At 41.3% G+C, this 144,179-nt stretch overlaps 2 protein-coding genes across 6 annotated transcripts; one reads left to right on the forward strand and one right to left on the reverse strand.

Annotated features, from left to right (window-relative positions):
* The first annotated feature begins 1,895 nt into the window (after nucleotides 1-1,895).
* Nucleotides 1,896-113,766, forward strand: STK3 (serine/threonine kinase 3). 4 transcript variants are annotated; one of them, XR_014566960.1, is made up of 11 exons: nucleotides 1,896-2,280; nucleotides 8,920-9,000; nucleotides 10,261-10,389; nucleotides 13,838-13,952; nucleotides 16,660-16,824; nucleotides 19,043-19,210; nucleotides 41,323-41,460; nucleotides 44,392-44,517; nucleotides 54,874-55,072; nucleotides 66,644-67,920; nucleotides 69,640-72,709. XR_014566960.1 is itself a non-coding variant. In XM_083749803.1 (11 exons), exons 1-11 carry the CDS (start codon nucleotides 2,258-2,260, stop codon nucleotides 109,102-109,104), a joined length of 1,479 nt encoding a protein of 492 aa, XP_083605929.1. In that variant the 5' UTR covers nucleotides 1,896-2,257; the 3' UTR covers nucleotides 109,105-113,766. The 4 variants fall into 4 exon arrangements, 3 of the variants coding, with proteins under 3 accessions (XP_083605929.1, XP_083605930.1, XP_083605931.1); XM_083749803.1 differs by lacking the exon at nucleotides 69,640-72,709 and adding an exon at nucleotides 108,946-113,766 and having other exon boundaries at nucleotides 66,644-66,819; XM_083749804.1 differs by lacking the exon at nucleotides 69,640-72,709 and adding an exon at nucleotides 77,735-77,773 and having other exon boundaries at nucleotides 66,644-66,819.
* Nucleotides 113,767-132,834: 19,068 nt separating this feature from the next.
* Nucleotides 132,835-137,445, reverse strand: KCNS2 (potassium voltage-gated channel modifier subfamily S member 2). Of its 2 annotated transcripts, none has more exons than XM_083746711.1 (2): nucleotides 136,552-137,445; nucleotides 132,835-135,129 (listed from the first exon to the last, which is right to left on the reverse strand). In XM_083746711.1, exon 2 carries the CDS (start codon nucleotides 135,085-135,087, stop codon nucleotides 133,654-133,656), a length of 1,434 nt encoding a protein of 477 aa, XP_083602837.1. In that variant the 5' UTR covers nucleotides 135,088-135,129; nucleotides 136,552-137,445; the 3' UTR covers nucleotides 132,835-133,653. The 2 variants fall into 2 exon arrangements, with proteins under 2 accessions (XP_083602837.1, XP_083602836.1); XM_083746710.1 differs by having other exon boundaries at nucleotides 135,790-137,443.
* Nucleotides 137,446-144,179: the final 6,734 nt, after the last annotated feature.

Raw genomic sequence — 144,179 nt, forward strand, 5'->3', positions numbered from 1 at the left:
TGACACCAGAGGCAAAAGTGGGCAAAGCAATGAATGTAAAATTTATCCTTCAGGCTCAGTAGGGTAGTTTTGACAACCCTCTCTAGCCCATCCATTCATGTCAAGTGTTCAGGATCACAGCTTTTCACGTGATATTTAAAATTGATGTCAGCACTTGTATATTCTCAAAGTTTTGCTTCGGAGTATTTCAGATGACTCCTGTAACAGAGGTTTTCATACACACTCCAATCCACTGGAGAGATTAACCCCCCAAAATAATTAAGTTTTCCAGTGTGATACTTGGAGTCACTGCAATATCCGTGAAGACAGGAAGAATGCTTTTGTCAAATAGCCCTGCAACCCTGCAGGATGTGGCAGTAACTTCTTGACCAGTTTTCTTTGCTCATCCTCCCATCTCATCTCCTGAAAATCAAGCTGAATATAATTTTGCTATATGGGTGCAGTGGGGTGAGGAATGAGGTGGGGAGGAAGGCACTCTTGCTCCCATTATTCCTCTTGGAAAAGCAAGGTTTTCCAGGTTGCAACCATGGAGCCCTAAAACAGGATTAAATTGGCACAGACATTAAAAAATGAAGAAAAAACGCAAAAAACTGATCATATGTTGTACTGTACAAATTGTTAAGATGCTTAGAGATTCTTTTGTTTAAAGGTAGGACACAACTTCAGAGTAAGTTCCCTGTCAGCAAGCAGAAGCTCATTTCATCACTTAGGCAGCAGTCGTACATGCACTGAACTCAGTGGGGCTTACATTGGAGTAGAAGTGTAGCATTGCACTGTTTACACAAGATGCCAGGAAAAGTTCTGTGCCAAATTCCCCCCGGAGAAAAAGTGGACGATCCCTTTGCTCTTACACGCATGGCCAAACTTGGTCCGCCAGATGTTTTGGGACTAGAATTCCCATAATCCCTGACCACTGGTTCTGTTAGCTAGGGATGATGGGAGTTGTACTCCCAAAACTTCTGGAGGGCCAAGTTTGGCCATACCTGCTGGTCTAGCACCTTTATGAATCAGAATCTTTCTAGCACTCTCCTAAGTCTTATTTACTCGCAGAAGGGCCACTACATTCAATGAAGCTTAACTTTCCAGCAAGTGTCTGATGGTAGCTATAACTAAGGATTAACCCACCAATATATTACCATAAGATCATGGCCACTGGTCCCATCACCTCCTGGCAAATAGAAGGGGAAGAAATGGAGGCTGTGAGATTTTACTGTACTTTCTTGGGCTCCATGATCACTGCAGATGGTGACAGCAGCCACGAAATTAAAAGACGCCTGCTTCTTGGGAGAAAAGCGATGACAAACCTAGACAGCATCTTAAAAAGCAGAGACATCACCTTGCAGACAAAGGTCCGTATAGTTAAAGCTAAGGTTTTCCCAGTAGTGATGTATGGAAGTGAGAGCTGTACCATAAAGAAGGCTGATCACCAAAGAATTGATGCTTTTGAATTATGGTGCTGGAGGAGACTCTGGAGAGTCCAATGGACTGCAAGAAGATCAAACCTCTCCATTCTTAAGGAAATCAGCCCTGAGTGCTCACTGGAAGGACAAATCCTGAAGCTGAGGCTCCAATACTTTGGCCACCTCATGAGAAGAGAAGACTCCCTGGAAAAGACCCTGATGCTGGGAAAGATGGAGGGCACAAGGAGAAGGGGACGACAGAGGACGAGATGGCTGGACAGTGTTCTCGAAGCTACTAACATGCCGTAAGTTTGACCCAACTGCGGGAGGCAGTGGAACACATGTGGCCCAGAATACTACATAATCCAACATGCACCGGTTCACGCAGGGACCCTAGCGACGCAAAGGGGACCTTCCTCTCTTGCGTGCCTCCGTCATGACGCACTCTGCTCGCCACCCCCCCCCCACTCCCCTTGCGTGCCACTATAGCAAACGCTCCCGCTTCGCTTCCAGCCGACGTAAAGTGTAACTTTCTCTTCCGTCTTCTGGGTTTCCCGATTGATTTTCGGGGAGGCCAATGGCCGCTTCGCATCTCCTATGCCTCAGCCAATAGAGAGGCTGGGTGGGCGGCGCGTTCCGTCCCAAGCAGCAAAGGCCCCGTCCTGTGCGTAGCGCTGAAGTCAGGCAGCGGACGCGGCGCGAGGGGAGGGTCGCTTTTAAAGGGCCAGCTGCGGAAGGAAAGTTGTGCGGAGAGTTTCTGTTAGGTCCTGTCAGAGGGGTAGATAAACGGCGCCTCGCCTTTGGTGGGCTGTGGGGAAGGGGGGCGGGAATAATCCCAGGAGCCGCCGGCCGCAGCCATGGAGCAGGCAGCGCCCAAAAGGTAACGGCCGAGGGCCTCCCCGGTTCCCGAGAGGCCGCGGGAGCGGGCGGGGGCGAGGTTTATTTTGGGCGCAAGGGAGGAGGAGGAGGAGGAGGAGGAGGCCAGGCTAGGCCGCACCGCGCAGCTCCCGGGCGCCTCCCTTGAGCGCTCCGGCTCCTGGATCCCGGGGAGGCTTCCCTGTGGATTCGTCCCCTCTGGCCACCATTTCCTCCCCGCATCCCCCTGCTGCCAGGCCTCCCTCGGAGGAGGGATCCTGAGTGTGTGTGTGTTTCAGATGTACACTTCGCCCTCCCACATCTATTATAGCATTAGCTAAGCGTCGATGGACGCCCCATCATTGCCACAGTTTTGCTGTGTGAATGCGTGTAAATACACGTGTACATTTCCCCCTCCCCCAAGCCGATGCCCCATGTGGGAAAGCAGTGGATGCCCCATCATGTCTGTTAAACACACACAGACACACATGCACACACACAGACACACATGCACACACACAGACACACACACACACACATGCCCACTAAGAGGCATGATGGCCTGGCTCATGCCTTCCCCAGATCTCTGTGCCTCAGAGTGGCACAGGTTTGGGTTAATGTTTCCAGGTAGGCACTAGTAACGTGGGATGTGTACTTCTTGCCTTCATAGCAGGAATTGTGGCATCTCCCCCCAAGCCAGTCTTTTACTATGCTGCTTGTGGGTTTGACAGTTTGGTTAGAGGACATTAAGACATGATTGGTTTGCATTGGGTCAGTCTGATGACAATGCCGCCTCGGTGTATATAGTCTTCATAGTCCCAACAGAGGGATAAAGACCCCACACGTGGTCCCATCTGTAGTTCGTGTAGGAGTGGGGCAGAAATTAATTTCTCTCTCATACTTGCATGTACGCCACCCACTTTAGACCTCCCTGCCGGTTCTTCCCATGGGGCAGAGAGAATGTTGCATTTTCCTGAATGTCCTTCCTTTGGTCCCCTCGGAAGAGGCCTGCTGAAACATCTGACCTGTATCTTAGTGAAGGAGTGTGGGAATAGAAGTTTGGGGAATTACAGCCTGTCTGCATTATTACAAATCTTTCTGGAAGTGTGTGTATGAAACACACAATGACAGTAGGTTCTGGCTCATTGTCAAGAACATGCTTCAATTTAGGCTATTGGATTTCATTTACTCAAGTTATGGATTTAGGAGAGAGTGCTAAATTGTGAGAAATGAAATCCCTGAAGGGACAGCATCTATTAAAAAACAAAACGGTTTTGGGAATCTTGTAATACACACAACTTATTTTATATTTGAAAGATTATAGGAGGTAAAAACATACATACCCTAAAAACTATGTATACTACTGTATATATTACCTCATTGTATCTGTGCTAATCTGTTGGGTTGGGTAGATAATGATCTCAAGCTTCCCTTTCCAGCATCTACATAGGAAGCAGACTGTAGGTGTTCTGAATGCCCTGTTATGTGCACTTTCTGAGGCTGTATTGAATCTTTAAGTTGACCAGGACTAAAAACAGATTATATATTTTTTCCTGTAATTGATAGATAATAAACGTCTGTCATATTTTTGGGCTGGGGAGATGCTGATTTTAAACTGTATTCAGACAATTTCCTAGCTGTTTTTTTAGTCCAATATTGGCTACTTGGATGGCTAGTTGCTGTCCACAGATAGTATTTCCCATCACCTGCTTCCTGATCTCTTTAATGCTAGGGATTGGTGCTAGAACCTTCTGCATGCAAAGTATGTGCTCTACTATTGAGCTATGTTCTTTCCCCAACATTAAAGTAACAGCTGCAAGCTTAAAGTAACTTGCAGTGGAAAGAGGTTCAGTGATGGCTGGTGCTGTGCTCCACACATGGCTAGCAAACCCACTTTGCAATCATAGTAAGGTATGTTAGGGGTGCCAGCATTGATGCTGTTATTGTGAGAAGGCAGCCTTTTATTTAGCAACAACTTGCTTGGTAGCCATTGGTGACTAGAAGTTTTATGCAGGCGAGGAGTAGACTGACAGAGGATAGATGGAACACTTTGTTTCCCCATCCCTTTTCATACAGTGCTACCTTGGGTTACAGACGCTTCAGGTTACAGACTCCGCTAACCCAGAAATAGTAGAGCAGCTTTAGGATGAGAACAGAAATTGCACGGCCGTGGCGTGGCTGCAGTGGGAGGCCCCATCAGCTAAAGTGGTACCTCAGGTTAAGAACAGTTTCAGGTTAAGTTCTTAACCTGAGGTACCACTGTACTTGGTTTCTGTGCTAGCCATGGAAGGTTTAAAAGTAAATGAGCAGCATGCTGCTGCATGGGGAGAAATCACAGCTGCTTCTCTTCCACTCCTGTGCTAAGCCATGGCTAGGCTTAGCATTATGTCTGAACCTGGGCTTGTGGTTTGTCTCTCTGTAAAGAAACCATGCACTGTAACCAGGATTTGTTACTGGCTTACATAGGAATGGTAGATGTGGTTAGAATTATATGCAGTATAAAGTATTTTCATTTTATTTGGGGTAGAATTTGAGATTCCACCTCTTTATATTATCTTTACTTTTCATTGTGTTGTGTTATTTTACAATTGCAATGCTTAAATTATTAATCCTCAAGAGGTTTTTTTGTAGTTCATGCCTTTTTTCATCCATAAGCTTATATAAACTTCGATTCAAGGATTTTTTTTTACATTTAGGAAGAAAATATTCATTCCTGGCTTTTGTAAACATGAGAACTGCCTATGATTTCCATATATATTCTCTTCTCTTCCTATGTTTTTAAATTAAGGAAGCTGTTTGTTTTTACATGTGGTTATAAATATTCAAGTATTCATAAGCAATTTGTTCTGCTGTAGACTAGTTTTCTTAACTCCATTTCTTGGGTCAGATGCCACTTTTAATTTAAAATGAACATGGGCCAACAAATGTCTGCAACAGATCCTTGTAGTGAGCATAGAGACAGCACAGCAATTAATGGAAATTCCCCAGCTTCATTTAGAAACTAAATACAGTTTATTTTAGACTAACTTTGGCATGTAGGCTATGTTAAAAACTTCTCCCGGTTTGCATATTTTCATGTGCTGTATAAAACACAGTTTGGCCAAAGCAGATTCAAAGGATCAAATATACAAAATGATTCCCCCAAGCAAGTAAGAAGAATGAAGTTGGGTTGTAAGAAGAGGTCCAGAATGATTCCTTGGGCTCTAGTCATCTGGCAAGTCATTCCGTAAGCCTGACAGAAAAATGGGGAAATCAATGCTACATTGGACCCAGTTCTGTATGAACTGCATCAAATATATTGCAACTTCATAGAATAGATGCGGGTGACGCTGTGGTCTAAACCACTGAGCCTAGGGCTTGCCGATCGGAAGGTTGATGGTTTGAATCCCCGCAACGGGGTGAACTCCTGTTGCTCGGTCCCAGCTCCTGCCAACCTAGCAGTTTTAAAGCACGTCAGAGTGCAAGTAGATAAATAAGTACTGCTCCGGCGAGAAGGTAAACGGCGTTTCACCAGAAGCGGCTTAGTCATGCTGGCCACATGACCCAGAAAAACTGTCTGCGGACAAAGGTTGGCTCCCTTGGCCAGTAAAGTGAGATGAGCGCCGCAACCCCAGAGTTGTTCGAGACTGGACTGTCAAGGGGCCTTTACTTTTTTACCTTGGTTCTCGAACTGAATTCGTTCTGGAAGTATGTTCGACTTCCAAAACATTAAAAAACCAAGGCACGGCTTCTCATTGGCTGATTGGCCCCAGAAACAATGCTAACAGCCAAAACGGATGTTCAGCTTCTGAAATACATTCGTAAACACTTACTTACTTCTGGGTTTGCGGCATTTGGGAGCCAATTTGTTCGTCAACTAAGCCATTTGGGAACCAAGGTACCACTGTAACTCAGCTGGAATTTTTTTTGTGTGAATTTGAATCTGCTGCTTCCCAAGAGGTGCAAGGTTTCAGAGCCACCACTTCCACTGGTAAAATAATGTAGATTGTTAAAATAGGTACAGTGCCGTATAGTCCTTATGTGTGGTGCTTTTGTAGTAAGAGATAAGGATATTTTCTTCTTTTTGAAGAGATGAGGTATTGAATCTGTGACAAAGGAATTTCTTCAAGTCAATATAGTGAGTGTTAGGTTGATTTTCCAGACCTGTATATAATTTTATATATTAAAAGTCCCAAAGCTATTTACGCTATATATAATACAACAAAACACAATAAAATTTATTAAAGAATGCAGAAATTCAGTTCAGTAACAATTATAAAAGCACCCAGATGTGGGATTTGGGCCCTGATCATGTTACTTTTTTACATGTAAAATCCTCTGCATACGCTTATAGAATATTAATATGTGAACATAGCAAAGATTTGTTTGTGAAATGTGTTATATGGCATACTGATTAAAGAGCTGTGGTTGGTTTTTCCACCCCCCAAAAAGTATAAAACTGAGGACAACCATGGTTTTTAGGAAGCTGCCTTATATGAGGTCCAGTTTATTTGTCCAAATAGCCCTCTGGTTACGTCCTTAATTCGTTCCGGAGGTCCATTCTTAACCTGAAATTATTCTTAACCTGAAGCACCACTTTAGCTAATGGGGCCTCCTGCTGCCGTCGTGCCGCTGCCGCACAATTTCTGTTCTCATCCTGAAGCAAAGTTCTTAACCCGAGGTACTATTTCTGGGTTAGCGGAGTCTGTAACCTGAAGCGTATGTAACCTGAAGCATATGTAACATGAGGTACCACTGTACTACACTGTACTATGCATGGTAGTGACTCTTCCATCACCACCTGGAAATGGCAGGGATTGACTTGATGCATGCAAAGCATGTGCTTTGGTAAAGAGCTCCATTTGTCACCAACTTAATCGTGAAGTGGCCCTGATCTGATCTCCACTAGACCACACAGGCTCTCTTGAATTTTTTTTTTCATTTTTATGTCCATTACTGCATATCACACATGTGAATGAACAGAAATAGTGTTCCTTAAATAAAACGACAAAGTAAATGTTAAATTTAAAGGTTTGGATACAAAAACTGTGAGTAGTTGGATAAAATGTTCTGTTGCTGTTCCATGGACTTTTGTATTAGTAGAGCACACACTCTTGCAGCCTGGGAAAACAAACATTGCCATATATTAGGGTAGAAATCCTTGAGCATCAAGAGACAATTGCAGCTTGGTTGGCTGGCAGCCAGCTTGGAATGGTAACACACTGGCAATAATCTGCCATCCTTTTCCTTTTTTAAAATCAAAGCACCATGTTGTGATAAGATTGCATTGTTATGTGGGCAGGACTGGGTAGTATTATAGAAGAAGCATCTCAGCTCTTTGTACTGTTTCTGAATGTTCATATATCTTATACAACTTGCAAGGGGATTTCAGGCAAAATTTTCATTGGTTGATTTCTTCAATTAGCTTCATTTTTGATCAACTTAGCTTCCTGATTTCATGAGGGAACTTGCAATACAGAAGGCAAATATATGCGTTGGGGACTTAGTGATGCATGTACATGAAAGGGAAATTATACCAATGGGATGACTGTTCTTCTGTCTTTGCTTTTTCCTTGGACAGATGTTTCTTCCTCCACTGCTGCCTCCTCAAACCAAGACCCCTACTGTACAGTTCCCCTTTCCATGTTTGGCCCTCATTCAACTCCTTAACACTTGAAAACCCTAGTTCTCATTTTAAAACCAACATAAAAGATTAACTGGATACACACTGTTAGAGCTAGCTAGTTTCTGGTCATCAGTAAACAAAGTGCAACTCTGTAGCTCTGTGCTATTATTGTACTAGTTTTTTAGTTGTCATCTCTCTCTCTCTCCCCCCCCCCCCCGCTCTTATGAAGCACGAAAGCAGACTACAATTTCCTCATCTTCGATTGGGAGGGTCTCCCCACTCCAGACATTTGAATTTGAATTTCTGGTGGTAACTAAGACTCATCTGGCAGCTGCTTCAAGTGTTCAGTTTAATCATTTTACAAAATAGGCTCTCACCTTTTCTGGGACTGGAAGTATAACGTTAAGATACTCACAGAACAGGGCTGGAGAAAATATTGAGATTGAACTGTTCTGTCCTGCGTGTCCAGAACATGACTCTTTTGTAAGAATTGAAGAGCAAAGGAGGTTCTAGAACTTCTGGGTATGAGGTTAGACAGACTCAGTATAATGCCTTTCTGTAGAGGATACAGTGGTACCTCTGTTTGCAAACGGGATCCGTTCTGGAGGCCCGTTCGCAACATGAGCAGAACGCAACCCGGAGCGGCGTGTCTGTGCATGTGCGGGTCATGATTCACCACTTCTGGACATGCGCGTGACGTCATTTTGCACATCTGCGCATGCGTGAGCTGCGAAACCTGGAAGTAACCCTTTCTGGTACTTCCGGGTCACCGCAGGACGTATCCTGAAAGAACATAATAATCATTAAACAGCATTGCAAGCAAGTTCCAACATCTCACTAGCCTATACACTCTCCCAACCCACCCACACATTCCTGTGTGCCCCAGGTTGGGAACCATGGATCTAGGGGGTGTGCAGGGGAGGAGAAGGAGAAAATGTTCTGTTGCACAAGGAAAAATCCTTGCATATTTGCACAGTGCTTTGTTGAATATGACCCAGTGAATCTACAATAAGAAATCGCAAATCACTAATTTTTGTTTATTTAAAATATTTTTGATAGCAAACTGAAAAAGCTAAGCGAAGACAGCTTGACTAAACAGCCTGAAGAAGTATTTGATGTATTGGAGAAGCTCGGTGAAGGGTATGTATTACTTATGTGCTGCAGAGAGGTGGGATGGTTGGGAAGACTCTAAACAAAACATTGCACAAACGCAGACAAGAATAGTACAACTGACTTAGAGCTGGAAAAGCTTCTTTATTTGGACTAGTGCCCACAGCCAAGAAATATTTTGGAGCTGTGGGAAAGCTCCATATTACCCATGTGAGTGGAACAATGCTCTGATATGGATTTAAAAATAAAAAATAAAATGAAAACACAATTTGGTGATTTTGAGTGGAAAAGGGGCTAGTTATCTTTTCTCCTGTTAGCCATGCTTATGTTCCAGATTGCATTTCTTCTTCCTCCACCCCCACAACTCTTTTCCTTTGCATGCTTCTAAACAGGTGTTTTGCCACTTAAGTCAACTTCTGTTTGCTGTCATAGCTGAAACTGCCACTATGTGACCTCCCTATCCTCCTTTCTCTTTCAAACATCAACAAGACCTACTGCAGGTTAACTAGCATTTCTCACAGAGCAAGGGAATATGTTAATGCTCACACTCTACTGCAGGCATAGGCAAGCTCTGCCCTCCAGATGTTTTGGCACTACAATTCCCATCATCCCTGACCACTGGTCCTGCTAGGTAGGGATGATGGGAGTTGTAGTCCCAAAACATCTGGAGGGCCGAGTTTGAGGAAGCCTGCTCTACTGAAAAAGCATTGAATGAGGCCTCTTTCACTGGCAGCAATTTGCTATGTGGGTGTCGGTTCCATTTAAGAAAACGATGTACTTCCTAAAATCAAGGAATACTATTGAGATCTTTATATTCATTACTTCTATTGCACAATTCTGTGGTTGCTCCCCATTTGTGGAATCCTCTCCCTAGGAAGGCTCGCCTGGCACTTAAGGCGCCAGGCGAAAACATGCCTCTTCTCCCAGGCCTTTGGCTAATTAAACAATCTATGGCTTCTTAAACTGTGTCTGTGTGTGTGTGTGTGTGTGTGGGAGGGCTTATTGCTTTTGTTTGTTACTATGCTGTGCATTTTTATGTTTTTATATTGTAAGCCACCCTGTGATCCTCAGATAAAAGGCAGTAAAGAAAACAAGCAAACAAACAAACAAACAAACAAACAAACAAACAAACATTTAAAGCCAGGGCATCCTGTTTTAGAGGCATGTGAAAATGAAGCCTCCACAACGAACAAATGTGGCTTTTGCATTAACTTTTTATAGGTTGGTTTGAATGAACTGCAATTTTGTTATTCAGAGCTTAAATTAGTTGGAATCTGTTTTCTTTTCTAGGTCTTATGGGAGTGTATTTAAAGCCATTCATAAAGAATCTGGGCAAGTAGTGGCAATTAAGCAAGTCCCTGTTGAATCAGATCTGCAGGAAATTATTAAGGAAATTTCTATAATGCAACAATGTGACAGGTATGTAGTACATACTTATTGTGAGAGCTCTTCTGTCTTTTTTTTTTAATGCCTACAATATTTGATAGTGTAAGTTTGAATCTGCTGAGAATTTCAAGCTGAAGTTCAAAGTCTCCTTTAAAGTCTTCACAGTTCAGTTATGAGAAATGTAGATGTTTTATTGGGTTTTTAATCTTGCTACACGCCTTTCCTACCTACTGGCTAATGCAGTTGGGCGAGTGGAAGAGGACAGATGCATCCTTTCTTCTTTCTTTGAAGTATTTTTATGCCTTGGTACTGACTCTGGTGCCCTGACAAAGCTTGATCATGTTTCATGTTCGTTATTTATTTATGGATAAATTACTGTATTGCTGAATGAAGGAAAAATATTCTCAAAGGCTATACGCACAAAAGTGCAAAGATCAAAAGAACATAGAACAAAGTTGCATGGTAGGGTAGAAATGTGTAAACAAAATTGTTTTAAGCTGACTTCTAAGGCTGAACACAGAGGGCCCCTGTCTAATATACAAAAGCAATGAATTCCACAGTTCATCTCAGAATTGACACCAGGTAGTTACAGTTCAGGTTAGATGCAAGGTAAATATTGGAATGAAACGAATAGTGGACCAGTTTGTTTATATTTAAAGAAAGGTTTCCTTGAAGAATGCTGTTTAGCACAGCAAGTATGGTGATGTATGAATACATAAATACTGTCTAGGAAACTTGCTTGCAGGGTGGTCAACAAAAAATCCCAATCTCCCTTTCCATTAATCAGTGATATAGTGGAGTCCACTACGCCTCATTTGTGGTCTTCCTTAGTAGTGGTGCATGGGTGTCTCTGTTTTTGAGAGGGCATTGAATAGATTTCCTTGGACTAAGAAGCTGGAAATATGTCTGGAGTAGTTTGAGCAAAGAGGATATCCTCCTTCAAATAAATGTTTACAGTCTGCCCTATCTCATGGATTGAGAGCAGCTCGTATCTTGGTGTAGGCTCCTGTGTTTGAATTTTTCTTCAGCTGCTTTGAGGATTCTATTTAGCTAGCAAAGGCAAGGCAGAGGAGCCAAGCATCAAGATGCTGGAACTCCTTTAAACTATACTGCAGTTATTCACTGGAGATGAGAGCTTTGGTTCTTCAGATGAGGCAGTAAGAGGGATTAAGTGGGGTTTCCATCTATGCAGAAGGTTGGCAGTGATAGGTAGATAAGGGTGTGCCCTTAGTAAAATATTTGTGAATCACTCCCTTGTAAAATATTTGTGTGGAGAATACCTCCCTTTCTTTAGAGGCTTGCTTTTTTATCAGCGAAGATCTTTATGGACAAATGCAAATGCCCCAAAACACACAGTAGTTAAAGTAAGACTAACTGACCTGAATTAGAAGATTGCAAGAATGTTGCTCAGCTCTAAATATTTAAATATCATATATACTTCGGCAGGCTTTTATCATTTGTTTTTATTGCAGTTTGTTAATCTTTAGTGTAAGGTCTTCAGAATTTGTTATGGAGATTGTCCCAAAATATTGTATCCTAGGAATAGCACAATTGTAAGGGGCAAGGTTTAAAGTCTGTCATATATCGCTGATAAGGATGAAATGGGATTTTATGATGTATTTATTCAGAGTTTGGTAGATCTCCGGGTTGGATTTGGATGGAGATGTCCTGTTGACACTATGTCAGTAGTAGTAGTTGTGCTTAACTCAGTAGTGGTGAGAGATAAAAGTTAAGCACTAAAATCTAGAGGCAACGAGAGCTCCTTGACCTAGGGAGAAAAGGAAGTCTTAAACTCTCTTAAGCAAAGAGACTAATGCAGTGTGGTGGCACTTTGTATTTAAAATTCCTAATTAATGGAGATAATTTCCCTATGAATAGATTGTAATATTGTCTTGTATGTTCAAATACATATTTTATGGGGCTTTTTAGATACAGTTACCTTAATCAGGTGACATTTAATATAGTGCAGAAGCAGGTGTCTGTAAGTGGATCGCTTGCTGCTTGGGAGTATGAATAAAAAAGAGGGGTTACATATGAAGTTCCCCCTGGGAATGAATATGTAGCGCCAAGCAAATGGTTGCCATTATACATGCTCATGCTTTTAACCAACAATTTGGCTGGCAAGCATGAGCAGTAAGATGTAGATTGGGGGCAGGAACATATTGGCTTGTATCTAAGCATTGGTGTTTTGTGAGCTCAAGGGCTTTTGATACAGTGAAGGTGGCCATTGATGGAAGAGGCTTGGGAGGTGATTTTTGCTAATTTCCCCCTCCCCTTGTAGCCTTCATTGTCCCTGAAAATTTGTTATGAAGGGTTGGGGGACCAACCAGAACAGATTTTTCTGGGATCTGCTGGGGAAACCAGAATTAGGATTCTTTTTCTTCTCTTCTAGTTTGGTATGTGACATGGGTGGGGAACATTTTTCAGCTTGAGGGCCACATTCCCTTCTGGGGGCCTTGGAGAATGGAGCTGGGGGAAATGTGGGTAGAGCAATGAATATGATTTGCACCTTCTACCCGGTGCTTTTTTCTGGGGGTAAGCAGGTGTACGCATACCCCTAAACATTTATTGAATCTTTGTCCTTTGTCCAGTATTTATTTTTCCTGATTTGAACTATAAAATGGTGTTTTCTTGAGTCAAAATGAGAGTACCCCTAAACATTTTTAAAGAAAAAAAAGCACTGCTTCTACCATAGGCTAGTTTCTACAGTCACATGACCCTCTCTGTTCGTCATCTAGGCAGGCAGGCAGGCAAGTAGGCAACTTTATCAGAATTCAAGGATTCATTCTGGCCAGGCAGAAACACTGAAGGAGGCTTGTGAGGTGTGTGGCCTCTGGAGAAAATCCTGAGGCCTCGAGAAATGCTTATAGAGAGGCCTAGGAGGCCTGAGTGTGTAACTTTTTTATTCATATACAAAAATGGCAAGCGGTTATCTATTTTGCAAAGGACGCAGGTGGCGCTGTGGTCTAAACCACAGAGCCTAGGACTTGCCGATCAGAAGGTCGGCGGTTTGAATCCCCGCGATTGTCCCAGCTCCTGCCAACCTAGCAGTTCGAAAGCATTTCAAAGTGCAAGTAGATAAATAGGTACTGCTCCGATGGGAAGGTAAATGGCGTTTCCGTGCGCTGCTCTGGTTCGCCAGAAGCGGCTTAGTCATGCTGGCCACATGACCCGGAAGCTGTACACTGACTCCCTCGGCCAATAAAGCGAGATGAGCACCGCAACCCCAGAGTCGGCCACGACTGGACCTAATGGTCAGGGGTCTCTTTACCTTTACCTATCTATTTTGCACTCTTAATTATTAGCACGTGCACCAACATCTTTAGTTCTGTTTTCTAAATCCTATCATAAAACTCAGGCAGCTGCTTGGAAAAATGATACCAAGCTCTGATTCTAGCAAAATTTATCCTGGACACTACTGCTTCTTAATATTCTTGACGGTTCACATCTGTATGTTGATAACCCATGTTTTTGTGTTCAGCCCTTATGTTGTCAAGTACTATGGCAGCTATTTTAAGAACACAGACCTGTGGATTGTTATGGAGTACTGTGGAGCTGGTTCCGTCTCGGACATAATTAGATTACGTAATAAAACGGTAAGTGTTTAATTATTTTTTTTATAAAATATTGTTACTTTTGCAGTTGTTTGCATGCCTAAAAACAGTGTTCCCAACAAAGATTTATTTACTTGAGGAGGATGTTCATAAGGGCCCCATACTTTCCCTGTTTACTTTTATATTAGTTGTTAGTGATAGTGATTCTCCTGCTGCTGTTTAAAGTACAATAACATGCCATGACAGAGTCTAATAATCTTTTCAGACCACGTCTAATAAAAATGTAAGAATTTTATGAAAGGGAAATATGATTTATCCACTGTTTTTTTTAGAGAACCACAGACTTAACCTTGGCAAAATCATATTACTAGTATATACCAACATGTCAGAGGAGTAAGGCTGAGTCTCTTGGGTTGCTGGAATATGAAGCAGCCCTGCATCAACCAATTTTCATGGCTGTTTTATAAGGAAGAAGATATTCTCTCTCTTTTATGTGGTGTTCAAGCTGTAGAGGACATTAAAGTAAAAAACCGTATTTGTGGGCTGGTAGGAACATGAACTGGGATGCATAAAGTAGGAATTTGAGTCTGAGAAGCTGATGCTCAGTCAGTGGTTGTGATCCTGACTCAGGAGGGTCATGGAAGGGGCAGACTGGCAAGAGAGGAAACCCTTTGCTAGCGAGGAGTTGCAAGAATTAGCTGCTAGGATGAGGGTGCAAATTCAGTTGTATTTATAAGCTGATGTTCATTATTAACATTAACATTTATATTTATTGCCAGGCTGATATTTTAAAAGTTTAAAGATCATAAACTTTCAATGAACAGATTCTGACTGTAGTTCATAAGCTATTTGGCTCTTAGACCTTTGCTTTTAAATGTGAACTTCACTGGAAAAAACACACGCATTACATTTGGATGTCAGTGCTTGTTCTTGAGTTCCAATCATAGTTTGGAGAAAAACAAACCATGGACGTGGGTTCCTCTGTCAGGACCTGCTATCTACCATTAAACCATGGTTTATTTAAAACAATGACTTATTGTTACCCATAAACCAGACCTGTATCTAGTTCAGAATGATAGTTTTACCTTTTCTCCTCTCTTAATTCTCTTTAAAATTATTTGTTATGGTAAAATACAAAATCAGTTTGTCCTCCTTTCTTTCCTATTGCTGATTATCCATGAAGTAAATAATGAAACTATTAGAAAATACCTAGTAGAAGTAAACTCAGTGCCAACAATTTTAGTTTAGTCAAGAATTTCATAGAATCATAGAGTTGGAAGGGACCCTGAGGGTCATCTAGTCCAATCCCATGCAATGCAGGAATCTCAACTAAAGCATCCATGATAGATGCCCCCCAACCTCTGTTTAAAAACCTATAAGGATGGAGAGTCCGCTTGAGACATGCTTGAGTGTTGTGGGAAGAAAGAAAATGATGGACTGACTGGTTTATGATTTCATATTTAGAAGCACATGTATTATATCCGTCACAAGGAATTGGAGCTTAGAAGTCAGACTGGCCTTGCAGCACACATATGACTAGGAAGGACTGAGCCTCTTCTCACATTTCCAGTCATATTTCTTCTATATAGCTGTCCATGGATATGTCCTCACAGACTAGTGTTTCCTAAGTGCAGCCACCAGAATCGGTGTGGTTGTGAGCTCAGTCCTGTGGTCCTGTGTCTTGGAGGCCGTGTGCTAGTCAGAATCCTAGCAACATAGTATATACTTAGATTTTCACAGTCTGACTTCTGGTGGAAGCATCCTAAGGCTGAAGGAAGATGTCCTGAAAATGTGGGTCTTCATAGTTAGGCCATGAATGCTGTAATCAGAGATGGAGCAGTTCAACAATCTAGACGGTTGAAAATGGCATTACTTGTATTTTAATGACGCACATGGATTTGGGGTAGTATTTGGGCACTGTTTTATCTATTCATTTGCTGCCCTATAATCTTCTCAGGGCAGTTTACAACAGAGATAAAACTATTAAAGCTATGTACAATAAATCAACAAAACACATTAAAAATGCATAAAAAAGACGGGCCATATAAAACTTATTTTAAAGCAGCAATATATTAAAAATTTTGGGGTGGTGGGAATAAAAAAATGCTTGTTGCTGAATGTGTTCAAGGTTCTTAGTATCTACCTTAAGTAGATCCTAAAGTTTAGTCAGGTGTATAGAGAAAGCTGATCCTTCAGGTACCCCAGCCCTAAGCAATAAAGGACCTTAAAGATCAAAACCAGCAATTCAAACTCTATTGCAGTCAGTAAATACACAACCCAAAGGGCATATTGTCAGAAAAGTTTGTAATACAATCCTGTTTTGATAAATTGGGGAGACAGGGAGAATTGTACCTATAACAAAATAAAACACAAGCCAGGCTTTGAGTACATTACAAACTCTTACACTCACTTTTCATGTCCTGTTTGTTTAGGTCCTCCGTCCACAGTCTTTTTTTGTGGGACTTCTGCTCCTGTTTGATGCTTGTTGATTTTTGTGGGATCTAATTCATGTTTGAGGAGGTCAAGCCATGTGGATTGGATTGCAGGAGTGGGACCTTGATTGGGGGTCTTGCTTTCTGTATTTGTAAAACATTTTGCATAACCTTATGCATGCCATATAAATAATAATTATAAGGCAGTTTGCATAATTTTGTGTTACAGTTTCTCAGTCTTTCAAATTGTTTACGTAAGTGTGTAATCAGTGTGTGTACACACAGAAGAAAAAAATGTTATTTATGTTTCTCCATAGCTTACAGAAGATGAAATTGCAACCATTCTTAAATCTACGCTTAAAGGACTTGAATATTTGCATTTCATGAGAAAAATACATAGAGATATAAAGGCTGGAAACATTCTCTTAAACACCGAAGGGCATGCTAAATTAGCTGACTTTGGAGTGGCTGGACAGTTAACTGTAAGTATAAAGTGTATGGGTAGAGTCATATTTTATAAATATGCACTGCACTTCCTACAGTCTGCTGTAGGGAGAGAATGAGCTTTTTCCCATTTGAAAGGTGCAGTTAATTTGGCAGTCTTTGCTTACTGAAGTCAGCTTTTCTTGTATGTGCCTTTTGAATCTTGTCTCAACAGTGTCCTGCAGAGCTTTTGAACAGTTGGTTGAGCCCAGACTTTTTGTTATGCTCAGAGCATGTGTTGAACCATTCACAGAACCAGTCCCGCATGTGTCACTTGGCTGGGAAAGTAATGTGAACAAAATAGTTCGGTGGTTTGCCTTTAGAGATGGAGGCCTAACTTCTGACAATACTTGCTCTATCCAAGTTGCAAATAGACCGTGTACGCTTCAGGTTACAGACTCCGCTAACCCAGAAATAGTACCTCGGGTTAAGAACTTTGCTTCAGGATGAGAACAGAAATCGTGTTCTGGCAGCATGGCAGCAGCAGGAGGCCCCATTAGATAAAGTGGTGCTTCAAGTTAAGAACAGTTTCAGGTTAAGCACGGACCTCCGGAATGAATTAAGTACTTAACATGAGGTACCACTATGTGTACACACACACACACACACACACACATATATACACACACACACACACACACACACACACACTACCTCTGTGTGTAATTGCAATACAGTGGTGCCCCGCAAGACGAATGCCTCGCTAAACGAAAAACCCGCAAGACGAAAGGGTTTTCCGATTTTTTAGCGGCTTCGCAAGATGAATTTCCCTATGGGCTTGCTTCGCAAGACGAAAGCCCATAGGGAAATCTCCGGAGACAGCGGGAAAGCGCAGCGCGCCTTCTCCTCTGTTCCCGGACCTGTCTTGAAGACTTGCGGTGGGAGGAAGGTTTTCCTCCCCACCGCCAACATTCAGAAGGCTGTTCTGAAGGCTGGCGGTGGGAAGAAAAGCCCTTCTCCCCCGCCAGCCTTCAGAAGAGTTCCCGCCTAGGCTGCGGATAGCAGCCTGCTGCCCCGCGCGAGGGGCGCTCTTAAGCAGAGCGCCCCTCGTGCGGGGCAGACATTCGCTGCTTGGGGAGCCCTCTGGACCTCTTCTGGAGGCGGGCGGCAAAAGTCTTTGTCCCCCCTGCCTGCCTTCCTGGGGGCTTTTAAATTGCCCCGGGACAGCGGAGAATTCATCCGCTGTCCCGGGGCGATTTTAAAATGCTGGCTTCGCTTCCGCCCGCCAGCATTTTAAGATCGCCCCGGGACAGCGGAGAAGTCTCCGCTGTCCCGGGAAGGCAGGCGGGGGGAAGCAAAGACTCCCCCCCCCCCGCCGGCCTTCAGAAGAGGTCGGGGGACAGACTGTCCCCGGACCTGGTCTGAAGGCGGTTTCCATAGGAACGCATTGATTGATTTCCAATGCATTCCTATGGGAAACCGTGCTTCTCAAGACGAAAAACTCGCAAGATGAAAAGACTTGCGGAACGAATTAATTTCGTCTTGCGAGGCACCACTGTATGTGCTTACAGAAAATGTGCATCTAAGCACACAAAAATTACAGTCATATGCACCAGGGCATTGGGACTGGCTACAGCTCTCTACGCAAATACATCTGCCACCATATAATGTATGAAGCATCCTAAATATCTGATCCCACATTCAACTTCAACAGTCCATAATCCAGTGTATTTTTCAGTACAGTGGTACCTCGGGTTAAGTACTTAATTCGTCCCGGAGGTCCGTACCTAACCTGAAACTGTTCTTAACCTGAAGCACCACTTTAGCTAACGGGGCCTCCTGCTGCTGCCACGCAGCCGGAGCACGATTTCTGTTCTCATCCTGAAGCAAAGTTCTTAACCTGAAGCACTATTTCTGGGTTAGCGGAGTCCGTAACCTGAAGCGTATGTAACCTGAAGCATATGTAACCCGAGGTACCACTGTATATACACATAAACATGTGTAATGTGTGAAAAAACTGCATGTGTTTGCGGCTTCAAATATTAATTATTGAAGGCACAAACATGGCCTCCAGAACATTGTATTAGACTCTTTTGTACCTATCTAAAATAAGGCTGTTTTCCTTGGAAATATGTCTTTTAGGAGAAAGTGCATTGCTGAGCTTTCTTGAGGCACTGGTGTTAAGTTCAGTTGCACAGATTCCATGTGATATTATAATGGGAGAGAGAGATGAAAAAACATTGAGAGATGTTAAGCTTCTTAATAATGTCATTACAGGATACAATGGCAAAACGCAACACTGTCATAGGTACTCCCTTTTGGATGGCTCCAGAGGTAATACAAGAGATTGGTTATAATTGTGTGGCAGACATCTGGTCCCTTGGCATTACCTCAATAGAAATGGCAGAAGGAAAGCCTCCGTACGCTGATATACACCCAATGCGGGTAAGAATCATACACAGTGACTTTGTTATTAATTACACGCTGTATAATGTTGCTCATTGGAAAAGTGGAACAAGTGGTTACATTGGTCATCTTGAGGTGATTGGAACTACAGCTGAATGTCCAGTTGCTATTTCGATTGGAGATTTAAAACTAAACTGCTGTGAGTAAAGTGTAAATCTTATAGTGGTAGAAGGCACTAAAATAAGTTATGCTGCACAACATTTAATATAGTCCAAAAGTGATCATTTACTTCATGTCGTTCAATAGGCAACTGTTGCTGTTAATGACATGGTTTAAAATCTTAAGTTTAATTACACTTGCTGCTTTGATTTCCCCCCAAAAGACAGCTACTGTCGCCAAGGATATTTTGATGTTTGCTTATCTAATGATTCTGCTCTTTGGGGCATTTTAGGAGTTAATCACTTTTGCACAGGGGTGGAGAACCTGTTTCTCTCCAGATGTTATTGGATTAGAACTCCCATTATTCCTGGCCATTGACCATGCTGGATGGTGCCATAAGGGGAGTTAGAGTCCAAAAACATATTGAGTTTAGAACAAGAATTAAATACAGAGTAGTTTAATGTTTTCATATTTCATATTTTAGTGGCTACATCCTTTGCTTTCTTTTTTTAAAAAGTGATGGGTCTTATATCTATGCGATGTCACCTCTTTTGTTTCAATAGGAAACAAACAAAGCTGTAACTATGGACATACTATGCATGATATAATTAATTGTAAACCTGGCACTGTGGGTAAAACCTCAGTTGTGGGTAAAACTATGAGTACAGGGTATCCAGGCCTTGGGCCTGGAGCAGAGTGAGACACAAATGCGCCACTGATTAAAAGTAATGCACAGCCATTATAAGGTGCCCCAGTCACAGAGGGATCCTCTCCCTCAGAAGCAGAGAAGATAATGGATTGTGCAATTACAGTCTTATTAGAAAGGGCAACAGACAGTTCTAATTCCAGCCCCAGTTCCATTTATGCTGAGAACCTTTCAGCCACTCATAATTTTCCAAGTAATAGTTGTCTCTATAGTTGAACTGATGTGATAGGGATAGCTAATGGACAGTAGCATTTGATTCAATTTTTAAGCCTATTAGATCTCAGCAGCATCGTAACTAAATTTAGTCAGAGAGGACTGTGTTGCAAAGATGTTCTCCATTGCTTGAAAAGATAACAACTGTGGACCAATCTCAATGAAGTTTTGGCCTACAAGGAACCTGACTGATGCCATCGTGCTACATGCATTCACCCGACTCTTTGAAAGTACCAGTACAGAGAGACAAAATTGAACTGAGAAGAAAATGAATGTCTGATCTAAGTAACAGTAACCACTTTTAAGTGGTTTTAATTCACATTTCGAGGGACGCGGGTGGCGCTGTGGGTAAAACCTCAGCGCCTAGGGCTTGCCGATCGCATGGTCGGCAGTTCGAATCCCTGCGGCGGGGTGAGCTCCCGTCTTTCGGTCCCAGCTCCTGCCCACCTAGCAGTTCGAAAGCACCCCTAAGTGCAAGTAGATAAATAGGTACCACTTTATAGCGGGAAGGTAAACGGCGTTTCTGTGTGCTGCGCTGGTGCTGGCTCGCCAGAGCAGCTTCGTCACGCTGGCCACGTGACCCGGAAGTGTCTCCGGACAGCGCTGGCCCCCGGCCTCTAGAGTGAGATGAGCGCACAACCCTAGAGTCGTACACAACTGGCCCGTACGGGCAGGGGTACCTTTACCTTTACCTTTATTTACTGCCTGTTATTATTATTATTTATGTGTGCATGGAATGTGAAAAAGGCAGTGCAGCTGCTACTTTTGATGGCACTGAAAATGCATAGGCAATCTGTATTTCTGGCTTTTTGGTGATATCCTTGATCATTCCAGCTTGTCAAGGGATCAGCTGCGAAAAAGGATATTCCATCACTCATGCGTCTTGTTAAAGGTAATGGTGTGTATTTTGTAGTGGGTGAACTGAGTTTGGAACTTGAACTATTAATTATCTTACAGAAGCAGCTGATTTTTCTTATATAATGAAGCTATTTTGGTCTTATGTTTAGAGTGAAAAGGAAACATTTTTTTAATGATTTTTGAATCTTAAAGAAATATGTGCCCTTATTCTTGGAGACATAATGATTAGTGATGACTACAACGGCTTCTTTAAATTTAATGATATCATCCTCATTACATCTGGGATAACTTTGACATAATTGCTTGTAGTTGCACTTGGTAATGAAAGGTACGAGCTTAAATTATCGGAGAATATTTTCTAAGCATAATAGCTGCTTTTAAACTAAGGGTTAGTGTTTTAACTTGACAGAATGTGAATATTTGTAATGCTTGTAATCAGTCGTATTAAATCAAAAGGGCAAATTGATTTTAAAAATAACAATTCTGGCTTACATGGTGCACATGTTCTTGTTAATAATTTGTGTTCTGGTTTTTAAGGGCTTGTAAGCAGTTAATACTCTTTTGTATATTTGATACCCTACAGTTCTTCTTAATTTTTATTAGAGAGTTGTTACAGTGGTTGAGAAGAAATACACAGATTTCAGTTGTGATAGTTTTCCCAGTGTTATATGATCCAACTTCACAAGATTCCTGGACATATGTGGATGCTTTTCTATTTTGTTTTCGTTAAGACATTCAATTGATATAGGCAAGCATGAAAGCTCAGGCAAATTTTCATTGCTTTTTCTGGATCTTGCTTAGATTCTGTGGTATTTATGTAAAACACTGTTTTGTTACTTGGGAATGCATGCTGAAGTTATTCCTTATGCTATTTTGCTGTAGGCTGGTTGGCACTGCCACAAAGGTAATGCATTGCCAGTAGGCCATTTCCTTGTCAATTGCATTTACAATCTAATAGAGATATTACATGACTTTTTAAACAAGTGTTTTGGCAGGGGCGGAAATGGCAGATTCCAAGCAAACAAGCATAGCTTCCTCTCCCTAACCACACACTAGCTACTCAAGGAGTTGTACTAAATCTTGTGAGAGTGCGAAGGTAAGGAAAGGATTTCAGGTTGAAAGATGGCGATCAAAGTACTTTAGGGCTCAGTATTTGGGAATATATATCAGATCTTTGTCAAAAACCAACCCATTCTTGCTGCGGTTGGAAAGGTGTTGACAATCAGCCAATGCAGTAGGCTATTTACTATATTTTGAAATCTGTGCAGTATGCCTGGGGCTACTTTCCACACTTGATCTAATGTTACTAGTAGTTTTAGGAATGTCAGATGTAAGGGCCACCTGCTTCGTTGGCATCAGTGAATGTTCTTTTTAGATGTTTAAAACCTTTAAACTATCAACTTTTTGTGGCAGGAAGTCTCAAAGGGGAAAAGATTTACTTGGTGTAAGTAGTAGATTGCAATCTCTAGTGGAAGTGCTTCAGAGTTCCTGTTCATATATCAGAGTTGAAGTAATGGTGAAGCAGATTGAAATATGAAAGATGGCTATAATGGGGACATTGTATAAATGTTTCTGTTCCAGTATTGTGGCAACTCTATGTCGTGGCCTGCCACCAAAAACCAGCATCTCTTCTACAGGGGTAGGGAACTTGCAGCCTTCCAGATATGGCTGGCCTATGGTTACATCGTTCTTGTCCATTGGCCATGCTGTTTGGGAGTTCAACAGCATCTGAAGAGCCTCACAGGTTCACCACCATGGTTTAGTATGACCAAACATACAGCTTGACATTACCAGACTGCAATTTCCCCTGCTCCCACAAATGATAGCCAATGAAATAGGGCAGGGTAAATTTGTGCTATTAAATTTGAGATAGTGTTATGAGTTCTGGTCCCTGCACTTTAATAAAATTATAGACTAATAGGAATGGGTCAGAGCAGGACAATGAAGATGGTCTACAGTATAGAAAACAAACTCTGTGAGGAAAGACTGAAGGATCTGTTTAGCCTGGAGAAGACAGTTATTTTCATATATCTGAAGGCCTCTCACACAGAAGAGGGCAAAGTCTCATTCTCTGCTGCCTTATAGGGCAAAACTAGACCTAGCAAGACTTCAGTTACAAGACTGTCTGTTTCATAAGAAGAGCCTGTTGGATCAGGTCAAAGGGCCATTTAGTTCAGCATCCTGCTCTCACATTGGCCAAACACATGCTTATGAGAAGTCCTCAAGTAGGAGCTGAGTGCCACAGCCCTCTCTGTTTGTTATTCTGAGAAACTGGTATTCAGACATACCGGTATACAGCTTCTTCTGACAGTGGAGGGGAGAACATAACCATTGTAGCTAGCAGCTGTTGACAGCTTTATAGTCTATGAATTTGTCTTATTCTTGATAGCCCCAACTTGGATGGCTTTAATTACATTGGTTGAATATTGTTGGGGCTGCCACCAGTGGGGGCTGCCTGGTTGGAATTGACCCGTGACAGGGCCTTTTCAGTGGCAGTTCCCCATTCACAGAATGCCATCCTTGGTGAGCTGTTTCTGTCTCCCACTTCATTAACTTTCAAGAGGAATTAAAAAACATTTCTGTTTACCCTAGGCACTTGATGTCTGAAATGCACTGTTCCTGGCAAACCTGAGATCACTGATTGAGATAATGTTTTTAACTCTTTTTAGAATACCTAAATATATATTGATGTGTTTGCCACACTCAGCTCCTTTGAGAGGAAGGGTAGGATGAATGAATGAATGAATGAATGAATAAATGAATGAATGAATATTGGGAGAACTTCTTTGTAGTTATATCAGCTCAACAGAACACTCTCATGGCCACAGTTACCTAAAGGACTGTTGGGCTATCCTTCACTGGAGGTCTTCAGGCTGACGTTAGACAGCCTTCTGTTGGGGATGCTCTCTAGCTCTGAATTTCTAGTATCAAGCAGGCTGTTGGATGGCCTCCAATGCCTCCCTCCAATTGTATGGTTCTGTGACTTGTAGTATGTGGAAATGTCCAGTGTGTCAAAACTTGTGATGATAGAGCAAAAAAACTTTCAGCATTTCCACAGTCAGTTTACCCTTTCTGCAGTACCCACATTTTGCTTTTAAAATTGAACCCCCTTCCTACACTTCTTCTGTGCTTCGGCCGGTTCTATGTTTCTACACCCAGAACTGCTTCCTTGGTACTGTATTTCACTTAGCTCTCACTTTTCTTACAATATAGTTTATGCCTTTTCATGATGAGTACTTGCTTTTCATGGTTTGGGGGATTAGATCTGATAGACAAATTTGCAATAAAAATATAAAACATGATCTCCAAATCCTCTTTTGAAGCCTTGGTGAGTCTATGTATATAGTCCCAAGATAATTATTTCTGTATATCTTATACTCTGAAGTAGGTACTTCACATATATTGTCTAGAGAATGGCATTTGTGCTTTTCCTAGTGTCACCCAGCAAATCTTTTGGAAAGTGAGGAACACCGTGGAGGCCTCTGAAGCCCAGCTGGAACCTAACCCTGGGCTTACTTTCCTTTCCCTTCCTTTATCCTTTAGAATACACCCACATAAGCTTTCCAAGAAGGCTTCAGCCCTGGTGGCACTCCAAGAAAACATTGCCAACCTTTTGTATAAGCAATCTAGCATTGCAAATTTGCCCCCCCTCTAATTTATGCTGTTTTGTCTTGGGAGAGGCTAGTAATGTAAGCTCTTGAAAACATATCCAGCGTTTGCCTTTATTGTTTTCTATGCTGAAGTTGTTGGTAATGGACATGTGGACATCATATGTTCCACAAAATACCGTAGGAAGCCAATTTGAAATGTTTCCATTTGCCTTAAGTCCAATCATGATATTTATTTTTCCATGGCACTTACCCAGATTATCCATACCTCCTGCTTAGCTTGTGTCACTGCCACCATGGACTAATCTGCTTGTGATCAGTTTCTTTCCAATGTATCTTACAAGCAGCTGCCTTTTGCCACAGAACTCTTGATGCTGTTTATATTGCCATATAGCCTTAGTCTAGATTTGGGCATTCTGCTGGGGATCAGTGTCTGTATAAACTGAAAAGTTAACTTTTTATTTTTTTTTATTTTACTTTGAACATTATTAGCTATTGAATGTTACCCTTTCCTTTTTTCAACAAGCAAAGACAGTACCTGGCAACTAAATACACTTCAACATCCCCAAGGTGGTTTTGGATCATGTCTGTTACATGATTGCCTAAAACAAGGGTGGACAAATGTTCTTCTCTCATGGCCACATTCCCTTGATTAGAGGCTGTTGATATACTAACACTAGAAGCTTTCATACCAAGATGGGTAAGCTGGAGTGCGGATATATAGTGAGCATAATGGAAACCTGGTGGAATGGAGAAATTAAGTTGGACACAGTTATCTCTGGATGCAAACTCTATAGGAAATATAGAGAAGAATGTACTCTGGAGGTGGTGTGCAACTCTACATTATAGAGTGCACAGCCCAAGTAGCTAGAAATCCCAAACAGGGCATACTCCTCCATGGAAACACTGTTAGTGGCAATACCAGGTCCCCAAAGTAATTTTGTATTGGTGATACACTATTGCCCCTCTGGCCAAAACATCCAGGGTGTTCTTGAGATGAAGAACAAAATAAAGCAGGCATCCAAAGGAGAAAGTTTCTTAGTTATGAGTGCCTTCAGTTACCCTAGGCTAGTTGGGTATATCTTCCAATTGTGACAAAGAGGTAACATGTCTGGAAACCCTAAATGACTGTGCCCACAAAAAGCTGGGCATGGAAGCGACCAAAGGCAGCAACCCTGGACTTAATGTTAAGTGGTGCCCATGAGCTAGTGTGAGATGTAAGTGTTGCTGAATTGATTAGGAACAGTTACTACCATGTTACAAAATTCAACATTCTATTCTATTCTATTCTATTCTATTCTATTCTATTCTATTCTATTCTATTCTATTCTATTCTATTAATTAAATAAATGTCTCACTTCAGACTGGGAAAGACCCCCTGAAGCTTGATGGAAGATAAAGGCCTTCAGTAGGTGACAAAAAGAACAGAAAAAGCACCTGTTTGATTTTTAAAGGAAAAGAATTCCAAAGAGTAGGTGCCTGGTATATGTAAGTAGACAGCTTACAAGAAGGTACAACACAGGCAATTGCCATGGCACTGAAAAACAAACCCCAACAAATTATGAGCAGAAACCAAGGTTTGCTCTTGGCTTGCTGTTCATGGTTTGTTTGGAGAGAAACAAATCACAAGCCTGGGTTTGAACATCAGAGCAAGCCAGATGCTGGCTTGTTTTCTGGCAGTGCAGCAGCAGCAGCAGCAGCAGCAGAAGTGGGAGAATAGCAGAGCAAGAACTTTTCATTCACATTAAATCACTGTTTTTATCTATGGCTTAAGACAGGGGTCAGCAACCTTTTCCAGCCGTGGGCTGGTCCACCGCCCCTCAGACCATGGGGTGGGCTGGACTATATTTTTTGGGAAAAAATATGAACGAATTCCTATGCCCCACAAATAACCCAGAGATGCATAAATTAAAGCTTTTAAATAAAAGCACACATTCTACTCATGTAAAAACACGCTGATTCCTGGACCGTCCGTGGGAAGGCGATTGGGCCACATCTGGCTCCCTAGCCTTAGGTTGCCTACCCCTGGCTTAATACAACCAGCCAAGTGGGCCAATACAGACATACAGTTTGTGCTTGTAGTCTAGTAAGTATAGTGAACATTCCCATATTAATGTTCCAACATTTCTTTTTCTACAGTTTTGCAGAAATTGTTTAACATGAGATTATGTTTTTTTCACCCATGGTCTTTCCCCCAGATTCCATGCAGAGTGTTTTTTTCTTTTAACAAATGACACTGGAAAAAGGATGAAAGAATCCTATTCTCTAAAGTGCAGTCTTTCTCTAGTGTATTATACTATGTATAAACTGTAACACCTTCAAGGAAGATTGTTCTAAGCAAATCAGACTTACCAACAAGTGACCATTTTCTCTCCTGAATCTGTAACTCTTGATTTGTTTGGGGTTCCATTCACTACTATGCTCCCCTCCCCATTTCCTGTCCATAGTGGGGAAGTGCATGCTAGGCTGAACTAGGGTATGACAAACTATGAGCAGGAATTTCCCATTGAATTCCTTTTAGAGGAGACTTCATGCAACCATCCACAGGTAGTGAGTAGAATAGAAAAAAGACCTTATTGCAGGATTTCAAAATGTGTTTCTGTATTGTTACAAAGTCAAGGAAAAATATTTTAAACCTTTTATGTCGTTGAGTGCATAAGTAGGAAAACTTAATTGGGAATGTGTAATAAAGTAGCAGAAGGAAAGAATATATGAAATTTGGACTACAGCTTGAGTCTAATTGAAACTTAAATAGAAAACATTTATTTCAGACATCTAAATGAGGATTTAATTAAAGTAAAATTAGCTCATCTTTTTAGTTTTATCCTTGAATAGGAAATTTGAAACATACTTGACTTGATGGTTGGCTTTCTCTGACTTTGATTAATCACTTTCAAAGTAAGCAGAGGATCAGAACAATAATTTCATAATTACACGCCAGTGAGTTAACTTGAAACCTTAACTAAAATAACTGTAAAGGAAGTATGATGTTGGTTAGTTTCATGTGATGCTGTATATTTTTGTTACATAATTCAAATACTTACAAGTGCTAATCTGAAAAAAGAGCAGATCCATGGTTCTATTCATTTATTTTCAGGATGTTTTAATAGGAAATAGTTTGAGATGGGAATATTAATTTCAAAGGCACTGTAGCAATAGTTAAGAGCTTATTCAACCTCCATTGATGTTGATAGATGTCTGCTTTGGTCTTCTATACACATTGGATCAGGACCTACAACTTTTAAGCTTTGTTGAAGATATATTTGATGGAACAGTCGTTGTGGTTAAAGTATTCAACAAATCTTGCTCATTGTGAATTATTATTGTATGGTAATGCACTAGTTTCCTTTTTCCCAAGAGAAAAGTTATAAATAAAACTCTGAACAAGCTGAAAGAATTTAAAACTGCTACAGAGCATGATTGCTTGTAATGAGAAAGAGTTAAGTCTCCCGTTGGATCAAAGTTCAAGACAAAACTGTTCTGCAACATGAAGGCCAAAATGGGCCACAGGTGCTTGTGACCAGGATCTTCTGCCACATTGTGCTCTTTAGCTTGGTCATCTCCAAGGTGTAACTTTTTGATCTCATGGATTGGTAAGGCTATAGCAGATATCCTTGCCTGCTTGCTTACACCTTCAAGGTAATCTGTAATCTTGGGAACTCCTGATGGTGCAGAAAATCTGACTGGACTGGGGGTTGGAGGCCAGCTGGAAAAGGAAGAAAGCAAACAGTCCATTGCTCACCCTGCAGTACTGATAGGGAGTCCCATTAACTTGCATTTCAATTTCTTTCTCTTCTGGTGTGATTGGTGCGCCTTTAAGATGATTGAAAGGTGGGTTGCTTTCCTTGATTTCTGAAGCAAAGATGCAGTTCATTCTTCTTCCGTCAGTAGTCAGTAGAGACCCCTCCCTATCATGCCTACTTGCAATTGTGAAATAGTAATTGCAAACAAAACACTACGGATAAAGCTTCTATATCACCCCGCTGGCTGAAACATTCAGCCATTGTGGCACCTTAAAGGCTAAAATATTTATAATGGCATAAGCCTTTGTGGACTCAAGCACACTTCGCTCATTGCAACATGGCAGTTTACTCAGCTGAATAAATTATTGCTAATCTGATACTATAAAAGATGTGATATTTAACATACGTTTCAGCTGTAATAATCACTGACTTCACTTTTTGCATCTCATTGCCATTATACTTGCACCTTTACAAGTTTCTCCTTTACATACATGCCAGCTAAGGTTCCACTTCATTCATCTGACAAAGTGGGCTTGAGTCCACAAAACACTTACGCTCTAATAAATGTGTTGGTCTTTAAGATGGCACAAGATCTTTTATTATTTTCATGGAAAGGGACCACCATGGAACACAGAACTTCTCTGAAGATCATTAAGAAACGGCAGGCGTGCATGCACATATATACATGTGTGAATCAGCTATTTGCCTCTCTTTGAACTCACAGTTGAGACTCTGCTGCCTATTGTTCTGGAGTAGAGTGTTCTGTGATAGACTGTGAAACCCTTTGGCAAGATTCATCAGGATGAGCAGCTTACAATGCATCTGATCTCCAGCTTAGCCAGATGATTCCTGACTCAGCTGGTGTTAAGTCTCTTAACTGTGGCTCAGCCAATGATATGCTGGCACAACTTGCTCAGCCACCAAAAGGGGCATTCCAGGGCTGTGGCATGGGGGACCAGAGAGGTTGGATGCTAAGCTTGATTATGTCACCTGACAATCCAGTGCAGAACACTCTTTTTAAAGGCTTGTTTTCCCTCTATCCTGCTGAATTTGGTTTGGATCCGCTGTAACTTTACGCCAGCTTACCTTGGCTTGCTTTATGCCATCTTCTTGTTTATAGGATTGCTCTCCCAGCTAGTGTTTATGTGTATTTACTCTCTGTAAACTTATATATATATATGTTTTGTTAATAACCTTTCATTGATTCACAATTGCCCAGGTGCTCTTGTTATATGAACTCTGTTGAACAATATGGCATTTCATTGTTAGAAGATAGAGTGCCGAGATTTCTGTGGTCGGTATCATAGAAAACGTAGATCCAAAGTGAGATTCTTCAGTGTTTTCATTATGCATTTTAAGTATTTCTGTCAGAATAACTGATTATTTGGGAAAGCAAAGTGCAGAGACTTGACTAGCAAACACCCACATTCAAAACACTATGCTTTTAAAATGTAGCAGTACACTTATTTACCCCTAAGATTGTCAATTTTTTAATCGCAGAGGAGAAAAAACTATAGTCAAAAGAATATCTAAAGCTTCCATCCTGCATTTTCTTTACGAAACTTAATATAATGATTGACTTTGCCGAAATGTTAAGGTCATTTGGACTGCAAGTTGGTTAAAATATAAGACTGGGATAAAGTCTATTTAAAATTTGTACACATGTAATGTCTGTGCTTATTCAAAGACAACATAATTCCAAGTTATGTTTTGTTGGATATGATGCATATTAAATGTAAGAGTCTTATTTAAAAAGAGGTGCCAATCAATCTAAATTTGTTGTAGCTAGAATTTGATGGTCTAAGGATAACTTATCATTCCTTTCTTGTTATAAAATAGTCAAATTTTGTAGTAGTATCAGTTAAGGAGTTTATGGAAACTTGGTTTAGGATTGTTTAAAGGAACACAAAATCTTTAATTTGAATTTGATGGCACCTGGTTTCATTTTTGTTCCCCCAGCAACACCACTGGTACCAAAAGTTACCAGCAGACCACCCTGGTTTAAGCAAAGGATGAAATCACTCTGGCCTTTTCTTTTTATTCCTTTAGTTTGCTGACTAAATATTTAAACAGAGGTATAACACATCTGTTATAGTTTGTGACATAGCTGTAGAGCAAGACTTTGTGGTGCATAATTTGCAATTTTTTTTAAACACAGATTAATCTTAAAATTGTCTTCATGTTTAGCACTCTAAATGAAAAGAGAATTAAACTATGATTTACATTTTACAAGGCAAGAAGTAAGAATGTGTGTTTTAAAGCAATAAGCAGCTCTTGTCCTGAGAAATAGACCTAAAAGTTCATATTTTTAGCTTGCATGGTCTATTTTTAACATTGTATGAATCCAAGGTTGCTTCCAGATGTGAGTTAGTTTTCATTATTGAGGTTCCCATGGGAAAGAGAGAGAGCCAACACAAATGTTACCTCCAGAGTTTTGCTCTTGTGCCTTTTTGACAGTGTCAGTAAGTTTACATTGACTATGAGCATGGGTTAAAATGTTTAAAGATGTGTATGGAATTTTAAGCATTATGAGTCCCTAGCTTTGTTTTTTGGGTGGTATGTTAGAAAAGGCAGGGGCAGGGAAGGACAGTAAAACCTGGAAAACCTTGGCTGCCATTCCAGGTACCATTTTTGTTGTTGAAGAATTCTCTTTGCAACGATGGTGATAAACTAGTAAAATGGAAAATGCCACGCTGTCTTAAAGGCCACACGGATTTTGTATAGCATATGCTTCCCCTAATTAAAAATGGTATCTAAGTGTATGCTGGTAGCCAAAGGGAAATTGGACAGGGGATTATTCCTTTTTAGAATAATAATTACTCTTCTGCAGTATTAAATAACACCAGAATTGTCCCTTAAAAAATAGCAGTCATGGGTGAACTGATCTCTTGTATAGTATGTGTTGGGTTTTTCCCTTCCCTTTGGGAAGAATAGTTCTCTGCTAATGTAATTTGCTCTTGCTACTTTCCCAAATCAGCCAAGTCAGCTACTCCCTTGCTTGGTCTGGAGCAGATCTGCTCTGATTCCATCATGTGTAAAACACTTGCTGCGCCTGGCTCAGGACCATTTTGGCTCTCCAGTTTTGTTCCAGGCTACCCAGTTATATTAAGGAGCAAGCATTTTCAGGCATTACTTGGCCCAGAACAGCCTTCTCTATCCTGGTGCACTCCAGATGTTACCTATTACAATTCCTGACCCTTGGTCATGCCAGAGGGGGCTGGTGAGAGTTACAGTCTAAAACAACTGGAAGGCACCATGTTGGGGAAGCCTGGCCCAGGGGAATTTTGGGCACAATCCAGCCCTACAATCTGCCTATTGAAGGCAGAGGGCATATGGTCTTGCTTGGCTACATAATTTATTTATTTAATTCATATCCTGCCCTCTGTCCTAAGGGAGCCCAGGGCAGTAAGTACTTTGGTGATAAAAATACAATTAAGAATAACCCCCCCCCACATACTTAGAACATTTAAAAATTGATAAAAACAATAAAACACCTGAAGCGAATTTAAAGACTGATGCAACCCAATAGTATGTCTGGATACTTGCAGCAAAACAGTAAGAGTTTTCAGCAGGCAACTATTTTGTTTATTTGCATATTTATAATCCACACTTTCATAAAAGAACATATCAAGGCAGTATATAACACAGAAGAATAAAATCACCAAAAAGTATCCATAGAAACATCAATAAAGGGCTACAAAGGAATACGATTGTGGTGCCTGTCTAATGTAAATAGGTAGAGACTTCCAAATTTTGGCATGGACAATGTGTGGCACTTATAGAAGTGCCAGTTCTGCAGATTTAAGTGATCGAGTCAGCATGTTGGCTTAAGGTGATCCCTTAAGTAAACTGGTCCTAATTCAATAATACCACATTGAACTCAGCACTGTAGTAAACTGGCAGCCCGTGTTTTTCCCCCTACCCATTTTCTAATTTCGAGACAAAGGAAGAAGATACTGCCACGGAGTTGTTTTTCCAGTTGCTAGCCCTAACTCTGAATAAAAGGTTCCTATGTCACAAAGAGTGGTTTGACCACCTTTCTGAATTCTGCTGATATCCTAATGGTCTATTTCTGACGTGTAGTACTTGGGGCAGAGTTTGTGCTGCATCAGTGTCTAAAAAATTTCTAGCAGGTTATTTTGCATTAAATAAAATATTGGTATAGTATGTCACATTGTATCTGCTGCTGTTACATTTTTGTAGCATTTATTTTCCTTTGCAATGAGGAAAGTTTAGAAATGTTAAATGGTAAATAAATGCCTTGATAGCCAGGCCTACCTAATTATATTATATATCTAATTTTATCTGTTGGGAACAAGCAAAACAATTCAAATAGTTTCTCCAACTAGATCTCATATTGTGTGTCATCCAGCTAACATTTGGCTGGGTTATGCTCTTTGTTTGTAGTAGTCTGCATTTATTTTATTTATATTGTAATCTAGGCTGTAAGGCTTTTGCTTTGAAAAGCAGGGTTTTAGCAGTAGCAATACTAATTGCCCATAATTCTTGCACTGGACACACATAAAAAGGTTTTCTATGGGCAATGTTGCACCTACCTTCAAGCATAATCACATTCTCAAAACATAAATTTGATACTAGCTTTAAAACCACATTTGTATGAGAGAATGCTCTTGTATTTTGATAGGAAGTTATGTTTTCTATAGGATGCCTTAACTTGAAAAGTATACCCATTTGTTTCAAACTGATCAGCATCTCATTGCAACATACGTATAGTATCTGCTTCTACTTTGGGTTAATTATGAGAGTTGTTGAGAGTGCTGCAAGCCTCTTCAAAGTTTAGTGTCAGTTACAAAATTCTCTTGCTGAGGTGGTAAAGTGGTGTTCAGGCATCTAAATCAAAACTTGTATTCATTTTGTCTCTGGTCTGGTCAGGCAATGGATTTATTTGTGTGTATACAAGGTGTCCTATGATGGGTGTTGGAATTTCTTGGTTGACCCATAAGCTTTGCTTTGAAATTTAATGGAATAACAACAAATTCAGTGTTCTTGCGGCACTAGGCCAAGCCATGGCTTAATTCTGGGTGGTACAACAGCAGCAGAGAAGAGTGAAGTGGCTGTGATTTTTTATTTTTTTTACTGAGAGTACCTGTACATTGACACATTCACATTTACCCACGGTTTGGGTTAACATTGTCTGTAAACTGAGCTGCTATGTAGATTCTGGTTTTCCCTTTGCTTATGAATCTTACTGAGTCTTGCATTAGATTTTCAGAATTCCTTTAAGCTTTTAATGCTTCAATGGCAGCCTATGGTTTCCCATTGGGGATTAGCAAATAAAGAAGATAATCAATAAAAGTAATTTAGTGTACGAAGTAATATGTTGATTTTCTTTCCCTTTGAATTTTAGCCAGAGATGGTTTAGATTATGACACCCAGTGCTTTGCCTTTCGGCTGTGATTCTGTAACTTTTTTCAGATGCATCAACTATGCATTGCCTAATTTGTTATGAAAGTGAAAGAAAAGTTGTTCAATAATTCTAGCTAAATTGTGCTGCTAACATATGCTTCTGATGAAATTTTGGTAATATGATAAGAATTTGAAAGAACTGTGTGATTGCTTAGGTTTAAATAACCATTTCAATGACAGTCAACTAAAGATGTCTTTTCCTTCCTTTTTTGAGGATCATTTATGAGATGTTATTAAGTCCAAATGGCAGAGATCTGCCAGTAAGACATACTGAAATATAACCAGCAGAATTGTAAAATGAGTGCTCCTTGAATTTAGCATTAAGTTTAAATATAATTTTATTCAATTTATAATTTAATGCAACTTTGCTGAGGTAGTTCAGTTAAACACATTTTGAAATCTTCTTTCCATGATATAGATTTGTATTTAACACACTTTTAAAAACTGCATATGATGAGTGGCTCTACATTTATAATTCTTTGCTATACTGCATATATTGTTTGATAGTGAAAGTCTTATTTCTGAACTTGGATGGCTTCAACCTTATTCAAAAGCTGGCACAAGACATGCAGGATGCTGAAACAGTTGTTCTTAAGAAATTGGTGTTTATATAAAACACACTCTTTCCTATTGTGTTTAATTATAAAGATAAGAGTGGTTTTTCTAACTTTTTTTTCAGAAGTGAAGAGACTTTGTACTGGTTGAAGATATATTTGGAAAGTAATGGAAACTGGATGATTTTTGCTAAACCTATTTAGAGTAGATAGCTCTTTACCTGGATCTTAAGTTGGTATGTAAAGGTGTTGGTCAGCAGGAAGGCTTCTTGGTCAAGAACATGGTTCTTAATTGTTTCCAAATAGTTGCTCTCTGTGTTGATGTTTTCCTGCAAGATTATATATGTAATTGTAATTGTAGCACAACCTGAAAGTTGATTTATGTATTCAAATCAAAATACGCTGTGACTGTCTTCCTTCACAGCTCACCATTTTTTATCTGAATGACCAAGAATTAATTCAGATTATATTTAAAATTATGATTACTGCTGCTGCCCCAAGGTGCCTTACTTTACAGTCTCATTTGTTTTTGCGTTCTGTTCAAGGCTCCCCTTACTGTTAGGTAAAGTGAGGCAACTGCCTCAGACAGCAGATGTGGGAAGAATGGCAGCAGACAGAACTGTGTGTACCACCCAACCTTCTCTGTGCCTCCTAAGCTATTGTGCTATCCTTTGCTAGTGTTATTTCAAGTTTCAGCTTCCAGGCTACTTACATCATTTCATTCAAAGCTTATAAGCTTGAATATCACCCTCCCACATTGATAGCCAGTGATGTCAGTAAAACTGACTAGATTCCTAATTATTTAATACAGTTGTTTAGATTGACTTAAAAGTACAAATGTTATTGGAAAAGCAGGGCGCAAGCTTTAGACTATTGTTGTTTTTAATGGTCACCGAATCTGCACCCCCCCCCCTTTATTAGAGTAGCTTCAAAATTAGGTAGTCACCTGACATTTAAACAGAAGTGCAAATTACATTATTCGTGTCCTAGAGGTACCAACAATCCATGTTTAAGCCAGGATATATAAAAGAAAATATTGTATAAAGCTACTGTTCTTGCCTGTCAAGCGATTAAGCAATTTCAGTTTAAATGTCAGTTTGAAGATGAGAAACAGGAAAACAATGCAGAAATATTAGTTGCTCTTAATTCTTCTGTTTTGGTGTTATCCAAGGCAATAGAGTTCTGTAGCCACTGTATGACCTACCCAACGGCAATTGCAATCCTTACTTTTTCAAAGCTAATTGTTCCATGTTTAGTTTACTAAATGTCATCTGGACTCAGTAAAAAGCAAATGACCTGCATTGAATTAGTATAATTGTAACACAAACAAAATATCACATAGTTTGGGTCTCATACAGGAAAGGAGAAAGTTGGAAAAAATTCCCTGTTTGATAAATAAAATCTGAGATATGAAACAGGTTTAGACATCTGTTTTACCTGTTTTGGACTCTTTAAAATACTAAATTTTTACTTTTTATTCTTTACTATTGGAAAATAACATTTCCTTCCTCAAACTTATTTGACTGTCTCACATTGGTATAGGGTTATTTTAGCCAATTTAATCCTTTTTAAAATGGACTTGTAGGTTGGAGAGTGGCAAACACCTGCAAGAAGGGTTTGTTACCTATGCAAGAGGCTTGGTCCTAGGCAGTCTCCCCCTGGAAGCAATAGGCAGGTGATCAAGAAATGGTCAGTTTGAGAGATAAATTAGACCAGAGCCAGGTGAATACTGTAGGTAGTTTTAAGAAGACTAGTGCAAATGCAAGTGGCATGTTTTATCTTCATGTGCAGTGTATATTGACTTTGCCAGAAGAAGGTGGGGGCAGAAGAGAGAAAGAAACAGTGTCTTTTTCTGAATTTTTGGATCTATAGTTCTGGTTATATGAAGCCTGACCAGTCACTGGTGCAGGGAATCTCTGCAGAGATCCAGGCTAGAATGTTGTAATTGTGTAATTATTTGAAACCTATTAATAGCAATTGATCCATGTACAATCCACAAAAAGTTAAGTACACTGATCCCTACGGAGATCAGTGAGATTTCTTTTGTGTGTTGTAGCCAACATGCGGCAGGCTTGTTTAGGTGTTATTAAAGATCACATGGGGAATATTTACACACAGGTGCTTAAATTTCAATTTGCAGTTATTATGGAAGCTAGATCATTTAGTTAAGAACAAAAGAGAGAGAAAAGAAAACCGTTGTTCTTGATATGCAAGAAATAATGTAGAAACTGTGGGCCAGACAATGTGTGATTGTAACAGACCCCACACACTGTTCTTCCCCATAGCACTCCCTTTATTGCAGGCTCATTTCTGATATTGGAGTCTAGTTGCAGAATAGATGTCCCAGGGGTTGGGCAGGTGAGTAAGCCAGATAAGAAAAAGTGGCAAAAATTCAACACCCTCAAACTGTGGGGCCTTTCTGTACTCTTACCCTCTGCTTTACATATGACCAGGGCAAATCCATTTTCAAAGAATGGCTCTTTTGCCTTCACATATAGTTTGATTCAAACCCGTCTCTAAACAGCTTCTTTAGTGTAAACTTTAAAAAGTCTTTCTGGCTCACACCAGAGGCCCATCCCGTTCTCATAGAGGCCAACCAGCTATCTATAGGACATCTGCAATATGTACCTGAGTGCATCTTACACTCTCCCCTCTTCTTCTTCTTCTTCTTCTTCTTCTTCTTCTTCTTCTTCTTCTTCTTCTTCTTCTTCTTCTTCTTCATATACTGCCCTATATCTGGAGGTCTCAGGCAATTACCAACAATTGCCACACAGAGTTGGAACATATCCATTGTGGCTAGCATGTATAACTCAAGTTAATCAAATTGAACTTCTTTGAAAGTATCGTGCTTGAAAAGTGCTACAAAGCTACTTTTACACATTTGACCTCTTGAATTGTTATCATAGCATGTGCAAAACTGCAGAATAATCTTGTAGTTGAAGATAAAATGCCTATCCTTTGGTAATCTTTGCTCTTAATCATGTGACAATTGTTCCCTTATCTTTTCCTCCTCCTGTGACATTTTCTGCTGTGCCATCCTATCATAGTTTGCATTAAACAATATCCAAAGGTCATAATTTTAAGAGTATTTGCAGTTTATGGGTGCAAATTATGGACAGCTAAACTACTGGTGCAATGATAGGAGTGAGGCCTTGTCAGCATATAACACCTGTTCTCAGAGATCTGCAGTGGTTGCCGATTTGCTACCGGGCCAAGTTCAAGGTGTTACTATTAGTATATAAAGCCCATAAGAACTTGGGACCAGTATACCTATGAGATCGCCTTACTTACCCTATATAAGCTCTTTCAGCCACTTTGATTGGCAGAACTCTCGCTGTTACAGGTGCCACATAATACCTGTTCCACACTTGTTGGGATGGCCAGGTTGCTAAGGGTCAAAAGAGATGTACAAGGAAGCTGCCTTGTTGGGAACCACACTGAGAGACAATGCCTCTTGCCTCAGTACTGTCTGCAGCATAGATAGCCAATAAGTTATCCACCTCGATGTTGGTAGATTACAACTCCCATCATCCCCGATAATTGGGTATGCTGATGAGGGGCGGGTGTTAAGCAACATTTGGAGGCACAATGTTAGCTTTCTCTGGTGTACATTAACTGGCAGCAGCTCTCCCATGTTTTCATACAAGGATCCCCCCCCCAACCTATCTGGAGTTGCTAGGAATTTATTTTGGGACATTTTGCATGCAGAGCTACAGACCCTCGTCTTATAGCGTGTGTATATACAGTGGTACCTCGGGTTACATACACTTCAGGTTACACACCCTGCTAACCCAGAAATAGTGCTTCAGGTTAAGAACTTTGCGTCAGGATAAGAACAGAAATCGGGCGGCAGCAGGAGGCCCCATTAGCTAAAGTGGTGCTTCAGGTTAAGAACCGTTTCAGGTTAAGAACGGACCTCCAGAACGAATTAAGTACTTAACCTGTGGTACCTCTCTCTTTCTCTCTCTCTCTCTCTCTCTCTCTCTCTCTCTCTCTCTCACACACACACACACACGCACACACACACTTTATGTGGGCTGGGGAATAAGTGGGATCCTTACTGGTGTGGAGAGAAGTGGGGTTTTTAATCCTTTGAGCCTGCTGCATTCCTTTTCAGAATCTTCCTTCTTACCCCACACTGGTTATTTACGGCGAGAGGAAAGATTTGGCCCAAACTCCGCTCCCAGTCTAGCAACGGGATTTGTTTTTATCAACTTTTATGTGCAAGCTTAGTAACTCAGCTATCTTCTGTAGTAAACTGAGCAATGTATATTGAGCATTTAACTGTAATGAATGTTTGTTTCCTTCACATGGCCAAAGCAATTTTGTAGTGTGGTTCTGAGCTGCTTTGGAGCTGATTCTCAAACAACCTTGTAAAGTGAAATAAACTCTGAAGGGTTGGAATATACTCTAATTATCCTGTATATAGTGGTTTATATAATAAGTTTTATAGTGAGTCCTTGTGTCATAGGTCACTGTTAATTACTATATGGAACTTCAGCTGACTCTGTGATGATGATGATACTAAAGAAAACAGTAGTTAGACCATTTCCCCCCTTTAGTTGTTTTTTTTAAAGCTACTGCAAAACTGCCATTCTAACTTGAACATTATGTGACAACTTTCCAACTTTCCAGGTTCAACCTGGTTATTGTCAAGGTCACAAGCAAATACTTTATCTTGGCATGTCCTTAATTTTAAATTCAAGTATGCTGCTAAACAATTAGTTTGGATTTGCAGACTTTCTAAGATGAATCTGTTGATCATTGCTAAGCCTGTTCTGAAATTCTAACTGGAAGATGCTATGCCTTAAATTAGAGTATCTTTATTAAACCTGATAAAGAAAATCATTGTAGAAGGGATTATTATGTTACACCAGATGGACAGCTTGGCTTGTTGCCAGATTTTTCTCAAGTTAATAGTTTATCTGAATTATTCATGAAAAATAAATACTTGAATGGAGTTTGGGAAAGAATATTACATTTTATGTTGATGGCAGCTTTTCCCATTTGTGAAAATGTTGTGACTGTTATAATAGTCACAATTTTTCTGAGACCTTTTCACAGTCGTTATGCTTAAGGCTCAGGGTTGCACTACATACTGTGCACAATGTATGTATATTTTGGGTGTAACATCAGAACACAAGAAGAACCTGCCAGATCAGGCCAGCAGCCTCTTTTCACAGTGTCCCACCAGATGACGACGATGACTATATTAATTAAATTTGTATATAGCCCTTCCTCCAAAGATCACAGGGTGGTTCACAAGATAAAAATACAAAATGAGAACACAAAATACATAATAGAAACAAGAACAATCCAATAATCCCCCTCCCACAAACACATTTAAAAGGCCATGGAATGTTAATAAGCCTAAAGCCTGGCTTAAAGAGAAATGTTTTCACCTGGTACCTAAAGATATGTAATGAAGGTGCCAGGCAGGTCTTCCTGGGGAGAGCATTCCACAAATGGGGAGCCACTGCAGGAAAGTCCTGTTCTCATGTTGCCACCCTCTGGACCTCTTGTGGTGGCGGCACATGAAGAAGGGCCTCAGATGATGATTGCAGACTCTGGGTCGGTTCATATGGGGAGAGGCAGTCCTTATGCCTGTGGGAAACCTGCAAGCGGAATCCAAGCGCAAGAGCCCTCTCCTTTCTTGTGGTTTCCAGCAGCTGGCATTGAGAACCATTACTGCCTCCAGCTGTGGGGTCAGAGCAATAGCCATAATGACCAGAAGCTTTCAGTACTGTTCTCCACCATGAATTTATCCAATCCTCTTTTAAAGTCATCTGAGTTGGTGACCGTCACTGCCTACTGTGGGAGAAAGTCCCATAACTGTGCACTACACAAATAAGTACTTCCTTTTTTGCAGTGCATGTGTGTTTTCTATGCATGCCCACATAGAAGTTCAACAAACTAGCACTTTAGGGAGAGTGTTTTGCTAAATCTTTATCTCTAGGAAAGTTTGGCAGCTTCTGGGAGATTCTTACATTGGGAAGTAGTAAAAGCACACACCCTGCAATTTTGCATATTACAGTCATTTTATTATTGCATCATCCCCCCCCCCACCCATTATGGTGGTGATGTGGAAGCTGCAGTATTAGCACAATTCATTCCTCTGCCTTTGGAATAAACTGAGGAGCCCTAGACGTATTGGAGGAATCCAGGTTGTGCTTTCTCCCCTCCCATTGTTATTTCTGTTTCCAGGAAAGACAAAACTTGCAGGGGAAATGGCCCTGTGCTACCTTCTTTTTTAGCCTCTGAAGGAGTCATGCAAAAGGAGCTCCCACAATATAATATAAGATAGAGGGACTTGGCATACCACTTTATTCTGATTAATATGTAGTTTGGTTCCAAGCTTACCTCCTTACCTTACAATTAACCCCTCATTCTTTATCTATTTTTATGTAGTGAGGTTTTTATTGCATTGGCAGATTAACAGAAACCTCATCAATTTGTTATGTGCTCTAAAATATTACCCATTTAATTTACCCAGTTTACTGTTTTGTATGTATGAAAGTGGCATATAATAGCTGCAAGATCACATTTTGTGTGCTTAACCAAGAAGTGCTTTTGCTTCTCAGCCAAAAGACTGTGAAATACAAAATCTTCTCTTGAGACTGATTAGCAATAATAGATAAAATAAAGAATGATGTGCACAATGAGGTACGGTTTAAATAGAGGAAATTGTAATGGGAAGTAGCTACATTGGTAGCAGATGGATTTGGTTCCTTTATCTTGGTGATACTGGAAATTCAAGACTAGCTAAACTCCCCCCACCCCCTTCCAGTTTCAACTTGAAAAATAAAGATAAAAGGAACAAAGTTGTTTTAATTTGCTGAAATGCTGATATCCTTACCTTTTCTTTCACCCTTAAAAAAACCAGGCAATTTTTATGATTCCTACGAACCCCCCTCCAACATTCCGGAAGCCAGAGCTTTGGTCTGATGAATTCACTGATTTCGTGAAAAAATGTTTGGTGAAGAATCCTGAGCAGAGAGCAACAGCAACCCAACTTTTGCAGGTCAGTATTTAGCTGTGTTCCCTAGGGAAACTTGGATTTATGCCCCCAGCAGATGTAATCCAACAGAGTCTGGATGGCACCATATTGGCTATTCCCTGATCCAGAGAGACAGTTCTGGGAAACCTTTTCCACTTACCCAGCTTTCTTAAAAACTTAAAATATTTGGTATTGGTTTTAGTCACTGTTGAATTTTGCATGTTGCTCCCTCCTTCATTCTTCCTGCCCTCATTCTGGAACTCCCCAAACCATTTCTATCTGAGTCTGCTTTATTTGAACTGTTTCTCCCTCCTTGTCCTCTCCAACACTCTGCTTTCCATCTTTCCTTATTTTCCTACTTACCTTTGTCATTCTTGAATACTTTTGTTGCAGTATAATTTTGGGTTTTAGTTCTTTTCTTTTGTGACAGTGGGTGAAAAATGAAAATCCAAGTGTGGCCCAACTTCATTTTAGTACTGTGTTTCTACACAGGTAGCAAGCACACTGTCCTGTCCTCATGCAGCTTTGTAGATGGATATTAAGACTCTAATTGTAACCATGCTTACCTGGTTTAAAGATTAAAAACACAATTACAACAATCCGCTAGAAACTTATTTATTTCATGAAAATTTTGCACTGCTTGATTGTAAAAAAAAAGCCTTAAAGTGGTTTACAAAAAGATAAAACAAGATAATCAAGAAAAAATTACAACAGTACTTTAAAACTTAGGTAAAGGTAAAAGTATCCCTGACCGTTAGGTCCAGTCGCGGACGACTCTGGGGTTGCGCGCTCATCTCGCTCTATAGGCCAAGGGAGCCGGCATACAGCTTCTGGGTCATGTGAGCAGCATGACTAAACCGCTTCTGGCGAACCAGAGCAGCGCACGGAAACGCTGTTTACCTTCCTGCCGGAGCGGTACCTATTTATTTTTTAAAAATATTATTTAATTAATATTTATTGAAGTTTTAAAGGTTACAAAAAGAAAAGAAGAAAAAACACCAAATTAAACAAAAACAAAGCAACACATCACAATAAAAAACACAGAAAAATAGAAACAATTAAAAAACAAATCGAACCATGCTTGCTATAAATTATTCAGCTAAAATTCACCCCCCACTTTCAACCACAACAATAAAAACCAGCAGTTAAAGAGGAGAGATGTCGCCACTGAAAAAGGTCATCTCTCTTATTACCACCTTGTGACCACAATAGTCCTGCAACCATGTTCCATGTGGCATGGGATATGGGGGAAGAACTTCATTTTATAGTTTACAAATCTGATGCTGGGAATAAGGTGATATCTGTGCAATAAAAACACAGCCTTGAGGAGAGACATCCAGGCTTTGTGCAGAAAATGGATAATGGTGCATTACTTGCACTGAAATGTGATTGTGCGGGAAGTTCCTGTGCTGATGTTACAAAAAGAGTTTGCTCTGACTTTTGTAAGAAAAAAAAATCAGCAATATTTTTAGCAACTTTTCATAGCGAAGCAAAATATATTTTTGAGAGCATAGCCTATCAGGACATATCAAGGACCATTAGGACATATCAAGAGTCAAGAGCACAATTTATGAGTTTTCCCCTTTAAAAAAACACACCAGAAAACAAACAAGCACCAAACCCTATGGGGCAGGAGTCCACTAATAAAGTCCCATCAGTGGAAACTAGCACAAGGGAACTTCCTCCATCTTCTCTCTGCATGCTCCTGAAATTGGCTCTTGGGGGTTGGGAAAAACCCCAGAACAGTGTGCAGGGGTAGGAGAGGGGGACCATTCAATCTGGCAAGGTGACATGCTTGCCCTGATGGGTGGTATAATTGACATAATGCAACACTGAATTTCTCTCTTGGGTTTTTATTAGATAAATTGGTTTAAAATTCCAGTTGGAATTTTAATGTACAATTGTTAATAGAAAGAATAGGAAAGCAGGTGATCTATAATGAATGTCTTGAATGTTTTCTGTAGATTTTTCACTTTCATTGTTCTGTATGAGACAATGACAATAAAGATATCGTATCGTATCATATCGTAAACAGCCATATTCACAATAGTGACAGAATACATGCCAGTTCATAAACAGGCGTGTAAATTATATCAAAATAGGTGGGTTTTCTTGATTTCTTCAATATCACTTGGACAGCCTGAGGGTTTTAATTTTACTTCATTTTTATTTCATCATTGTAGGTGGCCCAGCGCTCATGTAACTGTGGCTTAGCAAGAATGATAAAACATGGAGGTTCCCAGATTACACATTGTGGCTGTAGCACTTTCCCTCCAGTTCTGCTAACCATGGCTAACCATGGTTTGGCGTAATGTCACAACTTAACCTTGACTTGTAGTTTGTTTTCCCCAGACAAATCACAGGTGGTAAACCAGGAACAAACTTTGGTTACAGCTTATGGTTTGCCTGGAGCAAGACAAGCCGCTAGCCTGGGTTTTGATGGAATGCTAAGCCAAACCATGGCTGGTGTGAACCAGTTCAGTGGCTCAGTGATTCAATTTATGTGGATCATTATATTGCCTGCTCTGCTTATGGCCACTAACTTGCATTGTCAGCTTGTTAAGATGAATTAAATACTGTAACTGAATGCATTAAAAAGTTTATTTTTCTATGTCAGGCTATCTTCTCTTTGTTTATTTACCACCTAATTCACATTTCCTTTGGACAATTATATCCTTAACTGTAAAGCAGTTGTGATTTGTAGTAACATTCTTCTCATGGTTGCTGTTTACCTAAACAAACAAAATGGAAAATCCTATTTAGCTGCAAAGCGGTTAAACAGATCATATGTTCTTTTATTCCAAATTTTAATTGCTGTCCAAAGGGAAATGTTCTTTCATGCACTGGTCTGTGAAGTTGATTGACATGTTGTTTTAATATGTTACACCATATTTATACTATATGTACAGTGTCTGTGGGCTCCGTTTTGTGTAACTATATAGTTTTATTTTCTAGCATCCTTTTATTAAGAATGCAAAACCAGTTTCAATCCTGAGAGACTTGATTACTGAAGCTATGGAAATTAAGGCGAAAAGACATGAAGAACAGCAGAGGGAACTTGAAGAAGAAGACGAAAACTCGGTGTGTGAGAATTTAATTATGTATTTTGTAGCCAGTTCCATGGAGCTGGTTTCACGTGGTACTAAACCATGGTTTAATGCTATACAGATTAGCCTGAGCGAAGCATTGTGCTCCGCCCTCTTGCTTTTCCCCCTTGTGGCTTAGCATTGGAAATCCTGCTTTAAAACAAGCCAGTGGTTGCTAAATGAGCCATCTTCAAACCATGGTTTATGAAGCTAGCTTGTTTAAAAAATCATTCTAGCTTTTTCTTCCAAAATGAAAATAATCTCACCAGCACTCCTCCCAGCTGTTCAGGAGATGGAATACACAAGCTGATGCTTGCTCAGGCTTGCTGAGGTTGGTCATGCCACGCTAAGCCATGGTTTAGTGTTGCATATGAACCAGCCAGTATCAACATATTTAAATGATCCGTTGTGATCAGGAGAGTTGCCCCTGGGTTTTTCTGAGTTTTATTTCTGGCAAGTGCCCAGATTGCAAAAGCAGTTTGTAGGTTTGTTGTACGTTTTTAATTATTAGAAAGTGGCGGGCATTTGGCTCAAAAGCAGTCTGGCTCCCTCCATTTTAGTGGGAATGCAGTCTTGATATTTTACCTGCATTCGGGAGCAGATAGAATCAAGACTATGGGGGAAAAGTGATTGCTCAGTTTCTCATGGCCAAAACATAAACGTGCTTGAGATTGTAAATATATTCTTTCTCCTAGAAAAACTACAATAAACAAAGGCATGGTGTGTGTGGACATGTAGTAACTCTGGTATGACCATCTTACCTGTTCTGGCCCTTGTTTTAATAATAATTGGCCATTCAACCTTTAAAGAACCTGTTAGAGAATTAAATTTATAACCTTGCCAAATACAAGCAATAATTTGAGTAGATATCTAATGGGAGTATAGCAGCAGTTTATGAATGTCTGTCTATCAGTGTTTCGTGCTGTGTCTTTTGTGACTAGGTGACTAATCTTACCGAGGTGACTCAAAGCATTTACATTAGTAAATAGATTTCTCCTGGTATCTGCGTTCCTTTTGGGCTTGACAGAGACTTCTGCAAAAAATTGAAAATGTGTGCATTCTTCAATTTGTCAAGTAAAAGGGATTTGCTTCCCTGCTCCTATATCCCAGGCATGTCCAAAGTCTGTTTTGGGGGCCTAATCCGGCCCGCCGATTGGTTTAATCCAACCCCTGTAGCAGTTTATTTCCTAGGGTAAAATCCTAAAAAAACCTCATCAACTTCAACCCTAAAAAAAGTTTAACAACTTTAGTTGGCCCTTTGGTCAGCCCTCACAGCCCTTCATTTCACCAAATCTGGTCCTCATCGAAAAAAGTTTGGACACCACTGTATCCTATATTATTGGACTGCTTATATAGACAAGAATATTTATTGTGACACACAGCATTCTCACCAGTTGTCATTCTATCTAGAGAGAGAAATTCAAGTAGCATGATCACTGGTCATTTTTTCCTTCACTGGACATCTTTTCCTTGAGGGCAGAGTTTAGAACCGTTTCTTCATCTATCAGACACGCTAAACCTTTCTTAGCACTTCCGTCCATGTAATATTGAGAGATAATCGCTATTGAGATACCGGATTTTATGAAAAGTTAGCTTGTGGTGCCTCTCTTATTAGATACCTTTAAAGAAACAGTTATGACAAACCAGCTGCAACGTTACTTAAAACTAGTACCTTGGTTGAAGAAAAGGCTGCCAAATTTTGAGCTGCTTGATGTCAGGTTTCATAAATAAAATGAAATGATCTATTGCCCTTTAGAATTTTATTAGAGAAAAATAACCCATGGTAATTATTTACCCAGAGGTGTAGCTGCATTAGTTTCTTGCAGCAAAAACTGCAGACCTTACAGAGTAACACATTCATTATGGCATATTATTTCTGGGACTGCAATCCACTTCATCAGATAACACTTCATTTGTTAGTGCCACAAGCCTGTTGTTTTCAGCATATCGTATATCCTCAAAAGTTCAACTGGCACACCTGTAGTCTGGGCAACTTTTATAAACAAGTAGCAGTGTCTACCTTCTTTGAAAGCTATGTGGAATATGGTCAATAATAGAGCTCATGAAGTTGAGTTTAGGCATGTTACAAGAATAGCTTGTCTGATGAGAATGTATTCTGACAAACTGACATGTTTTGATAGGTGTTGAGGTAACTTTACAGATTTTTTAAATTAAGTAAAAAGTCCAAGCTGAGTACTCTACAGAAGGTTAATCCCAATATCAAAGTTTAAATGTTGGTTTAAGCATTACTAAACATGATCTATCTCTTCTTTTATGCATTTTTGAAGTGTGATGCAAATTTGATTCTGATGTCAGGCAGCTGTATTATGGAAACGTAAAGCAACTCGTTGCCTGGCAGCGCCCAAGAAACATGTCCAAATATTTATTTCAAAGGATCTTTAAAGAAATGAACTAATAGTCAACTCTTAGTGTATCTTTTTGCTTCACATTTCAATATCTACATTACCACAAGATTGTTTGAAAACACTTCCTAATGACAAAAATAAAATGCTGTGCTTTTTGTGGTAATAACTATGAACAAAAAAGCAGTTAGATTTATTGGCATAGTATGCTTGCTTCTATGTTACTAATTCCTACAGTTCAACTTCCTTATATATCTAATTACTTGATATTAACTCTTGAGAGAGTTAGAAATCAGGGAAGTTTAAAAAGAGCTGAATCACCTTCCTGTTTCTAGCCTTCTTGTTTTGCCATCATGTTTTTCAAAAGTGTTTCTGAAACTATTATAGCTGGAAACCTACTTATTTTAAAGTCAGGCCAGGATTCTTTGAATTTTGTGTGCCTTTCAAAAGATGTGGGTAAATGTGCTGTCCAGTTGTTGTTTAAGGCAGCCTTTTCTTATGAAATATTTTCTTAGGGCCAGGAATTAATTTTTATTTTTAATAAAGAGCGCTAGTCCCCCTCCTCCACACCTTTGCTGTAATGCCATATACATTTTATGGCTCCATTCATTTAAGTTTTTCTAAATGTTAATCAAATAATTGGATCCCTATTACTTCTTGAAGAAGAGAGAGAAATCAATACGATTTTAGCTAGCACTGAAGTGTGCCCATTATTACGATAGCTTGTAAAATAGCACAATAACTTTTTATGTGCTAATTGACAATAATGATTAACCCGCGGAAGTAGTGAATCTGATATATAGTTCTCTTTCACTTTACAGTATTTGTACAGGTTGTCTTATTTGTTGAAAAACTTGCTCAAATGCTCAGTTTTTAGAGCTCCTGAATTTACTCATCTTTTATGCGATCATAGGCTACTCTAGTAATTTTTTAAAAAAGCAAACTGTAATTATATTCACATTTTCCCCACCCCAAAGCAGTGATGAGGTGTTTATTGTATAGAGTATTAAATTTAGTTCTTTTAAGTCCGCAAAGTTGTGCATTACACTCTACTTGTCTTTGCTGCCCTCTAGTGATCTTGCGTATATAAGACAGAGATTAGTTAAAATTGATACTGAGATCCAAGATGGATCACAAATTCTTTTCTCTTTACTAGCGATAAGGGGTGGGTGGGGAGAGATACATTTTGTTAAATTGTGCTCTGCATTACATCTTCCGATACATCTTCAGATATTTACAAAGCAAGGTTCTGCCTGTTGAACTAATAGAATGAACATACTGTAGGGGAAGATAAAGGCTATCGGTAGCCAAGCTAACCTATTCAAACATTTTCCTGACTGGAAAATATGCCAGACTCTAATAATGAACACAACACAAATTTATTGAAATCTCTCCTAGAATACATGTCTGTGTATGTGTGTGTTTTTTAAAAGCACAAGTTCATCCAATCCATTAACTGTTAATTACTTTAAGTTACAGAACACAATTGTTTTTAAAGAATGTGCAGGAAGAACATAGGAAGCTGCCTTATACAGTGGTACCTTGGGTTAAGTACAGTGTTACCTCGGGTTACATACGCTTCAGGTTACGGACTCCGCTAACCCAGAAATATTACCTTGGGTTAAGAACTTTGCTTACTTAACCTGAGGTACCACTGTACTTAATTCGTTCCAGAGGTCTGTTCTTAACCTGAAACTGTTCTTAACCGGAAGCACCACTTTAGCTAATGGGGCCTCCCACTGCCGCCGTGCCGCCGGAGCATGATTTCTGTTTTCATCCTGAAGCAAAGTTCTTAACCCGAGGTACTATTTCTGGGTTAGCGGAGTCTGTAACCTGAAGTGTATGCAACCCAAGGTACCACTGTACAGAGTTTCACCACTGGCCAATCTAGTTCAGTATTGTCTACTTTGACTGGCAGCAACTCTCCAGTGAGACTCTTAATGTCAGGGTCATGAGCCCAATGTTGGGCAAAAGTTTCCGGCCTTGGAGGGGGTTGGACTAGATGACCCTTGGGGTCCCTTCCAACTCTACAGTTCTGTGAGTTGCACTGCATATATCGGCCGTCTTGACTGCTTACAACTGTATCGGGTAGAGTAATTAATTCTACTATCTGTTTTCACTTTTTTCTGTGCTGTTTATTTAACAAGGTTCCAGCTTTACATCAAGACACTCAAATTATGTTGCCCTTTTGGCCCAGTGATCTAGAAAAGCATTTCCAAATTCCTTGGCAGATGCTGTCATTGCTTTTATAGAAAATTTTGAATACTTCAGATCAGAAATAAAGAGTAGAGAGACAAATTGCAGAAAACTTAAAAATCAGCAAACTTTCTCCCAACTGTGCAACACAAAAGACATGGCATCTGAATGGAAACAGATTATATATATATAATTAATATGAAAATTAATTGGCAAAGATTGTCAGATATAATTAATATTAAATTTAATGTGACTGCTGTAGATGTGGTGGGCCTACTGCTTTAAAAAAATCCCAACCAAAAAATTGTCTCTAACATGCCAGAACAGAAATAATATTAGAAATACTGCAATTTATAAATAAGGGAACTTACAATTATATTTTTAATTTTTCCTCCCATCAGGAGGAGTGCATATACATTCCTTGTATAAGGAATATAGTGGCCCTACCTGGTGTAGTACTGAGGCATTAAACATGTCTTGAGGGAATGTCCAAGCTTGTTTTTTTTATGACATGATATTCTGTTTATTAGTATCAGATAGGTAGCCGTGTTGGTCTGCCATAGTCAAAACAAAAAAAATTCCTTCCAGCAGCACCTTAAAGACCAACTAAGTCAGTTCTTGGTATGAGCTTTCGTGTGCATGCACACTTCTTCAGATACCTGTATCTGAAGAAGTGTGCATGCACACGAAAGCTCATACCAAGAACTGACTTAGTTGGTCTTTAAGGTGCTGCTGGAAGGAATTTTTTTTGTTTTGTTTATTAGTATGTAAAGAGTTCCATATTGATTCATTAATTCATTTGAAAGCATTTATAGGCTGCTACATATTTCAAAAATCTGTAAGCTGTGTACAGTCTAAAAAACAAACACTGTATTATTAAAACAAAAACACAACCTAAAACCAATAAAACAGGAGTATAAAAACACATAAAAGTAAATGAAAGCAAATAAAACAGAAATTCAGAGGACTCAAACATGTCCCAACCTTATGGGTCAGAGAAGGCCTGGACAAAAAGACAAGGCTTCTCCAAAACATCTGAAGCAACTGAATTTTCTTTTAGAAATGCTATCCGTTCCTTGCTTAAAATGGAAGGAACTCAAATACTAAGGGGTGCAGCATGTTGATCCTGTAATGAGGAGCTATGTTAGGATAAATGGGAGACTTAATTGATTTCTGTAGGTGGTATTGTTGTCCTCCTTACCTTCTTCACTTCCTCTGAAATGTAGGTATTCTGGTTGACAAGGCGTGGATTTCACCGTGCGATTAACAGTGCATTATGGAGTGTGCATGGTTCCATGTAATTTTCTGGCTTGCCAGTCTTGCAGATTTGCCCTTGGGAAGAGCACAAACACATAGGCTTGTGAACATATTTATTTTGAGTAGAAACAAATTGGAAACAAAAAGTTTTGTTTTTGGAGCACTCAACAGAAATCATCCATCAACAAGGAGGCCCGTAAAACCCATTGCTTTCTTGCTCACTCAACCAATATTTCTTGTTGATTCCATGTTTCTTTTGGAGAGGATAGGCAAGATTAATATAATTCGATATAGTTCAGCAATACAGCTTTCACTCATTGAGCTGAAGGAGAGTTGCATTCATGGAAGGCCCCCTTTGTGAGTGATACTGCACTGAATAGAAGCCCCTTACATTCATAATGGAGTGAAAACCTAGAGCAGGGGTAGGCAACCTAAGGCCCGTGGGCTGGATGTGGCCCAATCACCTTCTCAATCTGGTCTGCAGACAGTCCGGGAATTGGTGTGTTTTTACATGAGTAGAATGTGTGCTTTTATTTAAAATGCATCTTTGGGTTATTTGTGGGGCATAGGAATTCGTTCACCCCCCCCCCCCAATATAGTCTGGCCCACCACATGGTCTGAGGGACGGTGGACCGGCCCGCGGCTGGAAAAGGTTGCTGACCCCTGACCTAGAGGGTTCTGCCAATCTTTCTATAGTGAAACATGAAATGAGAGGAATTTAGGGATTTCCATTGGTTACAATAGTCCTGAATTGTTCTTTTTAATTACCTGTAAATAAATTTGCTTGAATTTATGGATTTAGATCCAAATTCGAATGACAAATTGTATTAGTGCTATTCCGTGGATGTGAAATAGAAAACTCTGATTATTGTTTATATAAAGGAGAGTATACAACTCCTGAAGGTATTTGAATCTGAAGAAATGGATATTAAAAAGTGTGGAAGGAGACATTTGAAAGAGATCTTATGTTAGAGGACTAACATATACAGCAAGGGGCAAAAGGTAGAAATTTGATTTATAAGACAAACTCAGCAGGGAATTGTGAATAGTAGCAAATTGTTCCCATGAATTTCTTCTTGTGGTGCTGTTGTTAATTGCTGATTTTCATTATGGCCAATAAACTGAGACTTATCTCTGAAACTGTGGCTCACTTAATCACTTATTTTAAAAGAAACTTTGTTAACAATGTGGTATTTAGGGTCCCCCCCCCCCCCCCGGAAACAAGGTTGTGATTTTATTGATTTATAAATCAGTAGAACACACATTTAGGCATTTGAATTACACTCCACAAATATTTTATGCATATGAAAATATTAGTCTATCTTTCTGTAAATAGGCAAGAGAAAAATAACTATTCCTGAAAGACAGCCAGTGCACTTTAAGCTGAATTTATCTTACTAACTTGCAACTTTAAAAAAAGTAAATACAATAATGCCAGCAACCCTGATTTTTATAGTTTTAGTCTGTGTCATGGGTATTCCCAGACACAGTCAGTGCTTCATAAGTTTACTCCCCCCAGGACAGCAGGATCGTTTTCTTCACGATGGCACTGATTAGTGGTACGTGGCTTTTTCATTAGCCATTGAAATCCGTAGGGCTATTTTGTAAACTCGATGTTAGGATAGACTTTCGAAGTGTATTTGGCTGGTTTTATTTGGCCCTCAAAGAGGGCTACAAATCAAAGAATTTGCTTTTTATTGAGTCACCTAAAATTAAACACTTAATTGGAAGCTTTTATACAATCAACAAGCAGCTCTTTTGCATTCTGATGTTTTTCTGTGGGTTGTAGAATGTGCCCTTGTAACAGGACTTGAGGCATTGAACAGCATGTTAGTCCTTAAATAGCTGGGATATTGTGCACATCCTCTAAATCTGACTTCAGAAAGAGAGTAGGATTTCCTAATAATGTTTTCAAATACTTCTATTCCATATGGGTTTTATGATTCATGAACTGGATTATCATCAGTTCTCTGTTTTACATTCCTGGCACATTACTGCCACTGATTGGAAATGCTTTTGTATCCTTTGCTGGAATTAACTCTGTTCCACGGTCCAGAAGCATCTGCTCAGCAGATACTTCTCTACAAAGTATCAACGGGTTTTCTTCTTCCCCCTTTTATCATAGCTTAACAAACCCTTTAAGTACATACAAATGAAAGGAATTGCCTTTGCCCATTGAGATTTTATTTTTTTAAACCCCCCCCATGATATGCAATGCCCTTTTGATCTCCTGGACTCATTTCTATTGAGGTTTTTATACATGTCTCTAGGGGTGGAGCCTTAGGTCACTTGTAGAGCATCTGCTTATCATGGAGAAGGCTGCAGTTCAGTCCCTGGCATCTTCAGGTAGACCCCTGTCTGAAATCCTGCAGAGTTGCTACCACTCAGTGAAGGCAGTGCTGAGCTAGATGGAGCAACATCCAGACTCTATAAGGCAGCTTTCTAAGTTCTTGTTAAATTTCTGTTAAAACTACATTGGGTAACAGGACTGGGAAAGGGCTGCTGCCTGAGGCATTGAAGAGCTAGTATTAGTGACAGTAAACAACAGGCAAGGTGGGGAATCATGTGAATTAAGAGTAAGGGGGATGCATATATCCTCTTTCTGTTTTTGAGATTCTTCTTTCACAGAATGCTTTCCAGTTGTTTTTGTCTTGTTGCTGTTGTTGTTTAGTCGTTTAGTCATGTCCGACTCTTCGTGACCTCATGGACCAGAGCACGCCAGGCACTCCTGTCTTCCACTGCCTCCCGCAGTTTGGTCAAACTCATGCTGGTAGCTACGAGAACACTGTCCAACCATCTCGTCCTCTGTCGTCCCCTTCTCCTTGTGCCCTCCATCTTTCCCAACATCAGGGTCTTTTCCAGGGAGTCTTCTCTTCTCATGAGGTGGCCAAAGTATTGGAGCCTCAGCTTCATGATCTGTCCTTCCAGTGAGCACTCAGGGCTGATTTCCTTAAGAATTGATAGGTTTGATCTTCTTGCAGTCTATGGGACTCTCAAGAGTCTCCTCCAGTACCAGAATTCAAAAGCATCAATTCTTCGGTGATCAGCCTTCTTTATGGTCCAGCTCTTACTTCCATACATCACTACTGGGAAAACCATAGCTTTTACTTGTTGCTAGTGCTGTGTAAAAACTGTGGGTTGTATCAAGTACTCCCCCCAATCTGCACCTGGGGCTTCCCCCTTTTGAGGATGCACTGGGGGCTGCAGGGCAGTGTGGGGCATAGCCAAGTGTGCTTTGGTGCTTACTAGGGAAAGTTGTGAAGAATTATCTTGGTAGATAGGACAATAAAATACAGTGGAAAACATGACATATTTTTAAAAAATCCTTGTAGGATACATTTTGGGTAGCTATTACAAAATTGGGGAAAGCGCTAAACTTTCCCTTAACGTTGCTCATTGTCCCCAACTACCATGTTAGTTCACTCTGTGTAACATTTAAAGTAAAGGTAAAGGGATCCCTGACCATTAGGTCCAGTCGTGGCCGACTCTGAGGTTGCGGCGCTCATCTCGCTTTATTGGCCGAGGGAGCCGGCGTACAGCTTCCGGGTCATGTGGCCAGCATGACTAAGCTGCTTCTGGTGAACCAGAGCAGTGCACGGAAATGCTGTTTCCTGTTGGAGCGGTACCTATTTATCTACTTGCACTTTGACGTGCTTTCGAACTGCTAGGTTGGCAGGAGCAGGGATCGAGCAATGGGAGCTCACCCCGTCGCGGGAATTCGAACCGTTGACCTTCTGATCGGCAAGTCCTAGGCTCTGTGGTTTAACCCACAGCGTCACCCGCATCCCGTGTAACATTTAACCAAGCCTAATTTATCGAGGAGCAATTAGGAAGGAGCAACAATGTTGGAGAAGCGACAAGCATTTTAAGTAGAGATCTTTCCCTACTGCATCCCTACTGGAATGGTTTTTAGGTTTTTTACTGCTTGTGTTTGGTGCTCTGAGCTCCTTTAATAATTAAGGGAGAGAAAGAGAGAATTAAAAAGTGTACCAAGCAAAACAACTAAACATTTATTTGGCTTCAAGTTGTGGAGTGGGGATGGGGAAGGAGAAGAATGGAAATGATGAACATTGGAATCTGCCACATACCAAGTCAAAGCATTGGTCCATCTAGCTCAGCACTGTCTGCAATTATAGGCAATATCTCTCTAGGATTCTAGACGGCATTCTCTCCTTGTCTTTCCTGGAGATCCTGGGGAGTGACCCTGGGAACGTCTGCATGCAAAGCAGATTCTCTACCACTGAGCTACAACCCTTCTCCTAACCATGGAAATGACCGTAAATCTTAAATCTGACATGCCCCAAAATTCAATATGAGAAACAAGAAATGTTACAGTGTTTCACAGTGCTATTGAGCACAAGTCCATTGATTTCTGTGAGTCTATTCTAAGCAGGACTTAGTTGGGTATCACCCAGAATTTAAATGTGACAAGCCATGATGTGAAGAAAGAACTAAGAGATTCAGAATGTGTGATTGGAAGTTCTTTTGTCCTCAGTAAGTGTTTGGAAGTAATTTCTATTTAAACATTTTTACAGGATGAGGATGAGCTGGACTCCCATACCATGGTGAAGACAAATTCAGAAAGTGCCTGCACAATGAGAGCCACAAGTACTATGAGTGACAGTGCTCAGACAATGATTGAACATAATAGCACCATGCTTGAATCCGATTTGGGGACCATGGTGATAAACAGTGATGATGATGAAGATGAAGATGAAGATGGAACTATGAAAAGTATGTTTAATTTTCCTTTCTGTTTAAAGCATGTTCTGTTTTCCCTCTAGATATATAAATTGTTATCAATAAATATGCACTTAAAATCAATTATCTTATGGATTCTACAAAAGAATGTTGGAGTTAAAACTTTGGGAAAGGAAGTTGTCCATGTAGATATTGGCTTCATTCTTGTGGTTTGTGCAGATGAGATTCACATGTGTACTTGACCTAGTTTTCCCTGACAATATGTCTGCCCTTGGGCAGAAAATTTCATGAACACACAGATCTCTTCTGCAAGACGGCTCACGGCCTCTGGATTGCCTTTATTAGTAATATTACTTATAAATACTTTGCTTGCTTCATCCTATATTATGGAACTAAATATAAGTTTTAAATGTGATTTCATTTTTATTTAAGTCCTTCACATAACATTTCATGTAGGATAACTGGAAAAATTAAAATATATTTTAGAACTATAGAACACTTTTCATTAAGGGCACACCAGTCAAACCCAGAGCCATTTGGAGCCAGTTCTATGATAGTCATATAGATTTAGAGCCAGGAGTTAATGGTTGAACAGTGTAAAGGGTATATTTTTAAAAATGATGTCATAAAGCATTGGCCTGGTTCGCACATCTTGTTATGCCATGGTTAAAAATAAACTATGGTTTACCGCAAGCAAAAAAGTGTGCTGGTGCACTGCTCAATCATGCTCGCTTCAGTCCTCCCCTTTCCTTCCTTTTCTGCAGTTGGCTTGGCTTGGCTACTTTGGTTTCCACTTGTGATTTGTTTGAAGAGAAACAAACCACAAGTGCTAGTTGTCTTGTAATGCTGAGAAGAAATAAGGAAAAGGAGTCTGGCTGAAGAAAAGGAGGTGCGGGGAGGAGCAAAAGAGGCACAATGGAGCAATATGAATTTTATTTCGGTAACAGACCAGTTCCAGCCTACATACAATATCAAGGAAGTCATAAAACACGATAGGGATACATTTGAATTTGCTATTAGGTATAACAGGGACAATACAGATACAGCAACAGTTAAAAAATATATAAATTAAAACTTAGAATGGAGCAGTATGCATTAGCATGCTGCCAGTTGGTGAAAAAACACATTTTATTATAGTTTATGGCTTAATGTGTTGTGAAATGTGTAATGTGTTCACTATCTGTTCAAAAGGTAAATGTACAATGTTGGCATTAATCTAACTCCTTGTCACAAACTTTCTGTCTTTTGCTATTATGACTGCTTGCCTTTTGCCCAGTGCCTTCAAATATTAACTGAGGTTTCCAAAAGCATTTTGTCTGTCCCAACACATTCAGCTGAATGAATTAAGTTTTGCAAAAGCTCTGCTGGAAGTTAGTTAAAACATTGGTGGTATGACTGTTCAGTCATAATTCCTGGCAGTGTAAAGTGTCTAATATTTTCTCTTCAGAAATGCAGAAGAAACATGAGTTGCCCATCTGATGGCTATCTTGCCATATGTCTGGCAAATACACATATGACAAAATTAGCCTAATATAATCTATTGCTAGGATGAACTGAAGCAGCTTTATGTGCCATATTCAAGTCTGAAAAGATTTAACTTCTTTGAATGTTAGAAACATGCTTGTTGTGACTTGTAGAAGTGGAGCTGGCAATTTAAGACAGGATTTTGTTTATTTTGCAGTAGACCAGGGATTTTTATCTCCAGCTAAAAGATAATAAACAGTTCTGTTGATGAGTGATGACTCTTGAGTAGAATGATTCAATCCATAAAACACTTAATACACATTTTAATTTGTGTACAATGCTGAAATAGGTATTTGCTTTATAAACTTCTGTGGATAATGGAGAGATTTATTATCAGAATCTTGAACTAATATTTCACATATGGTTGAAGGGTATTATAAAACATCATGAAGATAATGTTATGTAAAGCAAATGTAAGAGTTCCAAGAAGAATAATGGATGAATTATTCTGGATGGAAATATATTCACAAAGAGACAGGCACAACATTCCAGTCCATGGTATATGTGAAAGAGAAGGTCTAAACCACTGAGCCTCTTGGGCTCGCCGGTCGGAAGGTTGGCGGTTTGAATCCATGTGACAGGGTGAGCTCCCGCTGTTGTGTCCCAACTTCTGCCAACCTAGCAGTTTGAAAACATACCAGTGCAAGTAGATAACTAGTTCCTGCTGCAACGGGAAGGTAAACACTGTTTCTGTGCACTCTGGCACTTGTCATGGTCTTCCGTGTGCCAGTAGCGGTTTAGTCATGTTGGCCACATGACCCGCAAATGCTGTCTGCAGACGAACGCCAGCTGCCTTGGCCTGAAACGAGCGCCGCACTCCATAGTCACCGTTGACTGGACTTAACAGTTCAGGGGCTTTTACATCTCTTAACAAATCATCCTTCCCCTTCTCCATTTTTGCAATACTTCCAATAATACTCCTCACAAAACTTCTTGCAAACCTACAAATGTTGTCTGATCTTCACAAATACTTTTCAAGTAGTCCGTCTACCTCTGAACTTCTGCACTTTCATGAGATATCTGTAGAATGCTGCCCTGCATTGTAGCTGTACATCTTAGGAAGTCTTAGGATTCTCTCTGGGCATTTGGGCATAACTGAAAAGCACTGTTCCTGATAGCATAGACCAGGGTTCAGCAGTCCTTTGGACCCATGTGCATATTTGCACACTACAACCTATTTTATTTGCTACAATAGAATGCTTATTTCATGCTGAATTTCATTGGGGGAGAGGATCCTGTGGGCGCCAAGGAAGGTCTCTATGGGTACAGGTGCCCCTATGGGTGCCATGTTAGTGACCTCTAGCCTAGATAGAAGACTCTGCACATATAACAGTGTAAGTGGAAGTCAGGAACAGAGCCTGCCACCTGGATGCCTCAAACCTGCCCACACTTACATTTTGTTGAAACAGGCTTAAAAATAGTCCCCCTTTTGCACTGAGTGTCACTTACTAGTTATCCTGTAGATCATCACTACATTTCACTGAACACACAGCCCTTCTTTAATCGGTACTCTGTTTATATTATTTAAGCTGGAAAAGTTCCCTCCAAATAGCAGTGGTTGTGTGCTGGATTATGCCTCAGGGCAGGAAAGAAGGTTTTGGAAGCAGACTGAGGCTCCTATGATGCTTTAGTTCATTTCCTGGCTTTGCTATGATGAATTCAGTTATGATCGCTCTTGGCACCTGTGTAATCTTCTTCTATTGATCTTTCTATTGATTCTATTGATTTTTCTTCTGTCTTGTTTTCAGACTTTCATCTTGAATGTTTTTCCTCTCCTCCCTCAGCTTAATCTTAATGTATCTAATGGATCATGGTACATCTCATGGATGTACAGAGAGCCATTAAAATGTACATAGCCAGAACCAATTGCTCATACAAGCAGATTCTCTTTTTGTGTCTTTCTATCCAGCGCCTCTGGGTGGAAAGGTTTGTGTGCCCACTAAATGGATGGCTTATGAGGTGTTAAAGATACCAGCTCCTTTGAGACTGACTACTCATTCCATGATGGCTTCTTCTTCTTCTTCAGCTTTCGCTGCTAATAGGCCTCTTCCTGATGTTTGTGAAGTGGCTGCATGGGCTTCTCCAAATAATTTCATATGCCATTCAGCAGGTCCTTCAATAGAACATTGCACAGTTGGATGCAGTCCAGGGACCTGCCCTATTTTTCATGGAAGACAATTTTACTCAACTACGATTGATCTCCAAAGAAGATTAGCTTTGGTGTATCCCAACATACCATCCCTGATAGCTGAAGATAAATAGTTTGATTGGTACTTACCTGAACAGTAGATTTCCTTTGCTTTAGCACAGATGGTATGACTGCACCCTGTCATATTTGACTGCACATATTTTTATAGGGACCATACATCCACTGATCTGTTAAGCTATTTTGCTGATAGAATTGGAAGCAGGCTTTCCACTACTGTTTATTTTCTGGTGCTTGTTTTTCTAAGTTTCTCTTTAAGTTCATGGGCTCATGATTCTTGTATCAAGCTTGGCAAGTCTGCAAACTAGAGCATCATGGGAGCATCCTCCTACTTCCTGCCTTGATCAGAATGTGAAGCCATAACCCAATATACCATCCCTGCTTAAGCCAAAGGAAATCTACCCTTCAGATAGCTACCAACCATACTTTATGGAGGACTGTTGCCTCCTCAGTTAAGAGGTGACACCAGATTCTGTTGAAAGTATAAAAAGTAGTGAACTGGACTGATCATTCACCTTTCTCATAAAATGCTTAATTTCACTATTATATAGTATAAGGAATTATTTAATTTTCCTATTATTTACATATGCATCTTTCACTTCCTACACTGAACTTAAAGCTACCTACATCTTGTGGCTAGACATTCTCCCAGTCAGGTATTGACCAGGCTCAAAACTGCTTAGCTTCAATAATGAAACTTGATGAGGTAGTTCTCCAGCTTTTGGAAATATGATTTTGTTCTGCCTATTTGAAGAGAGGACTCTGTTCTGTGTAGAAAAACTGGAATGAGTCATCGTTGTGATTTTGGTGTGTCCTCAATTAGTGTTTCCCTTTTATCTCCTCCCAGTATGTGATAAATTTCTTCCACATAATGCAGTGTGGTCATATGTGAAATTCTTTAATAGTTTTGTGCTGTTTCAGCAGTATACTTGGTTTCTGTGTTAATCATTAAACTATGTCATTGCTCTGGAAAGAAATGATCTGCCCCAATAACAAATTGTGTCCAAGGAATGTGGATGTTACTTCAACTTCACAAATTATTGATGCATCTTTTGACATGTGTTCTGTTTTGAAGCCCTATAGCCACCCCTTTTTTAGTTGTGTTATATTGGAACTTATTTATTTATTTAACGTATTTATCAGTCACTCCAAAACCAAAGTTCTCTGGATGACAGTCATAAAAAAAAATTAAAATCATAAAATCCACATAAAACAATCAAAGTTCAACACTCAAGTCCATTAAGACAAAGGCCAGTACCAAAATAGAAAATAAACACAATACGAGCCACAAACATGTCTTAATCAAGAGAGAACAAAAACAACCCCATAAGGGCTAAAATTTATCCCAGCTGCCATAAAAATAGAGGCTAAAATATTAATAATGATGCTGAAATATGATTTAGATGCTGAAAGGCCTGGGAAGCAGTTCAATAAAGCAGCTCTTAGGATTGGTTTGGTGCACTTGATTTTTTAAAAACGACTGTGAAATCACTTATTTTCAGATGGTTCTCTTAAATATGTTAAAAATTATACCAGCACATGTGAGCATTCTTCCTGTATTCATGCAGTTTGGGTCTTGGTGGTAAGCATGGCTCATGGGTTATGTGTGAATTGAGCTTGAGAGAGGAATTCGTACAGTCTCTTAACATATGATCTGTTTGGTGTTGTGCATGTTACGAGGAAGGAGCTTTCCTGTCTCTTCCCACAGTGTGTCTGCCCACCGTAAGCTGAAAGACTATTCCCTTTCTGGAAACCAGAGCATGAGATGAGAACCCCAGGATGTTTTTAGATGATTTCATTGGCCTGTTTCATGCAACCTCTTCATTTCTCCCTCATAGTTTGCTTGTCCTCTGAACCAGGCTCATGGTTTAGCTCTCTCCAGACTAATAATGTTGTAACCAAGGTTTGTTCTTGGCTATGGCTCATAGTTAGTTTGGAGAGAACAAAGCCACGAGGTCTGGCTTGAGGTGAAAAATGACTGGGTAGAAGCAAAGTTGCTGTGATCCCTTCACTCTGTATCTGTTTGTTCTCTGTCTCTTAATGTAGCTCTTTTAGGATGCAGTGAAGATGTGAAACACTGTGACTGATAAATCTGCAGAGTTGCTAACCCTAAAGATTCCTAAAAATCATTCATTCTACTCCACCAGTGATGCAGGATTGCTTTTTCTCAGCCCAGTACTGTGTGTTGTTGTTGTTAAACCTATTTTCCACCCTTCACCAGCAGATCTCTGGGCATGTTGAAAAAAAAAAAAAGCAACATTAAAAACAGTTAAAACAAACCACGGTCACAGGAATAGGGTGGGTTCAGAAATGAGTGGGGGAAAGCATTTTTATTCCTCATGTTGGAATTAATTGTATTCTGGGAGAAGCAAAAGTCGACTTATAGATGATGCATTTGGAGGAACCTATGATCTGGTGGTTTTTGTATACTGCTATCATAAAAATTATCAGAGAGCTTTACAACAATGGTTTCCAATGTTACTAAGGGAGGAGTTGTTGTTGTTTAGTCGTTTAGTTGTGTCCGACTCTTCGTGACCCCATGGACCAGAGCATGCCAGGCACTCCTGTCTTCCACTGCCTCCCGCAGTTTGGTCAGACTCATGTTTGTAGCTTCGAGAACACTGTCCCACCATCTCACCCTCTGTCGTCCCCTTCTCCTTGTGCCCTCCACCTTTCCCAACATTAGGGTCTTTCCCAGGGAGTCTTCTCTTCTCATGAGGTGGCCAAAGTATTGGAGCCTCAGCTTCAGGATCTGTCCTTCTAGTGAGCACTCAGGGCTGATTTCCTTAAGAATGGATGCATTTAATCTTTTTGCAGTCCACTCTCAAGAGTCTCCTCCAGCACCATAATTCAAAAGCATCAATTATTCGGCGATCAGCCTTCTTTATGGTCCAGCTCTCACTTCCATACATCACTACTGGGAAAACCATGGCTTTAACTATACAGACCTTTGTTGGCAAGGTGATGTCTCTGCTTTTTAAGATGTTGTCTAGGTTTGCCATCGCCTTTCTCCCAAGGAACAGGCGTCTTTTAAAGGGAGGAGTAGCCCCAGACATACTGGGATCTCCCTTTCAGATTGCTTAAAATGTGTAGATGTTTGGGTGACACATTATCAGATGGTTTTTTTGCAGCAAGCCACACAACTGCAGAAATAAATGTGTTTAGACAGAGGGGGGATTTTCTTCTTCTCCTAGCAATGCAAAACTATTGGACATCTTTTAAAACTTTGCTAACATTAGATTTTGTATATATATTTCCCTCAACTTTCTATTTTCCTGCTCAAGGACAAAATAAGTAACAATAATAAGTTTTTTATTTATAGGCGCCCATGCTTGGAGGCCCCTGGGCACTATGACAAAAAATAAGTAAAAACATATTTCCCCCCAACAAATAGGGACTTGTGCCCAAATAAAGCTGAGATCTGGAACAAAACAAAGCTTGACATTCTAACCTAACATTTTAATAAAAAGCCTAGCAATAAATAGCATTGTGTTTTCTGGCCTTATATCTTTTCAGGAGTAGGGGCTTGTGTGGGTAAACTGTTGGTGAGAAAGGGATGCACTATATCAATACAAGAAAACAGAACCTGGGAGACTGGAAAATCAAGTGGGCACTAGAGTCCTTCTATGGTGGTACAGTTTGACTGACCTACTCTTGCTTTTCTACAGTTTCATCTGGCTTTAATTTGGAAAGCCCACATCCTTACTAAATACGCTTGCTAGTTCGCTTATACAAGTTTATGTTTTCATAAGGCATTTTTCCACAATGATTTTCATTCTCCCACCTTTTAGGGTTAGGGTCTTTTTGTATCGTTCCCCCCCCCCCCCAGTTTCATCCAAAGTGGCTGCTTTTGTGTGCCAGAGAAAAATGAAGGGAAATCTCACAACAGCACTAAAAGGCAAACCTTTATAAAATTAATATAGTCTTGATAAAATATCCAGTGTTCTCAGTTGATGATGGCCTTCTTCAAGGGCATAGGATTAAGGTCATGTCAAGGTGACATCTCTGGCAACAAGAATTGTGTTAGTTGATTTTTCATTTTTATTTTGAATCCATCCATTGGCCCATCTAGCACAATACAGACTATTCTGACCTTGAGTGGCTCTGTAAGGTCTCTAGTGGTGATCTTTCCCATCCCTGCAGTCCTTTTAAATGGAAATGCTAGAGCATGGGTAGTCAACCTTTTTATATCTACCGCCCACTAATGCATCTTTCTTGATGGTAAAATTTCCTTATTGCCCACCAGTGCTCGATGGAAGGAGGATTCAGCTTGTGCCGTAGAACCCCCTACCTAGAATCCTGAAACACCCACTAGTGGGTGGTAGGGACCAGGCTGAACCTAAACTATAACCCCTCTCCATTGTATCTAGCAAAGTGTAGCAACAATTTAACACATTTTGGGGAAATTAGCAATATAGTTTCAAGGTGCAGGTAGGGACTCTCTGTAAATGTTGGTTTTCTTTCTTTCTTTCTTTCTTTCTTTCTTTCTTTCTTTCTTTCTTTCTTTCTTAAAAACTTTGTATCTGGAAGCTTCTTTGGAGCTGAAAATGCTTAATCTTTCTCCCAAGATATGCTTAAGATAGTAATCAGCCAATTCTGCAAATGATTGTGAAACTCTGCAAGTTAGAGATTATCCTTTAATGTGGAACTTCTGCATTTTCTGAGCATCTAATCAAGTGATGTCAGTGCAATTCTCTTGTGGATTATTGTAGTAATAGGAACGAATATCAAGAAGTTAGTGAGGCATGACTTTCCTTTCCTGCAGCAATGTTTAGCTGTTCCTACCAAAGCTGTATTCCAAACGATCGCTTAAATAGTTTGTAAGATTACCTTATAACATGTGTCAGACCAATTTATTACAGTTTCCTCATGAGCCTAGGATTCCCTTTCCTTAAGAGATAATTGCCCTTACTCTATGGAAGGGTAGCCAATGTGGTGTCCTACAGCTGTTGTGGGCTATCAACTCCCATCAGGCTCTGGCAACACAGACAAAGATCAGAAATTATGGTTTTTTTTAAAATATTTTTTTATTCAATTTTTTAAACACATACAAAAAAGACAAGCACAACACATAATAAAGACAAACTAAAACAAAAACAAACATGTATAATTTCACAATCTTATTTTCGTATACCTTCTTTCATCCGACTTCCCCATACCTCCCTTTCACTGCATCCTTATTTTGCAATTTTTTAGCAACCCGTCAATCCATTTATCCATTTAATTCCCTTTCATTAAGTTTTCCTTAATTTATTAGTTACAGCTGTAATTCTCTACTTCTTACCCCTTGACATCTAACCCTCCTCAATTTTACAACAATTTTTGAGATACATTTTAAATTTCTTCCAGTCTTCTTCCACTGTCTTTTTCCCCTGGTCGTGGATTCTGCCGGTCATCTCTGCCAGTCCCATAAAGTCAATCACCTTTGTCTGCCATTCTTCCAGAGTAGGTAGTTCTTGCATCTTCCAATACTTTGCCAGAAGAATTCTTGCTGCTGTGGTAGCATACATAAAAAAAGTCCTGTCCTTCTTTGACACCAATTGGCCAACCATGCCCCGGAGAAAAGCCTCAGGTTTCTTAGGAAAGGTCCACTTAAGGACTTTCTTAATTTCATTATAGATCATTTCCCAGAAGGCTTTGATCCTCGGGCAGGTCCACCAAAGGTGATAAAAGGTACCTTCCGTCTCATTACATTTCCAACATTTGTTATTGGGCAAATGATAGATTTTTGCAAGTTTGACTGGGGTCATGTACCACCTGTAGATCATTTTCATTATGTTTTCTTTTAAGGCATTACATGCCGTAAATTTAACACCAGTGGTCCATAACTGTTCCCAGTCGGCAAACATAATGTCATGACCAATGTCTGAAGGAATTATGGAAGTTGTAGTTCACAACAAATGGAGGAAGCTGCTATTGGCTCCTGCTTTCTATGGTCTTCTTGACTTTGCTATACAGTTTGATACACAAATTAGAGATTGGTTCTTTTTCTTTAGGTAAAGTAGACATTCCCCCCCCCCCCACGTTAATAGTTTCTTAAAGACCAGCTTGTAAAGCCATAAACTTCACTATAAGAAGCAAAAATCCTGGCAATGCAGTTATTTACAAAGACTGAATTGTAAATTTTCAGCATAAATGGAATGTGATTGATCTGCACCTCTGAATTTCTTAGAATGTTCTCATTGAGTTGTCCCACTTGTAAGAGGGGATATTAGGGGTGTACTCAATGCTGCAGCTCTGCTAATACAACATACTTCTGGGAATGACGTGAAAGCCACCTCCACTCTCCCTGCTCTGGGCATGCCCTCAAAATCTGCTCTGGGGGATTGGGAGCCCCTCTAGAGCAGATGTGGGGGGGGGCATATGGAGTAGAGTAGAGGAAATAGAAGACCCATTGCATGAATGGAACTTCCCTCACACGCTGTTGGATACAACCTTAGTTAATGGATACTTTTCAATTTGTACAGCCTGAGGATGTGGACAGGAACCTTGGAAATGTGAGAGCTACCACATGTGTGCTTGATCCTTGCCCTTTCTGTCTCATCAAAAGAGTCAGCGGCGGACTGGCTGAGTGGGTGAAGGGAGAGGTCAATGCCTCTCCTTACAACAAGGCAGGGTGCCAGCATGCCTAAAGGAGGCAGTTTTAAGACCACCATGGAAAAATCCATCCCCGAATCCCATCATATTGAATGATTATCAGCCAGTCTTCAATGTCCCATTTTTGGGCAAGGTACTGGAGCATGTTGGTGGTATTTCAGCTCCAAGGGTTTCTAGAGGAGACTGATTATCTAGATCCATTTCAATCTTGTTTCAGGCCTGATTATGGGACAGAGATGGATTTGGTCACCTTGGTGGGTGACTTGTGCCAGGAACTGGGCTAGGGGAGTATGTCCCTGTTGGTTCTCCTGGACCTCTCAGCAATTTTTGATACCATCAACCATGGTATCCTTCTGTACTAACCATGCTGGAATGGGAGTTGGAGGCACTGTTTTGCCAGAATCTTTATATGCTATGGGTGAAGCTGGAGTGTTTCTGTTCATGTGAGGAATATTTATATCACTGTCAATGTGAAAAACTGAAAAGAAATACTGAGAAGAAATATTCGACTCCAATTTCAGGATTTGCAAAACAGATAGGTAGCCGTGTTGGTCTGCCATAGTCAAAACAAAAAAATTTCCTTCCAGTAGCACCTTAAAGACCAACTAAGTCAGTTCTTGGTGAACTTATCACCAAACTTAAAACCATGGAGAAACCTGGTCTGAACAAAGACCTTGGATTCTTATCTCATTATACATGACAAAGCCTTTTTTCACCTTTTCACCCCTTGCTTTTTCCTGTAAGACCTATTGCAGTCGTTAAGAGTCGTCAACAGGCTCATCACAGCTATCTGCCAATCACCCATTCCCACCACCCTTCTGAGTAATACCCCTCCCCACCTTCTCACTATATAGAAGGGTCTGGAAACTTCTGTTTCAGTGTATCTGAAGAAGTGTGCATGCACACGAAAGCTCATACCAAGAACTGACTTAGTTGGTCTTTAAGGTGCTACTGGAAGGAATTTTTTTTGTTTTGAGGATTTGCAAAAGTTCAACTATGTTTAATTCTGTAGATGTATCCTGAGTTACTTGAGCAGTAAGCCACTTTTTGCACTCACTTGCATCACAGTGGTATTTCATTAGGTTTCTGTCACTCTGATTATATGCCTCTTTCTTGTTTGCCCTGTCATCCTATCCTGGGAACCCAATTGCTAGGAAACAAACATTAATTCTGCCTATTGGTATCTTTTTAGCAGCTCTGTTAGAAACACAATTTACTTGGAACTTACTGCTTTTCTCTTTTAAATTTTAACCACAGCCTTCTAATTTTCATACTAGGAAATGCAACATCACCACAGGCTCAGCGACCTTCTTTTATGGACTACTTTGATAAACAGGACTCCAAGAATAAAAGCCATGAAAACTGCAACCAGAATATGCATGAATCTTACCATATATCAAAGAATGTCTTTCCCGATAACTGGAAGGTTCCTCAAGATGGCGATTTTGATTTTGTGAGTACTGTTGCTTTCCTGGTATCTTTGCATGGTGTAGTATTTCTAACCGAGGTCAGCAAACATGAACACTATACAGAATTCTTAGCAGTGTAGCATTAGGAATATGGCCACCTACGTAGCATAATCCAGGACAGTGTTAGAGGGTTTCTTCTCCAGTCTTCAGAGAGTAGCTGGAAGTGGGGAGGCAGAAAAAAAGTCCACCTTTCCTTCCACTCTGCTGTTTTAATCTGAAATCTTAGGTGCAGTACTGTGCCCAGAGCTCAGAAACTGGTTGCCCTAATGAAATTCCCTGTTGCAAAATGTGCTTAGAACAATGGGAGTTGCAAACACAGATCCAGGATGCATCGTAGGGTTTTTCAGACTGTGAATTCCATGTTCTGCAGTTTAGTAGTCCCTTCTCTTCATCGTTTTCTGTACTATTAGAGACTTGTCTCAGCCACTGTGTGCATTCTCCCAATGTGCATGCAAAATTACATATTGTCAAATGAACTTGAACCTAGCAATGTAGAAGTGGCCTAGTTTATCTTTTTGGTTTCTTGTCTCTGACAGCATCTCCCATCTTCTCTGAATAGCAAACTGCAGTTTTTTTGATAAAATTCTTTATTTGGCATGTGAAACCTTTGTGATCCATCAGTTTTCTCTCTCTCTGTCACCACTGAAATAACTAATGAATCTGACTCTACATTCTCAGCCATTTAGGATGTTTGTGAACACCCTATGACTAGCTGCTTATTAGACCCTGTTTCAGTTTCACTTGTACTCAATCATAGGTCTGTTCCTTCTATCCTGCTGAATGTTTTCTGTACACACTTTGTAGTGTAAAAACAAACACCCACTTTTCAGTGTGTTGACCAGGCAAATGTTTGTTGTATATACATCTTTAAGCTAACTTAATTGATCAATATTTTACTTGTATTGTCCACCTTAACTGTATGGGAGTATACATTAAGGCCACCCATTAGAAAATTGAGTTAAACTTGTGTAAGAAGTATTATCTATTTTTTTGTGATAGCAGTAGTTATGCATTAAGTATATAGATTTTGTTATCAGTTATTTTAACCATCACACTTTGTAGCTCTTCCTATGAGCTGACAGATTGTAATAATTGTTTTTTTTTTTTTTAAATAATATTTATTAAGATTTTCAGAAATACAGAAAAAAAAGATTAAAGTACATTCAAAGCCTTATTTTCATACACCCACTTTCCGGGACTCCCTCTTTCCCCCACCCCTACCATATTCCCCTATCGTATTGTTGGCTCCACAAGCTCTCAGTTCTAATTAAAACTTAGTTTGTTTAAACCATTAGTCAAATTTAAGTTTAAATTTGTACAATCCCCATCAATACTCTTACTAACAAAACAAAAGTTCTTTCCCCAGGGCCCACCCCCTTTCCATTCCACAATTTCCCTTTTTTTTAATGATAAAGACACCCCACACAATAGAAATATAAGAAAATAAAAAATAGAGAGTATAGTAAGTAAAAGAAAACCAATTCAGAAAATAGTTGACAAGCCTTTGGATTCTATTTCTCCCCCCCCCCCCGTCCCCGGTTTAGTTTCCCCCTGACCACCAATCCATGTTGTCTGCCTGGAATTTTTAAAGTCCATAAATCACATTTTTCCCCCAACTCCTTGCTGGCTTTTTCTTTTTATAATTATTTTTAGAGTTATTTTTAAACCATTTAGCATCAAATCTTTAATAACGCTCCCCCTATTGTTCTTTCCAAGTTGTAGTCCAGTTTCCTCTTGTTCCGCTGCTAAAACGTTCTAGTTCAGAAATTTAGTAAGTCTGCAGGGGTTATTGTTATTCAGGAACAAAAACTTGTGTTCAGTCCCTTCCTTTCTTCAATAGAAAATTCTATTGTCTCCTTTAGCTGGACACCCTGTAGACACAATATTGTTTCCGTTTTGCAGCTTTCCCAGAAGATAACCAGTCCTGTAAAATTCTGATGGTATTTTTCCACTTACGACCTTCTTTGTAATGTCCCGAAGCTCCTCTAGGGGATTATTGTAACTTTGTTTTCTCTAGTCCAAAAGTCCGAATGTTATCCATGTTTTCGCCATTTTGTATCCAAGTTTTAACGGGTTGTAACTAATTGTAACAAAATTTAACCAGCAAAGTCCTCGTATTAAGGCCCTCTTTGAATTTCCGACTTTGACAGCTACTTTGACAGCTGTCAAAATCTCCTTCGCTTTTCGCCAGGCTCTCTCCTCAATCACCCCGGTTCCCAGGGGGGGGGGGTTTACGTTTTCCTTCTCCCTCAATTCTTCCTCCAGCACAGTTCTTGTAATTTCCCATCGTGGAATTCTTAGTTTTAATCAGCAATAGAATTCTTTTTGGACCTTGGTTTCCCAGTCCTTGTTTTGGAAGGTTTACAGTAGGGAGGGGGACTGACTTCCTTTTTGGATCCCCCCCCCCGCTCGTATCAAATCCGAAAAAAAAATCTTTTTTTCTCCTTTTAAACCCGGTTTCCAAATTACTCACGGGTTGTTGTTGAAAGTCCGAATTCTCAATGGAAGAAGTCAGCGCTCTCCGCCGGATGGCATGCGGCTTCGCTCGGCAGGGATAGCGGCGGACTCAAAGCACCACGCTTCTCCCCGGCACCCGATCCGTAGCCTTTAAAAAGGCTCCTTCACGAGTCGGGAGGGCGCTAGCGGTGCCAGCCGAGTCTCCATGTCCACGGCCTCCGTGGCCGTGGTTTTTAAGGGTCCCCGCATCGCCGGTGCGGTAGGACCCAGCCCCTGCCGAGCAGGCTCCCTCCGGGGCTCAGAGGGAGTCCGCCATTCGGCGATGGCGCCAACCCGGAAGTCGACAGATTGTAATAATTGTTGTAGGTGTTCTGAGTAGTACAGTATGTGGAAAATTCAATTATTTTCTCTACTTGTTTGCTTTGGGAAATGTTACTCATATTATTGGCTATAGGTACTGACACTTGTTAAAGGATAACTCATTGTGGAGCATGCATTTCATGCTTTTCTAAAATTGACATCAATTTTTTAGATTGCTGACATACAGTCTTTAAGTAATTCATGAAAATTGTAAATAATGGATAACTCTCAGTTCTAAGGAACTCTGTTCTGTCTCTGTTGGATTTTGCCTTAATGGGATCTAGTTAAGGATTTTATCAGTGAATGCAATCAGGAATGACTAATTTTGTGTGTTCTAAAAGAATAGGGTAGCAGTTTAAATTCCAAAATGTAAAAAATGAATCAGCATCCAGTGTTATTTTAGGACAATGTAGCTGCTCTTAGAAAGATACAAGTTTAATTCTTGTCAGACCATTACAGGGGTCAACATTCTCATTCTTTCTAAAAATGAAGGATTGCGTTTCACCCAGGATCACCTAAGTGAAAGAATAGGCACCAGCTCCTGATGGTCGAGACACTTGGGAACCTCATTATATTTTTAGGGTGCTGGGCCCCCTCAGTGTTCAGAGGGTGTTGGGCTCTGCCCCCTGGCTCCTTGCAATGTCACACGATGTTGTGCATGTGACGTCAGGACATTGCATTGGGGCCCCTCAATCATCCAGAGAAGCTGGCACCTCTGAGTGCAAGCACAATCAGTGATAGCAGTACAGAGGTTGAAATAAAACTTAATTGCAAGTATCTTGATGTTCTTTTGCCTGCCTTTTAGGACTGTAGTTGGCTAGCAGAGATTGTCTCCCCATCTGCTTACTGCTTTTAAAATGATAAAGGAATACCACCTAATCTATACTCTAAAAGCTGCTGAAAAATAAAACAGTCAACATGCTAGCTAGATCATGAATTAGTATAGTATTATTTTAAAAGCACATTCTTTAATAAAAGTTACTAAATTTTGCATTGTTTTCTAACAGATGAATGAGAGTCTACATTCCCCAAAAGAGTTAAGTTTTCCTAATGGCTCAAAATGCAGGCATTACTATTAGGAATTGATTTAATTTAGAAAGATAACTGTTAAAAGTCTCATCAGTGCTGATTGAATCAATTATCTTAACTGCATCTACATGTTAAGTGAAGTGCCTCTTTTTCTCCCTGGGTAGAATAATTCAAATAGAGAAGGCAAATGCATTTTACATCAGTGCCAAAGGAAAGATTCCTGCCTTTGCTAAACTTACTACCAAACAGGTCTGGTATCCAGATTGTTTAGCATTAAACACAGAACGTGCATATCATGTGTCGGCATTGCACTGTTGTTTAAGCACACTTTTGATGCCTTGAGCATTTTTTTTAAAAAAGCCATCTGTTACTAAAAGGCATGATTCTTTAATGTATTCTTAGAACAACAAATACATTAAAACATAACAATCACTGCAAAACGATGACATTGCAAATAGCAAGTATTTAATTAGCGCTACGAACGTTAAATGTGACAGCTGATTAGGTAATAGAATAACATGATTTAATCATTAAAATGATTAAGGATAATATACAGCATTTAGATAGAAATCTCAGAAACAATGTAAATTGGTATTTTATTAGAGTCTTACTGTATTATATCTTAGCTGCCGTTACCCTAAAGAATTTAAAAATGCAATGATTTCTGTAAACACGTTTCTGCACAACTTTTTTTAAAAAAAATCTGTGGTAGATAAATTTTGTTTAAAAGCAGAAGCAAAAGCTTCTGATCTTATAGCCATGTTGCACTGTGTGTATGTGTGTGTGTGTGTGTGTACACGTGCGTGTGCATGTGCGTGTGCAGATCCAGGGCATATATAGGCTTACACACCTAACACTGTACAAGAGGTGGGCAACTTTTTCTGTTGATAGTTGCCTTCCCTTGTGGGGCCATATTCCCAGTCCTATGTAGATATATTCAGAAGTAAGCTGCACAAGGTTTGATGGCTATTTAGCAACACACATTTCTGAAGTTACCTGCTATGTGCTTAATCCTTCTTACAGCCTACAGCCCCTGCTATCCTAGCTCACCCTGACCAGGAACACTGGAAGCAACCCACTCCCTATGCCCTCATTTATCCAAAACTATTTAAAAGAAAGGAAGGATTAGACGATAACGAACAAAAAGAGGCTGGGACTACAGGGCGGCAGAGCAAACTGAAAAGGAAGGACGATGAGAAAATTCAGAATATGGTCTCCACCCGGATTCCAAACCAAGTGCGGCGACGCTGGAATCCTTGGGCAGTCCATGCAACAAGATCCCAGGGGCAAGAATCTTTCCCTTAAAGGAAGTGCCTAATCCAACAACCCCTCTAGATGATAAGGAAAAATATAACCCTAGGATATGGATGTATGTGCCATTCTCATACATGGATCTATTGAACTGGAAAACACATAGCCCACCCTATTCTGAAAAGCCCAAAGTCATAATGGATTTGATTAGTTCAATTATGGAAATACATTATCCCACTTGGGCGGTCTACAGGCAATTACTGATGACCTTTCTCAGTACTGAGGAAAGGCAAAGGGTCAATCAACAAGCACAGGAATGGCTCAGGCGAGAAGCAGAGAGGCATGGGGCGGCCAGCACACAGGCCTGGGTGACGGAGAATTATCCAGATCAAAACCCCCATTGAGACCCCAATGAAGGGGTGGGGGTGGGGAAAGAAGGAAGCTTGAGTGACACCACCAGGCCATAATAGAAGGCTTGAAAGTTGGAGCACTGAATATTAGCAAGGTGAAGGAAATCATACAGAGAACAGATGAGTTTTCTGGGCACCTTCCTGGAGAGACTTCATGAAGCCTATAGGACCTATACACCATTAGACCCAGAGGCTCCTGAAAACTGCGGAATGGTGAATATGAGTTTTGTGGAGCAAAGTGCACCAGACATTAGAAGGAAGCTTCAGAAGCTGGAAGGATTCGCTGGAATGAATCCAGAACAATTGGTGGCAGTAGCTAGGAAAGTATATATGAATAGAGATTTGGAAGAGAAAAGAGAAGCAAAAAGGAAGTTTAAAAGGGAAGTGGATTTATTGACAGCAACCATAGCAGCCAGACTTCCAAGGAGGCTGGGGAGCAAAAGGAGGTTGGCGAAGTGCGCTATATGCCGAGAAGAAGGACACTGGAAGAATGAATGCTCGAGAGTGGAATGTGGAGGAAGAGGAGGATGTGGCTCAATGAGAGGTAGAGGAATTATAGTGAGAGGAAGAGGAAGAGGACAAGGCCAGTGGCGTGGAGGTTGGATACTAACCAACTAGAGAGAAGGTGGATAGGACCCCACTGGGAGATGTGATTGGCCTGGAGGTCCCAGAGTTCGAGAAAAATGAACGTATGAATCAGACTATAAAGACTCAACTAGCCTTACTTTGCGAGGAAACTCATTTAAAATGGACTGAAGTGTTGCCCTTTGCCCTATTCTACACTAGATGTTCCCCTAAGGGAAAATTAAAAGTCTCACCACTTGAATTGATGTATGGCGGACCGCCGCCTGTTATTCAGCCCTTATACCATGGATTAATGAAATGGGGTGACCATGTGCTAAAGAAGCAAGTGTAGTCTCTCTCCCGTGTCATGTATTCTCTCCACAGGTGGACCATTGAGCACACCCCCATTAGCCTAACAGAGCCTGTGTACCCCTTCCAGTCTGGTGACGAAGTGTGAGTCAAAGAGTGGAGAGAAAACCCACTTGAACCACGCTGGTGTGGCCCATGCGTTGTCTTATTGACCTCACCAACAGCAGTAAGGGTAGAGGGGATTGTGCCCTTGATCCACCACACATGTATCAAGGGAGCTGAAGGCATGTGGTCATGTGCCCAACATCCAGAAACTGATTTAAAGGTAATCTTGACAAAGAAACTCCTTGTACCTAGTCACACTAGGTGGGTCACGGGCACCGTGAGAATGACAACCCTCTGCAGTAGCCACTCCGGACGCTGGCTGTCAGCGCACAGGGGAAGATTGGGAGCAAGATGCTTGTCTCCTCATTTTCATTTTACTCTGTATTGTAGTTTTATTCTTCTCTATAAGGTGGAAGGAAGGAAGTGGAGAAGATGAGTAGTAGGGAAAGTTGGCAAAAGATAATAAATGGGCAGCAATGGCAGAAGAGGTAGCAACGAATTGGGGGAAGTGTCTAGTTTGCTCCCTAGGATTCTATGATTTGTCGGGAGGTGTGCCTCTCCTACTATATCCTTTAAACGCCACTGGATTAGTATTGGATGTGGGATTCACCAAATGGCACCTCAAAAAAGGCCCCCAATGTATAACAAGGCAAAGAATTAAAGTGGCGCCTTTAAAAAGTGGGCTGTGTGTGCGCCAGAAGAAGACTCAAAACAGCATTGGGGTGGGAGTTTGGTCATGCACCCACAATTGGTGGCGCCGTGATGTTAACAACTGGACATGTGGGAACCAGACCCAAAAGACATTTGATTATTGTAGATGTTCAAAATTATTGAGCCACGTTTGGAAAATCTGTTGGAATCCTAGTGGAGATATCAATAGCACTACCAGGATTTGCCCAAGAGGCAGCGTCACCCACAAGGTGATATTTTTAGCCAGAGTTACCTTCCGAGGGAATGCCTCCTTTCTGTGGTGGGTGTGCAGACAGTGAACATATAAGGAAGTTCCTCCCAGTTGGCACGGGGCTTGTTATCTAGCCACCCTTCTCCCCCCCCCCCATGTGGGTTCTCCCTTATCTGACCCACTGAAGGAGGAGAACTATCCAGAATGCAGCAGGGGCCATAGAGATGGTAGCTGGAGGCTCGGCTCAAAGTTGGTATGGGACTAATGGTTGGCTTCCAGGAAGGATAATACAACATCATGGCCCGGCTACATGGAACCCTCATGAATTGGTAGCGGGGCTCCAGGAGCCTATTTATAATCTGAACTCCATCATTAGGCTGCAGGCTGTAGTGGAAATAGTCACCAACACAACCGCTCAGGCTCTGTGGGTGGTGGTTCCACAATTAGATGAAAGTAGAACTGCCATTCTACAACTCAAAATGGGCCTGGATTATGTCCTGGTCAAACGGCAGGATGTGTAACGCACTGAATTTAACAAAATATGTTTGTTGTTCCAACATATCTGATAATGGTGAGGCTATTCGTTCTCTAGCTGATCATATGGAAGCAGTAGCCCATGTTCCAGTACAGACTTGGGAGGGTTGGAATCTGGATTGGTTGTCTTCATGGCTTCCCCAAATGGGAGGCCTAAAACCTTGATAGGAGGATTATTGGTTATGTTTTTGTTGTTGTTGATTCTGCCATGTATTATACCTTTGTTTCTGCAGGCCCTTAGGCGCATGATAGACTCTACCATAGAAGCTACAATGTCTAGAAAATGGCTTTTGATGTATAAAGGATCAAGCTATAGGTGATGATTTGTTTGCACCATAGCTTGAAAGTACAGGAAAGCTAGGCATTTGATATGTAGACATAGAGGTCATGACTCAGTGCGCATGCTCTGCTATGCGGCAAAAGGGAACCAATCACAGGCTGACAGCATAGCCTAAGGTTGCTTACCATATAAGGGAAAGACAGGACTCATGGGTTCTGATTGGGATGTTTATAAAAGATGGCTTGTAGGTGTGTTCGGGGTCCAGTCTTTGAGGAGTGATCCCGCTGGACCAAACTTCTGTGCAGAAATAAACTTTGGATTCCTTTTTCACTCCATCTCATGTGTTTTCTTCCTACTTATGAGATAAGGCAGGTTTTCCTGCAACAAATTTCACAGTCCTTTCCTGCTTCTTTTAAGATTCAAAGTTCAGAAATGCTATCTTTCCTGGAACATCAAGATTAAATGAAAACAAGGCCTTGGGCGCATAAGACAAGCTAGAACGGTTTTTGTAGTGAATTGACTCTTAGGAGAATCGGTAGGTTGTGAGGTTGCTGGCCAGCTCTGTTAACATCTGTTTAGTTGCATAACAGGTTCATAATTCATGAATAGTTTGAGGACTCTAATGAATAAAATAAAATGGTGAGAATAGTGTGATGAAGCAGCAGTTATATTTGTCTTCGTTGCCTTGGTAACTAATTGTTCATATTAATACATCTCATGCACATAGCTCAGTAGCCTTCTGAGTTCAGGGACAGCTTTGAAATGTTTGTAACTAGACCAGACCAGATATTTCATAGCCGCCCCCTACACATCAGTGTGATTTGGGTTTTGGACTTCAGGCAATTTGACTATCATGAGCCTAGTTCTGAGATAATTTGCATCATAAAGGAACTTGTGCTTTTTAAGTTTAATTATGTACATCATTGGGTGTATTCTAGCTGAATTAGTTTTTAAACTGTTGCTGTGCTTGTGTTACTTTGTTGTCTTCAAGTTTATATATATATATTCACATTTAAAAACATATTATGAATCCACATAGCATAGAATCTGTAGCCCAACCTTTCATTCATTCATTCATTTACCACCCTTCATCCGAGGATCACAAGGTGGTTTACAATATAAAAACACGAAAATATTAATACATAGTAACAAACAAAAACAATACCACCCCAGTTTAAAAGGTTTATCATAATATGAATTACTATACCAGTATAGTACCAGTTTAGTGGTTGCTAATACATAGTTAAAGGCTTGGATCAGAATCACCACGTCTTCCATAAGAATGCATTGGGAGCTTGGAAGCAACATTATTCTCGTAACTATTCTTTAATGTAGCTTCGCAAACAACAACAGCAACAACTTATTTATACCCCGCCCATCTGGCTGGGTTTTCCCAGTTACTTTGGGTGGCTCCCAATAGAGTATTAAAAACACGATAAAACATCAAACATTAAAAGCTTCCCTAAACAGGGCTGTCTTCAGATGTTTTCTAAAAGTCAGGTATTGTTTATTTCCTTGACATCTGATGGGAGGCCGCTCCACAGGGTGGGCGCCACTACCCAGAAGGCCCTCGGTATTTGCCTGAATTTACTTCCCTCCTCTTGGCTCCCAGAAGCTAGTAGTCCCCACTTGATGTATTTATCTGTATTGTATTACATTGATATCTCGCCTTTCTTCTGTCATGGAACCCAAAGTAGAACTCTGCAGACCCTGAACTACTTAGCTTCATCAAGGTGGTGTCCTCATATACCTTCAGACCATACTCTGGCACCAAATGTAAAAGATTACAGTATGGTTCCAGATCTTTTTTAAGTTATTCAGGTGAGAGGCAAATCCCATTCTCTGTGTTGAAGTATTTTGGATGGGTCAAAATGGTTGCCCCCCTTTGCCACTCTTACTTACAGGTAGTTAACTGGTGGTGGGCATTTTGGAGACCATAAATTGAGCTTAAAATAGTTTCAAGGTATGGGGAGGATGCTGTATTTCTCTCTGTCTTTAAATAAAAGGTCTCACTACACTGGCAACTTTGGTACTATGGCAGTAGCAGTTAGAACTGCTTGCCATCTTGTCTTCCTCGGGTGCCTCTGGGAAAGATGCTAAATAAGACACTTTATTTATTTCATCTTTAAAATAATGTATATATCATTAAGTGACACTCTGAGAAGGAAAGACTGTGACTGTGGTGGACCAGAGCTTATCTGCTGCTGTGCTGCACAATCTGCAAATTTTAAGTGAAGTAAATTAAGAAGCTTCCCTTCCCACCCCTCTTCTCCCAAAATGAAATGGAAGAATTCACATTTTACTGACACCCTTCTCCCATTTTAGGGTTCCAAAACCAACTGACAGTGAGAAAGTAGACCAGCTCTAGTGCAAATGGTATGGAAAGTAACTTATATTTAGCATTCTTCAGTATATATACACAAAAATGATTCGTGAGGGACCACGGCTTGTAAATTTGTTTTAATAGCACTGGGATCCTCTTCTCCAGGCTAAATTTAGGGCACGGGAGTCTACACCTTTCCTTGGAGTGCTTTGGATACTGGATTTAAAATTGAAAAGTAATGAAGAGCCTAGAGAGGTTTACAGATGAGGGCAGGGACAGAGATGATGAGGGAGGAAGTGGCAAATATACAGGCAGCTGCCTCTCTGTTGTCCCTCTGAATACATAATGGTCTTCTTTTTCCCACTGTCTCCCGCAGCTGCTATGGCAACAAGTCCTCTGATGATCTTAAACAGGTTGGTTAGTATAAAACTAGTGGGGGAAACTGTGGGTAGTTTCAAAAACCTGACCTGTTTTCTGTGATTTAGAGAGCTGTTGTCATGGGAACAGCAGCCAGAAGAGAACAGAATGCTAGTTTAAGTTTTCACAGGCTTTGCAGAGTCATAGGGGAGTTGCCACATTAATTGGCACTGCAAGTCGAGATTTATTTTGAATTTTTGCTTGACTGTCCTAATCACATGTATCAAGAGAAACAATGCACAGCATCTATATAGCTATATCTACAGCATTCCAGAAAATACTGGCTGCCCCTGGTAGTCAACATTTATTATCTATGATGTCCAATTCCACCATATAACACTGCCAAAACATTTATATTCATTTTCAGAATAGATTCCAGTTTCTTCTGACTGTATGGAGGCTTTATCTGTGTTAATGAGCATATGACTTTCTAAAAACTTTGAAACCATGATTCATTTTTTAAGCTTTTAACTGTGTTATTTCTATTTTTATGGCTTTTTGTTGCTCTTGCAAATATATTATATTAGGCTCAAATATTTATGTATTATATTTAAATACGTTTTATAGGTGGCTCGCAAAACAGATACAACAATAAAAATACAACATAAAGCAATAAACTTTATTAAAAGTAAACAACAACAACAAAACATATTTTAAAATGAGGCCAGACAATGAGATGCATGTTATTTAAAGGGCTTCAAAGACCACAAAGATGGTGCCAGGCAACCATTCCGGGAAGCAGAGTGTTACCAACAAAAATTGTTTGATGGCGACATTCAGAGCTGTGTTTGAAAAGATGATGATCAGGACTGAGTAGGTGCCCTTCTGGTAACTAAATCCCAAGCCATTTAGGGCTCTTAAAGTTAAAACCAACATTTTAAATTGGACCAGGAGATAGACTAAGAGCTGGAGTAGCTGACAAAACTCAGGCATAATATTCCCAATGTATAACTGCCCTGTCCCCATTAATAATCTTGCGGCTCTGTTCTGGACCAGCTAATGATGAGTTTTTGAAGAAGTGAAAGTCCTGCGACACCTTAAAGAAAAACTCCTGTGGATTTTCACAGGCTATGCTATAGTCTATAGCTGCAGCTTTTAAAGTTAGATCACTGGGAAACTCTGCTTACACAGTGCTTGTAAAAGCTCTTCTAGACTTTTTTAAAAATCAGAATTTATGATTAACCCTTTGACATGTAAAATCCTTCATTTAGGGTTCATTTAGGGTTTCCAGAATACTCCAAAAATTCAATTAAAATGATTAAAAGCCTGTTTTTGAAGAGTGGAGAAAGTTGCTGCATTCCCATTATAGTACTGATCGATTACAAATTTTGGCTCTTCACCATGTTCCTCTAAGACTGCTATCCTATGCATCCATCCATGGGAGTAAGCTCTTTTGAACTCCAGGGCTTACTTCTGGCTAGGATGTAAAGCACAGTGGACATTTACTTAAGAAAAGCTCTTTTACTAGCTGCAGTGCATCCTTTGAATTGCTGTAAACAAGCTGAAGGAGCTACCATCAAAGGAAGGGAAGAGATATCCAGTCCTGTAAGATTTTTATGTGGTTTTATTGTGTATATATGATTGTTGTAAACTGCTTTGATATTTTTATGAAATTGTGGTATACAAGTATTTTCTTGGTCACTTTCTCAGCACCTTCCTCTTTAGCCTGGAATCCCTGATTAGCAAAGATAACTGGTCCTGCACCCAAGTAACTGTTTCAGCGTCTCCCTCCTTTGGAATTTGTGCACAACAGTAGTCTTATTTCCTCATTCACTCCTGTCAGAGAGAGGGGAAAATGCTGATTACGATGTCTTCCTGAATTCTACAGTAGTGTAGGTGAACAGCTTTCTTATTAAAATACTTAGGACCAAGCACTTAAAATGTATTCTTTTAAAAGGTTGGGGGTGTTGTAAGGATAAAACTTCCTTCTACATATATTTTTGCTGTTGCCAGGAATTTTTGGAACTGTTTTATCTCAAATCCATACAAGGGGCCAAATACACCTGGAGCTGCTTTTTTGCTTGAGGCATTTCAAAGAAGAATAGCTCAAAATCTATTTAAAAATCTGTTTAAATTCATTTCTAAACTGGAGAGCTAGGAAAAATGTTTGTTTTGCAGACTCCATCACAGTCACTGTACTTTATATATACGTATCTGATCATGCTTATAGTTACAGATAGGTAGCCGTGTTGGTCTGCCATAGTCAAAACAAAAAAAAATTCCTTCCAGTAGCACCTTAAAGACCAACTAAGTTAGTTCTTGGTATGAGCTTTCGTGTGCATGCACACTTCTTCAGATACACTGAAACAGAAGTTTCCAGACCCTTCTATATAGTGAGAAGGTGGGGAGGGGTATTACTCAGAAGGGTGGTGGGAATGGGTGATTGGCAGATAGCTGTGATGAGCCTGTTGACGACTCTTAACGACTGCAATAGGTCTTACAGGAAAAAGCAAGGGGTGAGAAGGTGAAAAATGGCTTTGTCATGTATAATGAGATAAGAATCCAATGTCTTTGTTCAGACCAGGTCTCTCCGGGTTTTAAGTTTGGTGATAAGTTGCAATTCAGCAGCTTCTCTTTCCAGTCTATTTCTGAAATTCCTTTGTAGTAAAACAGCTACTTTGAGATCTTGTATAGAATGTCCTGGGAGACTGAAGTGTTCTCCTACTGGTTTCTCTGTCTTGTGATTCCTGATGTCCGATTTATGTCCGTTTATTCTTTGGCGTAAGGTCTGGCCTGTTTGTCCAATATAGAGAGCTGAAGGACACTGTTGGCATTTGATGGCATACACAATGTTAGACGATGAGCAATTAAATAGTCCCGAGATGGTATGTGTGATGTTGTTGGGGCCATAAATCGGACATAAATCGGACATCAGGAATCACAAGACAGAGAAACCAGTAGGAGAACACTTCAATTTCCCAGGACATTCTGTACAAGATCTCAAAGTAGCTGTTTTACTACAAAGGAATTTCAGAAATAGACTGGAAAGAGAAGCTGCTGAATTGCAACTTGTCACCAAACTTAAAACCATGGAGAGACCTGGTCTGAACAAAGACATTGGATTCTTATCTCATTATACATGACAAAGCCATTTTTCACCTTCTCACCCATTGCTTTTTCCTGTAAGACCTATTGCAGTCGTTAAGAGTCGTCAACAGGCTCATCACAGCTATCTGCCAATCACCCATTCCCACCACCCTTCTGAGTAATACCCCTCCCCACCTTCTCACTATATAGAAGGGTCTGGAAACTTCTGTTTCAGTGTATCTGAAGAAGTGTGCATGCACACGAAAGCTCATACCAAGAACTAACTTAGTTGGTCTTTAAGGTGCTACTGGAAGGAATTTTTTTTCACCATGCTTATAACCCTTATAAAGTTTTGGGTTTTTTTAAGAAAAGAAAAGCACACAAACATTTTTTTTAAAAGGAACTCAAGTATTTTGGGTGCTTTGGAGTTTATTTTTGTAGAATCTTATACCGCTGATTGATAGCTCAGGAGCAATTTGTGAAAATCTTTTCACCAAACAGAACATAAGACATCACCGGTTGGTCAAGTCAGGATATCGCAAAGGGGTGGTTTGCTATGGACCCTGGGGATTGCTCCAGTGGGCTTGGGAGGTTGTGTTCTGACCCAGAGGAACTCGATGCTGAGGCGCCTAGGGAGGCCCAAAGTGTGTGTGTGTGTGGGGGGGAATTTCCCTCAACTTGCTGTCATGCCCTGTCAATCAGAGTGGAGAGCTGTGAGCTCCATGGTTTTCAAGAGTCCTGTTCTGAAGCTCTTACTGTGCCTATTGGCCCAGCCACCCTACCTTTGGAGTCAGATACAGGGTCTGCCCTGTCTCTCCAGAGGGGGATGCTGTGCTTGACCCCTCCGCCTCTCTGGAAGTGGGAACAGCGCTCCCATCACCCAGTTCCCGGAGACACTAGTGCAGACAGCTTTCAAGGGGCAGTGCTAAATTGCTGTGCTAAGTTGTGCCTAACAGGAAAGCAAGGGATGTGTTGCTGGATCAGCTTCTTTGCTTGTGCTCTTGTATACCTATGCCTTTGAGCAGAGATGTATATGGCCTGCTGTGCCTTTGACTGGTGATTTGCATATGTCTGGTACTGATTGAGCATGAAAGCTTCTGGAAACAAACAGCACCTGGGGTGGTGTGTCTAATCCAGGGGGAGGCAGGACAATTTTTTTCTATCTCTGCTCTTGTTGAGTACAGAGATTAAGAGGGGGCTTGCCGTTTTAAAATCTAGCAGTATTTAACAGGGTTTTTTATCTTCCATTTCCAGTAGAGCAAAGAGAATGAAGTTTCTGGACTCATCTTCTTGGTTAGCAGCAATAAGAAGGGAGTTGATTTCAAAGTGGTGCCCACTGCTAGGCTGGTTTCTTTCTAGCTCCCTTTACCAATATTTTGTACCTGATTCAGTTTAATTCTTGCTTAGCAGAATATCTGAAACACATTATTCAGTAGCTCTGTCAGCCTATTTGCTTGCCATAGTACAATTCTGGCTTGCATATATATATATTTTAAAGAATGCTTTGTTTCCGCTTATCTGTTTTTGGACACTGGTTGTATGTTCGCTTCCCAGCCATGTCAGGGAATCTATGTGGCATGGCCGTTTGGAGCCACGTCGCAGGCAAGCTCATTTGTTTGTTTTGGGCTCAGCTATTTTGGTTTTCACTCTTCCTGTGCAGAAGTCCAATGAGTGAAGCAGGGAGGGGAACGGGATCCAGTGGGTGGGTGGGTGGGCAGGATCCCTTTCCTCCAACACCCCAGGGACAACAATCAGGTGACAACTTCGAAGGGCCCCCTTTGAAAGCACACTGTCAGCACCAACTGAATATTTGGCCCAGAATGAACTGGGCAGGGAATTTGCTTCTGCAGCCAATCCCAGTGGGGCTCATTGTTAGCTGCCTGAGATTGTCACTTGCAAATGAACAATTGGGAGCTTGCTTTAAGCTCCTGATTTATCCTTCAGAGTCACGAGTTTACCTGGTCCACATTCGATTTCCCATGTGACACCTGGTGAGGGAAAAGTAGGTGTGGTTTGGGGAAAATGGCCTTTGGGATCAGCGCCTAATTAGGCCTGCAGAGTGGAGGTTACCCGCCTCTGGAGTAAAGCTTCTCACACTATATTAAGAATTTAAAGAAAAAGGTCCAGTACACTTCAGGTTACATACGCTTCAGGTTACAGACTCCGCTAACCCAGAAATAGTACCTCGGGTTAAGAACTTTGCTTCAGGATGAGAACAGAAATTGTGCTCCAGCGGCATGGCGGCAGCAGGAGGCCCCATTAGCTAAAGTGGTGCTTCAGGTTAAGAACGGACCTCCGGAATGAATTAGGTACTTAACCTGAGTTCCACTGTGTAGTAAGAACCTTGAAGATCAACCTACTTGTCCTGAATTGCAAATGGCAGCTGATTTGAAAATGGAGGTGTAAGCACTTCATGAAACGGTGAATTTTGGTGTGATTGCAGCAGATGCTGATTGGGCAAAAATTACTAACCACTGCAGTGATTTGCTGTGATAATCTGCACTGATTGAGAGAACTAATTACATTATCCATCTGTTGTACTGAACAAAAAGAAATTGTAGCATTGAACCTGAAATAAAGACTTCAATGTGGATCCTTTCTTAGACCTTGTCTTTGTTTAAATTACTTGTCAAATTTAGCTGCCTTTTTCTCTTAAGTTGGGGAATGATTGAAAATTGCATTTATTTATTTATTCAGGGCCACCCATGTGCCCGGTGCTTTACAAATAACAGTTATGACAGGCCTGTTTCCCAAGGGGTTTACAGATTAAAATAGCTATAAGGAAACAAAACAGAAAAAGGGGGAAATGGAGGAATGGGTAGGCAGGAGAAGAATATACAATTATTTCAATTACATGTACTTTGGCTTAGTGACAAGAAGGTATATGGACATGCTGTATAGATATAAATTCTATAATAAATAAAATTTTAAATTGGCTCCCTTGCTTTCATGCTTGAGAGTAAGAAAACTATTTTAACAAGTTCCACTAGAAAGATCTTTGCTTTCTAATCCAGGCTCAGGTAGCTTGCTAATAAGCCATCAGCTGAAAACTGTTTTAAGTATTTCTAATTAAATGACTTCCCCAAGAATTCTAAATTCTTCAATGGAAACAAAGTTTTGATAGCACTGAGCTACTTTTTTCTGCTAGTATGTTTAAGGACCATAAGTTCCTTAATCTTAAATGTACCTGAAGGCTTGCAGGTACTTCTCGACAGCACCCTGGTACTCTGTTCTGTCAAACGTAATTGTCTTCTATTAGTGTTGTATAATCACTTGTCAAAAATATCGCTTTCAAACCTGCCAGGCTGATTACTGTTTGAAGAGGCAGCTAATCAAATGGTATTCACAACATTAATTAAAATATCAGTGACCTGCCTTTTCTGTCACATTTTAATTTATTAGGTAACCAATGAGTTGCATTTTATAAAATGTGTTATCATTTCCAGAGAGAGGAGGAGAATCCATGTGTGAATATCCTTTTGTGAGCCTGTTGAATTTCCCCCTCTCTTCTTCTTAAGCTCATGAATTTGTGTACATTGGTCTAGTTTACACATAATGCCAAGCCATAGTTTGTTTTCTGGAAACAAAACCATTATGTGAAGTCATGGTTTGTTGTTAGGCTTATGAACTATGGGTTGGCATTATGTCTGAACCCAGCAACTTTGCTTTAAAACTATGATTTGTTTGGCCACTCACTTGGAGTGGGCGTGGCTTACTTTCATTCTCCAGCCAGTGATTCCTGGTGACCGATTAGAGCAGTTAGATACAAAGCAGCGAGCACCTACAGTGGGGCAATTAGTTTTTCTATCGTGAGATAGTAATGTCCTGTCTGAGTAATGCCCAGTCCAAATCTTGCTCTATCATATTTCCTAACAATTCCAGCTCAGAATTATTTTCATAACATTTAACTGTTAGAAGTTGGAAACTATTCAAGTTGAAGCCTACTATTTTTCGTGGGGGCGGTGTAGGGTGGGGAGAGCGATGAACTGAATAACAGCTTTTAGCTCTTCTGCCATATTGCTGCAATCAGTTTGAACCCCTTTCACAGCTTCCTGCTGTGGGGCATGTGGCTTTGTTGCATTTCTAACGATAATCTACATAGAAGAATTGTGGGTTCCTAGGTTACACTCCATTACTTCACAGGAAATGCAGTAGAAGTCCCATTTATTAGAAAGGAAGAAGCAAAGGTGGCATATTGATGCTTAGCATGAGTAGAGTACTTTTCTTGCGTATTCAAGCATTCCAGGTAGAGGAGGAGGTTGCTGTGCCTGGCAAAGTCCCATGATGCTTCTGCTACCCATATTGGCTCTACCATGGCTAGGAAATGGGCACCATGTCATGTGTGAAGATTAGATGTCTACCTGATCCCTGCAAGTCACATGGCATATGGGTAGATTTCCCACGGAAACATACCCGTGGTTGTTTAGAAGCTTTAATGCTTCAAATCTGCTGTCCTAATTAACCGTAATCATGAGAGCCCAATAGCATGTAAACAGCAATCGTCCCAGGACTTCAATGGACAGAAAGCCCCCCTCCAACTGCTCCTGGGAGCTGTTTGAGATTGGCAGCTGCTGGTAGGGCCTGGAATAGCAGAATCTAAGAGCTGCCTTGAAACTGTCTCTCATAATTTAGCTTGAATTTTAGTCTTTGCAGCTCCAAGTAATACTTTGAGCCAAACTTGGAGACAAATATATGTGCAGAATAAACCAACTAGCCTATGCCAGCACCAATGATTTCCATGTAGCAGTAATAAAGACCACATAGTTAAAGTGCTGTGAACAATTATGATGTGGAGGGAGGAGAGGAGAAGGATTGACTATGAAAACTTCACTACCTTGCTTTAAAAAAGTAGGTTGGAAATTTACTGATAGTTATTTTGGGTCAGAGTTTAATAATGATCTTTTCAGTAGCGGTATTGCCATTCCTTTGATCTTAGAGAGGTGTTTACCTGTGTACCATCTTGGGCAATCTACCTAGCCTAGCATGAACCAGCCACAAAAGATAAGGATCAAGTGCACAGGTAGTTGATCAAATCCTAAGGGCCTTGTCTGCACCCTTAAGCAATGACAAAAGCTCAGCCAAGCAAATCAGACTGCTGGAGGCCATGGCCATCTCCTGCCTAGGATTTACAGTTAATGAGCCATTTACATTGGAAGTGAATGTGACCCATTTTATCTGCAAAGTTCAGACATACAGTACATAATATGGCCAAAGATCTGCCTACAGCCATCACACACTCCAGGAGCATGACCAGTGATTAAAAAATGCCCTTAAATTGCCTTAGTATGCACATTCAGATTTGCTGCTGCAATTCCCACTGATTTAAACTTGCCATATATGGACATATCCTATATGCATCTGTCAGAATATGCAGAATTAAGGTGTAGACATGCATGAGTAGTTTCCTATTGTGCAGATGCAAATAAATAGCCCACCATACAAATAAATAGCTCACCATGGATTGCCATGATATTATTGATGTAATTTAGAACATGTACGCAGTACTCAAGTGAGGTAGCTATTACAGAAGTACTGATCTTTGTTCACTGTAAACTTACCTTCAGGTGGTACAACTGCATTGTCATAACCCTGTGCAAATTTCCCTTTGCTTCTCTGACCCCCATTCCCCTCTGTTGTGTTTTCCTTGTCTAGGTTCCATATACAAACTTTCAGCAGGGATCTGTTTTGTTTACTTTTGTTAAGGGCTGATACATTGTTAACATCACTGTTTGTTGCTTATGCATTGAGCCAAAGTAGATATATTCCCGAAATAATGTTGGTTACCTCCTTTAAGTTTTAATGTCTCATTGGAGAACAGGGATTCCAGTATGTGGGTAAGGGGCACGATAGCCTTTTTATAAAAAACAAAAACCGTAAAGCTATTTAAGGGGTTACCAAGGTTAACAAACCATCACTCTACAACATTTTGAACCGTATTTAGTATGACCTTAATATTTACACACAAGCTGTATTTTATATGGCTATTGAAATCTAAGGGTTTGAATTAATAAAGAAGAAACCCTTGCAGTTTTAAAAAGCATATACAGATGTTTCTTAAATGTGGTAAATCTGTTGCTTTAAAAGATGTATGAACTTATATAGAAAATTGCTCTTGCATGTCTTGGCAGTTTGTTAAAAACTGCGAACTTTTAAAGCTAACTAGTGTTTTGATAGATTATGTTCAAGGTTACCTTTTGTTTAAATGATGTTTTGTTTGCTGTAATTAAACCATGCCAGGTGTATTGGAAACAGGAGGTTTGGCTAATTCAGAGTAAATGAGAACAAAATACAAGGTCATTATTCGTCTCCAGTGAGCTTCCAAATGAATGTTGCACATGGAACTATTTATAATACATTTTACATGGTCAAGGATTGCTTGGAGTTGCTGTCCAGGACTTCCAAATTAAACTACTCACAGATTTTTACAAGCATACCTGTAAAAATGATGTTCTTGTATCTCTTCCTGAACATAAGCTGGAGACCATGTAGTTTTCAGCCATATCTAAATGGGTAATAATCATATTATTTTACTAAAACATGCACTTGTATTGCATTAAAACATTCTTTCAGATAAGTTGCTGTAATTCCCACCCTCTGCCTTCAGCTAATAATCTTTGAAATTTTTGTTTATTCAAGTTAGGTGAATGAACTAAGTTAAAGCAATGTTTAAATTGATATAATTGAGTATAACTTTGACATGGAAATGACAGTGCAGTAAGTTCATCCCAAATAATTTAGTTCTAGCACATTACTTGAGGAACGTGGGTGGTGCTGTGGGTTATGCCGATCAGAAGGTCGGCGGTTCGAATCCCCGTGACAGGGTGAGCTCCCGTTGCTCGGTCCCTGCTCCTGCCAACCTAGCAGTTGGAAACCACGTCCAAGTGCAAGTAGATAAATAGGTACTGCTCCGGCGTGAAGGTAAATGGCGTTTCCGTGCGCTGCTCTGGTTCGCCAGAAGCGGCTTAGTCATGCTGGCCACATGACCCGGAAGCTGTACGCTGACTCCCTCGGCCAATAAAGCGAGATGAGCGCTGCAACCCCAGAGCCTGCCACGACTGGACCTAATGGTCAGGGGTCCCTTTACCTTTACTAGCACATTACTTGAGAACATGGCCTCTGTTATATGTTGCTATATTAATAACTTCTCAGAGAACAAGAACAACCCAGTTAAAGTTCAAAAATTGACAGTTCAGTTCTAAAAGCTCAATTAGTTTCAGGCCACAAATAGCAAATCTGTAACAGATAAAACTTTCGGCACATCATCTTGTCGGGTGGCTCGTTAAATGTATATAATATCAGTGTGTGTGAAAATTTTAATCAAGACATATGTGTGCCATTTGAAAATAATAAAATGAATTTGAAAAAGTGTAACAAGTCTACAAAGTAAGACACAGACTTGTTAACTCCCTTCTAGTGAAACCACATTCCTTTTGAAGCTATAAATATTTGTCAATTGTAGCTTGACCTTTAAGAGTGGCAAAAGTCATCTGACATAAAAGCAGCCATGGTGTGTAGACATTGGGGTAATGTGAGTTGATTAACTTGTCAGATTTTTGTCATTGGCTAGCTTCCACAACCATGCTTTGGCCCTGTAGTTTTTTAGATTTCATCTTTAGCAAAATGATAATAACTTCAATAGTATATAGCGCTCTGAGAATTTGTTCTAGAAGGGGTATCACATGCTTTTTAAATGTATGGATATAAGTTTATGGGTAAACAAGGATTGACAATATTTTATTTCAAACATAGTTGTATCTGAGTGGGATCAGAGACAAGGATGATTGGTAGCACACTGCCAGGTGGACTCCGGTTTGGAATAGAGACAATAACAAAAAAAATTTTATGACTGAGAGATATGAAAGTTTGACCTTGACGAATGAGGAAACTGCAAAGGTTTGTGCAAGAACATCTGCTATTGCCCTGCTCTAAGGCTTACAGCAGAAGCCCAGCTGTGTCCCATTGAGTGTTCCTGACACCCAAAGTACCTGCAGGACCTTGGAGAGCTCCCACTTTGTGACTAGTTCTCTCCGCAGGTACTTTAGTGGGGTGGGAGAGCTCAAAATAATGCCAAAATATTTCACATCTGGAAACCAATGCAACACTTTGGTTCCAGATAGTACATGGGTAGACAAGTCTAAAAAGCCTGGGACACAAATTTTCACAGCCCTCTAGCAGCTATGGTGACTCATTTAACAAAAGGAAAACTCTGGAAGTTTATACTTGATTTAGACCAAACTAAGCCTCCTAGAGCAAAATAAAAACCAGGATTACCCCCCCCCCCAATATTATAGAACCACAGAACCATAGAATGGTAGAGTTGAAAGGGACCCCCAAAGGTCATCTACTCCAACCCCTGCAAATATGACCATAAAACCTTCATCCCCCCCTTATTTGATTTAACAGCATCAAACATGATAGAAAAGAAAATACTCAGAGTGTACTTCATGTACACATGTAAAACAGATGTTGTGCCCGCCAACATTCCAGACTGTTGTAAGTGTTATAATACTTAAGATACACATAAGCAACATATAAAAACATTATCAGCAAATGATAGGTAGAGAAGACATAGCTGTGACCAATTTTGCCAAAAAATAAATAATTTCAGAAATAAGAAACAGTTATGTCAGGATAGCAGGCAGCACCTTTAGAAAACATTTTGGTTTATAAAATTATTTTAAAAATCATGAATGAAAATAATTCATAAAGATTGTCTGCAATCTGTGGTTATAGGTGAGTGGTGTGTTGCTCTGCACCTTCTTAGCTGTCACTTCTGCTATGAATAATATACAAATTTCTTTGTAGACTGTTTTTCATACTTGGAGCTACATAACAGCACTAATTTTGGAGAGGATGTCTAAATGCTGTTGGCGCGGGATAGGATTCAAAGCTGTAGTATCTCTCTGATATAGTATCTCTCTTGCTTGATACTGGCAAAGAGTGTCTTTCTTTGTTTCCATAGAACTAGCATGTTTAGCCTCTTGGATTATCAATCCTATTTTTTGTAGCTACAATTGCTTATCTTTGAATTACAATTGCTTATCTTCAGAGTTGTGGATGCTACCCATTTAGTTTTGATTTCACCATTCTTTTCAAAATGTTCTACCCATCACTAGCTACTAATAAATGCAATGAAATTAAAAATGATCCTTCTAATAGATTATAATTGCCTCAGCAACGATGCTTAAATAAATAGAATTCAAAATGCTTGCATGCACAAGTTCTGTTTTAATTAACATGGCTATGTGTTAGTTCCATCTTTCACATATTACTATATTTATTTTTATTTCAGGAGAGATTAATGTATTAAAGGTGTTTCGCTGGTAGGTAAGGATGTAATATTATCCCGCCTGCATGATTCGTATGTTTTTTTCCCTTCCAAATTTGGCTGCAGGGTATTTTCTTAAAGGTCATTGGAAGGGTGAACAGCAGAGATGAAATTATACCGCTCTTCATGTTTACATTTATTATACAGTGTTAGTAGTGGGGCAACCTGGAAAAATCACTTCATTTGGATTTCCTCATAACTTCCTAAGCCACTTGTTGGTTCGTTCAGCTGGTGGGAATTGTAGAGAACCATGCTGAACTGTCAGCAGTTTATTCCTTTGCTGTGTTTTTGAATGCCATTAACTATATGTATCATTCTGCAGCAAGAACAATGTTGCTGAAGACAAAATACGGTGGGTTTTTGTTTTTTTAGGAAAAAGTAAGTTCAGAGCTGATTCTTGCCTGGGATTTCCATGGCTTGCTGTATCATAATACTGCATTCTTCAGCAACGGTTGGCTAGCTCCCATTTTATGCTGTTGCGAGCAAGTTTAAGGATCATAAGAAATAATTTTCTGTTATAGAATCATTCTGTAGCACCATTTATTCAGAGAAGTTTCCTGTTTTGCTACAGTTGTGTCAAATAACAACCAGCTGGTGATCTTTGCCATTAATAATCTTGATTGGCTGAATGAAGTGCTCTAGCTGCATTTGTCAGTTTGGTAGGCCTCACAAAGAAGGATGTTTGTGAAGTCTGAGATGGAAAGTGAAGGTGAAACACAAGGAGAAACTTATGATTTCATAGGGCGAGTCTCATTTCACACAAACAACAATCAGCATGGAGGCTGCTTTGCATTAATTCCACATGGCAGCTTTGCCACACCTCAGTCTGTAATACATATATTTCTCCATACATATTGCAAAACTATCTAGAGGAATCCTTTGCAGCAGGGCGCTGGCTCCTAGGGTCCAAGCCCTATTGGTGCCACCTATATTTTTGGGGTAGGGGCTGGGCTCCCCATGCCCCAAAAACATGGAGCCAAAGAGCAAAGCAGAGTGTGGCGTGCTTCCAGGCCTCGGCTCCTTCTCCTCCTCCTGCCGTGGAGGAGAAGGAGGGTTGAAGCAGCCTCCTGTCAGTGGTGGCGCCAAGAGGAGGTGGAGGAGGAGCTGCCGGCCATTGAGCTGCACAGCCGCCATGCTCAGTTCTGACCCCAGCTCCTCCCAATGCCCCAAACATGTTGTCTCTCCCCCCCCCATCATCTTCGCAAGCTGGTACCTCGGCTCAACAGCTCAACGGCTCATGTATGGCAACATGAACACAAATGGTTAGCCACGTGGAGCAGCTGTCCTATGCGGTTTGTTATGGAATTAGCCTATGAAAGAGAGCTAAGAAAGACTCAGCAACAACATGTCAAATATGAATCAAGCCAGATGATTATAAAAAAGATGATGAATGCATAATGTGGAACTTAGGAAGCTGCCTTATGACTAATTGTCCATTTAGCCTATTAGCAGCTTGTAGGAGCTTTGAAGGGTATTGGGCCAAAGTCTTTCCTATCAGTTGCTGTTTATCCTTTAAAATGGAGATGCCAGCAGTTAAACTTGGGACTTTCTGTATGTCAATCATGTGCTGTATCATTGAGCTACCCAAGTGTTGAGGCCTGCACTTTAGTCTTCAGAGAGTTTGAGAGAGTTTGCTCTAACAAAAGAACTCAGAGAAAGATTATTAGGGTATATCTTACTTGTTTTGCATACAGATAAATTGATTTCTAATACAATTAGGCTGCTTTTTGGCCGACGAGGTCAAAAGGCCTTTGTCAGGTCTATGAAGGCAATGTCCAATGTCCAAGCATTTCTGCTCTTGGCATTCCATGGAAGTTGTTCCAGCCATGGCAGTCACCTTTTTTCTTGTAGAGGGTCACAATGCTGGAACTGCACACACCTCTGTGGCCTCCACTTGTTAGGTCTGGGCGATATCAGTTTTTCAACATCACAGTGCACTCTGCACCTGGTGAAACTGCCCCAGCTCTCACCTCATGAACTGAGGCAGTTCCACCTACGTGCTCATGGGCTGGGACAATGCAGCTTGTTTGCGCAGCTCAGTTGGGGATTGGGAAGGTTCCCCCTCCCCAGCTGATACAGCCCCAGTGCTCCCCCTGCTCATGGGCAGAGCATCGGGGCTCCTTTAACTGCTCTCTGTGGGGAGTACCAACACATTCCCCTCAGCTTAGCAGTTTCATGGAGCTCCCACTCTACCACTGGCTCACGGGAGCCAGAACCAATCTGTGGGCTCCTTTAACTGCTTGGCTGAGGTAAGGGCAGCTTTACAGTCCTTAGTATTGCAGTTTAAAGATGCAGAGGGAGGAACAAGCTGTATCGGCGCCTCGCTGATATATCTTGTTTCTCCCTCTGCATCAAATGAGGGCACAGTGCGATGGCACATAGAAAACATACCAACCTTATTAGAAGGTTCTACGTATATTGCAAGTAAAATTCTGCATTCAAATAAATGTGGGATCTCTCTCTCTCTCTCTTTGAATGTTACTTTCTGTACACAATACGCGGAGGTGTGAAAGAACTATACAACCTTGACACTCATCCCAGCTCTTACTTTGGGGAGAAACTATGTTGGTTCACGTTCAACGGTAATTTGTACATATGATCATTGTCATTTGAAATATACAGCAGTAGGATATGCGCAGGTCAGCAGGGACTTCTGAATCTCTGAGCCAGGCGTAAGCAGATTACTTGATGTCTTAACTAAATGTACAGGCACAGCCTCAGAAAAGCAGATGAACAAATTAAGTTGGAGGAGAAATGGATTCCAAAGAACAGCTCTCTTATGAGTTTATAGGAAACAAGATTTACCAAGATGGACTGTGAACTAGGCTGAGTAAGCCGTTTTTGTTTACAGTGGCATTCAACAGGGGAAGATAGTACATAGTATTCTGCCAAAGGCCCTGTTCTCACAGCATTCTTTCTTTGTGTTTTTCAATTTATGCATTTTATATTTGATTTGTTTTCTTTCCTCATCTCCAATGACACCAGTTCATGACTGTTCTGCTGCCATCACCCATACTGGGGATGACTGGTGAGGAAGGAATTTGCTTGTTTCTGGGTTTGTGTAGACCTGGCCTTGTTGTTATAGGAGTCATGTACATTGGAGCTTCTCCTCCTTCATACCATCCAACTTCTGACTACTTGGATTGTGCCAATATTCTACCCTTGGGACATCTAGATTAAACAAGGTCTAGGACTGAAGGAAAAGAATGTGCTTGGAAGCTGTTCCTTGGTGCAGTTTTCTATGTGCTCCCTTTGTCAATATCCCCCAGCACAGACAGAAACAGACACATAAACAACACTCTTGGTTTAATATATGCAGTTGTTGTAAGGTCTGTAATTCATGATGTATTTCTACACAACATTTTGATGCAGAACTGAAGAGCCTCCTGGTTCAACCTGTTCTGTTCCTGTCATTTTAACTGTTGTGTCAAGCTCCTTTTGCTGCTTTATTGTCATAGACAGATAGCTGCCTTTTTGTTTCTATAGCAACGGTAAATAGGCTAAATCACTCCTCAGGTTCTAATATCATTTTCAGACTGGTGAATGATGCTCAGTTTGCCTCACACACTGTGGAGTTGAATAATTAAATCTGAAAACCAGAGGAGTGGGTGCATACTTGCCTTTTTCCAAGGACGTACATCTCAGAAGATGCCTCCATTTCCCCCAGACAGCTGTTTGAAGTTTCCCAGGTGGTAGACACAGTTTGGTGACTTGATGGAATGGTGCTTGAACATGAGCTGTATTTTGCCCGAGGAAGGGTTTGATACTGTGAAATACCCAAGGTCTAGATAGCCTGCGTTTGTGATGAAGATGGATACGGTGGTCCCTCTGGATGAAAAGGTGAAGAGGGTTTGCTTTTTGTTTTGGAGCTTTGAGGTTCTCTATGGCTGTTTTAGGAAGGTGAAAGATGAGTCATCCTTAATCAGGTGCTTGAAAGCTAAAAATAGAGGCAAAGGTAATTCTTAGTATAGAAGCAGAGCATCTTTCCTTTCCTTTTCCTTTTGTTTGTCAGTTCTGAAAGCTTTGGACCTATTTCTCTAAAAGGTAGACATGAGCTGTTTTCTGCACATTTCATGTCCTGGGGCGGGAGCATGAAACTGTTAAGTTGGGAAGGTATGAGTTTTGCCAGATTAAAATTTAAAAAAAGAAATAAAATCACTTGAAGAGGAGAATTGGGTCCCCCCCCCCCCAGTGTTGCTCATCTGTAGTATAGTACTGAAAATGTTGAACAGGGGAGATCCAAGTTTAAGTCCTTGCTGTGACATGATCCTTGTTCCCAGCTTTTCCCTACAATACCTACTTGAGAACATTATCATCCAGTGCTAGAGTTGAAAGGGGACAATGGAAGTGATCTAGTCCAATCCTTTGCTCAGTCCAAAAATCTTGGAACTGCAGCATCTTATACAGATGAACCCCCCCCCCCAGCCTTGCTTAAATACCTACCAACTAAGGCATTTGCTAGCAGGGTCATCACTGCGGGCCATATGAATGCCTAATAACAAGTCAGACTATTGCGCAATGGCCAACTAGAAATGGCTTCTCAAATTCTAAGACAAACCTTTCCTAGCCTGCTACCTGAGAGCCTTTTGACTTGATATGCCTGAGATGGAACCACAAACTGTTGTCTTGTCATCCACTGAGCTGTGTCCACATTAAGTTCATGGACAGGTCAGTCTACTTCCTGTCTATGTCAATTTCACATTCATAAGCCCATTCCATCCCATTTCCATATTAATCTATTCAAAATTCCCATTTAAATGTCATTTTAATACAAAATACTTATTTAGATATGTATTTTGCCTCAGTATATGCATTCATAAACATATTTTACCCTAAAATATGCATTTTGGTACTTTTTTGAGCTAAGAATTATATTCTAAAATTCAGAGAACTGTGAAATCCAAAAGATGTTTTGAGCCATGTATTAGTGTGGGAGGTGTGAATTAGATTGCTTAAAAGTGTCAACCAAATCAAATTATTTTTCATCCCTAGCTGCAAGTAATCTGTATATGCTGATGATTCCCCCCCATCACTTACTGTATGGTGGCTTCTTGGGAGAAATGCATTCTGTCCCTGTGTTGGGAGACCCCTAATTGCTTGCTTTTGTGCAAGATCCAAAAGTGGCAGGAGAGGAATATTTCTTCTTCTTCTTCTTTCTTTAAAACATCCAGACAGAGAGAGAGAGAGAGAAAATGAAACGACAGGGGTGCATTTGAGAGGGGTATTGCAGTCAGTTATTGTGCTGGTCCCGGGGGGGGGGGGTTTTACCGTGAGACGTGGTCAGGAACTCCGGAAAAACAGGTCTGGGTGCTGGCAGAAACAGGTTTCCAACGACGTTGCTCCCGCAACCTGGGACTGGGCTGACTGGCCTTTATCTCCTCTGGGGCCTAGGGCGGTCCCGGCCCACAGGTGACTCGCCTCTCCTGGCCTGGAGGCGAGCACTCCTCCTGATAGAACTTAGTTCCCTCCGCCTCTCTGCCCTGAGCCTCTGCAGCTCAGGAGAGGCTGGAGGGTTACTGGACCCAGAGGCCGCCTCAGCTTCCCCTGACAGGGCTGGGAGAGGAGCACCTGCCAGCAATGGGTCCTCAATCACCCCCGGAGCCAGAGTGGATTCATCTGGTGTCTGCTCCTGAGGATCCGGCACAGGTGCTGGCCCTCCTGTGCAGGCTGGGATTCCTCCGGTTCAGCCTCTGAATCAGATTCCCAGGCCATCACAGTCATCTAGGTAGGGCATAAATCTGCCTCCTGTCCAGTTTTATAGACTTGAAGTAAACCTTTATGACTTTATCAGTATATCAATTCATGAGCAATAATGCTACAGGAAAATGAAGATATTTATGTTCTCTTCATTTTTATATTCTTATGATTCATGCTTTTATGTAGAAAAACAAAAACTGGCTTTTCCTGTATTACATTTGTTTCAGCTGAGTATTATTCCTGCCCCATCCTTCCAAGTAACTAATGTATCTACAGAATTTAATCTAAAGGAGCTAATCACACAAAGTGATGTTATTTTGTACTTCATTGAATAAGTTGTCAGATAGAATATGCCGCGTTCAAAGAATTAATTCTAAATAAAGCATCACAATTACCAGCTGATGGGAGCTTGTGAATGGATTGCTCATTTGGGTTTAAGTCAGAGCCAAATATAACAGATAATAATGGTATTATAATTCTGGATTTGGAACCCTTCCCCCACAACCCTATATGTAAATGTCTATCCCAGCATATATTATATTTTAATTAAATAATTGTGCTAAAATGTTAAATATTATTGTTTTCATTTAGCAACAGTTGCAAGCAGTGCATTCTTACCTTGTCCCATGGAAATTATTCTATAAACTGGTTGAGGGGTTATTTTATAACAACAGTTTTAATTCTTAATTCCAAACCATAGTTTAGCATTTTATTCACATTATGCATCCTATGTCCTTGTTGTCCATTAAAATACCAAATAAGCAATCAAATGTGCAGTGTGCAACAAGATTAATAGGTGCCATTCCACTGACCATGGGCACAATTAAGATTTGTAACATACCAGTGTGTGATGAGAATTGTAACATAGCACAGAAATGGAAAGGGAAGAAGCATACCAGGTGCATTTTGCCATCCTGAAGTCATTTGGAAATCAGCATCAAGTGAGTCATTTATAAGTAGGCACCCATGAAAATTAGTGAGGGCAAAGAAAGATTGGGCTCCTTAGGCAGTCAGAGGATGAACTTGGGCTGTACACAATGATTGCATATCTGGATTTGAATTTCTGCTCTACCCATAAGCTTTTTTTCTGAAGGAAAATGGATTTATTTATTATTCTTTCAGCCACTGAGCTCTTTGGGTGGTGAACAAAATAGAGAAAAAGACTATAATCTAAAAACATATAATCAAGTCAATAAAAACGCAATAAGATACAATAGAAACAGAAGTCATCAGAAGCCATAGACCTTGTCCCACTGAAGTGTAATGCTTGTAGCTATGTTGTATTCCCTAGCATAGCTTAGCTTTGTAGTTGACTAGCTTGTTCCCTGTTCTGCTTACGGAGTCCATACACTTGTCACCATCACTGTTACTCCTGTCCTCTCCATGTCTTGTTGGCCTGCTCACCATCCTCTCTCATCTCTCATCCTGCCTTTCTTTCATCCTTCCTACTCCTTCCTTTGAACTGCCTTTGTTGCTGTACTCACCCCTCCATCTCATCTGTTTATTTCCCTCTATCCTTCTCCCTCATCTTTTGTGCTTAAAAAGATCCAGGAGTAGTAGACTGACTTGGGTAGGCATCTGGAATATTTATTACAAAAGATCATATTCTAAGGGACCACCAGTGGCTTTCTGTATAAAGTGCAGTTAACAAACAATATGTAGATAATATTGCCTAAATTAAGTTTTGTTTTCCTAAACTCTTCTGAAATTGGCAGATTTTAAACTGTGCTGATTTTTCCTACTTCCATATAAGTCAAGATTTGTCGTAGTAACTAAGATACATTTGTATATTCAAATAGTTTTCAGAAGAACTTGAGAGAGATCTCCAGCAAGCATTCCTAGTTACTATGAGGTAGATTTACTGTAACAATTTTTGTTAACCATTTTTGGAGATGAACGTTTTGTGCTTTCAGAATCAAACTTCTGTTGTTCACAGCTAAAGCACTGATGTAACCTAACACTCATCTATGGTAGTTGGTTCACTTATTCCACATTCAGAATAGGCAGCCCTAATTGCATAATTTCTACACAGACTATGCAACTACAAAATTGGTCTTAAACCATGGGTTTTTGAAGAAGTTCTTAATGACAATGAAGTGAAAATACGGGGTGCTGTTCAACTTAAGTTTTACTCAGAGTAGAGTCATTGAAATTAATGAGCATTAATAATTTAGGTCAATTAATTTTAGTGGATCTTCGCCAAGTAAAACTTAGTTGAATACCACCCATGCAATACTACGTGCCTCTAATACTGGTTGTTTCAGAATTTTTAAGGCAGTTTAAATGGCATCCCTTTTAATGGCCTAGTTCACACATAACACTAGACCATAATTTAGTGTTGTGTAGAAGTCTTGGACTCATGCATTCCTGCCCTCTCCTATCTTCTCTGCTGGTGTAGTCACAAGGAGGAGATAGTAATAATCCACTTCCATTTTTAACTAATTGCCATTTGTCATGTCTTAACGTTCAGCTGTGGCTAATATTAATTATGTGGTTGGTGTTTTTTAAAAAAGGCAAGGATTGAAGTTGGTTTGTTTCAGTAAACCATAGTTAATGCTAATCACAGATTGTTCAGGCATAACAATTGACTATCTAAGTTAATGTTTTATTGATGGTTTTTTATGATTTTATTGTCTAAATTATGTCAATAAAGGCTGAATGTATGGCTATGTTAAGTTGAAAAAAGAAGCAAATTCTTCTATTTTCAAAAGTCTTTAAGTAGCACTTCAGTTGTAGAACTGTCTTGGCATTTAATTTCTGTTGTGATTTTTTTTTTTTAAAAAAAAGTTTCTTGGGCAAGCGGTATCTCTGCCTGTTTTGTTTCTCTGGCCCTGCCCACCACATGGCACATGGCACATGGCTCTTGGAAGGTCGCCCAGGAGGGAAGGATGCTCTTGGACTGCAAAGCCTTTTGAAGAAAGCCTTATTAGACATTTTTAACATATCTGAGACAAAATTATTTGCTTTCAGCTCAACTTCAGGTGTTGACAGCTGTATGCTGAGGTATCAACTGGGCTGGAATTTCAAACAAACTTTAACAGTATTAAGAAATGCAACATAGAGCAGGAATTTTAGCCACCTATTTCAGAATACTCTATTCCGCAAGCATTACTATTTCTCTGTTGATCTATAATATTATTGACACCCCTCCATTTTATGTTTGAGAAACTTAACAAATCTTGAATTTCTACTTGGAGAAATCACAGTATAGTAGTAAACTATAATTTTGAAAATTATACTGTGACAACTTTATGCTGAGCCAAGCTGCAAGCTAACTTGATGATCTATTGAAATACAGTCTCCGTAATGCAAGGCTTGCTTGCTTAGTTATTTCTAACTATTAATCTAAATGTGTGCTAACTGAGCTGTGAATCTGGAAGTCACTGGTTTGAATCTCTCTTTATTAAGTGACCTTAGGCAAGTCTCTCTTCTTTTTGCTATAGATTTGGAGTGAAAGCTTAGCCTTAATTTATATTTCAGTATAATCCAGTTGAATATCTTACACTACTCAGTATATTTATTGAACGCGGGAGGGATTGAGAAAGAGCAATGTCTATTATAATGTGATTTTGGGATCGGTGGCCTTTGTAATAAGGCCATCACAGAGACTCATGTTGATTTAGCTTGCAGATTACTGTGCTCAATTTGCTAATGAAAAGATTTTTATTGCAGCAACTTGCTCTACTAATTCATCTTGGGTTTTGTCTTTCAAGTCTAATGCCTTTGCTTTCCATCCCCTTTTCTCACCAATTTACTGGACTCCTCCAGAATTCACATTGTTTTCCTGCCATAGTTGCAGCTTCATTTCCTGGTAGCAGTTAAAGCAATTTTACATATTAGAACGCATGGAAGATGTGCCCTATGCATGGTCCAAAAGGTAATGTGCAGGGTTTGCAATACTAGATTTGTAGCCAGCACTTGAGGCTGGATGGAGTTCCTGATAGCAGATTAGGAACCATGCACAATATACTGAGGAAAGTAACAGATCAGTGTAAATCTTTACAGTGGTACCTCGGGTTAAGAACTTAATTCGTTCTGGAGGTCCGTTCTTAACCTGAAACTGTTCTTAACCTGAGGTACCACTTTAGCTAATGGGGCCTCCTGCTGCTGCTGTGCGGTCGTGCGATTTCTGTTCTCACCCTGAAGCAAAGTTCTTAACCCGAGGTACTATTTCTGGGTTAGCAGAGGCTGTAACCTGAAGCGTCTGTAACCCGAGGTACCACTATATATATGAGGATTAACTAAATTTATCCCTTGCCCCTACTGTGCACCGTTGACAGAGGTCAGCCTTCCATCAGTTCCATCAGAAAACAGTTGTTATCAATGCAGATAGACAGCCCCAAACATCTTTCAGGTGAATAGGTGCATTGGACAGATCCTGGCAGAATTGTGTGGGCGGCTTCTTTGTCGGGTGCCTGTGTTTCTGGGTTGCAGCTGCAGTTAATGCTAGTACTGTGCTTCCCTATTGTCAGTAAATCTTTAGAACATACTGCTTTTTAAAAGATCTAATAGCGCCATGCTTTTATTTACATCATTATCCCTGTCACCCCAGCCACAGTTAGCTGTTATCGTGTGAACTCTTGTAGAAATGTCCTTGGCTGGATGAGACTAATGGCATTATAAATAAGCAGGTTCTGGCTGTAGGCTTTTGACCTCAGATCAAGAAATAAACTGCTTGACCTTTAACTTGCTTTTTCTTGTTTCAAGCACAGTTTTTAATAAAATGAGCTCCTTGATGGACTAAACTCCATAAAATAAAACCATATTCTTCTTACAAGCAGCAAAGGAATGAACTAGAATGGAGATTTGGAAAGAAAGAAAAGGCTGCCTGTTACTTGAATCTATTAACAACTCAAAACAATCTGAGGCATGCACTAGTTAAATCTTAGAAAGTGCTACAGGCAACCCACCATTGCAATTGCCATAGAAAATTATTGTTAGTCGTTATGTTGATAGTTCACATTGTTGGAATTACTAGCAGATGGGAAAATAGATGACTCAGAAATACAGTATTAGCTATCCATATTTTTTAAATCAAAGGCCTCTAATAAAGCCTGTAGCATCTGTGAGATTCATTTAAACAGTTGCTAGGAAGAAATTGTGTTTGAAGCAAACAAAACACTGTCTATATAATTTGTTTCTTAGTGAATGTCTGTTTTGTTTAAAAATTTAAACACCAGTTATTTTGGAAATGTTAACTGATGCCTTCCATGTCTTCCATTTAATAACAGTATCTAATCTAAAATCAGAACATCGATTATTTGTGAATGTTGCTGAAATGGACTGGAGCTTCTGTGCATTCCTGCCATTGTTGTTTTAAACAATAAGTGAGCAACATTTAAAAAACTATTTGGAGATTCATAAGCATCTTGGAATTCCTCAGTGACAATTGGTGTATTGATTGCCAGTGTGATCCTATGCATGGTTACTCAGAGATCAATCCCACTGGATTCACTGAGGCTTACTTCCAAGTAAGTGTGTTTCAAGACTGCAAACAAAGAGGTTCAAGCAATTTCTGGGCTCTGCCTCCCAGTATCTTTATGTTGGTGGGACTGAATAAATCAAATCAAAAAGTTGTAGGATTGACAAGAATTAACCAGTATTTGTGTTACTGGGGATGGCAATTGCTTTGCTTTGATTCATAGCTGTCTAACTCAAAATTGATCTGATTTCTTACTTGATAACTAGCCACATCTAATCAAACGGTATTTTATATCATAGAGAATGCCTTGCTTCCTTTGAAGTAAAAGTATGACATACTCAGATTTTAAGAAGAAATTTCTCAAAAGTTTTGTAATAGTCTAAAACATAGGCTAAAAGTGTGGACTTATTTTTGATAAGATGCAGTGCAAAAGACCTCAATACTTGTTTGCATGCTGGGAAGGGTGAATACCCAACCTTCTGCCTAACTGACCAGAAAGAAATGTCACCCTTGAGTTAAATAACTTTCTTTAACAAGACATTCATAAGTGGGTTCAAAATATATAGATAAAACTAGGAGCACTATGGACATTTTATTTCGTGATCTAATCCAAGCTGATCCAAAAATAGGAGTTGCTCCAATTTTTCTTCAGTTCCTTTTTTCTAATCTCTGGACATTTTACTAATCTCTAATTTAGCATTTATTTATTTTTTCTTTCTTTCCCTGGAAATCTGCTGTAACATGGATGAATAGAGGCAAATAGTATACAACTCCAATCAGAGTCTACTTAATTTATCAGTGACTAGTTATTACCCCCCTATGAGACTATGCTAACCACCTTGTATATAAAACTTTAAAACCCAATCCTAGCTGAATTCTGGATGACTTCAGCTTTGTTTGGCTAAAGCTATGATGGTAAGTAGAAAACTATTCTGATATGCTGAGATGGTATACAACTGTCACATTTTCTAACTACCTAGACAAATGTCCTAAACTTGAATAATTTGTTCAAGTTTTTGAATGTTTCTCAGACATGGAATGCTTTGGCAACCATTATGTGCTGAACAAGGGAACTGTGGGTTCCAGTCTCCATTCAGCCATGAAACTCACTTAGTGTCTTGGCCTTAACATACCTTTCAGGATAGTTTTGAGGATGAGGTAAAGGTAAAGGGACCCCTGACTGTTGGGTCCAGTCGTGGATGACTCTGGGGTTGTGGTGCTCACCTCGCTTTACTGGCCAAGGGAGCCGGCGTACAGCTTCTGGGTCATGTGGCCAGCATGATTAAGCCACTTCTGGCGAACCAGAGCAGCAACACGGAAACAGCGTTTACCTTCCCGCTGGAGCGGTACCTTGCACTTTGACGTGCTTTTGAACTGCTAGGTTGGCAGGAGCTGGGACTGAGTAGCAGGAGCTCACCCCGTTGCGGGGATTTGAACTGCCGACCTTCTGATTGGCAAGTCCTAGGCTCTGTGGTTTAGACCACAGCGCCACCCGCTGTGGATGAAATGAAGGCCTAATGGGATGTTATGCTAGCCATGACTGCTACCAAACCCCACATCTACCTAGTAATGTCTATTAATATAAAATCATGACAAAAACATCATTCCGTTTTAGCATTTCCCTACCATCTTCCCGGGGGACGCAGGTGGCGCTGTGGGTTAAAGCCTCAGCGCCTAGGAGTTGCCGATCGAAAGGTCGGCGGTTCGAATCCCTGCGGCGGGGTGCGCTCCCGCTGCTCGGTCCCAGCGCCTGCCAACCTAGCAGTTCGAAAGCACCTCCGGGTGCAAGTAGATAAATAGGGACCGCTTACCAGCGGGAAGGTAAACGGCGTTTCCGTGTGCGGCTCTGGCTCGCCAGATGCAGCTTTGTCACGCTGGCCACGTGACCCGGAAGTGTCTCCGGACAGCGCTGGCCCCTGGCCTCTTGAGTGAGATGGGCGCACAACCCCAGAGTCTGTCAAGACTGGCCCGTACGGGCAGGGGTACCTTTACCTTTACCTTTACCATCTTCCCAGTTCATTGGCTGTTGCTTGCAGAGGCTACCAGGGAGATGCTAGTTGGTATCACCTTCCTAATAGTGTTTTGCAGAAGAAACAAGTTGGCTCTTGAAGGCAGGGCAAATTGGATCATTTAGATAATGAAGAGATTTCTGCTTTTAAGCAAAGGTTATTACTGTTAAGTATATTGTAATTTTAATATTATTCAACTCTTCCATTGGGGTTCCAGGCATGGAAATGTCTTTAAACAGTTTGCATGTAAGATGCAATATTTAATTCATAACTTCGTTTGTTTCAGGTTAATTAATTGACTTCTGTCTCATTGCGCTGGAAGGGGCAGCATATAGAAGGCAGGATTGTTGCAAAATGCAAAATTTAGTGAAAATGGGGATCACAGTGCTATTCTTAAATACAATATTCAGCCAAGCTCTCAAGTGTGGATAATTCTGTTTATTTTAAATTTTAGAATCCTGTGCTCATTATCACAAGAAAAAAATGCATTGCCGGGTTTGGGTAAAATTTTCATGAGCAGTATCTTGGGAAATTTTCAAACCATGTCAGGATGAGTTGGGGTATGTTGCTCTACTTGAAATCTAACATTTTTTAAATGTCATTTTTAACAATCTGCTCTTGGCTATGAAGCTCCATGTTTAATTTCATAAATCCATTGCTGCTGTTAACAAAACAGTCTATCTGTGTGCATCACATTGTGCCACTTTTCACTCAAATGTTGGCTTCCCTTGTATTTTGGTTCTGCCCACCTCCCTGGCACTTGAATACTACAAGCGTTGCTTTGGAGGGTTTTTTGAAAACACATATTGCTGATTCCAAATAGGAAAATGACTCATTTCCACAGTTCTGTCTCTTCTCAGCTAGCATTTACTTTCAAAACGTGCGGCATTAATATTATGAACTACACTAGTTAGCTTCCAGAAACAAATGACAAATGAATGTTTATGTAATTTCCCCTTTCTCTACCCTTTAATGCAGAAGAAGGAAAAAACAGTAGTGGCCCTTCTTAAGTGCTCCATTTTTACATGGGAAGACACCCGAGGACACCAAAACCTGCATATATATATATATATATATATATATATATGAGAAATGGAGCACTTAAGAAGGGCCACTACTGTTTTTTCCTTCTTCTGGGGGTACTGCATCTATTTTATAAAAACAGCAGGAGAGAGACCAGAAATGGCCATCAGCTATATCAAGGAAAGTTACCTATTTAGGCCACAGACCATTTTAACCGGAAAATAGTAATGTCTGTTCTTCTGCAGATTTTGAAAAAGGGGAGCAAATAAGCATGTAATATAATGATCTTCAAGGGACTGTTATTAAAGGCAAGATGAGATGAACCTTAACTAGGTGGACTTGGTCACTGTAACCCAAAGAACATGCACGTGGGGGAAGACCACTGCCTAAATTTAGTGTGCTGTCTGCAGATAAGACCAAAAAATTTCTGATGGGAGGTACACAAACGCCTTGTAGGCCTATGTGCAAGATTTACATGTCTTCTTACAGAATAGTACTGAACATTGCTCTGTGGTGTGTTTGCTGTTTTCTTCACATTGGCCAGTAGTTTACATTGCCCAACCGCTGGATTATTGGATTGTGGACTTTCAGTCCTGAAAAATATTGAAAGGGAAAATGGTTTCATAGCTGGGATAGGTAGCACCAAGTGCTGTTGTCTGATTTAGGAAAGATACATGGGTCTGTGTGAGTTGTTGTGGTTAGTCGGGTTTTTAAAAAAGCTATAAAAATGTCATTTAAAGAACTTTTCTATTTCCTGCGGCCTTCACAGGAAGAGAATGCTTCTACACTCTCTTCTTGTAGCAGAAGTTGATTGCCCTAGGAGATTCTCAACAGCAATTTCATTGTTTCAATTGATATTTTACAAAAACAAAGGACTTTTTGGCATTCCAGAATTGTTTTCTAGTGTAACAACATAATTAAAGTATGATATGTGTTTTCAATTTTGTAGACAAAGGATATTTTTGGACTACAGAGTAGCTTCACCAGGAAATTGTTTTTATCTGATGAAGCAATGGCCTATTCGATGCCAGAGAGTTTCGTTCAGCAGGAAACAGAGTTTCTGTTTAATCCTTCCTAAGTAATCATGACGAAAATAATCAAATCAATAGCTTTAGCCTACCCTTCCCAAGCTGAACCGAGGGTTTTACGGTTTTTTATTTGTAGCTTTTACTTAATTAATAGCAAACGGAAAGTGGAAGCGAATGAGCTATGAGCTTGAATGTTTTAATAAATGTTTGTACATTTTCTGCATGAGAGCCTTTAGTAAAGGCGATTTGTTCGTGCATTCTGCTCAATCCTTTATTCATGGCAGGTTGTAGTTTCTGAGAGTGCCTGTTAACAATAACATTGTTTCAGGTGTACACACACATGTATGCACACATACATGTGCACATCAAGCCAAAAAGCATTCTATTGAGGCAAAGCACATATTTTGACTGGCCCCTTTTGAAATGTAAAGGTAAAGGTAAAGGTACCCCTGCCCGTACGGGCCAGTCTTGACAGACTCTGGGGTTGTGCGCCCATCTCACTCAAGAGGCCAGGGGCCAGCGCTGTCCGGAGACACTTCCGGGTCACGTGGCCAGCGTGACATCGCTGCTCTGGCGAGCCAGAGCCGCACACGGAAATGCCGTTTACCTTCCCGCTGCTAAGCGGTCCCTATTTATCTACTTGCACCCAGAGGTGCTTTCGAACTGCTAGGTTGGCAGGCGCTGGGACCGAGCAGCGGGAGCGCACCCCGCCGCAGGGATTCGAACCGCCGACCTTTCGATCGGCAAGTCCTAGGCGCTGAGGCTTTAGCCCACAGCGCCACCTGCGTCCCTCCTTTTGAAATGAGGTATGCACAAATCATGGTTGACAGCATGAACATTAGCTATTTTTTATTTCTATCTACCTAATGTTGTGGGTGGGTGGTTCTCAAGTCCAGGAATTAGGAAGATGGCCTATCCTGGGAGGTGTTTTACTTCCCCTGAAGGAAAAGGTTATACATAGCTTGGGGGTTCTTAAAAGGAAACACAACTGTCCTTGGTGGTGAGGAATGCCTATGCTCAGTTCCTGCAATGCCCTCTATATTGGGCAACCCTTGAAGAATATCTAGAAGTTGCAGCTTATGCCGAATGCCACTTATTGACTATTAAGTAAAGCAGCTAAATGGGGTCATATAACACTGATCCTTAAAACACTGCACTGGCTCCCAGTCTGTGATCAGTATTCATGGTGTAGGTATTAGTACACAAAGCCCTTCATGGCTCAGGATCCAAGAACTTGAACAATCACCTTCCCAGCCTGTGCTTTGCGATTGACTGGGGAGGTCCCACATGTGCTCCTACCAACAGGAGTGGCCCATGATGTGGTGACTAAAGACCGGACCTTCTCAGAGGTCAAAAACAGCACTGGAATCCCTGGGGAAGGGTGATCATTCTACATGCTGCTAAGTTTCAGATGTCAACTGAAAACATTTTTGAATTTTGAATTTCGGGACATGAGTTTTGTCCTGGGTCTTAACTAGCATTATTATCAAACTTCTGTATAATGGTATTATTTTAATTGTTCTGTTTTAAAATATTTTAATCATTGTGTACTACAGTTGTTCTTGTCATGTTACTACCCCTCCTCTCTTGACATGTCCCTGACATGGCTCGTTTTGGCCCTTTTCATTGTAGTAGGCATAGACCGGTGAATCTCTGGAAATGCGCCAGGGCTGCCTGCCAGTGGCAAATTTCCGAGATCTACTGGGTAGGGTACTTGTACCCAATCCTAAAGCACTCTTGTGTACATTGCTGTACTACAGGACCACGTGGTATTTTGCTTGCCCAACACGCATGGTTCTTGCGAATCTGTATGCTGCAGATGACAATAGAAGTAAAGGTTGAAGATAATATTTATATCCTCAACAGAAAGAGGTCCGACTTTGATGATGGAAGAATACACTGAATTCAGTATTGATTCACAACCAGGTCAATTCAGATACCATGCTTTTATTCATTTGCTTCTTTCTTAGGCCCATGTGTTCAAAATGTCAGGGAATTTACTGCAAAATCAAACTTGTGTTGTTGTTTTCCCTCCATATAAGGGTATGATTTTGTCTTTATTCTTTTAGATGGTTTGTTTCCCCTAAAACAGGCAAAATTTTACCACCAGCGAAACCTGATTGGTATGCCTGCACACACAGCAACAGCTCTGGTGGATGATGTAATAAATATGAACCCCAGGGTTCATTTCCCGTTTTGAAACTGTACTATTTCCTGCAAGTACAGGTGGAGGAGCCCCCACTTAAAGCACCCCCCCACTTGCTGGCAAGAATCCAGCTTCATCGTTCACTGCAGCTAGCCGGCATGCAAATGAGCCATTTTCTTTGTAAATAGCCCTCATTATTATTAATGTTTGGATAGCTCCTGAGAAATTAATCAAGCACTCCTTTTGCAAAATGCTAATGTACTACTGCCCTGAGAGGAAGGAAGTTGATTTTAACAGTCTCCTTTTTCTGAATCCAGACCATTGTTTTTGGGCAGTTTTGATCATCCAAGGCAACTTGCCTTGAGTAGGTGCAACAGTGACCCAGTGAAGGATCTGAATTTTTGTCAGAAGGCCCATATGAGCATGTTGAAAATAGCTTGCTGTTTCTGTATAGCAGTGAGTAGACCATTCACTGCTAGCAAAGATAATAGGAAACAAATTAGGAGTAAGGCAAGAGTAAATGGTTGCTTTCTGCGTCACAATAAAGTTAGAAGTTCCTGCCTCCTAACATACGGAGCTGCCTTAGGGCCAAACTAGGCATGACAAGCTCCCAGATTCTTAGATAGCATGTGAATCTAGCCCAGAAGCTGAACTGCTGTTTGTACACTATCAACAAACCACAGTATGAAACCATGGTTTGTTGTTGGTTAACAAACCTTGGTTTGTTCCAACTGTGATTTAGCATTACATGTAAACTCAAAACCCTTACTTAACCATGCTTTGTTTGAGCACCCCATCCCATATACCAGGGATGTCCAACCGGTCGACTGCGATCGCCAGGTCGATCGCCAGGTGATATTGGTTGATCGTGGTCAACTGTTTGCTCATTTCCGGTCCTGGCCCCTTGCTGTGTCATTCATTCGTGCAGGATTGCAAAAATGGAAGTTGGAGTTATTGCTGCCCTGCTCTTTTTTTGGTAAGCATTATTTGGTGTTCCCGTTATCAAATTAGGACTGCAAATTTGGCACCTTCCAAAAAGATAAATAACTTCAACGTGTGCCCTTAAAAAAAGCTCACAACTTTGACCTTCTCCCCCCCAACAATGGGTAGATCACTGCCATTTTTTTTCCCTGGGAGTAAATTGCAGTCTCTTGGGAGTTGGACATCCCTGCCACATACTTATGAAAACTACAAAGGCGCGAGGTGAGAGAAACTGCAAACCAAACCAATCGGCGAAAAAGCCATGGTTTGTTTGATCTTCTGTAGGACAACTTGTGGTTAACTCATGGTTTGTTAACCATTAAACTATATGAAAACTGGAGCTAAAAACAAGCTAAGATACTGGGGAACCTCATATGCTCATATGTTGTCAAGTGTTAGGTTATTTGTTATGCATTTTGCTGCATTGTGCACAGCTATTGCTCGAGCTTAAGTTACTCTTATTTTAAATAAGCTTTATGGCTTTTGTTTTTGTTTTCCTATCTGGATAGTTGAAAAACCTGAGTTTGGAAGAGCTGCAGATGAGGTTAAAAGCTTTGGATCCAATGATGGAACGAGAAATTGAAGAACTTCGTCAGAGATACACAGCCAAGAGGCAGCCGATTCTGGATGCTATGGATGCAAAAAAACGAAGGCAACAGAACTTCTGATCTTCCTACATTGCAAGATAATGCAGCAAAGCGAGGTGGACACTGGTGAAAACTGTACATAACTACAAGTCTTGAAAACTTGCGACTTTGAGCTTCACAACAACTTAAGCTGAAGTCCTTAAAGAAGGCACATTGTATGTTTGGCAGCCTGAGTGAAAACCCTGTCCTATTTTTATGTTTTAATACAACAGAAATTTCACATTCCACTTCCTGATATTTTACTTGGCTATGTTGCAGTAATGATGTGTGTTGTACAATAAGGAGTAGTGTCTAGTTCCTGGTAAGACCTAAAACTATCTCCTAATTGCACAATAATGCAGGGCCTTAAGTTGCAATATATTTTCCTCCATTTAAAAGCATATTTATTGTATATGCGTAGGTGATCTTATTTATTTTGATGCTTGATGCTTCTTAGCTATAAATAGTGATTGCAGATACTAATAGTGGAAGCCGTGATAGAGTAAGTAAAATGTATGTGTGCGGCCACACTCTAAACAAAAGTTACGACTATATATTAAGATCAGGCTCAGGTTTCGAGTGTTAGCTCTACTTGGCTTGTAAGTGCACACTTGGGATTCATGGTTTTGTTTTTGCTTCTTCTTTTCTTTGAGCTTGAAGTTCATGCGTTTTAAGCACTGTGGAGATTTTGGGGGGTTAGTGATAACACTGGCAGTGCTAGAGAAAATGCTCACGTAGGGACATAGGGCACAATCCACTAAAAGGTTTTCCTGTGCAATTTTTTTAATATATATGAATGGGGGTTATGCACTCTTAAACAACTTCCATTCATCACCCAAAGATTTGAATATGAAACCTCCCCAGCAGGTTTCCCCCTAAGCTTGCCACTTTCGCTCTTTGTTGAAAAGGATCCTACAAAATAAGGGACAAGTGCCTAGGTAGTTTTCTCTCTCTCTCTGTATCTCTCTCCCCCCCCCCCCCCACATTATGCAGGAAAAATTCAGGTCACTCATTCTTGTTTCACATTTTTGCCTGCCTTTGCTTTTCATTTATAAACTCTATTTTAATATCCTACTTGGTTCCACAGTTAAAAAAACAATACTGTTACACTAAATGGACCATTTTGAACTCTTGCTTATTTTTTCAATACCCTCACCCATTTTTTCCTCCTTGTATTGGAAATATTTTTATTATAAACATACGTTAAGAAACACTAATTGAAAAGCCAAAGAAAATTATTCTGGTCCATAGCTACAAGCATGCACAGGTGGCTTCCCCCCACCCCGTTAGTATTTCTCCTTTTTGGCAGCTTTTCACAACAAATGCCAAAGCCATTTTAAAAAACAAACTGCTGAGTTTTAAAATGCATTTTGCATTTTGCTGTTCAAGCAAAGGAAATAGCTGTGGGAAAACTCCCAGGCAAGTATGTGTCTTACAGCGCAATCTTATCCATGTCTACTCAGAAGTAAGTCCCATTGAGTTCAATGGGTCTTATTCCCATGTAAGTGGTCATAGGGTTGTGGCCTTAATTACCTTGCTGCATTGTGAGCAATAAATAGGAATCCTAATTTAATAATCCCCCTAAGGAGACAGAGCATATCAGTACTTTTCAAATATCCTAACTGCATATTTGCAGTTGTATTTTCTTATAGGAAATACATTTTCTGTAGGGAAGTACCACTGCGAGAAAAATGCAGTATCCTAAGAGACAGGTAGCCTTGCATAACAGTGTGCGTGTGGCAATAAAATGCACAGCAAAATTCCCGTAACTGTTAGGCAATCTGGCTTTTGCAAAGTAACAGGTTTGCTACCAGCACAGGTACTGCAGCCCTGTTGTCTGGGGTTTTCTTGGAACAGTGCAACCTCAACGGGTTTTGCTTAGTGCAAGTAGAGCCCTAGTCCAACATCCTGTTTCTCTCAGTGGCCAATCAGATGCCCATTAGACACCCACAAGCAGGACGCAAGGTCAGCTGCAACCTTCTCTGCCTCTGATTCCGGAGACAGCATCTAGCCATTGACAGCCTTACCCTCCCATCAGTTTGTCAAAGCTCCTTTTAAAGCCATCTAAGGTGGTAGCATCACCACATCTTGTAGCTGATGAATTCCATAGTTTAACCATGGGCTGTGTGAAGAAGCACTTCTCATGTAACCCACAAGTGTGAGGTCCCATGGCAGCTAGAGTTTTCCCTGTGGCAGCAGGAGCTTTTCTTAGCCAGCCAGGAAACCAGGCTGTTTGCCTCTTAATAAGTTGCTATTACTTTTTTCAGTTCTTGATTTGTGCTTATATACGGTAGGGGAAAAGTATCTTATTGCAATCAGTATAGTAAGCTCCTTCTGTACAACTGTGCAATCCATTTCATAAGCCATTGTATAATTACTTTCACATTGACTACAGGTTTATTTCATCTTGACTTTCCCCCCTGACTAACGATTAATGTAGCTGTGGTGTTTCTATACCTCCCGGAACATGTGCTATTATTGACAATGACTTGTACACATTGCTGGTAAAGATTTTATTAGTGACCACTATGTAGATATTATTCTGCAAATATTTCTGGGCTTTACACCAGATACTCCATTTGTACCGTGCGTTGCAGACAGGCAAACCATACAGCACACATTCCGAAAAACCTTTAAGCAGTCAAAAGAAATGATCAGCAGAGAGAGAGAGAGAGAGAGAGACCATATCTTTAAGTTTCAGCTGAGTATGATCTTAGCACATGCTCTGTGTACCTGTCCTTAAAATAAAATAATATAATTTATATTTTCCTGAAATGCTCTTGCAAACCCTGAATTGCTTTTGTGAAGGAAGCGGGGAAAGTTGTGGTTGCAAACCTTGATTGGAATAAATACCTTGATTGGAATTGTGTGCTCCTGGTAGGCCACTATTTTTCATCACATCAGAGTCGTTACGATGTACTGTGAAAGTATAGTTGGTCATTTAGTTGTAAATCAAATTTCTAAAACCTTTTGTTAAATAAAATACAGATTTGTTGTTAATTATAGGTAATTACGGCGTGACTTCCGGAACCGTTCTTTTTATATGCTGTATAATAATCTACAGTACAGAAGAATCATGCACACTGCTTCATTGGCAGCATGATCATCCTCCACTATAGTAGCTAGCATGTGTTTGCAACATCCTGTATGAGATGAACAGTGCAGAGCTGCACAGATATATTTACAGTAAAGAATAATTCCTTGATGCAGCTCCTAGCTAATGCATGGCCGTACAAAAGCTAGGAGGCTGTGGGCATTGGGAATGGAATGCATGGGTCCAATTGTGCTTCTGCCCTGAGAAAGGCTTTTCCATACTGAAACAGCAGCACTATTTATTGCTCCTGCTTTAGTTCAGTGAGAACCCCCACCACTAACAGCAAGTCACTTGTCCTCCACTGGGTTTACTAAAAAGGTGAGTGCCTCTGTTACTCGGCTTCATTATATCAAGGGGTGTCAAGAGAGGCCCCCATCAGTTTTTCAGAGCAGCACCAAAGTCTTAAAGTTTTTAATGAATTTATAAGTCACACCTTTTTCAATTAAGCAAAGTGAATTACTAAAAAGATCACTGTGGGCATCAGCCTTTTCTTCCTCTGGTGTGCCTTATACTTAATTGACTTTGACCAATCAGACATTCTCTGACTTCCTCGCTTGATGTTGCTTTGATTACTGTTGCACATTGTAACCCGGAAAGACAGTATTAAAGAACCAGTGAGCAGGTCAATACACATGCAAAGAATCTGGAAAATCTATGTTCACATACTGGCCCATTTTGAATGTACAAAGATCTGCATAATAAACAAACATACTCCTGCCTTATATTGCCCCTTTTTTCCTCGCTTTTCAGCATTCCTTGATTAATCCAGGAAGTTAACCATAGTTTCTTGCTCTGTCCAGTTTGAGAACATATGATTTCCAGGCTTGGAACAAGCCAGTATGTTAAATCAACTACAAACTGTGGTTTCAGATCATGACTTGTTCCAAACCAGTTAACTATAGATTCTCAGTTTGGAAATAATGGGACTACGTTTCATGGAAGACTTCTCAGGTTAATCATGGTGTACCAAAGAAGGAATGGGAGATATGAAGATGGAATATGCAAGCACAGGGCTTGTGTATATATCACAGTTTATGAAGCGAGGATATATATGTCCACACTCAACCACTCAGTTTCACAATAGCCTTTTCCTCCAGAAAGATGGAACTGAATTGAATCTCTCAGTTTTATTTTATTTTGTTAAACTAAACTACAGTTAATACACCTTTAAATCAGACTGCAAAGTAGCACACAAAACATGCCATTGGAATTGTATATGTACAGAAATGAATATAGCAACTTTGAAAAGTTGTTTATTGGATCAAACAACAAGCTATGTGCTACAAACTGAATATGGGGTTAGAATTTATATGCAATTGGCCTTTTATTAGTTCATATTTATTAATATTTACTGAATCATATACTATTAATGTCCTTAACTTTTATTTCCACTGAAGACATACATATTTGGTAAAGTATTTATTTTACTATAACTTGCAATAAATCTAGTAGAATTGATTATTATTAACCTTAGTGAAATTTTAACCCAGCTTGGTTTATGGTTTGTTTCCTGTCTTGTATATAAAAGTTTTAAAGTACAGTTGCCCCAAACTCTGGAAAAAACAATTGTTTGTTACCAAACATTTTGAATAAAAGTTATTTTCCATCTATGCCTCAATTTGTCATACTATTCATTCTAGCTTTGCTAGGTTGCATTTCTAAAATCACTTACTAGATAATGTCCTACTGAACTTGCAGGGGGTTTACTTTTGAGTAACTATGCTTAGGATTGTGGCTACAGTCTTCAGCAGTCTTCCACTCATGTATATATGCGTGTGTGTTTTAGAATTAACACACAGGCTTGCCAATATTGTCTCTGTTTTCTTTATTTGCTTGACTGTTAAGTCTTGAATTAAAGTTTTCTCGAATAGATATCAGTGGAAGGCCTGTTTAGCTGTTATTCTGAAAATCAGATTAAGAACTCTCTTCCAGATTAATCAGAGTATGGCTTATTTTTTAGTAGCCTAGTGGTTGTACTGCCTGACTCCAGAAATTGCTCTTATGATGTCCATTTATCCCATACCAAGTACTGGACAGATCAGCCTGGAGGTAGATGTCCATCTGAGGCTTCTTGGGCACACTTCACAACATTTTTGAAGAATGTCTTTGCCTTCTAATGTTTCTCACAAGCAGTGTGGTTGTGTAGGAAAGATACATGAACTGAAAGACCCCTTCACACAATAAAAAGTTGCAAGAGGGAAATTACACAGTGAACAGGCACAATAAATGCATGTTCAAGGGGAAGAGCATAGCTTAGAGGTAGAGTGCATGCTCTACATGCAAAAATTTGCTGGTTCAGTCACCGTAGTCTCCAGGCAAGGCTGTTTCTTGCCAGAATCCCTGAAAAACTGCTACCAGTCAGTACACCCAGGAGTAGTTTATGAGTTGTTGTACTCCCAGCTCTCATCTGCTGCAGCCAATGATCAGGAATAATGGTGGTTGTCTTCTTCTTTGGTGATTACATGTAGCCGAGTAAGATTGTCTTCCATGAAAACGGTCTTAGAAGTGAGTCTGTAAGTGACTGTGGAGGCCAATTCTGGATCCACACGTCCTTCCACAGTGGGGACATAGTTTTCCAGTCAGGAGTTGATCATGGTGAGGATTTGCCAAGTGTGCCTTCCTCTTAGAACGTTTCTCCCTTTCGTCCTGAGTTCGAGCGTCTTCAAATTCCATGACACATATGGTAAAGGCTGTTCTCCATTTGGAGCACTTGCAGGCCAGTGTCAACATTTTTAAAGATTTCCCTTGAGGGAGCCTTTAAACCTCTTTTGTTGTCCACCAGCATTATGCTTTCCATTTTAAAGTTTGGAATAGCGTAGTTGCTTTGGACGATGATCATCAGGCATCTGAACAACATGACCAGTCCAATGAAGTTGATGTGGAAGAATCATTGCTTTGACACTGATCTTTGCTTCTTCCAGTACACTGGCATTAGTTTGCCTGTCTTCCCAAGTGATATGTAAAAATTTTCAGAGACACCATTGATGAAATCTTTCAAGGAGTTGAAGATGGTCCATGTTTCACAAGCATACAGTAAGTACAAGTTGGTAAGTACAATAGCTTTGTAAACAAGTGTTTTGGTTTCCCTGTGAATGTCCCTGTCCTCAAACACTTTGTGCTTCAATCAGGAGAAAGCTGCACTCCCAGAGCTCAGGCGATGCTGGATTTCAGCATCAATGTCTCCCCTTGTGGAAAGATTGCATGGGAGTTGTATACCAACAACAGCTGGAGAGTGGCATGTTGGCTACTGTTGATTTACACAATATTCAGCTAGATGGATCCATTGGTCTGACTCAGCATATGACAGCTGCCTATGTCCCAATTTGTTGTTCAACATCGGCAAGTCATTTAGAAGAACAGGAGACTATTGCATTTCCAGACATATATCTTGCTTGCCAACTAACTACTTTGTACAACAATGCAGTTTTATTCTTACACACACTAGTTTCAATAACATGATTATTTATTAAGCTGATGAAAACAGATCCCAGAATAAGACTGACTTGATTAACAATGGAAAACATAATTATAGGCTGCTAACACAATATGGATGCATGATGGATTATCTTACAAAATGTGTTGTAGCCATTTAAAACTTCTTCCACAGTAATTTATCTAACCACTCATCAGGGAGATATCTGCCGAATAGAGGAATCTAGCCTAGTCTTGTGAACAAAACCACCCCACCCTGTAATAATTTTCAGTCACAAGGACCTTGAATAGTTTGCACAAAGTCTAAAACAACACTGGACATAAGCACTTTCTTTTGAAAAATGCTTAAAATGATGTACTCATTGTTTTGTGTATTCTGTAATAAAGCCTTATTTATCTAAAGTCAGACACATTGGATAAGCCAGAAGGATGGACTATCACTGGGTAGTTGCTTTTGGTTCTGAATTCATAACTCAACCCTGGAAGTGAAGGCTTGTCTTGAGTAAGGGGATGTCCCAGCCTAAAAACATAGGAATGGCTTTGGTGGATCAGATCAAACATCTATTCCAACATTTATTCCAACATCTGCCACAGTCAATGAAATGTTCCTGGGAAGCTCATGTGTATGTTACCCTTTTCTTTCTTCAGTAGAACTCAAGGTGATATACTGTGCCTTCAGACCAGAGCCTACAGGTAGGGCCCAGTAGAGCCATCCCTTGTACTGTATTTTTCACCCTATAGGGCGCACTGGCCCATAGGGCGCACCTCGTTTTTTTTGGGGGGGGGGAATGAAAAAAAATATCCCCCCCCCAGCCGCGGGGCTGGGGCGGGGGAAGCCCGAGCGACCCCAGCCCCCAGAACAGGCTGCTATCTGCAAGCCTTGCGAGCCCGGCGGGAACTCCCGCTGGGCTCCCAAGGCTTGCGGACATCTGCGCGAAGCACGGGGCGCACTCCAGAACACGCCCCGTGTTTTGGGCTGCAGGCTGCTGCCCGCAAGCCTGGAGAGCCCGGCAGGCACTCCCGCCGGGATCGCAAGGCTTGCGGATAGCTTCCTGAAGCCTGGACAGTGAGAGGGGTCGGTGCGCACTGACGCCTCTCACTCTCCAGGCTTCAGCGAAAGCCTGCATTCGCCCCATAGGACACAGACACATTTCCGCTTCATTTTTGGAGAGGAAAGAGTGCGTCCTATAGGGTGAAAAATACGGTAATTTGTACATAGCGGCAGAAAATTAGAAATATTCACTTTCTCTCTGGATAGGAATGTTCTGCTACCTTGGTTAATTCCCTTAAATAGACCTATGCAAAAAGTGAGACTAAAATGATCAGAAAAATAACACATTTCCTCTATTCTTAGGCTAGGTAATACAAAGGCAAAACATGACTTGGAAAACATACTGGTGAGAAAGTCTATTCCATTCAACTTGAGGAGGGGGGAAATTGATAGTGGAGTTCAGGTGTGATCATGAGTTCTATCACACAATGGGTGACATCAAAAGGAAATCCTCTAGCCCCACCCCTTTGGGGCCTGCAGGGAGCTGCAGGTGGGTGGGTGGGTGGGGGCAGAGAGTAAGGAGTAGCTGTGTTGGATGAGTGGACACCACCTCGTGCTCTGCTGGATCTCACTCAATTACTATTCAATCTTATGAATTTGGGTTACTGCCTTGTTTTTAAAGTATTGTTTGGGAATAATTCCCTTAGGTGTAACTGCACGGTAGAACTGCATGCTACAATATGCAGGGAATTTGTGTGGCCTTAAAACCACCCCCCAACAACTACTTCTGACGCTCATTAGAAGGTATAACAAATTTTCTATCCCGAATTTGAAGCAAAATCAAGTCAGAAGCACCTATTCCAAAAACCTATTCTGCAAAGTGAAAGAAGCTGTGATTGCATTGTCTGATCAAATTTCTATGATGATTTTAGTGGTTAAATTACATTACAACATGTAGAAGTAGGTGGATGTTTTATAGTTTATTTGGTGTGCCTGTTCCCTTCAGATAACTATTATACCTTTTTGCACAAGACTGCCTGTATTAAAAATGCAATCTACCATCGAGAATACTGTGACATTTTAACAGTATACATGTTGGAAGTTTGAGAGCCTACATTTTTCTTTCAGAGATAATTTGTGTTGCCTTTTCTTTCCCCCCCCCCTAGTATCAAACAGAATTGTCGGTGCTTATTTGTATATCAGTTAACAGCTAAACGTAAAAGCAGGGAAATGGTAATTTGGAAGATCATTTTTTTAAAAAAAAAAAATGAAGTAAAACAGGGAATGAAATGTTCCTTTTCTGAAGTGCTCTCAAAAAGCCGGCCCATTTTCACTTTAGTCAACCATAGGTTGGGGGTGGGGAATCTGTGGCCTTCCAAACATTCTTGCTTTACAATTCGATCATCCCTGAAATAGTGTCTTATTTTTTTACATGTATAAATGTTGTTAAATTATGACATAATATTACAGCATTGTACAAACATACAATAAATTACCCCATACTGAGGCAGAGGATGAAGTTTTGGCAATATGTCAAAAACGACATCCAAGTAATGTAGTAAGTTCCTACCCCAGACAACCTTTTGTATAGCAGGTAATATACAGTTTATGCTAAACAATTTTTTTTACAATGGGGAGTCCTCCATTTTTAGCCACGAACATAATAAAGCTGTTCTAATCTACTTCAAGAGTCTTTATGCTTCAAACCTTGTGCTAATTTTGTTTATTAGTCCATTTTTCCTCGTGTTATTTGCCATCCTTTATTACACCGATTTGTCAAAGAAGCACCCTCCCAGTATCTCATTAGTACAAGCCTGGCTGCTAGTGAAAGAGCACTTATTAGGGGTTTGAACTGCAAGTTAGTGTTATCTCCCGTAAAAAGGCTGAGCAGAGCCATACCTGCACATGTAAAAGCGTTTTGTCTGGTACTAATTTTCATTTCAACAAATATTTCCTCTCAGGATGGAGCCCTTTCCCATATGTCCACCACATACATTGACTTCCGGAACAGATTCTGTTCAGCTTCCAAGGTATGACTGTACACTTTTGTTGCACTACAGCTTTCTGTTTGTTATTTTAAACTCTCAAGAGGTATAAAATGATACAGTCAAAGGGTACCATTCTTTTGTATGGCTTTTTGTAGATTCCCACCACATACTTGCAGTGCTTCTTGGATTTCCTTAAACCGTTTTCTGTTTCCTAGCTCAGCAAGGAATGCTGGGCTGAGCATTTCTACAATGGTGGCGCTGTGGGTTAAACCACAAGATTCTAGGACTTGCCGATCAGAAGGTTGGTGGTTCGAATCCCCGCGACGGGCTGAGCTCCCATTGCTCGGTCCCTGCTCCTGCCAACCTAGCAGTTCTAAAGCATGTCAAAGTGCAAGTAGATAAATAGGTACCGCTCTGGCGGGAAGGTAAACGGCGTTTCCGTGCACTTCTCTGGTTTGCCAGAAGCAGCTTAGTCCTGCTGGCCACATGACCCAGAAGCTGTACGCCAGCTCCCTCGGCCAATAAAGCGAGATGAGCATCGCAACCCCAGAGTCGGTCATGAGTGGACCTAATGGTCAGGGGTCCCTTTACCTTTACCTTTATGAAGAGATGGGAAGGAGCCGCTGCACCAAGGATTCCCTGCCCGAGCTGCTTCAGGTCGTGGCGGATGTTTTCCTGGAGACACCTAGCTTGGTTGTCCTAGGGGATTTTAACATCCATGCCGACACGACCTTACAAGGGGCCGCTCGGGACTTCGTGGAAAGCATGGCCTCCATGGGGCTGTCCCTGAATAAGTCTGGCCCAACCCATAGCCGTGGACATGCCTTGGACCTGGTGTTTACCTCTATGGATGTTGGTGATCTGACACTAAGTAAAAGCGAAACGAAAGAAGTGCCATGTCTAGTCAGGTTGTGTGGGATCAATTCCAATCTGTTACCTCCGAGGATGTGGACAGGCTGCTTGGACAAGTGAAGCCAACCACCTGTCTCCTGGATCCTTGCCCATCCTGGCTTATAAAAGCTAGCCGGGAAGGACTGGGCGATGGGCTTCGTGGGGTGGTGAATGCTTCCCTCCATGAGGGAACCTTCCCAGACCCGCTGAAAGAGGCGGTTATTAAACCGCTTCTTAAAAAAACATCTTTAGATGCGGCCATGATGGTCAATTATCGCCCAGTCTCAAACCTTCCATTCTTGGGCAAGGTGATTGAGCGAGTGGTTGCTGAACAACTCCAGGCACGCCTGGAAGAAGCGGACCATTTGGATCCCTTCCAGTCGGGATTCAGGCCTCATCATGGGACTGAAACTGCTTTGGTCGCACTGGTTGATGATCTCCGGCGGGCTAGGGACAAAGGTGAGAGCTGTTTCCTAGTTCTGCTGGATCTCTCAGCGGCGTTTGATACCATCGACCATAACATCCTTCTGGACCGTCTTGAGGGGCTGGGAGCTGGGGGCACTGTCATACAGTGGTTCCGCTCCTTCCTCCTGGGCCGTGTTCAGAAAGTGGTGGTGGGGGATGAGTGTTCCGACCCCTGGGCTCTCACTTGTGGGGTGCCTCAGGGTTCTGTCCTCTCCCCCATGCTTTTCAACATTTACATGCAGCCACTGGGAGAGATCATCAGGAGGTTTGGGCTGGGTGTTCATCAGTATGCAGATGATACCCATCTCTACCTCTCTTTTAAATCAGAACCAGTGAAGGCGGTGAAGTTCCTGTGTGAGTGTCTGGAAGCGGTTGGAGGATGGATGGCGGCTAACAGATTGAGGTTGAACCCTGACAAGACAGAAGTACTGTTTTTGGGGGACAGGAGGCGGGCAGGTGTGGAGGATTCCCTGGTCCTGAATGGGGTAACTGTGCCCCTGAAGTACCAGGTGCGCAGCCTGGGAGTCATTTTGGACTCACAGCTGTCCATGGAGGCACAGGTCAAATCTGTATCCAGGGCAGCTGTTTACCAGCTCCATCTGGTACGTAGGCTGAGACCCTATCTGCCTGCAGACTGTCTCGCCAGAGTGGTACATGCTCTGGTTATCTCCCGCTTGGACTACTGCAATGCGCTCTACATGGGGCTACCTTTGAAGGTGACTCGGAAACTACAACTAATCCAGAATGCGGCAGCTAGACTGGTGACTGGGAGCGGCCGCCGAGACCATATAACACCGGTCTTGAAAGACCTACATTGGCTCCCAGTACGTTTCCAAGCACAATTCAATGTGTTGGTGCTGACCTTTAAAGCCCTAAACGGCGTCGGTCCAGTATATCTGAAGGAGCGTCTCCTCCCCCACCGTTCTGCCCGGACACTGAGATCCAGCTCCGAGGGCCTTCTGGCGGTTCCCTCACTGCGAGAGGCCAAGTTACTGGGAACCAGGCAGAGGGCCTTCTCGGTAGTGGCGCCCGCCCTGTGGAACGCCCTCCCATCAGATGTCAAAGCGATAAACATCTACCTGACATTCAGAAGACATCTGAAGGCAGCCCTGTTCAGGGAAGTTTTTAATATGTGACATTTTAGTGTATCTTTCATCTTTGTTGGAAGCCGCCCAGAGTGGCTGGGGAGACCCAGCCAGATGGGCCGGGTACAAATAATAAATTATTATTATTATTATTATTATTATTATTATTATTATTATTATTACTGTGACCATACACTTCTCAGGATATGTTTGTAAAGTTGAAACAACTTAATGCCATTTCATGGTAATTCTTTCAGATACCTGCCTTTATGCTAGTGTGAAGGGTAACAGGAGGGGTAAAGTATTGCATTGCATTGCAATGCCCAACTTTCTCACGCAATGCTTGCTGAGGATCTGCTGCTTAGCAAATAAAAAACAATAGTCATAATTAAGTAGTAATCAATAAAAATTGAATATCTTCCTGTGACTATAAGCTTTCATTTGTCCTTGGGCATGAGAAATGTCTGCCCTGTTGGTAGAAAATCCTTCTGAGCAGGAGAAAAGTTTTAAGTGTGATGATTGTGGTTGTGCACATATGATACAAATTGTTGACTGGATGTAACCATAGGCTGTTTTCGTAGAGGTCCCTTCTATTAGTCAAGGATATTGAAGACTTGATTGCTCTACTTTAAGGGAAATCCGATGGCATCCAGGTTTGTTTATCTTCCATAATGCAATATTCCTTAAGTTACTGGTAGCTACTCGATTGTTCTGTGCAAGGATTTGCTGAACCTAAACCTTGTTCAACTGGTAAATGAAATGATCAGCTCTGTTTATATACCCAAAGCTGTCAGGTGTTCCATGGTCAAATGTGGAGGGGAAATAATCAGGAATGTTAACAGGAATGTGTATATGAGTGTTTGTGTAATAGATATAGAGGGTATTATTCCTCTTTAAAACTGCAGAATTTATAACCAAACTATTTAGGAATTTGAGTATATGTAGCTTAGTTAATATATATCTCATCCAGGCCACAAGGACTGTATTACAAGCTGTTACCCAGCAGAATGCTTCTGTTTGTAAATATATTCAGGAAACATTTAAAAAAAAATAATCTAGATGAAATTGAAAGCCAGACAACACTGAGCTCCAAAGAGGCACCTCAATGTGGTGCAAAAGTGGCTGTTTCACCCATGCTCCTGTGTGAGTTTCCTGGCTGAAATAGAATTTGTTTTTTTTTAAATAATTTTTATTAACCGGCCAATCAAATCAAATTAAATCACATCACATAAATTCCGAATTACAAAGCCGAATTTTAAATTTTGTTGGGGGGACCCATATTTCAAGATCCGAAGGGGGATTCTGATCATCTTCTTGCTACTGCGTTAATGTCCAAATCAATCCAAATCAGTCCAAATAGAGTTCATAATTCTATCCAGTCTTATCTTGCTGTTTCCACATCACAGCTTCTTCATATATTCTCTCTTTTTTCTTTATGATCTCTTCTGATAGTCTCCTTAAGCCGATAAACACCGATAATAATCCTGTGTGAATTTTCCGTTCTTCCAATCCTCAAATCGAGATGGTTTCCTTCATAGATAACATCACTCTTTCCATCATTGATCTTGTAAAACTGTCGCTCTTAAGTCCCTCAGAGGAGTTTCACCCACAATATATAAACAGCTCTATTTCTCTCTTTCTCCTCCCAGACTCAAGACCTCCGACAGAACTTCCCAATATGGCGATGGCATTTTTAACTGCGTCATTCCAAAGCTCTTATACATTCCACGCTCTTCTTAAAACATGCTTTGGTTCGAAAGTTTATCTCCACACAGCCTTAAATCCACAGCTTAAGTCCTTAAAATGACAATTCTGACTCGTGAGGGGAGGCGATTCTTGTTTAATCACATAAGGAAAGAAAGGAAAGTTTTTCCCCCTCCCCCATCAGTCATTTGCCATACCGTATCTTGGCGTATCTTCTCATGTTTTATTCTTGTCTTGTTTTATCAGAGATCTCTTCTGTTAGCAATCTTTACTCCCCCTCCTTCCGTGAAATATGTGCATTCCTTCATCCAAATTGTTTCTTTTGAAGTTCTTGCAGCTAGTGGCGCGGATCAGGGACGGCGTCCAGGAGCACCGGAATCCCACAGGAGGGTTTTGTGCCTAGTGCCCCCATCCCCACAAATTCGCGGGTGGTATAGGGCACAGCAGGCAAGGGCAGTCCCCCCCATCCTGGGGGGGGGGTAGGGAGGCTAATTACTCCCATCATAGCCTCCAAATTACCTCGTGTGGGTCAGAGAGATGTTATTGTCAGCCATCTTCCGATGCGCCCCCTAGTGGCTCCCCCTGGCTGAAATAGAATTTGATTCCATATGACCGGGGTCAATGCCCAACAGCTTCCAGAACACCACAGGTTCCCCATTCTTATAGTAGAAACTACAGTGGAACCTCGGTTTTTGAGCCTCTCGAAAACTGAACGTTTTGGAACCTGAATGCTGAAAATCCGGAAGTAATTGCTTCCATTTTTGAACGCGCCTTAGACGTTGAATGGCTTCCAAGGCGCATTTCTCAATTTTCTCAACGGAAATTGCCGACAGCACTTTGTGCCTCGGTTGCTGAACGTTTCAGAAGTCGAACAGTCTTCCGGAATGGATGACGTTCGACAACCAAGGTTCCACTGTAGTTCAATTAACAGTGCAGATCCTTTGGTGTCTGCCTAGCAGTAAGTCCTATGGAGTTTCATGGGTTTACTCCCTGGCTAGTGGATGTAGGACTGCACCCTAAGAATATGATCTCCCCTCATATGCCACCTTCAGCCTTGCATTAAATGAAGTCTTTGAGGTTTCAACATCAACCCAACACCTCCCCCATTTTGCTTAACTTAAAGTTTGCAGAGAACTCAAAAGCTGGCTCAGTATTTTTGTGATATTTTGGTTGGTCTTGCCTGTCTGTGGCTTATGAAAAGTTTCTTCTGGACCGACACAGGATCCAGTGTTTAAAACAAAACAATAGCAGGCTTAGGGGAGACTCTTAGATAGAAAAGAAGCCAGCGATTTGTTCTATGTAATTCTTTATGTGCTGTCTCTTTTCTTAATACAGTACCTTATTATTCTCTGATGGAAAATACTTGTTCTCTCTTTAGGATATGCTTTGCTTAAGATACTTCTAAAAGCCTGGAGGGGATGTCATTACATCCCTGCCTCCTTGCACACAGCTGGAAAGTGGAAACACTGGACCAAATTCGCCCCAGGTGAAATTCTGTTGAAAGTCAGGCAAGCTAACCAAAGGAAGAGCTGTGGTGTGAGAGCGTTCCAAGGAACAGAAATGGTGACAGCAAGATGAATGCTATCCAAGTGCCGTTAGACAGAGTTAGGAAACTTAAAACAACAACAACCACAAAGCCTGTTGTGAATGAAAGTAAATAACCGATACAGTAAAGGACAGTCAGTTTGAGAAGCACGTCACTAGGAACAATTGCACAGCTGGGCCTGGGGGGAGAGGGACTTGTTGTGCAAGAGCCGAAAGGTCATGTCATATTGATTTAGCACCTCTGAGTATTATTGCTGCTTTGCCGAGTCCCCAATCTACCAAAGAGAAAATGAGAACTCTGTGCCTTCTGTTTACTGGCAAGGAGGGGGGCGGTTTGGAACAGAAGGGACCACTTTTCATTAATACTCAGCTTAATAAAATACAACCCCCCTCCAGAAAGACAATTTAGTTAAGATTCTGCTGGAGTTCTTTGCTGTTGTCAGTAAATGAGTCTAGCATTCTGTTCTCACATTGGTTGACCAAATGCCTATGGGAAGTCCACAAGCTGGACATGAGGCCATTAGCTCATTCACACTGTTATCCCTCAGCAATCAGGAAGTGCTATGGGCGTAGCTGCCCCCCAAAAATCAAGTAAATAAATGGAAATGTCAGATTAACTGACCAAATGCATCACAGACAACTCGGTTCTGCCCCCCCCCCCGAATAAATCCTGGTTATAAAGGTAAAGATAAAGGGACCCCTGACCATTAGGTCCAGTCATGGCCAACTCTGGGGTTGCGACCCCCATCTCAGTTTATTGGCCGAGGGAGCTGGCGTACAGCTTCTGGGTTATGTGGCCAGCATGACTAAGCCGCCTCTGGCGAACCAGAGCAGTGCACAGAAACGGTGTTTACCTTCCCGCTGGAGCGGTACCTATTTATCTACTTGCACTTTGAGGTGCTTTCGAACTGCTAGGTTGGCAGGAGCAGGGACCGAGCAATGGGAGCTTACCCCATTGCAGGGATTCGAACCACCGACCTTCTGATCGGCAAGTCCTAAGCTCTGTGGTTTAACCCACAGCGCCACCCGCGTCCCTAATCCTGGCTATACCCATGTATAAAACTTGGGGTTTTTTTCAGTGTTGGCTCCACCTGTCCACATCCTGGCAAATTAGCATGTTTATTGAACATTAGTATATGTTAGTATACTAGTATGTTCAGAACCCACTCTATTCCCGTTAATGTAATATGTTTTAACCGTTTTAATACAGTGGTACCTTGGGTTACAGACGCTTCAGCTTATAGACTCTGCTAATCCAGAAATAGTACCTTGGGTTAAGAATTTTGCTTCATGATGAGAACAGAAATTGGGCGGCAGCAGCGGGAGGCCCCATTAGCTAAAGTGGTACCTCAGGTTAAGAACAGTTTCAGGTTAAGAACGGACCTCCAGAACGAATTAAGTTCTTGACCCAAAGTACCACTGTACTGAATTTTAAATTGTTTTAACCTGCCCTGGGATGTGCAAGTGAGGGGTGGGTGGTGATAATTATTTTTATTTTTGTATCTATTACAATTTTGGGTTGCTACATGTCACTTTCAGTAGCATTGGGTTGTTCCACCATGAATTCGTCTCCTCTGAACCATTATCCAACTACTTCACAATAGCAGATTTCAAGGTATGAGATTCTTTGGATAGGAAAGTGTGCTCACTGTCTGCCTGTTGTGACTATATCTGGGCCTGGGTAAGACTTCATTCTGAGACTGTGGCACCCACGGTCCGCCATAACTTATTATAGAGAACACATTTCTAGTGTTTGCTTCATTATAGTAGCTTCCTGCAAGTATGTAGGAGTTTGTTGCTTCTATTCAGTGCCAGGCCCAGGTCCCTTATATAAGGTAATAAGTATTTCCAGTACTGAAGGAAAAGGGAAAAACCAAACTTCCAAGCTCCATGAAGCTCAGGGGTGGGCAGATGTTGGTCCTTGAGGTGCTGCCCTTCATCCAAGGTTCACAGGGCATTTTGTAATATAAACAGAAATAATAATAATAATAGTTTATTTCTACCCCGCCCATCTGGCTGGCTGGGAAAGAACACACAACATAGTAACACACACAGAACAATGTTGTTGGACTCCATTTCCCATGCTCTCCTACCTGCTTGGCCAATAGGGAGGGATGGGAGCAGTTGTAGTGCAGCAACATCTGGAAGGCCACGATTTGTCCACCTCTGCTATAACTCAGACTTGCCTCCCAACCAATCTGCTAGCAAACTAGCTCCGAAGTCCAGTTTTAAGGCATGTAAAATCTCGGTGGTCATCTAGGATCAGCCGTCAGAAGGAGGGATGGAAAAGCGAGGCATTCCATTGGCTGTGTTGAGAGACCAGCTCTCCTCTCCCTGAACTATTACCATTTCAGCTGGTTGATATAGAACCTTGTAACTTTAAGAACTGTTGCCTGAGGTTGCTTGTTTCTCTTCTTTTCCTTTTGTGTTGTGTCTTTTAGACTGTAAGCCTGCAAAGGCTGTCTTGTTAGTTACTGATATGGTGTAAGCTACTCTGCGAGCCTTTTCTGCTGAAGAATGAGGTAAGAATGCATTGAGTAAGTTGCTTTGGGGTGCATTTTGTAATGGAAACGCAAATAATAAGTGCAATAATAAATAAAGAGTCACAACTGATGTAACTCCTGCTTTTTCCAGAAGAAAGCACCCATTTAGTACTGGCTATAGACTCATGTAATTGGATTCAGGAGACATTGTATGGGGGTTAATCTGTGATCAATTTCTTGATATTTGAAACTACAAGAACTTCCAGGAAGTGCATTAAGGTGGTATAGAATTGAATTTGCAAATTGCTTTATCAATTAATCAGTGAAAACACATTGTTAAGCCACTACAAAAAAAAAACCCTTAAGTCTGCTGAAAAGTACAATTAACAGCTAATATAATTAATGTTGACTCTCACTAAACCTGAGCAAGTATTAATTACTTCACTGCAAATTCTAAAATAATTCCTAGGCTGCCCAAAGGGATGTATGATATGTCCCCCCCCCCCAGTGGCACAAGTTGACTTTATATTAGAAACCTCGGTTCCATAACAAATTGTAATCCTTTTTACAAAGTAAGTTGCTCAGCTGGAAATGCCTTAATCTGAATACACTTACATGCTAAAGATCCCATTTCTATACAGATACAGTCATAGTCACATGTGCTCAGTGTTTTCCACTGAGGCCAGATATGTGTCCTTTAAGTGGCACACAGAGAGAGAGAGCAAGCAGGCTCACAACAACGAGCAGATCAGCGATTACACTGCAAAGATGTAACAGGCAGCAGCACCGCCCCAGCCATGTCCAACGAGCACAAGAAGGATCCCTATTTATACATAGGGTAGTTTGACCCTGTCAACGATTGCTGCATGGAAACGGTGTCTCACACAGGACTGGCCAAAATGGTAGAAATGGGAATTCTCCTTTGCCTTTCTTGTCTCCCCCTCTGTCAACTTATAGCTCCCCTGGGTTGCATCTGATGCTAGGCCCGGCCTGCTCTAGTGGACTAAAACCTGGGGACTACAGTGGTACCTCGGGTTACAGACACTTCAGGTTACAGATGCTTCAGGTTACAGACTCCGCTAACCCAGAAATAGTACCTCAGGTTAAGAACTTTACCTCAGGATGAGAACAGAAATCGAGCGGTGGCAGCGGAAGGCCCCATTAGCTAAAGTGGTACCTCAGGTTAAGAACAGTCTCAGTTTAAGAACGGACCTCCAGATCAAATTAAGTTCTTAACCTGAGGTACCAAGTTTGGGGGAAGCCATTACTGTTAAGGTGGTATAAATGTTCTTTAAATGTATGGTATGGATGTGACCCAGGTATCTACCTCCCCACCCCCTGTTATTTTCCTGCTTCATCAGTTACTACTTGTAAAGGAATGGGGTCCTTTACTTGGCTAAGTCTTCACTTTGGTCTTCTCAGAAAACAATGTAAGCCATAGACTGGCCTGTGGTTTATTTTCTTCTGTCATTCTCCAGGTTTGGGGAATTTTGCATTCAGCGCGTCCAGTTTGCTACAGTTTTGATAGATGTGTGCTTGGCTCGTTCTTTTAAAATAGTTTCCATATTTCAACCCAACAGTTTCACTGGCAAAATGAAGTCTTAATGAGTCATCATTTTCTAAACTCATGGTGTGAGAAGTTTCACTGTAGCATTGTTATTCTATTGAACTGGGACAGTGACTTCATGCTAAACTGCAACATGTTTTATTTGTTAAGCCCATATTAATCAAAGCACTTGAATGCATTTAAAAGCATTAATGAAAATTTCTTCCAAACAATGCAACAAAAACAGACACTGGTCTCTGTCGAGCCATTCATTTTTCGTAGTAAAATGCAACGTCGAGAATATTTCAACCCATTTCTGCAGTTTCAACGAAGCCTAGCCTCAGTCAATAATCAAACTATAACAGGGAATAATCTGAAACTAATTTATGTGCCCCAAATGTGACTAATGGGGAATACTCATATCTCAGCATCAGGTAATGTGTCCTGTGTGCCCAAGGGTCAATCCTGCCTGAAACTCTGGAAAGCCACTTATGGGTGTCTGCAAAGAGTGGGGAGGGGCAGTTGTCATTCCCCTTCTTGATGAACCATAATCTCAATAGTTCAAGCTTTCATTTATTTAAAAGAGGACTTTTCTAGCACCTGTAGAACCTGAGATAGGAGGAAAATGTACAGCCATTATTCTTCTTGGGTTTTTAAAAAGGAGAAACTTTCAGTGTTTTAGCCACACCCGCACCCCATAAAAATTCCTACAGATGCCCGTGAAGCCTCTGCCAGCCCATTCCAAAAATGTAGAACTAGGTGGAGCAATGGTCTTACTCAGCAGATGGCAGCTTCCCTGTGTTCCTGACTAAAGCTGGAGGAATCTGTGAGCTGGAGGGAACTTGCAACTCCTTTGGGCTAGAAGTTAAAAGGATAGTTGGTTTAAGAATCCAGGGAGTTTTTTGTTTTAATACCAAAGAAATTAATTCTTGCCATTGGCCAAAAAAGCAGTAAGGCGTTTTAATTTTTTTAGCTGCCTTTGGAATGAGGCTTGCATTTGACATCATCCATCAATCGTGCGGGAAGACCAGGGAACCACCCCTGACTCCTGACTGCTGAACCGCATCACAGTTGCCGCTCCTGGGTTCAAGCCGGTAAGTGGTCCTTATTTTTGCCACAAGGATTTTGGCAATTTCCATACATCTTGATGAGGCCCAGGTCAGATAATCCAAGTACATATCATTTAGAATCATAGAACTACAGAGTTGGAAGGGACCCTGAGGGTCATCTAGCCCAACCCTCTACAATCTTTTGCCCTATTTGGGGCCCAAACCCATGACCCTGAGATTAAGAGGAGTGTCTCCACCCCATCGTTCAGCCCGGACACTGAGGTCCAGCTCCGAGGGCCTTCTGGCGGTTCCCTCACTGTGGGAAGTGAAGTTACAGGGAACCAGGCAGAGGGCCTTCTCAGTAGTGGCACCTGCCCTATGGAACAGCCTTCCATCAGATGTCAAGGAGATAAACAACTATCTGACTTTTAAAAGACATCTGGAGACAGCCCAGTTTAGGGAAGCTTTTAATATTTGATGTTTTATGTTTTTAATATTTTGTTGGGAGCTGGGTATAAATAATAAATAATAAATAATAAATAAGACTATATTATTATTATTATTATTAAAGAGTCTCAAACTCTACTGACCAAGCTATCCCAGTATATATGGGATATATACTGGGATGGCTTGGTCAGTATATAACCCATATATACTGTACTAAAACTCTACCTGCTGTATTATTTATATACACTTTCAATTCAACCCTTCAGTAGTAAAATGGGATTAGGATTTCTTAGGGTGGGGGGGGGGAATCAGAAACACAAACTTCTCATTTAACCTCCAGCTGCCTCACGATAATTCCCGACGCCCTCAATTATTTCACCCCGATCTCTCACTCACATTTTTCTTCTGAGGACATGGCTCAAGAAAGATTTAATTTGTAAATAATGCAAGTCTTTCTAGTTTGATGAATGTATTGACTTTTAATACAGAGGCATAAATATGGAGAGATCCTACCCTAGTGGGTAGAGCACACAATTGGCATGCAGAGAATCCCAGGTTCAATCTCTGGCATTCCCATTTTTAAGAGAATCAGGTGGCACCTGAAGGAAATACCTTTCCCTGAGACCCTGGAGAACCACTGCCAGTTAGAGTAGACAAATAACCGAACTGGAAGGGCATGTGGTTTGACGTGGTCCAAGGTAGCTCTCTATGTGCTACCTATCAAAACACTAAATCCAATAGATCACAAGTAGGACCATTTATTTGTGTGAATACACACGATCATTTAACAAGTAGTAGCCTTACCATAATGTTCATGTAAACCATTCGGTAAACTGCACCTGCTCAGAAATAGGAGTAATCAGGAGTAGTGGCTGAGTCCTTTTCACACAAGTTCTTAAATAAGAAAGCTGCCTAATCTTGCACCATGATCCAAAGCTCTGCAAGGATCCTGATAAGCACCCAGAATTACACATGTTGGTAAGAGTCACTTCAGAGTTGGAGGATGTTTTAGACGTGTGTGCGTGTGCAGAAGAATTTATTCCCCAGATTAGGGATGTGTCCATGATGTAGAAATAAGTCTTGCTGAAATCAGTGAGACTTATTTCCACGCAATGTATGGTGCTGGACTATTTAGCATTAAACATTCTCTGAGACCACCCAGACTCCCATACAATGCAAACAACTTTCAATCTAGTTGAATGCTCATCTACAGTAATATGGTTTGAACGCTGTCACAAGCTGAGAGAGGGCCACCAGCTGAGAAGGGCACAGCATTTTTCAACTTGGAAATGAACTTCTGGGTTGGTGAAAGCATGGACTCAAAGCGTAGTGCCAACATCTCTTTAGCCTTGTGTATGTGCAGGGCTGGCCCAAAATATTTTGCTGCCTGAGGCAAAGGACAAGATGGTTTCCTCTCTCCTTTCCTTGTACAAAAGCTGACTCGACAGGTGCTTGAATCTTGTTTCATCATTGTAAGCTTATAGCATCCTCCATATCCTCTAAGAGGATGGTGGCAGTGGCAAGACAAATCATGGAGCATATGCCATTTCCTCTAGCAGAGGAAAATGGCTGGGATCATGACTCACTTTGTCTAATGGTAGGACTGGCCAACATATATATTATGAAACTGTAGTGTGGAACTGCCTCCCCTAAGAGATCAGTTAGATTCCTTCAACCAGAATTTTTAGATCAGTGGTTTCACAAATTCCCCCCTGCCCCCAGACCACTTGTAAAATGCTGAGGGTCTTGGACAACCAGTCAATTGTTTTTCTGCCAGTTGTAGCAATTGTAATGTTCCGTGTTAGATGCTGTATGATTTTTTATTTTCTTTTTACTGTGGATCACCTGAATGAACTTTGTGGACCAGTGGTGGTCCATAGACAACAGTTTGGGAACCCTTGCTTGAGATAATTGTTTGAGGCTACAGTCCTATAACCACTTACCTGGAAACAAGCCCCATTGAACTCAGTGGGTGTTACATATGAGTAGAGATGTATAGAACTGTGCTCTCTTTATGGGTATGGTTTATTTGTTTCACAGTAAGCCTCCTGAACGTGAATTTAGGTCCCCTTAGGAAATGGCCTCCCATTCAAATGTTAAAATATAATGTGTCCTCTCCATCCTTCTCATTGGAACCTGTGGCTCCCTCTCAGAAACAGAGAGCATAAGAAAAGCCTGCTCAATCAGGCCAATTGCCCATCTAGTCCAGCATCCTGCTTTCACAATGGTTGACCACCAAACACCTGTGGGAAACCAGCAAGCAGGACCTAAGTTCCAGAGCACTCTCTGCTTCTGTGGTTTCTAGGAACTGGTATTCAGAAGTATATGCCTCCCACTGTGAAAGCAGAGGATTGTGTCCGCAATACTCTGTGGAGGCAGAGTATAGCTAGTAGCCACTGATAACATTATCCGCCATGAATTTGTCTAATCTATTTTAAAGCCATTCAAGTTGTCAGCTTGCATATTACATTGCTGCCTTTGCCACTGGATTTGGTGTATTTCTTTTTACTAGTCAGCTGTAAGAATATCTTCTAATGTTGATCCCTTAGCTCAGACATTTTGTGTGTGTGTGTGTGTGTGTGAGAGAGAGAGACAGAGAGAGAGAGAGAGAGAGAGAGAGGTGTAAATTCTGAGCATGAAAGATTATACTGAAGTTAAGAGTTGGTATCAGTTTCTGATGTCTAGGGAGATTAGGCCTTAAATATTTCTTTCAGCACAAAAGTGGGTATTTTCTTTCTTTCTTTTTAAGGCTCCTTTTGAGAGAGTGGCCTAATGCATGTTTCAGGAGCAGGAGCTGATGGGAGATAACTTTTTGAAATCTGTCATCACAGATCAGTTCCTGTGAATGAGAGTCTTATCAATGACACCCAGAAGAAATAAAAATATGCACTTACTGGATGGTCTTGGAAATCATTCTGTCTGTCTATTTATTGATCGATCCCCAACATTCTGTCACTCTCTCCCAATATTCTATCACACTTTAGGGTAGAGGTTGCTGACAATTGTTTCCCATTTCTTCAGAATAATCAAACTCAATTGAAGCTGCACAATTATGGTTACAACAGCTTTACTTCTCATAAACGGGCAGTGATTCCCCAAGTGAATTCTCAATTAACTAGTGAAGTATGATAGCGGCAAGTGGTTTTGGAAATGCAATCTGGGTGTTATAGCTGCTTTATAATGGCCTTAAACAAAGGAGTGATTTAACTGTGTGGCCTTTTTACTGTATCACAAGCGTGCATGGAACTGGGATAGCCACATTTCCAGCTTTGCAGGTGATTTGTTTCTGTAGTCTTCCTGGAAATATTCTTTTCGGGTCTCTCACAAGGACTTCCAAAGCAAAATATGCATGTGACAAAGAAGCTCTACATCACCAGCACTAAACGTCATGGAGACAAATACAGCTGCATAGAAAAAACCAGGAGGCTGTTTCTATGTAGCTAGATGAAAATGCACCACATATCGTTCTGTAAGTAAACTTTATATTCTTCACAATTGCCAAAGTAAGTGTATTCCCACAACCATTTTTCCCATTAGGTGGCCCTTTGCATGTGTTGGTATTTATGTGCACCATGGCTTTGTGATGGGTTCAACACACTTCCAATTGCAAGCTAGCACAAGCTGAACAAACTTCAAAATGCATGTTGTCTCTAAATCCGAATGTACGATGAACCATTCACAAGACTCAAGTGCATATGAATTGCTACTGAAAGATAACTGCCAAAAAAAGGATGGTGGTAGAGGAAGAATGGTTATGTGGACCTGCCCATGGTGCTTAATTGATGATATTAGATGCCGGGGTGAGGAAAAACAACACACATAAATACAGCTCTTGGTTTTCCATCATGCAAACTGGTCTTAGAACCAGAGACTAATGCAGTGAATCATTCAGACTTAGTTCACTTGGGGTGCTCCTGCTCATGTTTGTAAGACTGGCCATAAGAGATTTAACTTTGTAGGCATAGTAGTCCCTTAAGTTGACTGAAGGGACAACTTTCATCCCATCCCCAAAATCACAGCTCCTCATGGCACTTTCTAGCTGCTTTTGGCGCCTGTAAAAGTGGGAGAACTTGTTGAAAATGAGTGTGATAGGGAGGACCACTACCAAGATGCCAGCAAGGATGCATGCAGAAGCTGTCAGCCTGCCTGCTGTGGTCACTGGGACAACATCTCCATAACCAACTGTGGTCATGCTAACTGTAGCCCACCACCAGCAAGCAGGGATGGTCTCCAGGGCCCTGTTTTCCTCTTTTTCAATTGTGTAAGCCACTACAGAGAATATAGAGATTCCAACAGACAGGTATAGCAGGAGAAGCCCTACCTCCTTGTAACTATACTTGAGGGTGGCTCCAAGAGATCTAAGGCCTGTTGAGTGCCGTGCAAGTTTTAAGATACGGAATATCCTCATCAGTCTCAGGACTTGGGCTACTCTACCCAAATTAGCTAAAGCAGGGCTACTTTCCACCACCAAGTTAACAATTAAAGTGATGTAAAATGGAAGGATGGACATTAGGTCAATTAGATTGAGTGCATGCTTAAAAAACTTCAAGAAGTCTGGGGCCACGGCAAACCTTGCCACCAGCTCAAAAGTGAACCACGCAATACCGAAATGTTCCACAATTTCAAATCGAGGGTCCTCCTCAGAGTTCCCATTGCTATTAACAATCTGAAAGTCTGAGAGGCTGTTGAGGCACATGGTTACTATGGATCCAAGAACAACCACAATGGAGAGGACACTGAATATTCGGCTCAAGACAGAGTAGCCAGGGTTGTCTAACGCTAACCACAGCTGCCGCCTGACTTTCCCAAAGGGTTGCTTGTCAAACTTAGCAGCATCATTGTAGAAGGCCAAGATCTCATCAAAGGAAGAGGTGGTACTTTCCTGATCACTGTGATCTTCCCATTTTTCTTGGTCTGGTTCCATTTTCCTCCCATGGTAGCTGTAACTGCAGCAAGAATCAATAAAGAATTCATTGATTCCCCAATATTCGATTTCCTGACTGAAGGAAAACACGCAGAGCTCACCCATCACATGCAGCTTGCCAGTGTTATAAAAATGCAACACATAAGGGAAAAGTTCAGGGTTCCTGTCAAAGTAGAACTCGTTCTTAGTGTCGTCGTAATCATCACAAAGCTCTAGAATCGACTCCTTTGAATTGCAGCTCAGCAGTTTACCCAGCCTCGTTTCAGGGAATCTCAACAGTGTGTTGGATCTCATCTTTTTCTTAAAGCCTCCGACATTGATGCTGATTTCACTGTCTTCAAAATCAGCCTCTGATAAATCCCTCAGACTCAGCCCTGTCATAGTGAGTGTCTTCCAAATCTATATGGGGCAGGGAGAGAAGACCTATGGAATAATTAAAGGAGGCATTCAGTGTTATTCAGTAGTGAGGGGATTCTTAATTCTTCCTACCCCCACCCTTTTGTGTTTAATTTGGGTCGAAAAATAGTCTTACACCCAAAGCACCCCACACATATTAACAGATTACCACAAAGAGGCTCCGTTCTTTAAGGTGTAGCTTTTGTTCTCCACTACAGATGAGGGGATCGCTTAGTGTGTGCTAAATCCACAAATGGACACCCTGTGCTTCCTTGGCCCTTTCCCCTCTTTTTCTTTCCGTGCACATCCTCTGGCAGTGCTGTAACTGGCACAATACCATGCATAGCCCTTGACTGCCACAGCCCCTCCTTTAGCAAGAGTGGAGCTGCTGGAAATAGGGCATGGATTTTAATGGTTGGATGGGCAGCCAAAACAGCTCCAGGTGACAAACTAGCAGGCGTCTTCCCCCAAAGTCTGTAGCGCTGGCGAGTGGAGTGAAGGCAAGCCTCACTTGCTTCCTTCGCTTCACCTCGCAGGTACCTCTGGTACCTCTCAGTAAGCGTGTGGGTCTCTCTCGCTCTCCATCATAACAAAGGGCGAGGAGAGACAGTGGTTTCCGACGGCCAACTCCCCAGGTTCGACCAAAATAGGAACCCCCGCCCTTTAAATACTCATACCCCCGTTTACCTCAAGAGCTGCTGTTGCTGCTGCGACCCCGTTTGGGAGCGTGAAACTTCCCCCAGCACCACTCGAGCATCGCTGGGGCGGGGTCCTTCATCCAGGCTGAAGATGTCTTGGCTCCAGGAACCGATCCGCCGCCTAACCTTTTGTGTGATGGAAGTAGGCAGACAGCCCCTTTCCCGGAGAAGCTGTCAGCGGGGCGTTGCTCACATCCTGGAGCGCCTACAACGCCCGAGAGTTGAGCTACTACCAAGAGCGAAGCCGCGGCGCCGTGGTGCTGAATGGACAGCTCCTCTCCAGCCGCGCCTCCCGACTCAGTTGAAGGCGGCGGCGGCGGCGGCGGCGGCGGCGGCGGCAGCTGCTGCTGCAGCAGCACCAGTCATGGCGACCACCGGCATCCCCCCACACTTTCCAGGCAAGCCCTGCCTGAGGATTGAACGCCTCCCCGCACCCCGACCCAAGGTGGGCGCCGCCTGCTTCTTCCTCCGGTCGGGCTGCAGTTGAGAGGTACCTGAGGAGGGGATCCACAGAGCGATGCGCTCCATGTACACCTTTTCTTAGGGAAGGCAGGTTTTGCAGGGGCTCCGCGTGCACAAAAACTAGCCTGGCTCCGTGTCTTGGGACTGAATGGGACCGATCGCTCTAGAGCGACTGCAGCCACCACCCACCTACCCACCTGTCTCCCCCAACCCCACATTCCCGTGCAGATTGCTAATAGTCATCGTAATCATAATCCACAATACCTACAGTCAACATCTCCCCCTACACCTTTTTTGCTCTAAAGGTCGAAGTTCGCAAAGACATCGTGCTCCTGGGCTACGGGAAGGGACGGGGCTGCGATTGGCACCGCTAGCAACGAGGCGACACTATCTGATGGGCGCTCACTCGATCTGCGCGCAGGCAGGGAATGGGCGTGTTGTGTTGGCGAGCTGACCGACAGAAGACCCGTCGCCTGCGGGCATCGATGGTGGGGAAAAATAGGGCGCGGGAAGGCAAGGCAGCCAGTCCGTACGTGTGCGAGGGGAACCGATTCCTGCATGAGGGAGGGAGGGGGGTGCCTTTCCTCTCCCCCACCTACACACAGCTCTGCCACAGATGCCAGCCTCCTTCTGTATAGATAAGAGTATCTGTCATGAGCAATGCTTTCATCACAGCATGAAGCTCTCTTGCCCTCAGTGGCGATCGAGCCCATCGCGCTGACGCCCCAGAGCCAGCGAGTCACGCTTCCGTGTCCAGAAATTGCCTGGTTTGCAATGCTTTCCCGTCTTAGCAGGGAGATCCGCGAGCGTCTAGTCCGTCTTCAGAAATGGACCCTTGCCGAAACGGATTGGCAGTTGGTTCACAACGGCTCATGGCTCTCCCTTCCTTCTCCAGTGAGTTCGCTGTTCTCACAATCCTTGTGCATTCAGAGGTAGTCCGCACACTTGGGACACCGGCTAGCCTATTCACTTCTCTCTGTGTGTGTCTAAGCCATCACACTACCACCAGATGTTCAGCCAGATGTTCAGGTGCCTGTGGGTAGGTGGTGATGCTGCATATTAAATGGGGAAAGTGTCTGACCTCCAGGTTCAGAGGCAGCCTGTGCCAATCACAGATGTTTTTGAGACTGGGAAGGTTTAAGCTTCTCAGAGATACCTGTCTGGTCACTGTTGCAAGGGTGTCTCATTAGACCAGTCATTGCCTATCTGGTGCCCTCAGGATGCTTTGGATTTCAAAAACATTCCATAGAAAATGCCACCACATCTCTCCCTCAGTGGGAGAGGTGGGAAGCAGGGCTCACTCCAGCAGTTCTGCTGTGACAGACCAGCTCCATCAGGCACTCTGAACTCTGCCTGCTTAAGAATTGGTGCTTGAGTTCTTATTCCTTCCCACTCTTCCCTTCCTGCCCCTTTCCGCATGTGTGTCATTTGTTTTAGCTTGTAAGCCTGTGGGCAGGAACTGTCTTGTCTTGCTTTAATTGGTGGTATGTAAGCCACTCTGGGGGACACGGGTGGCGCTGTGGGTTAAACCACAGAGCCTAGGACTTGCCGATCAGAAGGTGGGTGGTTAGAATCCCCGCTCCTGCCCACCTAGCAGTTCGAAAGCACGTCAAAGTGCAAGTAGATAAATAGGTACCGCTCTGGCGGGAAGGTAAACAGCACTTCCATGCACTGCTCTGGTTCGCCATGCTGGCCACATGACCCAGAAGCTGTATGCCGGCTCCCTCGGCCAGTAAAGCGAGATGAGCGCCGCAATCCCAGAGTTGGTCATGACTGGACCTAATGGTCAGGGGTCCCCTTTACCTTTACCCTTAAGCCACTCTGGGCACCTTTTTGGCTGAAAAGTGAGATTCAACTGCTCCATCATCATCATCATCACCATCATTACAATTACAGCTCTGATCAACCACAGCCAGCATGATGGGAGCTGTTCTCCCAAACATCTGGAGGGTGCCAGGTTGACAAAGGTTGGACTATACCACCTTTCCTCTGCTTGGCACTATTCAGATGTTTTGGACTCCAATTCCCATCAGCCCCAGTAGCATGACCAATGATCAGGGTTGATGGGAGTTGTAGTTCAACATCTGTACAGTACCAGGTTGGGGGAAAAGGCTAAACTACTCTGTTCCTTGATTCAGCAGAACTTGTTGGGCCATGCCCACCATCTAGTACTATGTCCCTTCCTTGAGAAAGCAAGTCTCCAGGCTCATTGGTATGTTAATAGTAGTAATTGCTAACGACTGCTTTGCACATTAATAAGGCATTTTCACAGAGTTGGCTTACACAGATCATTAGTGGTAATATTTTGTTGCCTAGAATTTGATTATAGTTCTGTGGCCTTTCTTGCTGTGACAGGATGAATATTGTTCACAAGTGGTATAAATGAGGGGCAAACCTATTTAAAAATGAGTGCATAACCTTTATTTTGGAGAAACAGCTGTCATACCCCCCCTAGTGTTGCTAGGGCAGGATTTTGGGGTAAAAGTCAAGGTCCCCCCCACTCTCCAAAATGAGAGGAGCAGGGGGGGTTCAGCTGGATTTTCTGGACCCTGTATATGGATTACTTTCTCTGCCTCAGTTGCAAAAGAGGGTATAAATTTGCATTAAATTTGCATACCCTTCAGGTCATGTGTACATTTGTGTCCTTTTTATACAGGTGGGATGTAAGATCCCAAAATAGATTGGGGACTACACATGTGTCATAAGATGTCTGACAGACAAAATATCAACAGGTGAAGAGTTTTCCATCACTGTATTTCCATACCAGAAAAGGCTTAATCAGTTGAATTTCTGCCTGCCATACAATTTCTGCCCATCTGCCTGGCAAAGAAAGACCCTACCCGATGCCTTGCAGGAAGAGGGGTGTAGTTAGTGGAGGCTTATGCTATAAACATAGTGCTCGCTTTGAAGGTGAGACAAGATTGTTTGGCTCGTTACACACCAGACACTTAAAGCACATGGCTCACCCCCAATAATTTTGGGAACTGTAGTTTATCCCTTGCAGAGCTACAATATCCAGTGGCCTTAACAAACAACAGTTCCTGAGATTCTTTGAGAGGGAAGTCATGTTCTTTAAATGTCTTGTGTGGATGTCACCTTGGTTTAACATCTCACCAGATGCACAATAGAACCTAAAAAGTGCACAGCTGGATCAAGTAGACCCCCTCTGTTGTTTTTGCTGCAAGAGACTTGTGGGGCTGCCCCTCTGGAAACATTTCATGCTGGAAGTAGAGGTGTGTGCATGTCTTTAAAAAACACGCACACTCTTTATTTATGAGTCATTTCCCCTAAAACATCCTGACACGATTTAACAAAAAAAGCACCCATAATCTCCCTCCACAACCCCAATACAGATATAGTCTGGAATGTGACCTCTTTAGTATGAAATGTGAGTGCCCATACCCCATATGCTATGTGTACAGAGGAAGAAGTGAGCATATTCAGTTCTCCATCATGGGGAGAAGGTGACCTTCTCAGTGGTGGCACCCTGGTTGTGGAATGCTCTTCCTAGGAAGGTTTGTTGTTGGATGTGCCTATGGGGGTAAAGGTAAACTGTTGGAAGGTTGCAGCATCTGCTGTGGCTGTAGAGACCGATACAGGAAATACATGTTTTGTTGCAGCTGGGGCAGATAGAGGTGTCCGGTTGTGCTGCTGCAGATGCACCATGGCGTTTCTTCTCTCTGCGTTCCTCCCAGCGGTCATTCCTCCTCTGGTCACTGCTGTGGGTACACAACCTGACTGCCTGTCATTTCACCATCAGGAAAATACTTCATTTTTCACTTTCTCAAGCTTTTCAATGCAAACTGATTCATTTTATCTTGGCTTGTACACTGTGGCTTCTGTACATTTCCGTATGTTTTAATTTATTTTATTCTGTTAAGAGATTTTTGTAAGCTATCCTAGGAAGTTCTCTGAGGGGTGGGGCATCACTCCCTAAACAAACAAACAAACAAACAAACAAACAAACAAACAAACAAACAAACAAACGATTGGGCAAGCAATGCATGTGATTCAGTCCTGTCTGCAATTACCCTGGGGCCTTGTGTTTATTCGGAGAAAGTTGGTGAAATTATTTGCATGTATCAGAGCAGACTCATATCTTCTTTGTAAATTATCTAGACGTACAGTGACCTTTCTTTGTGCATCTCCTCCTGCCATGAGTCATATCTCTTTTCCGTCCTTCACAAGCGGAATACACATTAGGGAGATCAGACTGATACACTGATTGTGCAGCAGGAATGGCAAAGCTTACATTCAACAGTCGTACTTACACTGGAAATTGCTCAGTAGTCTGCCCCCCTTTCCCCCTCCCCACACTTTCCTATTCTCCTTACCCGGACCAATAATGCTGTGGTCCACTGGGCTAATCTCTTACAGTCTGCTCAGAAGCAAGTCCCATTGACTTCAATGGAGCTTGCCCCCAGCTAGCTTCACGGCTTTCTTTTTGGAAAACAGGTTCATTACTATACTCCTACCTAAGAGCCCCTGAGCTGTAAGCGCTCCGTGAGCCCATGTGGTTACAATCCAGATGCATTTGCCTTGGCAGGTCCCTTCCTGGGCTCACCGTTGAAAGTTCTGGCAATCAAAGTGTTTGTGTTTGTGCAACTGGAGAGGACTGAACAAATGTTTCTCATCTTAGAGCTCACTGGGGTAGTCTGAGTACACCTGCTGGGGGGGGAAAGCAGTGATCTTCAGCAGAGCATTTTGCATTTATTGATTGCATTTTTAATCTGCCCCTCTTCCAAGGTCAGAGCAACATAAATAGTCCCTGCTTTTATCTAAACAGCAAACCTATGAGCTAGACTAGGCTGAAAGATAGTTGCTGGCTCTGGGTCACCCTGTATGTTAGTTTTATGGTTGAGTCAGAATTTGAACCCAGGTCTCTCTAGTCCAGTGGCAGCCAACCTTCCAGATGTTGCTGGACTCCAACTCCCATCAGCCCTGGCCCCACTGACTAATGGCCAGGGTTGATGGGAGTTGCAGGTGATGGGGGATGTGGGAGAAAACTGATTTGGTTCACACTTAAAGCTGGATTTATCAGATTCTGACACTATATGAGAACCAAAATGCAGCCATCCTTCAAGATTTTCACTTATCTGAAATTTGCTGCTCGCCAATCAACCATTGTTCACAAAAAATGCACATATTAGGGGGAGGAGTGAAATGTGTGTGTGAAAATAGCAAGCAAAAATGCATTATATTTAGAGAAATTGCTTGCAAAAACGTGTGTATTAGTCAAAACTGTGTACAAACAGAAATTCACACTAAAATGCTGGAGCAATTTCAGGAGGATTTTAAAAAAGAAGTTTGCACATTGATGTAGAAGTATGAATAACTAAATTTAAGATTGGATAAATGAGAAACGGAGAGAACGGGTGGAGACTGGTAGCCAGGGTTTGAAATACTTTTAATAGCCTTAAAGTGATATTGTATACAGGGCGTTAAAACTCTATTATTCATTACTGTGTCTAAGGCCTCTGCCTACTTTTTCTTCTTTCTTATTCCCATCAGATGTAGCAGTTTGAATCACTAGACCAGACTTTAGACATCCAGTGCACTTTGACAGGGGAAGATGACAAGTTTGACATCAGCATTGACATTTTGGGTTTTTATATACGCAGTATGCCTTACTATCGTCAATAGAAACTTTGCTGAGGATTTGGACCTGAATTGCAAACATCCCCCAAAGTGGCACTTACCAGCATATGAGAGAATAGGCCAGGCATGCCCTCCACAAGGACAATCCAATCTGTAGCTGGTAGAATGCCCACAAGTGCGGCAGACCGGCAATGATTATTGCTGAGCTGCTCCCAGAGAGAAAACAATTGACAGGCCCTTTTTACAGGAGCAGAATTTCTTCTTCTGAAAGGGTTACTGCATAGGTCTAGCCATGAGCAGCTTCTTGCAGTCACCATCCTGATTTGGGGACCATTATACATTTCGGGGATGCGGGTGGAGCTGTGGGTTAAACCACAGAGCCTAGGACTTGCTGATCAGAAGGTCGGCGGTTTGAATCCCCGGGACGGGGTGAGCTCCCGTTGCTCGGTCCCTGCTCCTGCCAACCTAGCAGTTCGAAAGCCCATCAAAGTGCAAGTAGATAAATAGGTACCGCTCTGGCAGGAAGGTAAACGGCGTTTCCGTGCGCTGCTCTGGTTCGCCAGAAGTGGCTTAGTCATGCTGGCCCCATGACCCGGAAGCCCCCTCGTTCAATAAAGCAAGATGAGCGCCGCAACCCCAGAGTCGGCCACGACTGGAGCTAATGGTCAGGGGTCCCTTTACCTTTACCTTTATACATTTGTCATCATCATCATCATCATCATCATCATCATCATCATCATATGCTTCCACAGAGGCATCTGCAAGCAACACTATAACACATGTGCTGTTCATATGTGCCAGCTCCTAGGGCCCAAGGCATTATTATTTTTTAGGGGACTAGGCCCCCCCCAAAGTTCAGAGGGCTTTTGTCAACTCCCCCTTGCTCCTCATGACATTGTGCAGGCGACGTCAAGAAGATGGTGCCTCTGGTACTGCTAAACATACTCAATACCTGGGCCTGTATTGCATGCTCTATGACAGGGCTCAACAACCCCACAGAGCAGTAGCAGCCCTCCAGATGTTGCATCAGTCATCATGGACAGACAACAGGAGCTGGAGTCCATTACTGCCGTGTGGGGTTGTTGATTTTAGCCAATAGGATCATGGTAACGTCAAATAATTTATCAGTGTACAGCCATTGAAATTCCTTTAGGAGGTGGAATCAAATAGGAGCAACAATAATCGCTGTGGTGGCATGTTATTACTACAGTACTACTACAGCACCATTTATGCTTTAAAAAATTCATTATAGGTCCCTTCCAGCAAGGAGATTACAATCTGCATTACGATAAAGTCCATAAAGCACAAAGATTCCTCACTGGGATTCTCTTTTTGCTATTGTGCACTTAACACGCCTCTGTCTCTCAAAAAATGCAGTTGTGGGGGCAGAGGGAGGATTGGGACGTGCAAGTTGTTCTCTGTAACTGTGAAAAAAATACCCGAGCTAATTCACACCCTTCACTCCGGGCGGAATAGCTGAGCTGACTTCTCATTTCTCTCTTCATATTTTTGACATGAGCATCAGTTTCTAAATTCAGAAGAGTGTTAAATAGCAGAGGGAATTTTTGGTCTTCACCTAGAAATGTCTTAATTGCATATTGTAGATATGACGGCTTTGTTTTCTAGTTTCAATCTATTTCGATCCATAGCGAGATAATTCTAGCTGGCGATGGAAAAAGAAGAAGGCGTGGTGATGAAGAATATTCTATCCTAATTATCCCCGGGGAAGAGAATCAGATTGTATAATCTGATGGCATTGAGCAGAGCAACCAGGCACACTCTGGGCTGAAGCCGGCTCTACTGGTGCTCTCAGGTGCCGATGGACCTGCTAATACCTCCTGTGCTGCCCATGAAAGGCCTCTTTAAGTATCCGCTTGGAAATCCACAATGCAGGAGAGGCTGTCTTGCACTTAGTTCAGTGAGGGTTCAGTGAGAGCACCCGCTTCACATGCAGAAGGTTTCAGGTTCAATCCCAAGCAACTCCAGGCAGGGCTGGAAGTTAATCCTGCAGAGCCACTGACAGTCAGTGTGGACACCACATTATCCACAATGCTCTTACAACACAGTGCTTTTTGCACTGTAAACCTGAATTACATTCAAGAATAGGTCTCTAAACCTTGCTGCAATCTGCCTTCTTCTCCCGATAGCACAAATCTCGTATGCTTTGCATCATAATGTCCACGTAACCGGTCCTTGGAGTCAGACTTCAGTGCACACCTGTTGGTTCAGACACATCTTTCTAATTAAGCAGTAAACTTTGCTGCTGAATTCACGTTTTGCTTTCTTTGAGGAGGAAGGTAGGAATGAGACAGATGCAAG

Source organism: Podarcis gaigeae (assembly GCF_964106915.1).
Source record: "Podarcis gaigeae genome assembly, chromosome: 7".
Lineage (NCBI taxonomy): Eukaryota > Metazoa > Chordata > Lepidosauria > Squamata > Lacertidae > Podarcis > Podarcis gaigeae.

What these genes read in the sequence shown, in the direction of transcription:
- STK3 (XM_083749803.1), top strand. Translation starts at nt 2,258, where the DNA reads ATGGAGCAGGCAGCGCCCAAAAG. An exon ending in CTGATATACACCCAATGCGG is followed by an intron (nt 19,211 to 41,322) that starts GTAAGAATCATA and finishes TAAAAAAACCAG; the next exon opens with GCAATTTTTATGATTCCTAC. An exon ending in AAGAAGAAGACGAAAACTCG is followed by an intron (nt 44,518 to 54,873) that starts GTGTGTGAGAAT and finishes ACATTTTTACAG; the next exon opens with GATGAGGATGAGCTGGACTC.
- KCNS2 (XM_083746711.1), bottom strand. Translation starts at nt 135,087, where the DNA reads ATGACAGGGCTGAGTCTGAGGGATTTATCAGAGGCTGATTTTGAAGAC.